General features: G+C 45.0%; 5 protein-coding genes and 1 non-coding gene across 7 annotated transcripts in view; 5 read left to right on the top strand and 1 right to left on the bottom strand.

The window, feature by feature from the left end:
- The window catches only part of LOC124664595 (protein BREAST CANCER SUSCEPTIBILITY 1 homolog), a 5189-nt gene extending 4298 nt beyond the window's left edge, over positions 1–891 (top strand). The window contains exon 11 of the mRNA XM_047202077.1: positions 216–891. Within this exon, the coding sequence (XP_047058033.1) occupies positions 216–539 (324 nt within the window). The 3' untranslated portion in view covers positions 540–891. The remainder of the gene's footprint in view (positions 1–215) is intronic.
- Positions 892–2123: 1232 nt separating this feature from the next.
- On the top strand, positions 2124–2196 carry TRNAE-CUC. The gene has a single exon. It is a non-coding gene; the product is annotated as a tRNA-Glu (tRNA).
- A 198-nt stretch (positions 2197–2394) lies between these two features.
- On the bottom strand, positions 2395–9436 carry LOC124659432 (protein EXECUTER 2, chloroplastic). The gene is made up of 10 exons (XM_047197307.1): positions 9075–9436; positions 8833–8898; positions 8016–8122; positions 7838–7919; positions 7023–7745; positions 5975–6095; positions 5750–5901; positions 5599–5673; positions 5288–5380; positions 2395–2852 (listed from the first exon to the last, which is right to left on the bottom strand). The coding sequence occupies exons 1-10, from the start codon at positions 9420–9422 to the stop codon at positions 2751–2753; spliced, it is 1869 nt and encodes a 622-aa protein (XP_047053263.1). The 5' UTR covers positions 9423–9436; the 3' UTR covers positions 2395–2750.
- A 21845-nt stretch (positions 9437–31281) lies between these two features.
- On the top strand, positions 31282–46619 carry LOC124661144. Its single transcript, XM_047199001.1, has 21 exons — positions 31282–31425; positions 31778–31840; positions 31961–32235; positions 32334–32427; positions 32510–32587; positions 32676–32735; positions 32817–32921; positions 33595–33708; positions 33955–33996; positions 34156–34263; positions 34339–34526; positions 34975–35258; positions 35346–35467; positions 35572–35614; positions 42533–42624; positions 43113–43161; positions 44263–44333; positions 44419–44541; positions 45213–45307; positions 45739–45784; positions 46339–46619. Exons 1-21 carry the CDS (start codon positions 31282–31284, stop codon positions 46384–46386), a joined length of 2244 nt encoding a protein of 747 aa, XP_047054957.1. The 3' UTR covers positions 46387–46619.
- A 2061-nt stretch (positions 46620–48680) lies between these two features.
- On the top strand, positions 48681–125699 carry LOC124661143. Of its 2 annotated transcripts, none has more exons than XM_047199000.1 (20): positions 48681–48811; positions 49599–49743; positions 49853–50114; positions 50280–50499; positions 50598–50727; positions 51185–51397; positions 51770–52369; positions 52728–52835; positions 52910–52972; positions 53127–53284; positions 53874–54160; positions 54246–54367; positions 54472–54514; positions 54617–54708; positions 55188–55236; positions 56274–56344; positions 56441–56563; positions 58088–58182; positions 58601–58646; positions 125326–125699. In XM_047199000.1, exons 2-20 carry the CDS (start codon positions 49603–49605, stop codon positions 125368–125370), a joined length of 2868 nt encoding a protein of 955 aa, XP_047054956.1. In that variant the 5' UTR covers positions 48681–48811; positions 49599–49602; the 3' UTR covers positions 125371–125699. The 2 variants fall into 2 exon arrangements, with proteins under 2 accessions (XP_047054956.1, XP_047054955.1); XM_047198999.1 differs by lacking the exon at positions 125326–125699 and adding an exon at positions 59202–59485 and having other exon boundaries at positions 53874–54157.
- Positions 125700–133799: 8100 nt separating this feature from the next.
- LOC124664594 (transcription factor bHLH162-like) lies at positions 133800–138946 on the top strand. Its single transcript, XM_047202076.1, has 4 exons — positions 133800–133946; positions 135290–135457; positions 136688–137077; positions 138802–138946. Exons 1-4 carry the CDS (start codon positions 133800–133802, stop codon positions 138865–138867), a joined length of 771 nt encoding a protein of 256 aa, XP_047058032.1. The 3' UTR covers positions 138868–138946.
- Positions 138947–144179: the final 5233 nt, after the last annotated feature.

The following is a 144179-nucleotide window of genomic DNA, read 5'->3' as shown; positions in this document are numbered from 1 at the left end:
GTACTAGAGTACGACAAATCATAATGTGTTAGTGTTTATTTTGTGCCCACTTTATTTATCTTAAAAAATCATTATTATGAGTGCACTTCAATTATCTAATAAAAGTAATATCTCGAATGCATTTCTACTGCTATATGTCTTCCCAATTATAGCTGCTACTCATCTCCTGAGAAGTGTATCATTACACCTGCATGATGAGAAAATGGTGCTTGCAGGCACCAAAGCTGTTCTCCGGACTTCATTTCTTACTCAGCGCCTACATGAAGCCAGAAGACACTGGAAACATAAAAGATCTCATAGTAGCCGCCGAAGGGCAGGTACTAGATGAAATGAGCCCATGTTCATTACAGGAGAATTTGGACCAAAATCCAGCCAAGGTATACTTCGTCTATGCTTCCACTTATTGCCTTGATCTTGGCAAGGAGATGGAGGAGGCCGTCAAGTACCAGGACTCAGGAGCGCAGGTGATCAGCGAGTGGAGTCTGTATGGCGCTATCGCGGCTTATGATGTGCGGATCCTGGAACGGATATCTACTTGAAATCTGCACTTTAGGCAGAACTAGTTTTTGGCCCTGTTAGTAGGGATTTTTGGGGTTAGCCTGCATAGGTCCTGGGGAGAGGGGATGGTTACAGTTTAGAGATTGTGAACGTCAGAGGGTACTCACTCCAATAGTCAGCTTTTGCGGGGGTGATGGCTTCGATGTATTCTTGTTGTTTTGGTGATGGATTGGTCGCTGATCAGCCCAGGCTCTTGCCGTCGGACAACCATCGTGTAGCGATCTAGATGTGCAATTTGCGCAGTCTCAGTAAGTAACTCTGTTCGGCAACATCTTATGTTTGACATCGTAACAGGTAGACAAAAGAATGTGGAATGTGAAATGTGTTATGTTTATCTTTGCTCATTTAAATCGTGTTGCTCATTAGTGAATATCGTGCTACATTGAACCGGAAATAAATTTTTAAAAATCATCTATAATAAAAGTTATTTGGTTATATGTTGGAATTTCCCCTAAAGGATTTAGATGCATACATAGTTAGCATAAAAACAAAGAAAATTTAAAAGAGGCTTGACTCGATGAATTTTTTTATTTTGAATTGCATACATAGACCATAGAGATTCAATCTTACAAACCTAAAAAAAACTCTGAAGGAAAAAAAAAAGGAATGGAATCCTCCAATATTTCTATAGAATTCCTAGAAACAAAGAGGTCCTAAGTTTGCCATACCTAAGTTTAGGTTTGCAGCGAGTGCTTCGTTAGTTGTCATAGTGGTGGCTTGCCACAATTTATTACTCACATCACATAGCACACACCTAAATTTACCATGATAAAGTGGTAGTTATTCGGGACGAAAGACAGTACAAGTATGCTTACAGACACGGTGCAGGGCCAGGGAGGACACTGACTTGGTATCTTTAGAACATAGGACTAGAATTCAGGTACCTAAATTGACAAGCAAAAAAGTGGGCACATTGATACAAAGGATGAAGCACGATTACTTCCAAGTTTACACCTACAAGAAAACTACTAGCTAGGCTAGGTTAGGTTTGGTTTAGCAGGGTAAATCAGGACCAAATATAGTACTCCCTCCATTCCACGAAAGTTGACTAAGATTTGTTAAATTTTAGATATATCTAGATGCTATTTAGGAGTAGCTAGACATACACTTTCTGATAAGGTTTTTGTTAGTCTGAAGTAAGGATGCTAGTCTAGTACCTGAGAGAAGGCGCTGAATTCAGATCCTTGTCTTCAAAGAAAAGGAAAGAGAAACCGAGTTGAGATCTGATAAGGCAACAGGACATTTGACATGTGCATAGGTCGAATCCACTTTTTTTTTTTAAGAAAAGGTCGAATCCACTAATTAACACAGAGACAGGGGACCTTAACATGGTTATTGATCAGAAACTAGAACATTGACATTTGCGTAGGTTATGCTCAAGACGAGGAACCAGCTTGATAGCTAATTAGCTAGTACTGGAGTATGATCCATCCATAGTATAAATGTGAGCTGACCAATGATAATCCTGTTTGTATAGCCAAAATTTTCCTATTTTATCACTGCACTGACCAGTTTTTTTCGTATTTATGTGGCTAGTTAAAATTCCTACCAAGATGTATAACAACTCCGTCGTAGTCTAGGTGGTTAGGATACTCGGCTCTCACCCGAGAGACCCGGGTTCAAGTCCCGGCGACGGAAAAAAAAAATTTGCCATTTTTTAACGTTGCAGCACTATCTTGTTTTTGTCAAGAGAAATGCATGATCTTCTTTAGATCAAGTAACTCGATGGTCTTCTGCACAGCACAAGATCAACATTTGGACAACCCTTGAGCCATTGTTGATCACAGATTTATTATTCGATGAATATAAACTTTATTTGTTTTAGCATCAGGACAATACCAAAACTGGTTTCCAACCTATCATTCAAATGAACAAACAAAGAAACCCATGAAAAGGTCATGCCAGGTTGTATCTATACCACATCATTTGGAGCCTAAGGCTGTGTATATCATATGACAGCTCAATACACCACATTCCCAGGAACGAACATGTCAGCTTTCTCTATAACCTCAAGAATGTCTAACCGATTGGTTCCTGTCAGGTAGGACGAGGATCCAACTGTCCCAGGTAGCGCTTATGATGACAGAGAAAGCCGCATGTACCCTATTTGATCAGCCGAAAGCGAACGAGCCTATCTGACTTGTATTCATGCAATCTGCATGTGAGAATCAGTTCATTTCAACACAATCTCATCACTCTGGAAGTGTAAGGCGGTCAAAGAGAACCAAGAAGCTCTGCTCAGGCACGCTGTAAAGGAAACCGAGCTCTGCGCCACCAAGATGTGGGATCGCACTCTGCAAAGGAAGCCAAACAAAATGTCAAGGGCGATGTTGGCCAAGAATTCCATAACAAAATCATTGTTGTGAACTAAGTAGGACAAGAGCTGCACTAGTGGTTCAAGAAAACAAAGTAAAACGTGCTGACAGTGAGCTGTACCCTCCTTCATATGACTATCCGAACAGCACCTCTTATGCAAATTGGACTTGACGGTATCAGACTTTCTAAACACCAGATACAATTCTTGGTACTTGGAGTTAGTCAGTTCTAACCATTCAAGGCTAGCACACGAGTGTCAGTCTAAGCATACATCAGGTTAAATAGAGTAAATGACAAAAAACTACCACAATTGCGCCAGCCGTGACACGGAACTACCAAATAGGACACGTTTGTCACATGACTACCAGGTTTGGGGCACGCCCGCGACGCGGAGCACTGATTTTCCAATTAACGCGTCTTAATCCAGTTTCTGACAGCAGGGACCCACTGTCAGGTCCTACGTGGCAAAAACAAATAACTTTTTTCTGCTAATTTTACATAAAACCCCCTATCTCCTTTTCCCAAAAAGCAATCAAGTATCAATGGACTTCTTCCTCCTCCCATCTACGTTGACCCAAGATAAAGCCAGGAGGCTCGACACCAACATGCTCCCGGCACAGCGGCAGTACAACACGGTGGCGCTCGTTGGAGAGACGCAGCGGCGCTCGTCGGAGAGAAGAAGTACGACGCGGACCTGCCGGCGGCCCTTATCCCCGGATAAGCGTCTTCCTCGTGCTCCCGCAACAGCTCGGCCGCGCGCTTGCCCGCCGCGCTCGCCCGCGGCCGCCGGAGCTCGCCGCGACCATCCCTGCGCTCGCTCGCGCCGCCCCGCATCTGCTCGCGCGCGCCTCGCCTCTCAGGCGTGCGGCGTGCCCCTGCTGTGGCCGCACGGCCCTTGCCCTGTCCGCGCCCGCCTGGTGGAGTGGAGAACGCCGGCGCCCGCCCCACACCCGGTCGGCTCCAAGCTCGCCGCCCCGCGTCCGCCAGCCTGTGGTCCGCGCCCGTGCTCATCGCGCACCCCACGTCCGCTCTCGCCCCGGGGTAGCCTGCCTACCCGCCGTCCGCGACCGAGCTCACCGGCGCCCGCGCCCAAGCTCGCCGCCCTGCGTTCGACCGCCGGTGCTTGCCCCGCGCCCTCCTGCCTGCACCCGGTCCATGGCCTGATGGCCACCGGAGAGGAGTACCGTAAGCAGCGGGATTTGGTGGGGATCCGGGTTGAAACGAGATGGGAGGGAGAGGAGAGCCTCGATGGGAGAGGGATAGGCGGCGACGGCGTCGGTGTCGTGGTCGCGTGGAGCTCTCTGGAGGCGCAGCCGTGGGCACGACGGTGCGCGTGCCCTGGGACCCGTGGCGTGCGCGGTGGAGCGGCACGGCGGAGCCACGAGCAGGCGCGCGGTGGAGCAGCACGGCGAAGCGGCGAGCAGGTGCGCGGCTGCGGACATACGCGCAGCGGGCAGGCGAGCAAGCGTGCGGCGGACAGGTGAGCAGGCGCGCGCGGAGGCATGCGCACGGCGAGCGGCGGCGGGCATGCGGCGGACATGCGAGCAGGCGCGCGGCGGACAGGCGAGCAGGCGCACGGGAGGCATCGCACGGCGAGCGGCGCGCAGCTGCGGACATGCACGCAGCAGGCAGGCGAGCACGCTTGTGGCGAACAGGCGAGCAGCAGCGGGCATGCGCGCGGTGGTTAGGCGCGCAGGCGCGGGGCGGGCATGCGGCCATGCGTGCGGCCGGCATGCCTGCATGCGAGCAGGCGCGCGGCAGCAGTTGAAGATTTCTATTTTCTTCATTTATATTTCTTTATTTTTTTATGATGAATTAGACCTGTGTGTGACACAAAATACATTCTAAGGTTATATTTGCAAAATGGAACTAGCAGTTAGGTTTTCACCTGCCACGTAGACCTGACAGGTGGGTCCGAATAGCCAGAAAACGGTTTACCATGTCTAATTGGTGAAATTAGTGCTCTCCGTCACGAACCGATCCCAATAGTGGTAGTCATGTGACAAAACGAACACTTTTGGTAGTTCCGTGACATGACTGCCTCAATTGTGGTAGTTTTTTGTCATTTACTCGGTTAAATATGCTCATTTGTTCCATCAGCAAGAAAAACAATGTTTTGCAATCATAGATGGACTAATCTTATCTTTTCAAAAGGTATAGTGTTCTCGTGACATGTTAATTTTCCTCCAGTTGAATAGAAAATTCAACGGATCCAGAACTGAGCTCAAAATAATCAAATACTGCTCATGACATGAATCTTACTTTCAAAAAAATGCTCTGCACTCAGCAAACAAGCTTGTTTGCTGGTGATATAACTCATTAAAACCTCAGTATTCTGACAGCTTCTAAATAGTACAATTATTTCAGCATGGTGCTGCACATACAAAACCAAAGTGTCAGGTATTTATTTTACCTTCCCATTGAGCACCAATAGCTCACCGTCCACCCATCGCGGGTTTTTGAATCCAGGTTGTGCTATTCTCCCCTGGCCTTTATAACTGGCAGTCTGAAATTTTACAAATGGATTTAGAATAAAAATATATTGCATGCAACATATATACATCTATGCTCAGGAGCACTATGCTAATGTGCTTGGACAGATCTGAAATTTAAACCTAAAGCAAATGAGTTTCACTTGACAGAATCCAAACTGAATCATCACAGAATACATGTCATATAGACAAACATCCAAAATAGACACATTAATTGCATAATTAGGCTTACCACACCAAACTCTTCTGGATATGCACCACGATTCTCAAGGCGGCTGCCCTTCCCAACCTTAGCACGGAACGTTATCTGTAACACATTTGATGAGTTAAAATACAACGCGAAACTGTTTACAAAAGTATAAACCAAATGAATGGTTGCTAACCTGTCCAGCAGGGACACTAAGATCACCAGTCAACTTAACTGCTTCAACATACTCGAAAAACCCCACTTCATCAGTACTATTCCAGTGACCGAACTTTCGACGAAGCTGCACAACTTCAGGTCCATATGGACTAAATGCTCCTACATAGAGACCTAAATGTAGACAAGGAATCCACCTGTCAGTCTAAAAAGCAGCAGGACAACAACTTAACTGAGCAAACTTTACCATTAAATGGATCTGAGCCATTTGAGTCGGTAGTGATCCGATTAAAAATGGTATTTTCAGTCAGCTTGACTCTGGCCTTGCTCAACGTAAGCTTTAAAAGCTCCTGAACTTCTTTATTTATCTGCAGTGAGTACATCATTTCTCAATTGACATGACTAGTTGAACAGGAATATGGTTTACAGAACTGGTGGGCAATAGACAGCTACTACCACAGCACACATGAACATGGGCCAAACAAGTCAAATTTGGGATAGAATGGATGAAACTGAACAGTTTTCTGAGTAATGACCCATTCTGAGTCTGACAGCAAATAACCTCTGACAGTAACCCCGCTATCCAAGGAGAAAAATATGTTAAGCCCTAAACGATGCAGACAGAATTAACTAGAACTCCATATTTTATTTATTTTGCAAAAACAAATGTCAAAATCCAGAGACCACCAGTTTGGCAGGGCTAGGCTAGTACAAGTCCTTGGGGCCCCCAAGCTAAATATCTTCCCACCTGACCTTTCTCCACCAGGGAAAGGGCACTCTAATTCGCTTTGACTGAAAGCAAGGAGGTATACAACATACTGACATAGCAGTCCATTGTATCAGCGACTTTTTCCTAGTTCCTAAATAAGCACATGTAGTCACTTTTTATCTTGTGCCGGGCTGGCTGGCAGCATATTAGTCGACTAGAGGATGCTTAGTCACTTTGTGCTGTTTTCCTTTTTTCGCTGGTTGATTTTTGTATCAACTTTAAGCGAACCTTGAGATGTAATAAGTACTTCTGAACAAAATATGCTGGGTTTTAATAAAAGGCTGTGTGCATCATCACGATGCAGAAGCCGGGTTTATCCCTTTTCAAAAAAAAAAAAAGCACATGTAGTAAATACAAAGTACAAAACAAATAGCAAATGACAGATGTACCATTAATGCTTAAAAATTATTAATATTATGTGATTTCATGAAACTGAACAAACTTCGACATGTTCAAGCGTATCTCAAGTTCACTCTATAAGTACCTCTGTACCTGCCATGTACAGCTAAACTAGTGCCATTCTTACCTTTGAAGAACTCTTAGTGGTACCCCATAACGCCTTTGCAACATCAGAAGGCATGAGCTCTGATGCTAATTTAGCAGCCATATCCGCAACTTTTTGTTTTGCAGCCTTTGTTTCAGCCAGATCCCGATCAGAACCTTTTCCAGGAATGTACAGTTCAAAGGAGTCCCTTTCCAAGTTATTAATTTCAGCAGGAACTCGAACATAGGATTTTGCTCCAGCATCATCTTTATTGTGAACTACTCCACTAATGAAAAGCTTCACTTCTGGACTCTTATCGTCATCATTCGAGTCTGAATCTCCATCAGAAGCATCTTCCTCCTGAAACTCCTCAGTGCTAGGCTCTTCCAATGAACTCTCTGATGTGCTCTTCACATCATCTTGCACTAATTCTTCTGATGAATCTGCGACTAATTCAGTTTCCTCAGGCACATCTACATTTATTACTTGAACTTTGAACTCGGGGATCCGGGACTTGAAAAAATTCAGAACACTTTTCAACCCTTCAACGCCACTTTCCTTGGTTCTTCCAACATCTTGTACTTTCTCCTCGACGTCTTCAGTTCCTTTTAATGTAGTATCTGTATTTGCTTCCTCTGTAATACCTTCAGGTAAAGCACTACTTTCCAGTGAACTTCCACTCTCCACCTTAACTGGGTCTTCTGTAGCTGTTGATGATATGGACGATGCACTTGAAGTTCCTTTTGTTGGTCGCAAGTGTACCACCTGTCTAATTTTTTGTAAATACAAATATCACATCTGGACATAACAGAGGTTGTTTCTCTTAACTGCCTAAAGATCATAATATATCAGCGCACCTTCATTGTATACGTCTCGTCTTCGTCTCTGACAAGGAATATCTCAAATAATGGAGACCCTGAAGATGCAGTGACCAATTGCCTGCAACATATTAAGTATTAAGTATTGAATAACAGTTGAAGATTATCGGGAGACTTGCTGGATTGTAACATAAGTTGCAAATTGCAATAAGCGGACCTTGGGCTGTAACTCTTAGCAACATATCTCCCAACACCAGGGCTAATCCGTACAATCCTGCCAATGGAGTCATCAGTGTCCTTAGCATATCCCACCCACCAACCTACCTGAAAAAGAAATTATCAGAATCTGTCCCGACCAAGGCAACCACACATGGTGTCCGATGGAATCAAAATGGCCTTGACCAACCCCTTAACAGATTATTGAATATATACTGAAGTTTTTGGCTAATTTTGGAAGCAAGGGAATTATCTTAGCCATGATTTATTATTAGGACCAACGCTTTCCTACTCGGCGATGGTGATTTGCCATGTACAACCTCTGTTCCAAAATAAGTGTCGCAACTTTGTCTGTATGTAGACACGTTTTAATGTGTAGATACATCAATATCTAGAAGAAGCTGCGACACTTATTATTAAGGGGTTATATTAGAAACGGCTGCGACATCAGTATACATAGGGAATATATTTGTTGTTTTTTCCAACATGACAGGTCCTACCATGTATATTAGAATCTATCCCTACCAGACCAGGCGACCACAACACTTTTAGTTGGATGGAATCAGAATCTCCTTTGACCAACAACCCCTTAATGGGTTGTCGAAAATCAATAATTGGCTAATTTTGGAACAGCCATCTCGGTCCCTTTTTGTATGTATAAGAATCGGCAAGCAAGGGTGCTATCATTAGCCATGACTGTTATTAGGACCAATACCTTGCTACTCGGGGATGGTGATTTTTCAGTATGACAGGTCGTACACATGATTCCGCTAATTCATGGACTAAAAAGAGTATGGAGATGCAACAGTCTGACTTACCAAGCTGGTTCCGGCGAGCTTCGTCAGCCTGGACGCGTCCTGGTAGCGTTGCTCCTCTATAGCGCTCTACGAGGATCGAAACGAGTGAGGGAAACAAAATAGGGGAAGAATAACCCTAGGTAGTAGTAGTAGTAGAACTGAACATCGAGGCTGATACATCTGAACCCGAAATCGGTGAGGGGCGAGTGCGATCGACGAATCGAGCTAACGAGGACGAGGTAGAGGGGGATTCGGTGGGTAACCTTGAGCTCTGCCATGACGTGTGCGACGGCGTCGTCGGCGGAGGCCTCGAGGATGGCGCGCTTGAGGGTGGCGGCCTCTGCGAAGTCCTCGGTGTCGACGGCCTCCTCGAGCTGGAAGCTGAGGACGGAGGCGTAGCTCTCGGCCTGGTCGACCTCGGCGAAGTGGCGGCTCCAGCGGGTCCAGTCCCAGGTGGAGGGGGACGCGGAGGCGGTGGTGCAGCGGCAGGCAGTGGTGGAGGAGGAGAGGGCGCGGCGGGAGAGCACGTGCGCGGCGGAGGGTGGCGGGGCGCGGCGGGAGACCGGGAGGGGCGGCCGCGCCGCCGCCGGCGTGGCGCACGCGGCGGGCATGGGGATTGGTGTGGTGGGGGTAGAGAGAGAAGAAGAGGAGAGAGAGGGATAAGGTCGTGCGATTTGATTGGGAAGTGGCGATCGGGAGGGGCCGCTGAGCCTGAGGTGATGGGTGCGCAGTCGGCCGGCCGCTGCGGGACACAGGAAGCTTTGCTTGCTGGTGAGAAAGGTGAGAAAGAAAGAGGTGTAGTTACTGCAAGACAAAAGTGTAGTTAAAGTGCATCTAGAAAATAAAGTGTAGTTAAGTTTAGTTCAAATTTGTATTTAAGTGAATGTCTCAAACTTTTTTTTGTTTGGAGAAACAATATATTCAACTCAAGTTATACTTCTAAAAATTGTCTCAAACTTTAAAAAATACCAATGGATTGAGACTTAGCAAGACCGTTAAGATGCGATCCAGGTAAAACACGGTAGGAGTATATACCAGAGACAATTTTTGTCGAAGAATAGTACAACTAACGCAACCGATGGTTCAAAATTCATTTAAATCCTCGAAAATTGAAAAACAGACTTGCGAACTACAAGCATGGGCTTCTAGATTTTTTTACCGGTTGCTCATTGGCAGCCATCAAAGAGATTTGTATGTGAAAATTTTGTGTACCTTATGTGAAAATTTTGTGTACCTTTTCGCTTCCAGTGAAAGCAAATCAAGCCTCCCCGCCTAGCCTCCAAAAAAAATGAAAAAAAAAACTACATCTAAGTCGTCACTTTTCGCGGCAATACTTTTAGGAACAAATAACGGACCTACGTCAATGGTTTCAAGTCCCGCCGCAGAACATAAATTTTCATATATGGTCTTGGTCTAATAAATCACGGCTAGAACAAAACGTCACAAAGACATCATCTTCACCAAGGTCAGATCGTGAGTTTTCACCCAACACGTGAAGTGGTGTAATTGTCACCATTTTGACCATCGATCTTCTGAGAGTTGTGCTACCACTCTTAGAAGAACATTCGTGATGTCGTCCAGAGATAGTCGCAAAGCACGCACAAGAACGTGCCCAAACCTAGCCTAGATCATAGATTAGGCAAGATTGATAGTCTTCTGATAAGATAAGTTTTGCTTGATCATCGAAGCGTAGAGGGTGACACCACTTCGATATGGATAGACTCGTGGGAATGCCATTGATGAGTGATGAAAGCACATGAGCCGCATCGCCACATCACCTTCGTGAGATCATCCAAAGCCGAAAAAAGCCACCAAGCTGACCGCCTCCAATAGAAGAGCGGCCCACTGATGTTGGCAGTGCCAAAGAGAGAGGGCGGTGCTAGCACTAGGTTGGGCAAAAAAAAAAACAATGGCATAGAAGCACCTTCCTCCGTCGCTCATCGAATTCCCACCAAAACCGCCAAGGAGGGGGGGGCCACCGCCGCAACCACACGGGCTTTGCCCAACGGTTCACTAGCATCATCAGTGCCAAGGAGAGATCTAAGATGGGAATGCGGGTGGCAGCCGTTAGGGTTTGCTTACCGGTTGGGCTGCAAATTTGTGCAAGTTTAAGGGTGTGTTTGGCATATTACGATTCACTCATGTTTTTGCCTATAGTGTTTGTTTGACATGCTTTTGCGTATTTTGCGGATATTGTTAAATAATAAATTATAATCGTAGCCAAACATATAGTTCAACAACCTCAATCTGAGCCTAAATCGCAAGTGAGGTAATATTTTTATTATAAAGTTATAATACTCGCAAAACATAAGCTTTTCCGTAATAGTTGTAAAAAAGAAAAAAGCTTTTGCATAATAAATGTAATAAATGTAGTACTTAACGCCAGGAAGAATATTGTAACAACCGGTTTACATGATTCATTTAAGCTTGAAATCAGACCCGCCGACGAAGCTGTAATCCGGCAACGTTGCGTCCCGCCTCAGCGTTGCTTCCTCTTCCTCCATTCTTGGACTAACGGAAGCCAGTGAATAGTGATGCCTTTTTGTGAGATTTTTGATGATGTTGGCCCAAGCCCACGAAGCCACAAAGCATGAAGGATCATCTCCTTTGCCATGCCTGCATACGCTTGCTACAGATCGAAAGCTGGTGCGTGTAGCTCGTAGGGACGCTGCATGACTAATTGGTATGGCGTATGTTTCACGTTTCCATGAAAGCCATGCAACATTATGCTCTAGAAACCTTTATTTCCAGCTCATAAAAAGACTCATATGGTCATTGGCAATTGAGACGAGAAGATGAGTAACCTTCAATCCGAAGCTCGCTTGAGTTAGTCAGTCATGCCGATCAGATAAAGGAGCGATGCCATTTTGCACAAAGTCCACGTGAGCTATTCTCACTCGTGGTAGTTTGGTCGTGGGCTATCCAAACGTTTCGTTGTTGACGTTTGGAGGAAAACGATCTTACCCCTTTGGGAACATCGGTTGCATGTTATATAGAGATGGAAAAGCTCCATCTGTGGCATATACAAGGAAGCAGATTACATATGGTAAGGCAAGGAAAGGAAAGGAGACAATCATGTATGTGACCGTTGGAATATAGCTGTTGGTGTACTACACCATATGTTGTACCTGGTCCATACATGATGTGTACAATATTTGATCTAACATTCGTTTCTTGTTGGTTTGATAGGCTTGGACAGCACGGTGACTTCATCACAGAAAAAAATTCGAAAATTTTGACTAAAGCGATTTTCACAACTATTTTGACTAGTTAGAACATATCCGTCCTCTTGTTTTTCAAAATAAATGGTCGAATGCCTGAATGCCACCAAGTTAGTAAGATGCCGAGGTCTCTTTGATTCAAAATATTTTAGTATGAGATATGTAGGAGGGAGTGGACAAATGGAGATTGAGCTACATGTAGCTCTTTATTATCAAACATTCAAAATTCATATTTTAAAGTTTTAAAAAAATCTAGGAAAAAATTATAAGTAGCTAATGATGTACACTACAAAACTACGAAATCTCAATATGAACTTTAAGTAGCTAATGATGTACACTACAAAACTACGAAATCTCAATATGAACTTTTCAATATTTTAGTCTACACAAAAATGACAAATTATGACAAATTATAGTGTTGAAATGTTACACCGTTGAAATGTGCATTGTTCACTATAAAATTTGTCAGATTTTATTATTTTTATGTAGTTTAGAATACAAAGTATTTTGTATTGAGATTTTGCATGTTTGTAGTCTACATAAATGGCTACCTCTAGAATTTTGTGTCATATTTTTAAAAAATTTAAAATATTTCCGAGTGATTGAAAATAAATGGCCACATTTAGTTCGACCTCCGTTTTGAGTTTTGAATTTCACATATGTAGGACACTAACCTTTTTGAAACTTTTATTTGTTATCTATTTAATTATAAGTTGGAGTCCATAGGAATTTTTCGAAAGATTACTTTGCACTGTAATTTAAAATAAACTTTTCCATCTACACGAAGCTTTTCGAAAATAACTCCTTGTGTTTGGTGCAATCAGACAGAATTCAATATGAATCCAATCACACAAGAATCGAGTGGGCACGACACCGAAATCTTGTGCTTGTCTTCACCGTTACTAAAACGATTTGAACGACCATGACGAGATAAGGAGCAGAATACGGGAGAGGGTGGTTGATTGGGATGGTCTATCACGCTTGTCATGACCTCCCCCACATTGGACTGGGGCTTACCAGGGTATAGTGCGAGTAACACTAGGATCTCCCCCAAGATTAGAGGAGAGCACATAGCATGGGACACTAGTGGTAGCTAGTAGCGGCAACCGACCATATTGAACCATAATGTGGAAGGAAGATGGGTTATGCTTAGAAGTAGATGATGCAATAAGGCGTAGATGTGGTGGGGAGCTCGGGTATACATGCGCCACAATCAGGTACAAATGAGGGTGTAAGAACATGTGAGTTCACATGGTGCATAGAGGATGGATGCAGGGTCGAGAGAGTGAATGCGAGGAGCTAGTTCATGGGATCGTGATAGAGTGCAGACGTCGTGATCAGGCGTAGTTTGAAGATGCTTCATGCAACAACGTAATGAATCATTGATGTAATGTATAAATGACTACTTGTTGTATTAAAATTAGTTGGACTAATTAGAAAAAATATTATGGGGCTTATGGGACATCCCATAAAAGCTATCTTATTTTGTCCTTCAATTTTCAAGTGAGAGGTGGACACAATTTTGTTCCGATTAATTTATTTCGTTTTATTTCGTAGAAGGTGAGCAACCCAATCCTGATGATCCCACATTAATTTCTTCATAGTGGCAACAACGAGGGCTTTGATGTATCCTATCCCCGGTATTATCGTTTAGCGAGATAAGACGAACCAACACAAATGACTCTCAACTATTTATATTAAATATTATTACTTATTTAATTGTATTGTCCCTAGATCTTAGATGACTAGTATGTGGAGATTTTATATCCTTACACACGATCTCAAGTAGTATTTGTTTGTGTTGTATCAAAAAATATTAATTGCAAAAGTGCCATGGTAGCATCATTCCTAGAGTCCATTGTTGCCCAAATACATTCGTTACAAAAGTAGAACCCTCGGAGATTATGCTAATGTTAATTTTTTTTGGTATGCTAAACTAGTTTCACACTAAATCTAAGAAAATCATAGAAATTTTGGCATCATACATACTAATTTCTACCACTTAATTAGGGGCACTATAGTGTCTTTTTATAAAAACAAATTGTCAATTTAGTATCTTCAAGAATCTTACTCGGTGGTTCTACAATGTATTCATAGGCGGAGCCAGATATATATGGGTCTACATATATATGTACACCTACTACTTCTTTGAACAAGTTTACCTCTATATTACGTATATACTTGACAATATATTTATGATAATCAGAATGTTTAAGTTTTTTTCTTGGATCCATGTAGACTCATTTTTATAAAATCTGGCTTCACCACTCGATGTGAACGTTTTATATTTGGTTGGTGCTCGATGAGCCAATTTTTTGTTTGATTGGGAAGACAATAAGAGGTTGACCACCATATTTGGGTGTGGCTTGAGAGATGAATAGTGTTGTGTGACCTTTTTGTTAACCCGGTGAGATCACACCCATAGCATGTAACATTGACAAAGTAACCAACCACACGTGAAATTTAAGCTAAACTTCAACATCATGTCCGAAAATATTCCCATATATCAGATTTGTTAGGTATATAGAAAAAATGTAAGTCTACAATATTTCCATATGACAGATTTGGTTAGGTATATAGGAAAAAAAAAATGCAAGTGTACAATACCAAATGCGTGCAATATGAAATAATTTTCATAATCGATTTAATAATATCGACTTGATATGCTAAAAAAAAGTCGTAATAATAGCTCTATCTATAAAAAAAGATGTCGCGAGTTTGTCTAAATTTTGATGTAGTGTATACCAAAATCATATGTCTACTTAAGCAAAAACAAGAGGTAAATATTCTTCAAATATGAACTCATCAATAAGTTTACGAAATACCTAACCCACATAGACAACACAAACACACATATATAATAGGTTAGTTCATAAAGCATAAATGACAAAGCTTACCCTACCACAAGATCACATGATCAAAAGTGGTACAACCTTTCTTCTTCATGTGTTGACCAACTTGAATTCAATCTTCACTCTTAGTTTTGGTCAACCTTGTATCTCCCCATGCTCTATCATAATATCTTGAGGCACATAAAGAACTCTTTATTTGATTGCATGCACTAAACCTTAGTCAATCATAGCTCAACTCATGAGACTATCATGACACCGGCTTAGAGCCATAACTTGAATCCATCTCTTGAAATCAAAATATCAAGATCTTGATCATATAATATTGTTCTCTTGAAATCGATGATTTTGAATCTAGTACTAAAAGTATATCTTTATCTTCATGGCATCCACATGCTCTAAGAGGTTGACCACCACTGTATTTGGTTGTTGCTTGAGAGATGGATAGTGTTGTGGTGTGGTGACCTTTTTGTTGACGTGGTGAGATCACACCAATAGCATGTAACATTGACAAAGTAACCAGCTAGATACGAAATTTAAGCTAAACTTCAAAATCATGTCCGAACATATTCCCATATGCTAGACTTGTTTAGGTATGTAGGAAATTTTTTTAAGTCTACAATATTTCCATATAACAGATTTGGTTAGGTATATAGGAAAAAATACGCAAATCTACAATACCAAATGCGTGCAATATGAAAATAATTTTCATAACTGAATTGATAATATCGACTTGATATGAGAAAATGTCGTAATAAAAAAAAGATGTCACAAGTTTATTTAATTTTTTGATGTAGTATATAGATACATCCGATTTTAGATAAACCTCCGACATCTATTTATGGACAGAGCGAGTATGTACTATTCCCATCATCCAAAGATAAGTGTTTTATTTTTTCATAGATATAAATGTTACAACTGAAATTTGTGTAGAGACATCCAAACCTAGACAAAACTAAAACACATTTTTTTGCGGGTTAAGATGCTTATTTTAAACTTTGAATGGAGGTACTTCGTACTAACCTTCCGAAAAAGTGAGCTAATTGAACTAATCTTGCTCTTTTACCCGAAAAAACAACCTGGCGCTAGTAAGTGCGATTCAACTCAAATAGGATGCATTCGATTGGATTCATGCCCCACGCCGTGGCAGTGGCGGCCAGCGCCACGCCACCTACCTGTCGCCTTTATTTCCATCCCCCACCTCGTGACCTCCCACCAATTCCATGATTCGCTTCCAAAATTTCCAATTCCACTTGCCGAAGTATGTGAAGTCCGAAGAGGAAACTGCCGAAGAACCCAAAGGAGAAGAAATATACTACGAGTAACTAGATCTTTTCGAAGAAATCTGAGTAGTGGTAACAACAACTTGACATGGAATCCTGCATTCCATTAAACTAGAGGCATAGCCAAATCTCTAGCCACAATCACACTTACATTGTTTGGTACATCCATAGGAGGCCATTACCAGCATTACCCAAGGCTCCCAGTGCTGCCATAGCTTACGCTGCTTTATTACACACACAACGACATAAAACAAATGAAACTGACGTGAAATTCAGTGTAGTGAGCATCTTAGCATCCCTGATGAGTACACCAATTGGCGAACGGTTGTAGCCATCGCTGTTGAGAGCCTGCACCGGTCCTTGGCAGTCGACTCTAGGACTTTGCGGGACATGCCCCAGTTCATCGCTGTCGTCAGCCTCTGAATGCAGGCTTCCGCCTCTGTATAAATCGCACTCTGCGGGAACTGCAAAAGGCCTGCCCGTGCTCCTACAGCCTTACCGTCATGGTCACGCACGACGAAACCCCAACACTTATTCAGCGGATCAGAAGTGAATGCCTCATCAATATTCATCTTCAGCTCATCCCTACACGGTTTCTTTGATGTAACTTGTCCTCGGCATTATCATTTAGTAAGTCACGACAAAACAACATAAATGATTCTCAAATATTTATATTAAACATCCTTACTTGTTTACATTATATGGTTATTAAATCTTAATTAAGGAGTATTTACAAATTTATATGTTTTACACACAAACTCAAGTAGTATCTGTTTGTGTTGTATACAAAAATATTAGCCGAACAAGTGTAGTGGTAGCATCATTTCTAGAGTCCATTGTTGCGGCATATACAACGTTACAAAAGTAGAACCCTGAGAGATTATGCTAATGTTGAAACTTTCGGCATGCTAAACTAGTTTCACCCTAAATCTAAGAAAATCATAGAAATTTTGACATCATAGATACTAATTTGTACCGCTTAGATGCACTATCACTGGTGGAAAAAGGGGCTTTGGTCGCGGTTGGCAACTGCCATTAGTCGCGGTGGCCCAACCGCGACCAAAGCAGCGCGACTAAAGGCCCCCCCCTTACGAACCGCGACTAAAGGCACATCCACGTGGGCCGCAGGCGAGCGCCAGGGCGGAGGACCTTTAGTCGCGGTTCTTCTGGCCAACCGCGACTAAAGGCCTCCCGCAGGTTTAGGGTTTAGCCCCCTCCCCTAAATCTGGTTTCTTTTTAATTTGTATTATTTTATTTCTTTTGGGTTTTACTTTTGAAGGAGTTTCACATATTCTACTGTACTCGTATACATACATGCATATGAATGTACAACTTCAAACAAATTTGAAATTAGAACCAAAAAGAATTCAAGAGGAATATACAATATATATTCAATATCGGATGACCATATACAATATATATTCAATATCGGATGACCATATACAATTTTGAACAAGTTAGTTACAAATTCCGGTGCACATAAAGATCTACGTCATCATAATAGTGTTCTCCTCTAGGATCGATGACTTCCTCGCCAACCATCCAGCCTAGTTCCTCTTGAAGTGGTCGGAAGCGAGCTTCGGACTAAGCGTCTTCCGGAGGTTATTCCTCGGGATGTTGTTCTCACACGTCCGGTCCCGCTCATTGCGGTATCTCCGGATCCTCTCACAAACATAGTATCCACATAGATTGGTCCCCGGTGGCTGAGTATCCCCAGGTCGTCAGCACTTGCCATTTTAAAATGTAGCTCTTTTTTGAATTCACCGACCTTGGTATCTACGAACCGTCTCCAAACCCTACGAGGCAAAGAAAATTAAATAAACAAGAGAGTTATTAATTAGTTACTTGATATTAGGAAATGATGAACGAAATAGGCCGATCGATATAGAGCGCAAATGAATGAAAATAATTACTTTTGCATCATTTTTCTCATGTCGCCCCAAAGCGCCGGATCCATATTCGGAGAGTCGTGGACGAGAACCGAGGAGGTCTGAACTTTAATTACCATAAGAATCCAAGTGGAACCTGCGGACACGATACATGCACGAGTCATGCATAACTCATCGATTAGCCACATACCATGCATGGAGTAAACAAAAGAGAATGTGCTCAAGACAGAAACACTCACCCAAAATGGTAAGGAAATAGAATATCACTTTTCTCTTGCTGTTTTCTAATAAACCGCCACAGGTCTTCCTCCACGTCGGCGGGGTGGTGTTCTAACACATATGAATTAACGATGTGTGGGTCAATGAACCCAACATCATGGATGTTCCTTATTCGCATTTCCCGCTTCTTCATTCTCGCATAATATATAGCGTACACAACAAGATAGTTAGGACAATATATATATATATATAGTGCAGGCAATGAACGAGATGGGGTAGAAATTAATAAATCACTTACATAACGTAGCAACTGATGATAGATTTGTCGAGGTCGCGCAGATTGAACAGCTGGAACAATTCACTCAGAGGAATTTGTACCCAGTAACGTTTGAAGTGATGCACATATTTAACTTCCGCATAGATATAGTCTTTGGCGTTTTCATGTTTTATGTAACCCTTGTACCAATTTAGCGAGACCTTTCATTTGTCGAGGTAGATCCTCTTCCTGCGCAGGCTCGATGAGAGGGCCATTCTTCACATATGTAAATACTACGTCCTTCATTGGCGCCTCATCAAGGCCTAGCAAGTGCACGAAGAGTGATACCTAACTCGGCCGCTTGTTCTCCGGCACTCGTTACGGTCAATCCATATGCTGCCGCAGCTGCTATGATATCGGGGGCATCCGGACCGGCGGCTTGCACTATGAGCGGGGCGATCGATTGTTTACTTTGTTCCCCGAGCTGGGCAACTTCTTTCCCCTTTCTAATTTTGACTCGGCCTCGTCCTTCAAGGCTTTCTTCTCCGCCAACTCTTTCCTCGTTCTTGAACGCGAGTGCTTGCCTACGAAGTTCACGTAAATAGTCGTCGAGCGCATTCTTCGCGGCTTGGGACGGTGTGTTCAAAAATGACTTAGCCCATCGCTTTTCCTTGTCAGAATATACTGGCTTGGGCTCGCCCTCTATTTTCTTCTTGACGCTCGCCTTCCATTTCTCTAAATCAGCAGCCGCGCCCGCCTCGACTTCCTCGGCACTACTTTCCCAAGACCTCCTGGGGAGAGGCTTCGGTGATACCTCCGGTACCTTTGTTTTCTTAGGTACGTAAGGGTCCGGGTTAATAACCCGGAGACCGCTTCGCTTCTTCGCCGGAGGTGGATTGGGGGGCGGTGTCTGCTGATCACCCGCCGGACGAGGACTAGGGGGCGGCGTCTGCTTACCCGCCGGACGAGGACTGGGGGGCGGCGTCGGCTGACGTGAAGGAGGTGTATTAGGTGAAGCACCACCACCACCGCCGCCACCGCCACCGTCACCGCCACCGCCACCGCCACCACCACCACCGTAGGGGGGTGGACTTGTTGGCGCCTCGCCGGAAACTTGATAAACTTCTTCGCCATAGAATGAACCGGCGCTTGACATCTCCAAGTCTTTTCACCCCTTCGGGTGTAGCAATGTCAATGTCCAGGTCCGCAAACCCTTGGACTATCTCCTCCACCGTCACACGAGCATAGCCATCTTGAATGGGGTTGTTGTGGTGGAGTGCTCCAGTGGCAAAGCACCGCCGATGGCTACCTTCATGGACATGTTCCCGATAGGATAATACAGATGACATGCTTTCATCTCCTTTATATCGTCCACGGGGTAGCGAGGAGGCTCCGTGCAGTAATTTCGACCACCGCAGGCTCCGGTGCAGTAATTTCTATCGTCGGTGCACCGGCCGGTGAGGCCTCCGTGGAAGCCACGCCGCTTCTTCTCCGCCGCTGGCTTCCGAGATCCATTGGATGATCTTCGAGCATGCTCGCGCCCGAGCTGCATCTCTTTCGGCGACTAGTACACTCACGGTTTTCTTCATCACATCCATTTCCGTTACCAACTTCGCCACAACATCCGCATCCCGATCCATCTTTCTCTTACGGCTTCAGTAATCGTACGGGTCATCGTTCGGGGAACCCTATTTTCCACGGAATGGGCCCCATGCCTCGTATACGTCCTCCGTGTTCGGGATTCCCGAGGGCTTTTGTCGTGGCGTCGTTCTCTCCGTTGAACCCGATCCTCCCCTCTTGAGCCTCCCTCATTGCCTCAATAAGCTTTTTGGTGGGTGTAATTATTTTGCCCCGATAAACACACTCCCCGTCTCCGGGTTCGCCGATCCCCCATGCCCGTACCACCAGCTTTTGGCCCTTGGGTCCCATCCCTCCGTACTCGGACGGATTCCTCGCGCCCTCGCCTCGTTCTCCATCTTCTCCCACTTAGGCTGCCAAAAGCGATACCCTCCTGGCCCCATTTTATGATTGTACTCCTTCTTGGCCGCATTTTCCTTATTTTTTTCGATAGTTCAAGGAACTGCTCCGATTTCTTTTGCTTCACAAATTCTGGCCAATCATGTTGCAGTTTCTCATATTGTCCTTTGAAATCCGGAGTCTTGCCCTGGTTGACAAAGTCATGGGCTAGATTTTGCTTGTATTTCCGAATGCGTTGGCCATCCTAGAAAGAGCGAACTGTTTGACTAGCTTGCGCCTCTTCTTGTTTTCCGCAATCTTGTTACCCTCCTCATTGTATTTGCGGTATTCGGAGGTAGAACGAAATGTTCCATAAGCTTGTTGAAGCAATCTTTTTTTCTCTCTTATCGACAAAAGTGAAACCAACACGTGCCTTCTTTGGCTCATTCCACTCTCGGCGGGTGATCGAGACGTTGTCTCTAACAACGGCTCCGCATTGGCCGACAAACTTGGTGGCGTTCTTGTTCGGGCTCCGGCGGCCTGCCGGTTTCTTCGTCGACAACATCGATGGTGCATGTTTCTCCTGCTTTCATCGTCTTGGTTGCGCCACGCTTTGACGACGTACTCGATTTTTCGACGATCCGGCCGAGGGCTAAAATAAGAAAGAGAGTCGCGCGCGTTAGTACACACACATTTATTCAAATCGGTTAGTTGTATCACCGGACGCTCAATATGTATATATATATATATATATACCTCGAGCGCGGAGGTGGTTGCTACTTCCAATTGAAGATCGTCGTTTATCGACGTTTCTTCGGCATCATCTCGCTTGCCGACGGCGCCCTTCATCTTCACACTCAAGGTTCGGATAAGAAGAGATATCATCTTCTTCTTCTCCGGTCGGCACAAAAGGAATATCGCCTTTTATGATGCCGAACATATGGTCTTCAGCGTCCGGATCATAGTTGTCCAGAATCGGGTCAGCTCTATCGTCCGCCATATGTCAGTCCTGAAAACATGTAGTCAAAACAAATTAATTGTGCATATGCATTATCACATCTCTTCTACATATAATTAAACGCGCGGTGGTAGCTGGTCACCGCGGAAGCGCGTTCCCATGCCGAGGTGGGCGCCGTCGGTGGGGAAGGAGGACGTACGGGGAAGAAAAGTCGACGAGCACGGGATTTTTCATAAATTTGACTTAGTTAAAATTTAGTTCTTTTTACACAATTTTTTTAAGTCAAATTGTAGTTCTTCTTTTACACAAACTTTAAACTTAAATTTTACACTATTTTTAAGTTGCAATATACTTAAAACTATTTTTCATTTAAAGTTACAATATTTTTAAGTTGAATAAAAATTTGAAGTTACAAATTACTTAAAACTATTTTTCATTTAAGTTACAATTTGTAAGTTACAAATTTTGAAGTTTTAATTTTAATTTAAGTACTATTTTTTGTTAAGTATTTTGTTGTTAAGTACTTAGTTATCGACCGGCTAACAAAATTTAAGTTAACAAAATTTTAGGTTAACAAATTGTGAGTTAAGTACTTAGTTATCGACCGGCTAACAAAATTTAAGTTAACAAAATTTTAGGTTAACAAAATTTTAGGTTAACAAATTGTGAGTTAACAAAATTTGTTATTTAAGTTGAATAACAAATTTTAAGTTTACAAAAATTTAAGTTAACAAAATTTTAGATTTACAATTTTGATTAACAAATTGTGAGTTAATTAAAAAAAAGGGTCGGCCTCTCCTTCCGGCCTCTCTCTCTCTCTCAACGCGCGCGCGGCCGGCCGGCGGCACCTGCAACGCGACGGCCGGCGGGGGGTCACCTGCGCGCGGCGCGCGTACGTCCTCTCTCTCTCAACGGCGAGCGGCGGCGGCGACGACGTACGGTGCGCGTGCGACACGGTGGCGCGGTCACGGGCGCGGCGGCGGTCAACACGGGCGCGGCGCCGGCGGTCACGGCGGACGACGGAACGATACACGGCGGCGGCGCGGCGGGACGTACGGGCGAGAGAGGCGGCCGGCGCGCGGACGACGACGGAGGCGGCGTCGTTGGCGAAGGCGGCGTCGTCGAGGGCGCGGCGGCGGCAGCTCGGCGGTTTCGAGGAGGAAGAAGGAACTGAACCGCGCTCGCGCGCCGCGCGATATTTATAGGGAGGCACCTTTAGTCGCGGTTGGTGTGGCCAACCGCGACTAAAGGGTACCCTTTAGTCGCGGTTGGCCACACCAACCGCGACTAAAGGTCTTTTTCAAATTTCTTTTCAATTTTCTTTTCAATTCAAAATGTTAAAAATACAAATAATATATCAAAAAATCAGAAAAACAAAACTAATTCAATTCAAAATCTTAAAAATACAAATAATATATCAAAAAATTTAGAAAAAATAAAACTAATTCATTTCAAAATGTTAAAAATACAAATAATATATCAAAATTTTTAGAAAAATAAAACTAATTCATTTCAAAATGTTAAAAATACAAATAATATATCAAAATTCTTAGAAAAATAAAACTAATTCATTTCAAAATGTTAAAAATACAAATAATATATCAAAAAATTCAGAAAAATAGAACTAATTCAATTCAAAATGTTGAAAATACAAATAATATACCAAAAAAATCAGAAAAATAAAACTAATTCAATTCAAAATGTTAATAATACAAATAATATATCAAAAAATTCAGAAAAATAAAACTAATTCATTTCAAAATGTTAAAAATACAAATAATATACCAAAAAATTCATAAAAATAAAACTAATTCAATTCAAAATTTTAAAAATACAAATTATCAAAAATTCATAAAAATAAAACTAATTCAATTCAAAAGTTCGTTGGCCCCCTCTTCCCGCCTCTTTCCGCCGACCCCCTCTTCCCTCCTCGTCTTCCCGCCATTTCTTCCCGCCATTTCTTCCCGCCAATTGTTTCCCGCCAATTTCTTCCGGCCTCTTTCTTCCCGCCAAATTTTTTCCCGCCAATTTCTTCCCGCCACTTTCTCCCCGCCTCTTTCTTCCCGCCTCCTCGTCTTCCCGCTCCCATTTTTCCCGCCATTTGTCACTACATATAGGTAGCCCGGCTTGGCCGGCATCACATCTCTACAATCTCTCATCACTCTCTCATGGCTTCCACCGCACCCACTCTAACCTACCGGCGGGTGGAGGAGCTTTGCGCCTCGAACTACCCTTGCCCTCCGGGCTACCGCGTCCTCGCCGGCCGGAGCCTAAGCGCCGGCGGCGTGCCGGTCCCTCCCGTCCCTCGAGGTACTGCGCGCCGGCGGCCATCACGAATCACTACTACCTCGACCTCACGCCGGAGCAGCGGATGAATCCCGGCCGGCATCCCGATAACCGAGCATACTTGGGACGCCTTCTTCATCAATCGGCGTGAGAGGGCGCTCGCCGGGTATGAGGAGGACGGTCGCCTCCCGGAAACTTCCACGAGGCCGGCCGTCGGCTATGGTGGTACGGCCGGACTGCGCGAGCGTCATGGACTACATCACGGCCGGCGATATCCCCCGCCTGCGCTACCCTCGGTTCGAGCCACGAGCGCCGCCCGACGACGGCCGACGACAGCAGCGGCGACGACGACGCCGCAACTTAGAAGGCGACGACTACCAGTACAACGGCGGCGGCTATGAAGACTACGAGTATGCATATTATACGCCTAGGCGGGAGTATGACTAAATCACTCCAAATTTCATGTATGCGGGAGTATGACTTAGTCACTCCAAATTTCCTATATGCGGGAGTATGACTTAGTCACTCCAAATTTCCTATATGCAGGAGTATGACTTAGTCACTCCAAATTTCATGTATGCAGGAGTATGACTTAGTCACTCCAAATTTCATGTATGCAGGAGTATGACTTAGTCACTCCAAATTTCATGTATCATCAGTGGTATCTCGAGTCAATTGAATCATTCGAAAATGGACACCAAACACATCACGGGTAATATAATTCACATGATTCATTCAACAAAGTTTGGTACAATAAATTATTACACATCATTTCTTCCCTTGTGTCCCCGCTTGCTTACGATTGTGCCGTATCCATGGAGCATCCTCATCATTTAACTTAATGCTTGGGTCGGTGTTCACTTTGAAGGGCGGAATTTCAAGCAAACATATTATAATCTTCCGACATGTCCTGTCTTGTCCTCCACTCCCACGATGTTTCTTTTCCCTGAAAGAACAATGTGGCGCTTTGGATCATCGCATGATGTACCGATCGTTTTCTTATCTTTCCGTTTCCTCGGTTTGCTACTCATGTCCTTCACATAGAAAACCCGAGCGACATCTTTCGCTAGGACGAATGGTTCGTCAAGGTAACCAAGATTGTTGAAATCCACCATTGTCATTCCGTATTGCTCGGTCCACCTTTACCCCACCTCCTGTTAGCTTGAACCACTTGCACCGGAACAAAGGGACCCTAAAGGAGGGTCCATAGTCAAGTTCCCATATCTCCTCTATGTAACCATAATATGTGACCTTTTGCCCATTCTCGGTTGCTCGCATCAAAGCGGACACCACTGTTTTGGTTGGTGCTCTTTTTATCTTGTGCGATCGTGTAAAATGTATTCCCATTTATCTCGTACCCTTGGAAAGTCGTTATAGTCGAAGATGGTGTCTTGGCCAACATGTACAGACTGATCTACAACCTTATTGTCACTCATTAAATGTTTTCTCAACCAACTCGCCGAAAGTCTCCATGTGGGCCTTCCTAATCCGGGATTCGGGCTTCCCGGGGTTGTCCGAGCGTAAAATATTCTTGTGTTTCTCAAAGTACGGAGCCACCAAGCTGGAATTGGTCGGAACCGTGTGGTGTGCTTCGGTCGGAGAATGGCCGTCCATACATATCATTGATTTCCTTCCGATCGTGCCTTTTCCACTTAGTCTCCCCTCGTGCCGCGATCGAGGAAGACCAATCGGCTTAAGGTCGGGAACAAAGTCAACACAAAACTCAATTACCTCCTCATTTCCATAGCCCTTGGCGATGCTTCCTTCCGGCCTAGCACGGTTACGAACATATTTCTTTAATACTCCCATGAACCTCTCGAAGGGGAACATATTGTGTAGAAATACGGGACCGAGAATGGAAATCTCATCGACTAGGTGAACCAGGAGGTGCGTCATAATATTGAAGAAGGATGGCGGGAACACCAACTCGAAGCCGACAAGACATTGGATCACATCGTTACGTAACCGTGGTAGAACTTCGGATTGATTACCTTCCGAGAGATTGCATTGAGGAATGCACATAGCTTCACAATGGCTACTCGAACATTTTCCGACGAGAGCCCCTCAAAGCAATCGGAAGCAATTGCGTCATAATCACGTGGCGGTCGTGAGACTTCGAGGTTTTGGAACTTTTTCTCCGCCATGTTTATTATTCCCTTTATATTGGACGAGAATCTCGACGGGACCTTCATACTCGCTCGGGCATTCAAAAAAGATGACCTTCTCTTCTTTGGTCGGAGCGTAGCCGGCACGACCTTGAAACCGTTCCGGATGCTTGGTCATCGGGGTCTTTCAAACTTTGCTCGGTCCTGCCGTGCTTCCTTTGTATCATTTGACTTCCCATACACGCCCAAGAAGCTTAGGATGTTCACGCAAATATTCTTCGTAACGTGCATCACGTCGATTGCGAGAGCGGACTTCTAGGACTTTCCAATATTCTAGCTCCCGTAATATAGATTTCTTCTTCCACATGGCTACGTGCCCGTCGGCTCCCTTCGGAACCGATTGTCCGCCGAGACCCTTTCCAAAGATGACTTTCAAACCCTTGACCATATCAAATACCTCGAGCACCGAGTGTGTTCCGCAGGCTTCGGCCGGTGATCTGCCTTGCCGTTGTAATGCTTGCCTTTCTTTCTTCTTGGATGACCTTTCGGAAGAAATCGACGATGCCCAAGGTACACGTTCTTCTTACAATTTGGCAAATGTACACTTTCGGTCTCATGTAAGCAGTGCGTGCATGCATTGTATCCCTTATTTGACAGGTCCCGAAAGGTTACTAAGAGCAGGCCAATCGTTGATGGTTACGAAAAGCAACGCTCGTAGGTCAAATTCCTCTTCTTTGTGCTCATCCCACACACGGACACCAGGTCTGTCCCACAACTGTAAAAGTTCATCAACTAATGGCCTTAGGTACACATCGATGTCGTTGCCGGGTTGCTTCGGACCTTGGATGAGCACCGGCATCATAATGAACTTCCGCTTCATGCACAACCAAGGAGGAAGGTTGTAGATGCATAGAGTCACGGGCCGTGTGCTATGGCCGGAGCTCTGCTCGCCAAAAGGATTCATGCCATCCGTACTTAGACCAAATCTTATGTTCCTTGCGTCGACTGCAAAATCTTTGAACTCTCTGTCGATCTTTCTCCATTGCGTTCCATCCGCGGGGTGTCTCAACTCCCCGTCCGACTTACGGTCCTCTTTGTGCCATCGCAACAACTTGGCATGCTCTTTGTTCCCGAACAGTACGTTTCAACCGTGGTATTATAGGAGCATACCACATCACCTTGGCGGGAACCCTCTTCCCGGGTTTCCGGCCCTCAACATCGTCACCGGGGTCATCGCCTCGATCTTATAACGCAATGCAGTGCATACTCGGGCATTCATTCAAATTCTCGTATTCACCGCGGTAGAGGATGCGGTCGTTGATGCATGCATGTATCTTCGTAACCTCTAAACCTAGAGGGCGGACAACCTTCTTTGCTTCGTACGTAGTGGCGGGCAACTCGTTATTCTTTGGAAACATATTCTTCAACATTTTCAGCAAGTTTTCAAATGCCGAGTCAGCCTACACCTGCCCGTGCCTTCCATCTCGGCAAATCCAGGTGTGCAGCCCAGCTTTTTCGGACCATCATCGCATCCGGGTACGGCGCCTTCCCGTGATCCTCTAACATGCGATCCAAATTCTCCCTCTCTTTTTCGGTTTCGCAGCGTCTCCGTGCATCAGCAATGGTCCGACCAAGATCATCAACGGGATCATCACGTGCCTCTTCTTCACCTTCCCCTTCACCGTCCCCTTCACCTTCAGCATCCTCCATGAAAGTATCACCGAAATGAGCAAGATAGCTTTCATCGATGAAATCATCCCCTTCTTCATCTTCTTCCATTATAACCCCTCTTTCTCCATGCTTGGTCCAACAATTATAGCTTGGCATGAAACCGTGCCGAAGCAGGTGCATGTGAACATCTCTTGAGGAAGAGTAACCCTTCCGATTCTTACATTTAACACATGGACGAGATAACAAAACCCCCTCGCTTGTTCGCATTAGCCACTACGAGGAAATCTTTCAAACCCGCACCGAACTCGCCGGAGAGTCGGTTACCGTACATCCATTGTCGATTCATCCGCATTATTATAATATAAAATATATAATTAACCATCATGCATTTGTTAAACTAACTAGCTACAAACAATATAAATTAAACAATGAACTACACACACATGCACATTTTATCAACGACACATCAAAGGTTCAAGTTGCTAACCGCGATCGAGGAGGAAAAAATAAATGAGAAAGCTCAAGTGTGGCTCCAACACTTCATATCATGTTTGTTTCATGCTCTTGGGGCATTTCATCAAACACCTTATGTGCATAAGAGGAACCAAAAGCAAACCTAACACCCACTTGTGAAGCTTGTGAAGAGAATGGCACCAAATGGCTAAGTGTTGGCTGCTGGATGGGTATATATAGGGGAGGGGCTTTAGTCCCGGTTGGCCTCGGCCAACCGCGACTAAAGGCCTTCGGGCACCTTTAGTCGCGGTTGGCCCGGCCAACCGCGACTAAAGACCCCCACGTGCACCGGCTGGCCACCGAGCGCCTGGGCCCAGGCCTTTGGTCGCGGTTCTCCTCCCGAACCGCGACTAAAGGTACCATTAGTCGCGGTTCCTGCAGCATCGCGACTTATGGGGCTCACCCGAAGCCTGTTTTTCCACCAGTGTATAGTTTCTTTATAAATTCCTTGTTGTCAATTTAGTATCTTCAAGAATCTTACTCGAGGGTTCTACAATGTATGCATGGATGGAGCCAGATATGTACATGGGTTTACATGTGTACACCTTATTATTTTTGGGGAAAAGCTTTACCTCTATATTAAGTATGTACTTACAATATATTTATGATAAATCCGAACGTTTGACTATTTTTGTATCTATGTAGACTGGTTATATTCCCCCGTCCCGGTCCATAGGGCTCGCGCGTATCCCTAGATCGTAAATTTGACAATAATAATATGAAACATATATTAAAAAATATATATCATTAGAAAGCTTATATATTCTACTTTCTAATGATATAATTTTTGGTTGTACAATTAATATTATGTTGGCTAAATTGAGAACTTAAAGATACACGGAAGCCCTATAAACTAGGACAGAGGTATTATAAAATCTAGCTCCACCCATGAACGTGTGTATACTAAGAATGTGATTGCTTTGGGTGATATGTTGCGGGCATCCAACGGCCTGACTAGCCACGTTTCATATTCGGTTCAGTTTGGATGAGCCAATTTTGCTTTTGGTTGGAAAGACAACCGGCTTGAGAGATGGATAGTATTGTGATGACCTTTTTTCGTTGAGGTGGTGAGATCACACCCATACCATGAACATGTAACACGGGCAACGTAATCAGCCAAATATAATATCGACAATAATAATTGCAAAATTTAAACTAAACTTCAACAACATGTTCAAGCATCACGGCTCAAGAATATACTCCCGTAGTTCAAATTACTCCATACATCAGATTTGGTTGAGCAAATAGATAAAAGGATATGTTAAGGTCCTACAGTATCAAGTGCGTGCAATACAAAATTATAATTTCATGATTGCTTCGATAATTTGCAAATGTCCTGATGAAACGAAAATCGATAAATATGTGCAGTACTAACTCCATCTGAAAATAAGTGTCTCAATTTTTTAGGAGCATAACCTTACGAAAAAAGTGAGGTAATAAACCAATCTTAGCTCAAAATGAAAAACAACCTGGCGCTAGTAAGTGCGATTCAAATAAAATACTAGGATGGATGCATTCGATTCGATTCATAATTTCGTGCCCCACGCCATGGCAAGCGGATCGATGCATGCCATGGGGGCAACATCCACGCGTTACGGGATGGAGTCGAGCCTCGGCGGTGTTTGGGAGGGAGGTGTTCATACATCATAGGGGGCGGAGGGAGAGGCGCACGGGATGGAGGCATCGACTGTCGAGGCGAACGATGGCGGCGACAGACGGGATGGAGGCCTGTGGCTGTCCTGAGAGAAGGAGACGCCGACACGCTCCATCGAGGCTAGCCATCGCGGGGAAAGGATGCGGCGGCGCGGGATGGAGGCCTGCGGTCATCGCCGGGTAAGGAGGCAACGACCCGCTCCATCGAGGCCGGCCATCGCGGGGAAAGGAGGGCGCGGCAGGGGATGGAGCGCTCCATCGAGGCCAGCCGTCACGGGAGGACAAAGGTGGCAACGCTTTCCGTCGCGACGAGCTTCACTGGCTAGCCATGACGTGCGATTTGGGAACTATTTTGTGGAGGCGAATGTGCATGAGAGACGGAAGTGAACATGCACCTCCACATGATTAGGCCCCCATTTGACGGTGCTCCACCCGAAGGTTGCGAGCGACGTATCCTCTAAGCAAACATAATTATTCTATATCAAATGCGTGCAATATGAAATCATAATTTCATGATTGATTCGATAATGTGAAAAGGTCTCGATGAAACGACAATTGATAAATATATGTAGTATAACCTTACGAAAAAGTGAGCTAATGGTATCTAAACGCATATGACCAGGCTAGCCTAACCAATTTTAGTTGTGCAAACATTTTAGCCATGGTCCAGGAAGTACCTTTAGGCAGGCATATTGTCTGCCTCAAATCAAACATACTCTAGATCTTTTCGAAAGAATCTAAAGAGTGGAAATGACAACAGTTTTGATGTAGCTTGTCCTCTGTATTATTGTTTGCCGAGACAAAACAAAACAACACGAATGAGTCTTTATACTAAACGTTCTTACTTGTTTACATTATATAATTATTAAATCTTAATTAAGTAGTATTTGCAAATTTATATTTTTTATACACAAACTCAAGCAGTATCTGTTTGTGTTGTATACAAAAATATTAGCTTGAACAAGTGTAGTGGTAGCATCATTTTTAGAGTCCATTGTTGCACATATCCAACGTTACAAAAGTAGAACCCTGAGAGATTATGCTAATGTTAAAACTTCGGGCATGCTAAACTAGTTTCACCCTAAATCTAAGAAAATCATAGAAATTTTGACATCATAAATTCTAATTTGTACCGCTTAGATGCACTATGGTTTCTTTATAAATTCATTGTTGCCAATTTAGTATCTTCAAGAATCTTACCCGAGGGTTCTACAATGTATACATGGGCGGAGCCAGATAAAAATATGGGTTTACATATGTACACCTATTATTTATGGGGAAAAGCTTTACCTAAATGTAAAACAACAAGCTGGCGCTAGTGAGTGCGATTCAAATCGAATACTACTAGGATGCATTCGATTGGATTCATAATTCCGTGTGCCACGCCGTGGCGGTGCCACCTACCCGTCGCCTTCATTTCCATCCCCCACACTCGTGACTGACCTCCGACCAATTCCACGATTCGCTTCCCAAAATTCCAATTCCAGTTGCTGCTCTCCGCGGGCGGCCAGGTGGGCAGGCAGGCAGAGACTTGCGCTTACTCCAGTCAGTCTCCTCCCCCGCTCCGGTCAGTCCCCGCCCCGCCCCGAACCCTACGCTCCCGCCACGCGCATGGACCACCTCGCCGGCAGGCTCGCCGCGGCCTCCCTCTCCTCCGACGACCCCTCCGCCGCCGCTGCGGGGAGGGGCGGCGACGGCAACCTCATCGACGTCATACGCGCCGTCGAGCGCGCCGAGGGCACCATCCGCGACCAGGTCAGCCCCCTCCTCCCTCCCCGTAGTCGTCCTGTCGTCTCTTGGAATTCAATCCGCGACCCCTCTCGCTTGCTCTTCCGCGGCTCTGAATCGCTTACCTATATACGGTACAAATGGCCAAATCAGCAAGACCGTCCATGTCCTGTTCCCTCCCGTATGAGCTTCCAAATTTACTATAGCAGATGATATGCCCACATGATTTTGTCTGAATTTAGCTTCTTATTATCGCGAGCCCCTCTTTGTCTAGTTAAGCAAAAAACTTGCACCGCTAGCAGTTCATAGCAAGCTAGGCAGGCGTGCGGTTTGCTCCATGTAAACGCAGCTGATTCCGGTTTCTTGTATCTGATCTTAGCTGGAAGAGAACAACCGCCTCAAGGACGAGCTGATGCGCAAGACGCGGCAACTGCAGATGATTGTGGGTTAACTCACATCCCTCTTCATTGCTGCGGTGTTGCTACTTGCGAGTACAGCTATAGAGGAATGCGTATTGTTTTTGATGTACTCAGTTTATTTTTTCGTTTTTATTTGGTTCCAGAGCGAGGACGCTACCTCCCAAGGTTCCTTCGGTGGAGTGAGTCAAGAACCCCACGCTTCTTCGACAAATGCCCAGGGCACCTCTATCCTCCATCAGAACGGGATCTCGGGAAGTGGAGGAGAGCCCCAGATGCATGAACGAATCAACCAAAACTACCCTGACAGCGGCCAGGCTAACGGAGCGTTTAGAAGATCGTCAGGGGAACCCGCTGCTGCGGACAGTGGCGGACCGTCACAGTTCTCCACTCCGTCATCTCGTTCACTTTCTCCAACCAGGTAAGAAAGCACAACTGGTGTCACCTAAGTAACCTGTCCTGGAAAGGCGTTTTGGATAGCAGAATTGGATATATGAACTAAAAGTCCCTTCCCTGCAGGCATAGAAAAGGCGATTATGATACAAGAATCAACTTAGCTGGACAGGGGTTACTGCCTGTTTCAGAGATGAACTCGAACATATCCTGGAAGCAGGTAAGCTTGATTTCCTTGCAACACCATATGTAATGCTTATTATATGAACTAATTTCCCTGACAAAAGTTCGTCCCTACACAGGACCTTGCTGTTAAGGTCAAAGAGCGCGAAGAAGAGATCGCACGGTTAAGAGAGCATCTTGGTAATTACGCAGTGAAGGTGACTACTTTATACAAAGAAAAGGCATTTCATTCCTGCTGTCTATTCCCTTTCTATCTTGCACCTGACCGCGAACTATTGCTCGCAGGAAGCAAAAATACTCAATGAGAAATGTACGTTGGAAAAACGCATTGCTTATATGCGTGCGGTAAGATATTGCTTATCACATATTCTTTAGTCCCTTGGATTGAGTATACCCAGTTATCTTTAAGAAGAATTTTTTTTCCAGGCATTCGATCAACAGCAACAAGACTTAGTTGACGCAGCATCAAAGGCTTTATCGTATAGACAAGATATTGTTGAGGAAAATGTCCGTCTAACACATGCGTTGCAGGTACTTCTCTATTATTGGAATGGTCATGGCTTATTTGCTTGTTCTGAATGGCTACCACTTAACAGATGTTCTATTTTTTGCATGCTCAAGTTGAACTCATTTAAAATTGTGATGATTTTGATGCCCATACCCATTTCAAATTTAATTTGTTTATTTGCATTTTTGTGCATCTTTTCATCATTATTATTTTGCCATATTTCTGTAAAGATCCAAATGCATATACAATCATTTATAGATGATCAGATCATGCATTAAGTTTATGAGTATGTTTGTTATGCTTACTTCAGCTTGTGCCTTAGGAAAATCTTTAATTTGATGTCGGAATGCAACACAGAACCGTAATTTCTATAACCGATGGAATTTTTTCACCTTAAAATACGTATGCAGCTCAGTTTTATTAGTTGGATATAGTTATGACTTGTGAACATGCCATTTAGAAACGGACATTTTAACATTTTGGAGAGTTGAAGGTTTTATCATAAGATATTTCATGTCTTGGAGTTAGATATGACTTACATTTCTTTTGCTATGTTAGCTTTTCTGTGTATCTTAGTCAATTCTTCTGTACAAACTGTTACTATAAGTTTTCTTTATCGGTTGTTTATTGTTAGATGCAGTACTGTAGTATTAAAGAAATTGAAATGATACTGATGTTTCTTGTGTTACTGTATAGGCAGCACATCAGGAAAGATCAACTTTCGTATCTTCTTTGGTGCCTCTTCTGTCTGAATATGAAAACCTACGACCGCCTGTCCTCGATGCTCAGTCCATTGTTAGTAATTTGAAGGTATGCCCTGTTTCCTGACGTTTTGGTAGGGTACCATCATTAAGTAGCTAGGACCTAAATATTTTTTTGCAGCAGACAGGCCAAAGGATAAAATGCAATGATATTAGTGACTAGGGAACATGAAATAACTTTTGATGGAGAAAAGCAACATGCGATCAAGCTGCTTCTATTTTTGTTCTGAACTGAGTTTGAAGTGGCCGGGATCTGATTGAACCTTTTGCTGAATGTGTGTTCCTCACCCTGTAGGTTTTGTTTAGGCATTTGCAGGAGCAACTTATGATTAGCGAGGTGAGCAACACGATGCTGCAGTAATATGCATTAACTTTCAGAACTGCAATGCACACATTCTATAGTCAGTAGTGAGCTTGTCATGCTTGCAGAGCTTACTGCTGATATTCTTCTTACAGAACTTTGAAGTTGCCTTTCATGCAATCTTCGATGATGCAGGAGAAAGTTCAGGAGTCACAGTACCAGATTACCCCATGGCAAACTGAATTGCCAAATAAGACCAGTCTTCCTGTACAGTCACCTAACGATCCTCTTGGAAAAGCTTTGGTGACTTTGCTATAGCTCTATAATTTTTTTATTACTCTTGCGACAAATACTTTCTCTAACTCTTTACTTTCCCAGAGCAAAAACAGTCTTGATATCGTGCCCCAGACACCATATCCTCATGTACAATCTCCAATGTCTTCCCCTGTTCAAGGTAGAGGTGATTGGAGTGTATTAGCAAACAAAAACCGTCAAGTAATTCCAAGTGAGGTTCCTGCAAGAAATATTGGTCATGATTACAGAGAAAGGACCTCTCTTTCAAGCAGGTAGTGCCTATCCTTTTGGAGCTTAACAGTTTACCTTCCTAAGTTACCTTTTGCTCTTTAACAGTGTTATTTTGCATGCTTAAGTTAACCATGTTTTTTTGTGGCTGTAAATTTGGAGGCAACCAAAGGGGGCAAAGAAGCAAAAAAGGGACATAAAAGTGGTTATTCAATTTGTTGGATGACGTATAAATGTTTATGAATGTTTGCAGATTTTTATTTCTTGTTCATATCACCATTTCATTATTTTGGTATACTTAAATTGTTGTAATCCACCTCCTAGAAGGCATGTAACCCTTTTCTTATTCAGCCTGTGTCTTTTCTCGAAAAATAAATTGTTGTTGTGGAAGGACTAGCAAACTATGTCTGTTAGTCTGTACTTGTTCATATCATATTTAATTATCTAGGCATTACTAGAGTACTAAATATGACTATGAATTTATGTTCGCAGCAACCTTTTTAGGAACGACGTTTCTGCTGAAGCATCTCAATATGATTCTCATGCTGTCCAGTTTGATTTCGATACCCAGAGCCAAAACCCACCATTCAAGGGCCTTAGTAGAAGCGATGCATTGGATGGTTCTGTGGGTGCTGAACCCCAACATGCGCGAGAGACTTCTGCTCAATGGGGTCCTGGAGACTCATCTAATTTAGCATCTGGTCTCGAGGAAGCAAATCCTTCATATCCCTATCTTCCTACTGTTCCTGAGGAGCCTGGTTCCTCTTTCTCTGAAGGTAGTTACTATAGGGTTAAGTTCCTACAAGCAATTTTTTTACTATTTCATTTAATTTCAAAGTAGATGCCATTTTGTGGATATGCAGCTGCAGAGGATGATCCATTGCCAAGCATAAAAGAACTTCGAATTACTGGTGAAGCTTTTCCTGGGGGAGACCTTCAAGCAAGTGGGTTGTCCATTGATGGAACAACAAGTTGTAATTTTGAGGTGCGCCTGATAGATACACATTTTGAATTAAAAAAGTACTTTTCTATCACATTATATTTGTTTAGTTCAGATTTTTAGTTTTGCAACTCTTTATGCATGTTCAGTGGGTGCGGCATTTGGAAGATGGCTCTGTAAGATACATAGAAGGTACTATTTTTTTTTGAGTGATGCATAATAACTGAGTTTAAGGTTTATGCCTGTTAGTGAGCTATTTGTATATTGTATTTTTCCCGGTAGTTAGGGGGTTTCCTGCATATTGCACACCTGTACTTGTACTATATATTGTGGCCTTTGGCCCCGTGGAATACAAGTTGCATATTCCCTAACATGGTATCAGAGCAAATTTAGGATTAGGCTAATTTCTTTCTTGGAGGCTGCAACCCGTCCGCTGTCACGCCGCCGTCGTCCGTGGCATCTGCAGCCGCCGCCTCATCTCCCTCCTCATCGGCTGCCCCGTCGCCTCCTCGCCGGCCGCCGCCTCCTCGCCGGACGTCTCCTTCTGTTATGGTGCTGCTAGAGGGATGGCGCGAGAGGGCCGGCCGGGGGCCTTGCCCACGGCCGGTGGCAAGAGGGAAGGGATTTCCTTCTTAATTCTTGCTTGATTAGATTGATACATCTCCGCTCCTTATATAGAGAGGTTTACTTGAGTCCCTAAGCAAACGACCCTTATCTCTAATTAACCCTAAGACTAACGGGCTATACCGCCAGCCCAAGCCCATTACATACTCTAACACTACACCCGACCTGGACACAAACCTAAACAAACCATGACTCGACGCAACACAAACCTAACACCTAAAAATGAGCCTTTTATATCTCGGCTTGTTTTATTACTCTCAACCTGAAATGGACTGGGACACTTTATTGTTGACCCCTGAACATAAAGTGGACACCATCCGCCTGTCGGACGTGCACCTGTACAGCCCCTGGATCCCATGGAAACCAGCCGGACAAAAGGAGCCCGCGCGCGGCGGCCGGCAGCGGAATGCAGTGGTGCTACGTGGTGCGCTCCTGTCGGTGACACCATGCCTTCTCCCCGCCGGATGACTATTGATGGCGCAGACTTTGAGGTCGCTGCCCGCGGGAAAAACAGCATGTCCGCCGCCCGTGGGGGAAACCGCACGCCCAAGATCCCTGACGTAGCGGATGAGATCGAGGTCCGTTGCGCAATGAAGCGCAACTTGGAGGAGCCGCAGCTGCGCGATCACGCATCTCCCGCACACGCCGACGCACTAGGAGGCCGCGCGCAGCGGCACTGCAGCCTCACTGCCGCCGATACATGGCGGATAGCGATCCAAGCCGAAAGCGGTGACGGCGACGGAGGGAAATGGACCTGGTGGAAGGGCATCCCGGGCGGTGTCGATGTAGAGCCCGGGGCCAAGGTCGCTCCCACACCGCCGAAAGGCACGGACGACGTCGGTGGCGGCAGCAGCTGCTGTTGCAGCTGCCCACCGAACGGCAGGGACAGCGTCGGTGAGGACAGCAGCTGCAGCGGCGGCGTTGATGGCGGCGGCAGCCGCCGCCGTTCGTCGCTGCAGTGTCCCGTGGGTAAGAAGGAGGCCGGCCGGCCGGAGAAGAGGGACCCCCGGCGCCGAGGTAGGCCCGGCTCGGAGATGGTGGACGAGCGGCGGCCGGGGACCGCAATGCCCGTTGTCCGGCGGCGGCGACGACGAGCAGAAGCGCCGGCCGCAGCGGCCCGGTGATCGCGGCGGAGGCCACCTGGTGCGTCGGCCGCCACGGCAGCGCGCGCCGCCGGCGGCGGCGGCCCGTAGGGACCGGCCGAGAAGAGGCGGATCTCCCGGACGAGCGGTGGCGAGATCGCGGATTGCTCCGGCGATCTCCTCCGGGGCGAGGGCGACGGGAAGCGGCGCGGCTGGAGGTGGTCGGCACCGCCTAGGCGGGGCGCCGGTTGTGGTGGCCATCGTGCCGATGGTGGTGGGATGGTCGGACATGATCGAACCCGGAAAGCTGATACCAAATGTTATGGTGCTGCTAGAGGGATGGCGCGAGAGGGCCGGCCGGGGGCCTTGCCCACGTCCGGTGGCAAGAGGGAAGGGATTTCCTTCTTAATTCTTGCTTGATTAGATTGATACATCTCCGCTCCTTATATAGAGAAGTTTACTTGACTCCCTAATCAAACGACCCTTATCTCTAATTAACCCTAAGACTAACGGGCTATACCGCCAGCCCAAGCCTGGCCGGCCCTCTCGCGCCATCCCTCTAGCAGCACCATAACACCTTCCCATCTTCTTCATCACCGGCCGCCTTGCCGCCCTGTCGTCCTAGCCTCGACCCTCCCCGCCGGCCGCTGCCCCCCTCGTCCTGGCCTCGGCCCTCGTCCCGCTTGGAGTCTACAGCAACGCGTCGCACCCGCAAGTTTGCTTGATTCCTTTCCATCGGGAGTTGACCCGATCCAAAAAAAAATCAAAAAAAGAGTGAGAGAGCATGTTTGCCTCGTCGGGTTATGTTGCGATTCCTCGCTGCCCCGTGATTTTTGATGACGCGAATTACCCTGATTTCGCTGCCTTTATGCGCATTCATATGCGTGGTCTCCGTCTTTGGCGTGCGGTCTCCTGTCCGCCGTGCCCCGTTGCTCCTACGGCTCCTACTCCACCGACTCCACCAGCTCTTGCTTTCGATGCTCCTCATGCTGACCAGGATAAAGCTAAGAGTGCGGATGATGCAACCATTGCCACGTATGATCGGAAGGCCCACGAGTATTCTTCTGCTCTTGAGACCTACCGGCTGGACCTGACTGCTTACACCTAGTGGATGAATGATGATGCCCGTGCTGCGGCTGTTCTCACCTCCAGTGTTCTACTGCAGTTTGCTTCTGAGTTTATGGGCCTCGGTAGTGTCGCCGACATGTGGCCTCACCTTCGTTATTAGCCGTCCGAGGATGTTTTGTATCTGTCCGTGGTTCGTTAGGAGCATGATCTTCCGCAGGGTGACTCTACTATTGATCAGTTCTACACGTAGAGTGTTGCTATGTAGAGCCAACTCGACTCTTTTTGCACTGCTATTTGTGGTACCTGCCCGTATTGTCAGACTGTGCGCTATGATGTGGAGTTTTAGCGCGTCTACGAGTTCTTGTTTTGTCTCCACAAGGATTTTGAGCCCCGTTGTGCTCAATTGCTTGCTTGTGGTCGTGTTCCTATTTCAGAGGTGCGGTCTGAGCTTCGTGTTGAGTAGACTCGCCTACGAGGCGCTGGGTTACTGGATGTTCCCTCTATGTTTGCTATGCTTGCTACCCGTGGCCCTCCGTCATCGCCTGCTCCATCGACTCCTTCGCGGCCCGCTACTCCGCTACCCTGCCACTTTTACCCACTCCTCAGGGTCAGGGCTAGAGTCGTGGCCAGGGTGTCTAGGAGCGTGGCTCTCGTCCCCGTCCTCAGTGCACCTACTGTGACCTAGATGGTCATACTGAGTCTCGTTGCTACACGAGGATCATGATCTACGTTAGCATAGGTCGCCCTCTCCTCTTGGGATGCGTGCTCCTTCTAGCTCATTAGGGTCGTCTTCTCCAGCTGGCTACACTAAGCAGGACATTGCGCGCCTCAAGTGGCTGTTCGCCGCTTCAGGTTCTCCCTCGATAGGTATTGCTGGTTCTGTGACTGATTCTTGCTCTGCGTGAGCACCATCTTCTACACACTCTGCATCCCCGTGGTTTTTGGATTCTGGAGTTTCGTTTCATATGACTTCTGATTCTTCTGTTTTGTCAATCTCTTTGACCTCTTGATTCTCCTCTTAGTGTTCTTCACTGCCAATGGTGCTTCTCTTTCTATTCCTAGGCAGGGCACTCTTTCTACTCATTCTTTCTCTATTCCTGATATTTCTCATTTTCCACGTCTTACCGTGAACCTGTTTTCTGCGAGCTAGCTTACTGACTCTGGTTCTCGCGTCATCCTTGACGTCGATTCGTGTTCTGGTCAGGATCGTCGCACACAGGCTCTGGTTGGTGTGGCCCTCGCCGCCATGATTTTTAGGGGCTTTGGGAGTTAGACTGCCTTCGTGTTCCTTCCGCTGCCACTTCGTCTGCGAGTTCCTCTGCCGTCGTCGCCTCTGCCACCGGCTCTTTTCAGTAGTGGCATCATTGTCTTGGCCACCTTTGTGGTTCTTGTTTGTCGTCATTAGTTCATCGTGGTCTTCTAGGGTCTATCTTAGGAGATGTTTCTTTACAATGTTAGGGTTGTAGGTTTGGTAAACAGATTCAGTTACCCTATCCTACTAGTGCGTCTGTATCTCAGCGACTTTTGATTTAGTTCACTCTAATGTTTGGGGATTGACTCCTTTCGCTTTTAAAGGGGGCCATCGATATTATATCATTTTTATAGATGATTTTTCTCGTTAGACTTGGCTATATTTTATGTCTTCTCCTAGTGAGGTGCTCTCCATTTATAAGCGTTTTGCAGCCATGGTTCTTACTCAGTTCTCTACACCTACTCGTGTGTTCCGTGTAGATGTGGTGTCCTTCCTAAGCAGGGCACTCTCGCTCAGTTTTCTTGTCCCGGTGCGCATGCTTAGAATGGCGTTGCTGAGCGCAAGCATCTTCATCGTCTTGAGACTACTTGTGCGACGATGATTGCTTCTTCTCTTCCGCTTCATTTCTAGGCTGGGGTTGTCTCTACCTCGGCCTATCTCATTAATATCCAGCCGTCCGCCGCCCTTCAAGGTGGCATTCCTCTTGAGCGACTCTATGATCGCTCTCCTCACTATTCTATGCTTCGGCTGTTTGGTTGTGTTGCTATGTTCTCCTTGCCCCTCGTGAACGCACCAAACTATCCGCTCAGTCTGTTGTGTGTTTTTCCTGGATATAATGATGAGCATAAGGGCTACCGCTGTTGGGATCCGGTGGCTTGTCGGATGCGCATTTCTCGGGATGTGACTTTTGACGAGTCTCGTCCTTTCTATCCGCGATCGACCGGCTCGACCTCTATTGTGGAGAATCTCTCTTTTCTTGTTTTTCCCGACTCTCCTCCCCCGGTCCCACCCGTCCCTTCTCCTTCTCCTTTTGTGTCGTCTCTTCCGACTTCTCCGACGGCTTCTTCTCCGTCTCCTCCGACGTCGCCGCCGTCTCCTCTGACTTCTTTGACGCCTCCTTCGTCTTCACCCTCTTCATCGCGATCTCCTCTCGTTGCTTCTTCTCATCCTACTTTTCCTTTTCACTATACTTGTCGTCCACGTGTTATACCTGAGTCGACTGGTGCACCCTCTACTTCTGGCGCACCTTCTACTTCCGATGCACCCTCTACTTCTGGTGCACCGTCAGACGTTGTATTCTCTACGTACTCGGCCCTGTCCTTCTCCTGATTTCTATAACCCTGCTAGCTATAGTGTCTTGGCTATTCCGGAGCCGACTACTTACCGTGAGGCTCCTGAATGGCAGCTCGCTATGGCTGAGGAGATTGCTGCGCTTGAGCGCACTGGCACGTGGGAGCTCGTTCCTCTTCCTCCCCGTGTTCGTCCTATTACCTGTAAGTGGGTCTATAAGGTTAAGACCCGCTCTGATGGTACTCTTGAGCGATACAAAGCTCGACTCGTTGCTAGAGGTTTTCAGCAGGAGCATGGTCGTGACTATGATGAGACTTTTGCTCTTGTCACTCACATGACCACTGCTCGGATTCTTCTTGCCGTGGCCTCTACTCGCCATTGGTCCGTGTCTCCGCTTGATGCTAAGAATGCCTTTCTTAATGGTGAGTTGCGTGAGGAGGTTTATATGCAACCACCACCTAGGTATTCCGCCACAGATGGCCTGGTCTGCCGTCTTCGTCGCTCTCTCTATGGCCTTCAGCAAGCCCCTCATGCATGGTTTGAGCGCTTTGCTTCTGTGGTCATCACTGCTGCTGGTTTCTCTCCTAGTACACATGATCCGATGTTGTTTGTTCACTCTTCTCGTGGTCGCACTCTTCTTCCGATCATGTTGATGACATGATCATCACTGGTGACGACCCTCAGTATATTCCCTTCTTCAAGGCACGACTCAGCGAGAGTTCCTTATGTCGGATCTTGGTCCACTTCGCTATTTTCTTGGGATTGAGATTTCGTCCACCTCTGATGGTTTCTTTATATCCCAAGAACATTATATTCAGGACCTTCTTGTTCGTGTTGATATTACTGATGAGCTATTGAGACTCCTATGGAGCTCAATATTTCTCTTTGTGCCGCTAATGGTGATCCTCTCTCTGATCTGACTCGTTCTCGACATCTTGTCGGGAGTCTCGTCTATTTGGCTGTTACTCGCCCATATATTTCTTATCCTGTCCATATTCTGAGTTAGTTTGTTCTGCTTCCACTTTGGTCCACTATAGTCATCTTGTTCGTGTTCTACGCTATTTACGTGGAATGATCTCTCTTTGTCTCTTCTTTCCTCGTTCCAGCTTGTTCCATCTCCAGTCCTACTCCGATGCTACGTGGGCGAGTGATCCTTCGGATCGCCCGTCCCTGTTTGGCCCTATTGTGTTTTTTCTTGGTGGTTCTCTCATTGCTTGGAAGACGAAGAAGCAGCACTTTCCTATTCGAGTGCCAAGGCTGAGTTGCGAGCTATGGCTCTTCTGACTGCTAAGGTGATTTGGTTACGGTGGTTACTTGCAGATTTTGGTGTCTCTCTTACGACACCCACGACTCTCTTGCATGTGCTATCAGTATTGCACGTGATTCTGTTAAGCATGAGCTTACTAAGCATAAGCATAAGCATAAGCATAAGCATAAGCATATTGATGTTGATGCTTTTTTTATCTGCCAGTGTGCTCAGATTATTGCGCTTCAGTATGTGCCTTCAGAGTTGCAGTTGGCGGACTTCTTTACGAAGGCCCAGACTCGCGCACAGCATAGCTCTCCAAACTCAGTGTTGTGGATCCACTATGAGTTTGAGGGGGGAGGGGGGGGGGGGTGTTAGTGAGCTATTTGTATATTGTATTTTCCCCAGTAGTTAGGGGGTTTCCTGTATATTGCACATCTGTATTTGTACTATATATTGTGGCCTTTGGCCCCCGTGGAATACAAGTTGCATATTCCCTAACTATGCCCTTGTTACTCATCATGATGTGGATTTTTTTTTGGTTATAGGAGCAAGGCAACCTAACTATTTAGTTACTGCCGATGATGTGGACACTTTACTAGTCATTGAAGTTCAACCCCTAGATGACAGAAAAAGAAAGGTAATCAGTTTTTCATGTGCTGATCTTTATGCTATATTGCTGTATTTTTGTAACACTCTGGGGAATCCTTCCTGGGGCTATCTATTTTTGTATTCCTTTCGAATTGACACACCAGAGGTTTTTTAATGATTAATTATCATTTCCCTGTTCTTATTTCTTAAATCTCTGATCGGTTACAAGATAACTAGATAGTTTCCATTAAATAATACACATACTCTTCTTTCTTTTCGTATATATGTGTGGAGATTCAGAATGCTCAGACAGTCAAGTCAGTTTGAGACAAAATCCAACCTGTGTTTTTTCTTAAAGTTCTTTCTTCAAATGATAAAATATTGAAATCAGCAAGATGCGATGTTAGTGTAATCTTAGATGGATGAGATCTTCTACATCGTTAAATTTCTCTCGGAAATGGTTTCCTAGTTGCTACTATTACTTACAGTGTTAAAATGTTTGGTTTTGTTTTGAAACCTTCCTGTTTCCTATTATAGGGTGAGGTTGTCAAGGTTTATGCTAATGACCAATCAAAAATTACTTGCGGTGAGTATTGAATTTGTAACATGCTCTTTCATTTTCACTTTAGCCTTTTCTTACATGTATCTTCTTGTTTTAATTTTTTTTTTGGTTCTAAGTGTATCTATCGTCCAAATTATAGCCGGGCTAATAGTAGTCAGTGTGTGCTTGTAAAATACTTCCTCCGATCCTTTTTAATTGACTCGGATTTAGTACATACTAAATCCGAGTCAATTAAAAGAGATCGGAGGGAGTAGCTGATAACTCACCAGTTTACATGTGAATCAGAAGTCAGCATATTCCTAACTTCAGAACAGGAACAATATGCTTACAAATCAAAATAGTTTTGAAAATAGGAACCGTGAAATGCTAAATCAATATAGGTTAATGTCAGGTCCAAAGCCGCATACATGTTGATCTTCAAGCGTTATTACATGTTACAACTTCAAACTTTATACCGGCTTTACTTATGACCCTCATAGTTTGTATAGAATGTGGAGTTACTAGCCTCACAGAAGAGTGATATATCGTGAGGGAACTTTCAAAGATAAAAATCCAGTTAACTGTTGCAGAGCATCAGTGATATTAAAACACAATTGGAATAGACATACACACCTGCTGTGGAGAACTTATGTGTATCGAGCCAGTATGCTCATACAGTTTATCTGCATTAAATTTGTATGCCAAACTAACATTATATTAGCCAGTGTGCAAAACGGAAGGCCTTTACAATAGCAAGTGTGTAGAATGGTTTCTCCAAAATCACTCTGATGATGGGTTATATGATGTATCCCACTATGTTAAATTCCACTGTGGACCATGCATTAGACATGTTGAAACCAAATTAAGTATAGCAACACTGTACCACATTTCACAACGAAGAATCCAGTAGACAGGTTGAACCAGCTTGAAATCTGGTGTGACTTGAAGGAACTTTTAAGTATGGTTCAACATTTCTATATTTGACCTCTCTACGTATCCTTAACTCCCCAAAACCCAAACCTCGGTACTTCTATTGTTTTGGTGCAAGACATGTGATTGTGTGACTGCAATACTGATAAGTTGTAGTGTAGTAGCGCTTTGCATAATTTGAATGCTTCATAACTTGAGCAACCATCTTTGTTGCAGATCCTGAAACAAAGGAACTTATCAAGAAAACTCTAGAAGCTGGGCATGTGTCTTATCAAGTCCAGCTACCTGTATTTTACAACTATCCATCCATAGCATTCTTGCTACTTCTTTGTGATACAAGACAGCTATTTAAAACGTTAAATCTTGTAACAGCAGGTGAGATTCTTAGACATGTGGGAACCAGCTGTTTTGGCAATAAAGAGGGAAGGTTACAGCATTAAATGTAACGGGCAGCGTGGTGTTATTCTCACGGAGAAATTCCAGCAAGAATCTGCTGTATGTCCCTACTCTTTCTTTAGGAGTATTTTTTTCTTTTCAGAAAGGCGATCTAAATATATGATTGGAATGGGTTCTGTTAGTTCCTTCCGTACCTGAGTAGCACGTTCATTTTCCCAAAAATGGGGTGAAAGAAAACCAGTGGTATGTAGGTGTCACCAGTAATTACTTTGAAATAAATCTGGCAAGCAAAATGATTTCGAATCCCAGATGCTTCACTATTTCAGACTAATCAGTCCGAAATCCAAAGATATGACCATCTGTACAGACTTAGTCTCTTACTATATGTAAAAAAAGCAACTCTAAAGAATCCGCTGCTAACTGGCTGTTTCTGGATCTTTTCTGTTAGGTGGTGAGTTCTGTTCTAGCTTATAGGATTGCTCTTCAAGTTACGCTTGACAGTATTATCAGTTCCCTAGTTGTGATGACTGATGAGTTTTAAAACTTTCCCATTTAGCTATTCAACTGTACATAATTATGTTTGTAGACCAACTAACTACTAACAATGCCTTTTTTTGCCATTTAGCTACTCACTCCGATCCATAATAAGTGTCGGGGCTTAAGTTCAATCTGGTCCAAATTTGAACTAAAACTCTGGCACTTATTATGGAAAGGGGGGAGTACTTTATTTGGTCCTCTAATCATGGTTTGGTTTACACTGCGTTTTCCAGATTAATATTCCTTGGGGATACGATCGTGCAAAAGAGTTTGTGATTGTGTCTGCTGATGGTAACGAATATAATCTCCAGCCAGCAGAAAACGCACCGTAAGTACCAAACTGAGTTTTTTTTATTCATTATGGATTTGGTGCAAAGTTAAACTAAAAATCCCTTCATATATTTTAGCGGCAAAATGAAAAGCAAAATCTCATGCGTTTTCTTGGAAAAATATATTTTAGCAGCATGGACTAGTACTGGCTGTCCTTAGTAAACCATCCTAGATACCACTTGTTTAAAGAAAAAAATACTTGTCTAATACAATCAGAAGTATGTAGATTCATGATTGAATTCCTTATCAAGTACAATGTCTGGAAATTTAAACTAAACTTGAATTCAACACTTCATCTTTGGCTTTGCGAATTATCTGCCAGTATGACTGGTGCCGTCGTGTTTATATTTATTACTGATGAGGTTATACACTGTAATGCTGAACATAAAATATATACTGCTTATCTTACTGTCTATTCCAATTTTGCAGACCTCGTGATACGATTGTTCTAGTGTTAAGATTGTTCAGAAGTATGGTATGATCTCTTTTGCTCTTGCGAAGGCATTACATATGACTCCCTTTAATTATCTGATATTTCCATGACAATATCCAATGGGCCATCATGAAGTGATGGTCCTACTTTACTCAATTTTATAAATGAGCACTATATGATTTTTAGCATGTTTGATGGGCCGCATTAGCTGGTTATTTTTTAATCTTAATTTTACTATCATCTTCCCACTGTTAGTGTTAGCACCTTTTTCTTTCAAGTTAACTATAAAGTTCTTGATTCTTCCCACTATACTGCTATGCTGATATTCAAGGTAGCTAGATTGATATTAAGCTTGGTTACCAAATTCATGGTTACCTACCTTTTCTAGTTAAGGTTGTAGAGCCTGCATCATAGCGCATATTGTTGATGACTCTGCCTGTTAGTGGTATCTTATATAGTACTACCAGCTAAGACCCTATTCGAAGAAAGTGTGATTTTAGTGGTTTTGAAGGAATACGTTGCTGTCAATATTCTATTCTTTGTCATCCCTATGCTCAGTTCCTTCAACCCTAATGTGGAGAATGTGCATTTTGCAGGCTGTGGAGAAGAGGAGAGGAAGGAAAAAGGGCATCTTTTTCAAGTAGATCTGTCTAGCCAATGTATATTCATCTGTATCTATTCTTCAGAGTGAGCATAACATGCGTCATGGTGATAGCCTGATAGGTGTGCCGTACTGTCTGCTGTCGTATTTCCTGTAGAGATCCCCACACGATTTTTCTGTATTCAAATATCGAAGAACCTGGTGCGCTCGGAGTTGTAACAAAGAGCGCTTCATCATTGTAAATACAGCTTAGTAGAAATGAAGTTACTTCTCGTAGCTGTTCTATGATGGGCCAAATGATGAACAAGCCCAATACCATGCTCTTCATGTTTCCTTTACACCAGACTACACTTGGGTCGTCTGTGGTTTGGGCCCACAAAAGTCTACCTGAAGAGGATAAAGGTTATTCAAAGGTGGTGTAGCATGCCATTTTCAGACTGGACTCGGCATGTCCGTGGACTTATGGAACTCTATAATTGGCTAATGCCACATGGTTTATACCTGAATCCTGATGAGTTCGTGGATATTAGATCAGCAGATGCGTGGAACTGGTAATACCTTGTACACCAGACTCGTAAGATTTGCAAAAGCCACCACGGTTTATTTAACGAAATTTGCACATATTTATTTCTCCTTTGGATAGGGCTACCTCGCAGAGTTTGCTCCCTAGCCTAAATAACGCTTCACCACGAATTTCACGCTCACACGCATAGTACCACTATTCTCTGTCTCACTCAAGCCAATTGGTCTGGAGAGCATTCCAATACTTTTGAGTAACTTTAACTTTTTGTTTGATTTTTTTGAATTTTGCAAATAACTTTCAACCTGATTGACCGGCCACCAAATTACCCTGAGGGGGTCTCTATGGACCACGGAACGAGCTCAGCACGCCACACACAATTTGGACTTGTCTTTGAGATTGTGAGTAGGCGCGGTTTTTCTTACCGACTGGTGATGTTCTGAGTCTTGTCTCGCTCAATCTGGGCCGATGGGCATGGTTTTTCTTACCGACTTGTGATGTTCTGAGTCTTGTCTTGCTCAATCCGGGAAGACGTCCGCGCACCCCGAGTCACCTCGAAACCATGCATTGACGGCAGCACTGCATTATATTTTTTTATTTTCCTTTTTTCCTTTTATTTTTCAATGTGTTTTCACTTTTTCTGCAATAAATAAATAAATTTTAATCCCCTTTTACATAAATACGTGAACATTTTCTACAAATATGGAGATATTTTATTTCGAATATCAACTTTACATATTACGAGTAAACATTAATTAGTAAGCATGTAACTATTATTTTTCATGCATATGAACATTAATACACAAATATATTAAGTAATACTGTATTTTTTATGTACACTTTTTATTTATGTATTATATTCTAATATATAGGGAAGCATTACTCCCTCTGTTCCAAATTAGATGTTACCGATTTGTCTAGAATCACGTATATCTATTCACTAAAATATGTTTAGATACATGTATATCCTGACAAATTCATGACAATAGATAGAGTATTTTAGTATACGTCGAGATTTTTGCACGCTAAGAGCATCTCCAAGAGAATACTCAAAATTTAGCTTCTCAAATGTGATATGGGTATACTAAAAAAAAATCTGATTTTGTAGCATACTAATAATACCCACACAAGGATGCTCGTAATATAAGCTTCAAGTTTTCATATCTATTTATACTGAAGCAGTACTAAATTTATTATAGATTGGAGGAGTAAATATAGCCATCACCCGTTCAGGCTGACAAGCCCATGTCATCCCGATACGCCCATATTCGCTGGCGTGTTTCTTTGCCCTGCTCTCTGGCCTGTTCACCCGAGGTGCTTCTTCTTCCCCCAATCCAACCGAGGGCGGCGACAACGGAGCTAGCCATGAGCGGGAGCAATGCGGCTTCCATTGCCGAGAATGATACGCCGCCGTGCTGCTGGGCGGGCACCGGGTGCAGGTAGTGCTCGCGTTCTTCACCCTGTTGCCTCTGCAATTGTTTTCTGAACTTTCAGTATTTGAGTTTGTCTGGAGTGATGTGTACGAATCCCACCCCAAATTGAGCTGGCCATGGCACGATTGATTGCAGGAATGGTTTGCTAAATTGCAGTTAAAAACAATGTACTAGTAAGAATTCAAAGTTTCCCCCATATTTTAGTGCTGAACAAACGGTGTAGTTCTTGGCTGCACCTGTCACTGCCAAGCCATCATTTTCGTCCTTATCTCAAGTTGTCAATTATGCGGTCTTCTCTGTTTGGTGTTCTGAAACCGCACTCACTTGTACTTTAGCCTGCTAGGTGGTGGAAATGTGGAGTTCACTTTCATCTTCAGCCTCTCGTGCGTACTTTAGCGTCTCTTTTGCCCCTCTCTTCATTTCTACGCAGCCCTAGCCTGGTAGGTGGTGGAATCGGCTTTCATCTTCTTCTCCGCCTCTCTGCGCAGGCAGCTGCATCTCTGCGGATCTTCCAGGTTAGTGCCCAGCTCCTAATTTGTTGAATAGGTTCTTCTCTATCCTGCTAGACACTGTCAGATCTGAAAAGTAAATGAAACGTTGACTTGTTATCTTGTATAGATCACACATAGTAGTTTGTTTTGATAGATATAAGGGACCCTAAATATAGTGAATTGTTTGTACTAACATAGCGCGTTGTACAGCAAGTAAGGTATGCCAAGGAAGTATGAATTTAAGAAAAAAAAAATAATGCACTACTTACATGTTTCTGCTGGAATCAGTTGCCCACTAAATGTGCCTTTGCTATGCATTTGCTTTGAGAAAAAAAAACTTTCCGTGGACTTTTTAAAACTTGTAATTATATTACTATATACAGCCAAATTTCGATGGCCTTGGGGCCATACAAATCTGCTAAAAATTATGATTCAGAAGTCTAGACTGTGTTCAAATTCATTCTCCTCTGTGTCATACACCCAAAGGACTAAGTCTCAGGTAGGTAGCATTTTCTTGTTGCAATGCTTGCTCGCATCATCTGTGAGAATATTATTGTAAAAACATAGTTTAAATAAATAACTGTTTATTTCAATATCTAGGAGATCAGTAACATACTTAAAATAGTGTTGCCATAAATATTAGTTGGCACAGAAGTTTTAATGTAGACAGTTGTGTTGTAAAATTGTTATGCTGTGGGGAAAAGACTGGTCTGGTCATTGTGTATGTTATCCCTTGCAACTGTGCTCTATTAGGAACAAATTTTTTTTTCTACAATGCTCAATGCTGAAAGTGTATGTGATTGGACAACAGGCAGATGGAGTCTGATATTCTAGTGCATATACTTGATGGAAGAGAGAAACCGACGAATCTGCCATTTGCGCTTTTGAAGAATATCACGAAGAATTTTTCTGAAGATCGAGTAGTTGGTCACGGTGGATTTGCAATAGTTTATAAGGTAACATTTACTTAAAAGGAACATGCATGTTTGGGCACATCTACTTTCTAATCTCTCAGAGAGAAAACGATTTTGTTCTTAATCAATGCTCAAAAGAAAAGTTAAACAGGGTGTCCTTCCAAACGGGGTTGTTGCTGTGAAGAGGATCAGGAACAACCATTCCATTGACGAGAAACTATTTTATCGTGAAGTTGATAGCCTGTTGACGATTAATCATCAAAATGTGGTACGGTTTCTTGGATTCTGTGCTAGCACAGAACATACAGCAATAAAAATTGAAGGGTCAAGACAACATATTTACGCTGAGATGAGAGAAAGATTGCTCTGTTTTGAGTATATCAGCAATGGAAGCCTAAAAAATCATATTACTGGTATATAACTTTTGCATGTGAAGTAGTTCTTGTGGTTATTTATCTTTTATTTCACATCTATCCTTTTTGCCACCATATAAAAATACAAATGTTGCTATACATCCTTCAGTGCTATCATGAACAAAGGAACATTTCGTGCTTCAATACTACTCCTTTTTTATGCAGATGAATTAAGGGGACTAGAATGGAATACACGTTACCAAATAATCAAGGGTATATGCGAAGGGTTGCATCATCTGCACAAGGAAAAGCATATATATCATATGGATTTGAAACCTGCCAATATACTTTTAGATAATCAAATGAGGCCAAAAATTACGGATTTTGGTTTATCAAGGCTCGATGAAAAATCAGAAACCATGAGCGAAGACCGTTGTGGATCACTGTAAGCTATACACCAAAAGAACCCACTGTTTTTCCTGGCATTTAACATCTTACCTTCTCTTATGCCATAATCAATCAATCTATCAAATTCATATGCAGAGGATATTGTGCTCCAGAATACCTATTGAATGGCAAGATGTCATTCAAATCAGACATGTTTAGTTTGGGCATTGTAATCACCGAACTGGTGACTGGAGCGAAGGGTATCCCTGATAATAATAAGAACAATGTAAGAGTGCTTTTATCTCACTCTGGAGATGGCCCCCTTTAGAAATACTCTAAATTTTTGCCTTTGCATATTGTTACAATTTTCTCTGTACTACTTATTGTTCATACTTATATTTTACGACATATTTTGCTAAGATACTGAAAGAAAAATAAACCTTGTGATTGTCTGCACTCGTATCTCCCACTAAACCACAAAATGAGAGATACATTGTGATTAATGTGACTAATGACATGGTAATATTTTGTTACAAATCCAAGTACATTCACATTGTGTTGATCTTATGAATCTAGCTCCTCTTCTAACTTCTTTGTGGTACATGCCACCATCACCTCCCTTGCACATGGTCTGAATTTGGAGGCACCAATGGGCTGTGTAGAAGATAAACTGGATGAACATTCACCTTGATATTTTAGTTAACATTTCGGCTTATTCTATGTCACATAATGTGGAACGACAGGTACTTAGAAAATGGAGGCACAGATGGAAAAAAACAGGGAAGGAAACACCATTGATTTACCAACAAGTAGCAAAATGCATGGATATTGGGTTGCTCTGCCAGGAAATTGACCCGTGCAAACGGCCTTTTATATGGGATATGATACATGATATCAGAGAAATAGAAGGTGTTAATGGTAAATTCAGTGATGATTGTGGATATACATTTGGGCAGGTAAAACTCGTACATGTATCCTCAAGAGTCATATTAATTATCTGTAGACTAGTTTCCTCTGCTGCTTTCTTCTGTTTTTGTTTGTAAAACACATGTTCCTCATTATGTTGTTCTCATGGTCTTCTGCACGTGGTATTATTATTTATCAATTATATTTCCCCTGAAGATATTTTAAAAATGAAATAGTATGATTTTTTTAGAAGGTTGATGATCAAAGCTTTACAAGTTTGAAAGTAAAGCTTCTAAAACACCTGAGAAGGAAGAAATTGGTAGCAAGTATTTTGTCTGAGGCAAAAAGTGGTTAGGCAGGGAATATTTATACTATATTCATGGACTCGTGGTTCGTAATATTTAGATTGTTGTTTCTTGCAGATAAGCCCTTACTCAGAGGATGATATGCTTGGGGTTGAACCACTCGAGCTGCATTTTCCTTTTGAGATTAACAAGCAGATATCATGCTCACTTGAGCTAACCAACCAGACCGATGCTTACATTGCCTTCAACATCCAAAAGATGAGCCCCCTTCCATACGGCATGCAGCCAAACAAAGGCATTGTGCCACCACAATCTAAGTGCAGTGTTGACGTAACATTGCACCCACAGCACAAGGCACCATGGGATATGCAGCGTGCTGACGAGTTCATTGTGTGGAGCACCAAAGTGAATGGTCTTTCAGCTGAGGATATAACTATAAACATGTTCAATAAAGAGAGTTCTTTGGTTGATGCGATGAACTTGGATGTTGTTTTTCATACAGAAGAGAGCACCATAGTAAGCAAGGAACTCATACTGCACACTATCACTGAAGACATGTCCAACATTAAGATAGATGGTACAACAGGGAACGTGAAGAAGTCCCAGGAGTATTTGTTGCTAACGCCCATGTGCATGTCAAGCACATGCAGTCATAATCATCGAGAGTCAGAAAAGGAGTCCAGTGAGCCACACGAAGCAAGTGAAAAAAGCAGTGAGGTGAGTTGATTAAGAATACTAACTTGCAAAACTACATGTATTCAGCCAGTGGTTACCGCAAATGATCTTTGATTGTAGATGAGCGTCGATAATTCAAATACATCCTGATTGAGTTCCACTATCGTAAATATTTGTTGAGATCCAGAATGTCTGACAGTCCAGTCAGTTTGAGATAAAATCCAACCTGTGTTTTTTTCTTAAATTTCTTTCTTCAAATGATGAAATATTAAAATCAACAAGATGCGATGTTTGTGTAATGTTAGATGGATTATATCTGCTACATGGTTGCAGAGCTTACTGCTGATACTTTTTTTACAGAAGTTTGAAGTTGCCTTTTGTGCAATCTTGGATGTTGCAGGAGAAAGTTCAGGAGTCACAGTACCAGATTACCCCATGGCAAACTGAATTGCCAAATAAGACCAGTCTTCCTGTACAGTCACCTAAAGATCCTGTTGGAAAAGTATTGGTGACTTTGCTATAGCTTAATACTTTTTTGATTACTCTTGCAACAAATACTTCTCTAACTCTTTATTTTCCCAGAGCAAAAACAGTACTGACAATGTTGTTAGAATCTTGATTTTGAATCGGATCGGAACCTCTGTGGTAGGATCGCAAACCGTAGGATCTTAACTTTTAGAATTGTAAAATCTTAGATTCTACTTAGCAGAATCGTTGAATCGGTCAAGTCAATTTGGGTCGTAAAGTCATAGAATCGCATAGTAGAATCATGATTCTGACAACTATGATCGTGCCCCAGGCACCATATCCTCAGGTACAATCTCCAATATCTTCCCCTGTTGAAGGTAGAGCTGATTGGAGTGTATTAGCAAACAAAAACGGTCAAGTAATTCCAAGTGAGGTTCCTGCAAGAAATATTGATCATGATTACAGAGAAAGGACATCTCTTTCAAGCAGGTAGTGCCTATCCTTTCGGAGATTAACAGTTTACCTTCCTAAGTTACCTTTTGCTCTTTAACAGTGTTATTTTGCATGCTTAAGTTGGCATTTTTTTTGTGGCTATAAATTTGGAGGCAACCAAAGGGGGGAAAGAAGCAAAAAAGGGACATAAAAGAATGACAGAAAGAAAGAAGGCTAGGGCTAAGAACCAGCATCAGCTTAGTAAATTGGCTGGTTATTCACGACTTTAGGATAAGCAACCATGAAGGAAAAGCAAAATAGCAAAATAAAAAATTTAAAAGGCTAGATAAAAAAAAACAGACATAAACACTTCTATTTTTTTTTATCAATGGTGTTTTGAGATAGACTAGTGTGGAAGGGCCATCTCATAATTGTTTCAATTTCTTGGATAACTTATAAACGTTAACTTCATGAATGTTTGCACATTTTGCTTTCTCAGTTCTATCACCGTTTCATTATTTTGATATACTTACACTGTTGCCACGGAAGGTTTAGCAAACTATGTCTGTTAGTAAGTGTTCATATTATATTTACTTATTTAGGCATAACTAGAGTACTAAACATTACTATGACTTCATGTTTGCAGCAACCAATTTAGGAACGACGTTTCTACACAAGCATCTCAACATGATTCTCATACTGTCCAATTTGATTTTGATCCCCGGAGCCAAAACCCACCATTCAAGGGCATTAGTAGAAGCGATGTCTTGGATGGTTCTGTGGGTGCTGAAGCCCAACATGTGCGAGAAACTTCTGCTCAATGGGGTCCTGGAGACTCACCTAATTTAGCATCTGTCCCCGAGGAAGCAAATCCTTCATATCCCTATGTTCCTACTGTTCCCGAGGAGCCTGGCTTCCCTTTCTCTGACGGTAGTTAATATGGGGTTAAGTTCCTATAATCACATTTTTTTAACGTTTCATTTAATCTCAAAGTAGATGCCATTTTGTGAATATGCAGCTGCAGAGGATGATCCATTGCCAGGCATAGAAGGCCTTCGAATTACGGGTGAAGCTTTTCCTGGGCGAGAACTACAAGCATGTGGATACTCCATTGATGGAACAACAAGTTGTAATTTTGAGGTGCGCTTGATAGATACACATTTTGAATAAAAAAAGTACTTTTCTATCACATTATATCGGTTTAGTTCAGATTTTCAGTTTTGCAACTCTTTATGCATGTTCAGTGGATGCGGCATTTAGAAGATGGCTCTGTAAGATTCATAGAAGGTACTATTTTTTGTGTGTTATGGATAATAAATGAGTTTAAGGTTTGTGCCCTTGTTACTCATATCATGATGTCACTACTATGGAATTTTTTTTTTGTTATAGGAGCAAGGCAACCTAATTATTTAGTTACTGCCGATGATGTGGACACTTTACTAGTCATTGAGGTCCAACCCCTAGATGACAGAAAAAGAAAGGTAACCAGTTTTCCATACGCTGATCTTTATGCTATACTGCTGTATTTTTCTAACACTCTGGGAAATCATGGGGCTATCTATTTTTGTATTCCTTTTGAAATGACAAACCAGAGGTTTTTTAATGATTAATTATCATTTCCCTGTTCTGATTTCTTAGATCTCAGATTGGTTACTAGATAACTAGATAGTTTCCACTAAATAATACAAATACTCTTGTTTCTTTTCGTATATATTTGTGGAGATTCAGAATGCCCAGACAGTCCAGTCAGTTTGAGACAAAATTCAGCCTGTGTTTAATAGTAAGTTATTTCTTCAAATGATGAAATATTGAAATCAACAAGATGTGATGTTACTGTGATCTTAGATGGATGAGATCTGCTATATTGTTAAATTTCTCTCGGAAATGATTTGCAAGTTGGTACTATTACAGTGTTAAAATTTTCGGTTTTGTTTTGAAACCTTCCTGTTTCCTATTATAGGGTGAGGTTATCAAGGTTTATGCTAACGACCAAGCAAAAATTACTTGCGGTGAGTACTGAATTGTTAACATGCTCTTCCATTTTCACTTTAACCTTTTCTTACATGTATCTTATTGTTTTAATTATTTCTTACATGCTCTTCCATTTTCACTTTAACCAGTTTACATGTGAATCAGAGGTCAGCATATTCCTAACTTCAGAACAGGAAAAATATGCTTACAAATCAAAATAGTTTAGAAAATATGAACCGTGAAATGTTAAATCAATATAGGCTAATGTCAGGTCCAAAGCCACATACAGGTTGATCCTCAAGCGTTATTACATGTTACAACTTTAAACTTCATACTGGCTTTCACTTATGAGCCTCATATTTTGTATGGAATGTGGAATTACTAGCCTCGCAGAAGAGTGATATACCGCGATGGAACTTTTAAAGATAAAAATCCAGTTAATTGTTGCAGAGGAACAGTGATATTAAAACACAATTAGTAAACATACACACCTGCTGTGGATAACTTATGTGTATTGAGCCAGTATGCTCATACAGTTTATCTGCATTAAGTTTGTATGCCAAACTAACATTATATTAGCCAGTGTGCAAAACGGAAGGCCTTTACAATAGGAACTGTGTAGAATGGTTTCTCCAAAATCACTCTGATGATGGGTTATATGATGTATCCCACTATGTTAAATTCCACAGCGGACCATACATTAGTAAAATAATGACATGTTGAAACCAAATTATGTATGGCAACACTATACCACATTTCGCAACAAAGAATCCAGTTGACAGGTTGAACCAGCTTGAAATCTGGTGCGACTTGAAGGGACTTTTAAGTATGGTTCAACATTTCTATATTTGACCTCTACATATCCTTAACTCCCCTAAACCTGGGCACTTCTGTTGTTTTGGTGCAAGACATGTGATTGTGTGACTGTGATACTGATAAGTTGTATTGTAGTAGTGCTTTGCACAATTTGAACCCCTCCTAGGAGGCTTGTACTCTTCTTCCTTGCAATGTAAAGAAACGCAATGTCATTGCGTTTTCTCGAGAAAAATAACTTGAGTAACCATCTTTGTGGCAGATCCTGAAACAAAGGAACTTATTAAGAGAACTCTTGAAGTTGGGCATGTGTCTTATGCAGTCCAGATACCTGTATGTTTACTGTACTTCACAACTATCCATCAATAATATTCTTGCTACTTCTTTGTGATACCAGGCAACTGTTTAAAAAGTTAAATCTTGTAACAGCAGGTGAGATTCTTAGACATGTGGAAACCAGCTGTTTTGGAAATAAAGAGGGAAGGTTACAGCATTAAATGTAACAGGCAGCGTGATGTTGTTCTCACGGAGAAATTCCAGCAAGCATCTTCTGTATGTCCCTACTCTTTCTTTAGCAGTATTCCTTTCTTTCCAGAAATGGGATCTAAATATAGGATTGGCAATGGGTTCTGTTAGTTCCTTCCGTACCTGAGTAGCAACGTTCATTTTCCCCAAAATGTGGTGGAGGAAAACCAGTGGTATGTAGGTGTCACCAATAATTACTTTGAAATAAATCTGGCAAGCAAAATGATATTCGAATCCCAGATGCTTCAAATATTTAGATAACAGGCATATAGCCCAGCTTTAAATTGATAAAGCAGCATGTCTTGCAACCCATAGCAGCATTCGACACACCCAAGGCAGCATAGTTCACACAACAACAACAGCAGCCCACAGCCACAGGATACATGGACGAAGGAACACTCTCAGAGGGTAAAGCTAAAGGTAACTAGGAGCTCCTCGTTGGCGAAGTTCGGATGCGAGTGTAAACTTGTTGAAGTGCCGCCACCAGGAACTCCACCATATCGTTCTCCCTAGCCCTGAGCAGACCACAGCTGCAACATGATGATACTTTTATGAACACAGTTAGACGGTTAACGTGGAAAGATAGACTCAGTCGTAAATTTGTTGCAAATCGTTCAAAGATTGAGCCGGAAATAGAAGCCAAATAACCCTCCGCTCCCTACCCTTCAGCCTTTGAAGGATCTGGAAGAACTAGGCAAAAGAGCTCGGGTCCCACTGGACCCCAAGGATCTCTCTAATGCCACTCCACAAGAACTTAGCTAGGAAACAATCAAAGAAAATATGATCTGCAGTTTCGGTTCTACCACATAGCGTGCACTGGTCATTGGAGGGGCCGTGTTTCTTAGCAATTTGCTCGCTAGCGGAGAGTTTGTCTTTAGCTAATTGCCACGTGAAAATCTTAATCTTCAACGGAAGTTTCGCCGACCAAATCAGCTTGGCCCAAGGGAAAGTTTTTCAGACTAATCAGTCCAATATCCAAATATATGACCATATTACATTCCGTGCGTACAGACTACAGACATAGCTATGTCTCTTATACTATGTAAAAGAAAGCAACTGTAAAGAATCCGCTGCAAACTGGCTGTTTCTGGAACTTTTCTGTTAGGTGGTGAGTTCTGTTCTAGCTTATAGGATCGCTCTTCAAGTTACGCTTGACAGTATTATCAGTTCCCTAGTTGTGACGACTGATGAGTTTTAAAACCTTCCCACAACACTTCCTTCCTATCAAACTGGTAGGCTATTCGACTGTACAGAATTATGTTTGTAGACAAATTAACCACTCCCTCCGGTTCAAAACAATGACCCAAAATTGGATGTATCTAGACATGTTTTATTGTGTAGATACATTCATTTTTTGGCAACTATTTTAAACCGGAGGGAGTACTAGCAATTTTTTTACCATTTAGTTACTCCCTCCGATCCATAATAAGTGTCGGGGCTTAAGTTCAATTTAGTCCAAATTTGAACTAAAACTCCGGCAATTATTATGGATCGGAGGGAGTAATTTATTTGGTCCTGTAATCATAATTTGGTTTACACTGTGTTTTCCAGATTAATATTCCTTGGGGATACGAGCGTGCAACAGAGTTTGTGATTCTGTCTGCTGATGGTAACGAATATAATCTCAAGCCAGCAGAATACACGCCGTAAGTACGAAACTGAGTTTTTTTTGCTTCGTAATAGATTTGATGCAAAGTTAAACTAAAAATCCCTTCATATATTTTAGCAGCAAAATGAAACGAAAAATCTCTTGCGTTTTCTCGAAAAAATATATTTTAGCAGCATGGACTAGTACTGGCTGTCCTTAGTAAACCATCCTAGATACCACTTCTTTAAACAAAAAATACTTGTCTAATACAATCAGAAGTATGTAGATTCATGATTTTATCAAGTACAATGTCTGGAAATTAAAACAAAACTTGAATTCAACACTGCATCCTCGGCTTTGAGAATTATCTGCCAGTGGTGCCGTCGTGTTTATATTTATTACTGACGAGGTTATACACTGTCATGCTGAACATATACTATATACTGCTTATCTTACTGTCTATTCCAATTTTGCAGACCTCGGGATACGATTGTTCTAGTGTTAAGATTGTTCAGAAGTATGGTATGATCTCTTTATCTTTTCCGAAGGCATTACATATGACTATCCCTTTAATTATCTGATATTTCCATGACAATATCCAGTTGGCCATCATGAAGTAATGGTCCCACTTTACTCAAGTTTATAACTGAGACTATATGATTTTTAGCATGTTTGATGGGCCGCATTAGCTGGTTATTTTTTAATCTTAATTTTACTGTCATCTTCCCACTGATAGTGTTAGCACCTTTTTCTTTGAAGTTAACTATAAAGCTCTTGATTCTTCCCACTACTGCTATGCTGATATTCAAGGTAGCTAGATTGATATTAAGCTTTGCTACCATATTCATGGTTACCTACCTTTTCTAGTTAAGGTCGTAGAGCCTACATCATAGCGCATATTGCTGATGGCTCTGCCTGCTAGAGTGGTATCTTATCTAGTACTAGACCCTATTAGAAGAAAGTGTGATTTAGTGGCCACAAATGGTTTGAAGGAATACATTGCTGTCAATATTCTATTCTTTGTCATCCTTATGCTCTGTTCCTTCAACCCTAATGTGGAGGATGCGCATTTTGCAGGCTTTGGAGAAGAGGAGAGGAAGGAAAAAGGGCCTCTTCTTCAAATAGACTGGTCTAGCTAATGTATATTCTATTCTTCAGAGTGCGCATAACATGCGTCATGGTGATAGCCTGATAGGTGTGCCGTTCTGTCTGCTGTCGTACGATATTTCCTGTAGAGATCCCCACATGATTATTCTGTAATCGAATATCGAAAAACCTGGTACGCTCGGAGTTGTAACAGAGAGCGCTTCATCATTGTAAATACAGCTTCCTAGAAATGAAGTTACTTCTCTTAGCTGTTCTATGATATAGGTGTGGTTTGGGGCCACAAAAGTCTATCTGAAGAGGATAAAGGTGATTCAAAGGTGGTGTAGCATGCCATTTTCAGACTGGACTCGGCATGTCCGTGGACTTATGGAACTCTATAATTGGCTAATGCCACATGGTTTATACCTGAATCCTGATGAGTTCGTGGTTATTAGATCAGCAGATGCGTGGAACTGGTAATACATTGTACACCAGAGACGTAAGATTTGCAAAAGCCACCACAGTTTATTTAACGAAATTTGCACATATTTATTTCTCCTTTGGATAGGGCTACCTCGCAGAGTTTGCTCCCTAGCCTAAATAACGCTTCACCTCGCAGAGTCTTGTCTCGCTCAATCCGGGCCGATGGGTGCGTTGTTTTTCTTACCGACTTGCGATGTTCTGCGTGGGTGTACAAAAGTATTTCCCGTCTTATCATGCTCAATCCGGGAAGACGTCCGCGCACCCCGACTCGCCTCGAAACCATGCATTGACGATAGCACTGCATTCTATTTTTTCCTTTTTATTATTTTATTTCTCAATTCGTTTTTCACTTTTTATGCAATACATAAATAAATTTTAATCCCCTTTTACATAGATACGCGCGCGAACATTTTCTACAAATATGGAGACATTTTATTTCAAATATCAACTTTACATTTATGAGTAAACATTAATTCTTAAGTATGTAAACTATTATTTTTCATGTATATGGACATTAATATAGGAATATCTTAATATTTTTTATGTACAATTTTTATTTATGTATTATATTCTAATATATAATTAAAAGACATCCTGATTGAGTTCCACCATCGTCGTATTTGTTGAGATCAATGCTGAGGAAATCGCTTATCGGTGTCAACTCATTCGGCTGGCGATTAGCGATTAATAGGCAAATCGGCCGATTAATCCGGCGATAAATGAGTTAATAGGCCGATAAATATGTTTATCGGCTAATCGGTGACCACCGAGTAGCGACTAATCAGCCGATTAATAATTGAATCGGATGATTTTTTGAACAGTGGTTGAGATCCAAGAATGTCTGACAGTCCAGTCAGTTTGAGATAAAATCCAACCTGTGTTTTTTTCTTAAATTTCTTTCTTCAAATGATGAAATATTGAAATCAACAAGATGCGATGTTCGTGTAATGTTAGATGGATTAGATCTGCTACATGGTTGCAGAGCTTACTACTGATACTTTTTTACGGAACTTTGAAGTTGCCTTTTGTGCAAACTTGGGTGTTGCAGGAGAAAGTTCAGGAGTCACAGTACCAGATTTCCCTATGGCAAACTGGATTGCCAAATAAGACCAGTCATCCTGTACAGTCACCTAAAGATCCTCTTGGAAAAGCATTGGTGACTTTGCTATAGCTCTATACTATTTTGATTACTCTTGCGACAAATACGTTCTCTAACTCTTTATTTTCCCAGAGCAAAAACAGTCTTGATATCGTGTCCCATGCACCATATCCCCATGTACAATCTCCAATGTCTCCCCCTGTTCAAGGTAGAGGTGCTTGGAGTGTATTAGCAAACAAAAACGGTCTAGTAATTCCAAGTGAGGTTCCTGCAAGAAATATTGATCATGATTATAGAGAAAGGACATCTCTTTCAAGCAGGTAGTGCATATCCTTTTGGAGCTTAACAGTTTACCTTCCTAAGTTACCTTTTGCTCTTTAACTGTGTTATTTTGCATGCATAAGTTAGCCATTTTTTTGTGGCTATAAATTTGGAGGACCCCAAAGGGGGCAAAGAAGCAAAAAAGGGACATAAAAGAATGACAGAAAGAAACAAGGCGAGGGCTAAGAACCAGCATCAGCTCTGTAAATTGGCTGGCTATTCACGACTTTAGGATAAGCAATCATGAAGGAAAAGCAAAATAGCAAAATGAAAAATTTAAAAGGCTGGAAAAAAAAACAGACATAAACACTGCTGATTTTTTTTATCAATGGCGTTTTGATATAATTTTTAAGATACTCTAGTTTGGAAGGGCCATCTCGTAATTGTTTCAATTTCTTGGATAACTTATAAACGTTAACTTCATGAATGTTGCACATTTTGCTTTCTCATTTCTATCACCGTTTCATTATTTTGGTATACTTAAACTGTTGCCATGGAATCGGATTAGCAAACTATGTCTGTTAGTCTGTAAGTGTTCATATTATATTTACTTATTTAGGCATAACTTTAGTACTAAACATTACTATGACTTCATGTTTGCAGCAACCAATTTAGGAACGACGTTTCTACTCAAGCATCTCAACATGATTCTCATACTGTCCAATTTGATTTCGATACCCGGAGCCAAAACCCACCATTCAAGGGCCTTACTAGAAGCGATGTATTGGATGGTTCTGTGGGAGCTGAAGCCCAACATGTGCGAGAAACTTCTGCTCAATGGGGTCCTGGAGACTCACCTAAATCAGTATCTGCCCTCGAGGAAGCAAATCCTTCATATCCCTATCTTCCTACTGTTCCCGAGGAGCCTGGTTCCCCTTTCTCTGACGGTAGTTAATATGGGGTTAAGTTCCTACAATCATATTTTTTTACATTTAATTTAATCTCAAAGTAGATTCCATTTTGTGAATATGCAGCTGCAGAGGATGATCCATTGCCAGGCATACAAGGTCTTCGAATTACGGGTGAAGCTTTTCCTGGGCGAGAACTACAAGCATGTGGATACTCCATTGATGGAACAACAAGCTGTCATTTTAAGGTGTGCTTGATAGTTCACCTTGATTCTGATTGAACCATCTGATATTGGGTTGGCCAACCTTAAGCTCCTGCTGCTTCGAGAATATGTCAGGGCTTAAGATCAACTTCGCTAAGAGTGAAGTCGTCGTGACAGGGATCTCCGACCTGGAACGTCAGAGAGTGGCTGACGCTCTTAACTGCAAGCTGGGGAGCTTGCCGTTACACTACCTCGGCCTACCTGTCAGCAACCGCCCCCTCTCAGTTACTGACTGGAACTTCCTCACTGAGAAGGTTGGCCACAGGGTGGAGCCTTGGGAGGGTTTGTTCCTTGCATCAGCCGGCAGACTGGAGCTCACCAACTCCTGCCTCTCCAGCCTTCCGCTGTTCGCAATGGGCCTCTATCTGCTGCATGACACGACGCATGCGGTAATGGACAAGCACCGTTCCCGCTTCTTTTGGGAGGGAGTGGGTCCCAAACGGAAGTACCATATGGTGGACTGGGCCACGGTGTGCAAACCACGAGAGTTTGGAGGGTTGGGGATCCTCAACACCAAGTTCATGAACATCGCCTTGATGTTAAAATGGATCTGGAAGATCTATCAGAACGAGGAAGGCCTATGGGCAGACCTTCTTAGGGCCAAGTACCTGGGGGACCACGACCTGTTCTCCCCGGCGGTACCCACCAAAGGATCACAATTCCGGAATGTTATTTTGTGATCCAAATTCATATACTAAAGGGAGGCTAACTTCTGACGAGATCGTTGCCACCGCCTATTTATATTCCCTGTAAGCCGCCGTTAGGGTTATCATCGCATCATTGTACACCCACGGCGTTTGTAAACACCACCGAAATAGTGAAGTTTTGCTGGATGGCGCCCGTGGTTTTTCCCTTGTGTGTTGCAAGGGTTTTCCACGTTAAAATCTCGTGTCCCCTGCAGGTGTTTTACTTTTCGTTCTTCGTTTATTGTGCATCTCAAATATAACAAGTGGTATCGAGCCCGTGTTCTTTGGATCTAGGGTTTACGAGATGTCGTCACCGAAGTTCGATCTACCGCAGTCGGACTACACCACGAGATTTGCTTTGTGGCAAGTGAAGATGAGGGCGATTCTCGCCCAATCTTCGGATCCGGATGAAGCGATCGATGCTTTCGGCGAGAAAGCGAAGGATACCTGGACCGATGCGGAGAAGCGGAAAGACCGTAAGGCTTTATCGTTGATTCAACTCCATCCGTCCAATAATATTCTGCAGGAAGTGCTGCGAGGAGAAAACCACCGCCGAGTTATGGGTCAAACTAGAGGAGATCTGTTTGTCCAAGGATCTCACGGGCAGATTGCACGTGAAGATGAAGCTGTTCTCGCATAAGTTGCAAGAGGGAGGTTCGGTAATGAATCACCTATCTTCCTGGAAAGAGATTGTTTCGATTTGCGGTCTATAGAAGTTAAGTATGAGGATGAGGATTTAGGTCTTCTTCTTTTATGCTCGCTGCCTAATTCTTTCAGTAATTTTCGTGACACCATATTATTGAGCCGCGACAAACTAACTCTCGCGGAAGTTTATGATGCTCTCCAACAAAAGGAGAAAATGAAATCTATGGTGCAGGCTGAAAGTTCGTCCTCCAAGGCGGAGGCGTTAGAGGTCCGTGGCAGGACTAAGCAGCGAGATAACTACTACCACAACAACAGAGATAAGAGCAAGGGCGATAGAGGTCGCTCAAAGTCCAAAGGACGTGACAAGTTCGCGGGTATTGTAAGAAATCTAGCCACAATATTGATGATTGTTGGAAGCTGCGGAACAAGGAGAAAAGGAACGGAACTTACCAACCGAAAAATAATGATGGTAATGGTAAGGCTGCCGTTGTCACCGGTAAGGGTGAGGCTGCTGTTGTTGCTTGGTAGTGATAGTTCCGATGGAGATTGCTTAGCTGTTTTGGCTGCATGTGTTTCACGTGATGATGAATGGATTCTTGATACTGCATGTTCGTTTCATATTTGCTGTAACAAAGATTGGTTCAGTTCTTATGAGTCTGTGCAGAGTGGAGATTTTGTGCGTGTGGGGAATGACAACCAGGTGCAGCATTGTTGGCATTGGTTCTGTTCGGATCAAGACCCATGATGGGATGACACGCACGTTGACGGAGTGAAACACATACCCTCCATGGCGAGGAATTTGATCTCTTTGAGTACCCTTGATTGTGACGGGTACAAGTACAAAGGTGGGAACAAACTTTTGAAGGTATCATCGAGGTTCTCTCATTATTATGATTGGTGATATGAATTCTGCGAAATTATATGTCCTTAGAGGTAGCACTTTGCCCGGTATTGCTGCTTGCTTGTTAGTTCGATGAAACTAGTAAGACTAACCTTTGGCACAAGCGTCTTGGACATATGAGTGAGCTTGGCATGGCAGAATTGGCAAAGAGAGAGCTAATTGATGGCTGCGATTTAGGTAATCTTGAGTTCGTGAGCACCTGCATCTTTGGTAAGCATAAAAGAGTAAAATTTAATGCTTCCGTTCATACCACCAAAGGCATTTTAGATTATGTACACGCTGATGTTTGGGGTCCGTCCCGTAGAACTTCTAATGGTGGTGCTAATTACATGCTTACAATTATTGATGATTACTCAAGAAAAGTGTGGCCATATTTCCTGAAACATAAATCTGATGTTTTTAATGCTTTTAAGAAGTGGAAAGTTATGGTAGAAACCCAAACTGAAAAGAAGGTTAAGATACTCCGTATCGACAATGGTATGGAATTTTGTTCAAATGAATTTGATGAGTTTTGCAGCAATGATGGGATGGTAAGACATCATACCATTCCGTACACCCTCAACAGAATGGCGTGGCTGAACGCATGAACATGACCATTATTTCGAGGGCTCGCTGCATGTTGTCTAATGCAAAGATGCATAGAGGTTTTTGGGCTGAAGCAGCCTCCACCGCATGTTATCTCATCAACAGGTCACCTTCTGTTCCACTTGATAAGAAAACTCCAATTGAGGTATGGTCCGGTTCGCTCGCTGATTATTCAGATTTGAGAGTTTTCGGTTGCACCGCTTACGCTCATGTTGATAATGGAAAGTTGGAGCCAAGGGCTGTTAAGTGCATCTTCCTTGGTTATGGTTCGGGAGTTAAGGCATATAGATTATGGAATCCTGAAACTAAGAAAATTGTGTTGAGCAGGAATGTCGTTTTTAATGAGGCGGTTATGTTTAATGATAGTCCGTCTACTGATATTTCTGATGCTATTGATTCTCCTGATGTTTCTGATGATGAGCAACACAGAATTGGCGTGCAGGTGGAGCACGCAAAGGAGAATGAAAATGTGTTTCCTGAAACCAACAATGATGATAATGATGTTCCACCTTCACCACCTTTTGTTCAGCGACAAGGACGGTCTATTGCTCGCTGACCGCCCTAAGAGAAATATTACACCTCCTACCCGATTAATTCAAGAATGTGATATTGTTGTTTATGCTTTGAGTTGTGCTTGAACAGGTGGAGCATGATATTGAACCAGCTACATATACTGAAGCCATTGCTTCGGTTGATAAAGAGAAGTGGGTAGGTGCGATGCAAGAAGAGATGCAATCGCTTGAGAAGAATGGCACATGGGATGTTGTGCACTTGCCTAAACAAAAGAAGGCTGTCCGCTGCAAGTGGATATTCAAAAGAAAGGAAGGTTTGTCTCCTAATGAGCCTCCACGGTTTAAGGCAAGGTTAGTAGCAAAAGGTTTCAGTCAAATTCCAGGTGTTGATTATAATGATGTATTCTCCCCGGTTGTGAAGCATAGTTCTATTCGTGCTTTCTTTGGTATTGTTGCTATGCATGATCTTGAGCTTGAGCAGCTAGATGTAAAGACTGCTTTTCTGCATGGTGAGTTGGAGGAGGATATATATATGGACCAACCTGAAGGTTATGTTGTGCCCGGTAAGGAGGATCTTGTTTGCAAATTAAAGAGGTCCCTTTATGGTCCGAAACAGTCGCCACGACAGATGGTATAAAAGGTTTGATTCATTTATGCTTACACATGGTTTTGAGAGATCTCAGTATGATAGTTGTGTGTATATCAAGTTTGTTAATGGATCACCTATTTATTTGCTGCTATATGTTGATGATATGTTGATTGCTGCCAAGAGCATGAAAGAGATCACTACTTTAAAGAATCAATTAAGTAGTGAGTTTGAGATGAAGGATCTTGGTCCTGCTAAGAAAATACTAGGCATGGAAATCAAAAGGGACAGAAAGTCTAGTTTGTTGTTTCTTAGTCGGGAAAAGTACATTGAGAAAGTTCTTCATCGTTTTAATATGCATGATGCAAAGTCGAGTTACTACTCCTATTGCTTCTCATTTCAAGTTGTCGGCTTTGCAATGTCCTAGCTCTAAAGATGACATTGAGTACATGTCTCGAGTTCCCTATTCTAGTGCTTGTTGGTTCCTTGATGTATGCCATGGTTTGTTCACGTCCTGATCTATCATATGCTATGAGTTTGGTCGGTCGATACATGGCTAATCCTGGTAAAGAACATTGGAAAGTTGTTCGGTGGATTTTCGAGTACCTTCGCGGCACATCAAAAGCTTGCTTGAGGTTTGGCGAGATTGGTGAGGGGCTCGCCGGATATGTGGATTCAGATTATGCTTGGCGATTTGGATAAGAGAAGGTCCCTCACAGGTTATGTGTTTACTCGTTGGTGGATGTCTGTTAGTCTGGAAGGCTACTTTGCGGGATGCTCGTTGCACAATCTACTACCGAGGCTGAGTACATGGCTATTGGCTGAGGCAGGTAAAGAGGCTGTTTGGTCGAAAGGGTTATATGCTGAGCTTTGTGGAGATAATTCTTGCATTAAGTTGTTCGAGTGATGAGTCAAAGTGCTATTTATCTTACTAAAGATCAGATGTTCCATGATAGGACAAAGCACATTGATATTAAGTACCACGCAATCGGAGATGTGGTTGCAAAAGGTAAAGTGAAGGTATGCAAGATTAGTACTCATGATAATCCTGCCGATATGATGACTAAGCTCTGTCCTCGTGTCCAAGTTTGAGCTTTGCTCAAGCTTGGTTGGTATAACTGTTTAGCCCAAGTGGCTATTGGCGCCAGCAAGTGTTTTCTTTGTTGATTCAGGTGATTGTTGAAGTTCATGCTACAAGGAATTTGTCTCAAGGTGGAGTTTGTTATTTTGTGATCCAAATTCATATACTAAAGGGAGGCTAACTTCTGACGAGCGGAGCGAGGCCCGTCGCCGGAGGCTTGGGCCGAAATAGTGAAGTTTTGCTGGCTGGCGCCCGTGGTTTTTCCCTTGTGTGTTGCAAGGGTTTTCCACGTTAAAATCTCGTGTCCCCTGCAGTGTTTTACTTTTCGTTCTTCGTTTATTGTGCATCTCAAATATAACACGGAACGCCATCCAGAAGATAAAATGGTACTTCAAGTTGGGTGCGAAGCACCAGGTTCGCAGTGGGCAGAGGACCTACTTCTGGTTGGACTGGTGGATGGGCATGGGCCCCTTCGCTTTACCTTTCCTCGGTTGTTCGCCTGCTGCGACAACCACTTCGCAACCGTTCAAGGGGTTAGGTCCAACGGTGGCTGGACGATTCGTTTCCGGCGCACCTTTGGCCTTGGGACAACCTCTGCAGAATCTTCGACCTATCGCCGGCCTCTGAGGGCGTTGACGTGGTTCGATGGGCGCTAGAGCCTTCTGAGGAGTACTCCACCTGCTCGATGTACTCCAAGTTGTCCCGGGGTGGGACGATTACACACTTTAAGGAAATTTGGCGCACAAGGGTTCCGCCAAAAATCCGGGTCTTCCTCTGGCAACTCATCCGGGGGAGACTCCCCTCGGGGGACCAATTAGTCAAGCGGCATGGGCCATCGAATGGGCGATGTGCCCTATGTGGCGAATGGGAAACTCGCGACCATATTTTCTTCACTTTCCACATCGCTAAATTTATGTGGGCAGGAATCAGGGAACTCCTCTCCTGCTCATGGAACCCACCAGGGGTTGCGGACTTTGTCGCCATTGCCAACGGCTTGTCGGGTAGACTCCGTAGGATAGCTTGGTTTACTTTCGCAGCGCAATGCTGGACGCTCTGGAACATCCGCAACAAGCTAGCTACCGAGGGTTCCCTCATCTCTAGCCCGGCTGACGCTATCTTCAAAATGTCTATCTACATGCAGAGCTGGAGGATACTGGTCAGACCGAGGGACCGACCACTGCTGGACGTGGCGCTGGACTTGTCGGAGGCTACATGCGCGGATCCGGGCCGGAGGACACTGACGCCGTCGAGGACTGCACGCTGCCTCTCCTACCCGCTCTGTGTGCTATAGTTTCCCTATTACATCTATGAGTTTATCTTGGGTACCAGACTTGTCGTATTTGTATTCAGGTATCATCACTTTGGAGGTACCAGTATGTGAGGTGTGTGTTGTATCGCTACTCTGTGGTTGCTGTGATGGCTTTATATATAAATCCGGGCCAAGAGCCTTCTGTTTAAAAAATAGTTCTTGTAGATACATATTAAAAAAATACTTTTCTACCACAGTATATCTGTTTAGTTCAGATTTTCAGTTTGCAATTCTTTTTGCATGTTCAGTGGGTGCGGCATTTAGAAGATGGCTCTGTAATATTCAAAGAAGGTACTATTTTGTGTGTGTGATGCATAATAAATGAGTTTAAGGTTTGTGCCCTTGTTACTCATATCATGATGTCACAACTAAGTCCGGGTTAATTTATTATTGGCATAGGAGCATGTCAACCTAACTATTTGGTTACTGCTGATGATGTGGACACTTTACTAGTCGTTGAAGTTCAACCCCTAGACTACAGAAAAAAGGTAATAAGAGCATCTCCAGTTGCGTCCCCAAAGCGTCCCCCAAACCGCGCCAGATTGAGCGTTTGGGGGACGTGTTTTGTTCGTGCCGCCTTTGGGGGACGTTCCTCCCCAGCCGCGTCCCCCAAACGCTTCCCCCAAACATTTAAAATACTTTTTTTTAAAATACTGTTTTTTGGCTTTTTTATTTCAATTTCCACAAACTAATACATAATTTGGAACGTGGTTTACACGAAAACACAGTTTGGAACGTGGTTTTCCACAAACTAATACATAGTTTGAACCGTCGTGGACACAAATATAAAATTTTGCAAAGAAACTAAACCTAACTAGGCCGTGCATCGAAGGTTTCCTGTGTTCGCTGCTAAGAAAGAACACTCGAGGGCACACCCGAGTCACCTAAACTGGAAAATCCAGCGGGAGGATGGTGCCCTTGTTGGTTCTACCAATGAGGCGAACAGGCAGAAACCTCCGTGCACGTGTTCGCTGCGAAGAAAGAACACTCAGTCGTCCTCCTCGTCGGTGCTGTCGCTGTGGTAGTCCCAGCGGCACCGCGTCTCGTCGAAGACCTTGGCGCTCATGTCCCTGTCGCCGAAGTAGGAGAACAGGAGGATGAAGCCGGCTTGGAGGCTGTGGTGCCGCGCGAACTTCTCCCAGCCGATGTTGAGGTACATCTTGCCGCGCGCGTCGTAGATCACGTCGACGATCCACCGGTAGTAGCTGCACCCAGCCTCCCGCAGATGCATCGTGCGCGGGCGATCGTCGCCGGCGACGTAGTCGGCGAAGGAGTCCGGCAGCCTCTGGATGCCGCGCGGGTCGCCCTTGAGGACGAGGACGAACTCGAACCGCACGTCTGGCTCCACGAGAATCTCCGACGATGATGAAGCCGGCGGCGTGGAAGGCGACGACGAGCGTTCAGCTCTGCCGCGGCCACGACCACGACCACGACCACGGCCGCGAGGTCGGCCTCCGCCTCTACCGGACATAGCGTCGAGTCTTGTTGAGATGGTGGCGGCTAGGGTTTGGGAGAGAGGCGCTAGGGTTTGTGTGTGAGAGGGACGATGAGAGGCGGCCCTTTTATAGGCCGGAGGGAGGCGGGGAGCGGTGGCGCGCATTAACGCAGGCACGCAGAGCTAGGCGCGACGGGACGCGTCGATGCGTCGCTGCGGGAACTGCACCATCGCTGCGTCGCTGCGGGAACTGCACCATCGCTGCGTCGCTGCAGGAACTGCACCGCCAATAACTTCCATCGCGAGGTAGGCGACGGTTAGGTTAAAAATTTATTGTGCCGCTGACGAGTCGGCCCCGCCACTCCCCGTCTCGCTTTTCGTTGTGTCCGGCGTCCCCGGTGCGTCCCCTGTGGGACGAGACGGGCTCGGGGCGCCGGACACCGTATGGGGGCGCGCCGGACAAAAATGGGCTTTGGGGGACGCGGCTGGAACGCATTTTCTGTCCGGCGCGCCCCAAATCCCTTTGGGGGACGCTTTGGGGGACGCGACTGGAGATGCTCTAAGTTTTTCATGTGCTGACCTTTATGGTATACTGCTGTATTTTTCTAACACTTTGGGGAATCCTGGGGCTACGTATTTTTGTATTCCTTTTGAAATGGCACACCATAGGTTTTTTAATGATTAATTATCATTTCCCTTTTCTGACATCTTAGATCTTAGATCGGATACTAGATAACTATATATTTTCTATTAAATAATATAAACACTCAGAGGGAATATGACCGTCAGAGGGAATATGACCGTTGGGGGTCTGTCTGGCGACGTCGGGGGCGATCACGCTGCCGGCGGCGATCTCGCCTCCCAAACGCTGCCGAAGACACCAGTTCTCTCGCCGACGCCGACGTGGACACCATTGACGGTTCAGGTATGCTCGCCGGAGAAGTTCACCGGGAGCCGTTTCTGGGCGTTACAGGCGGACGATGCGGAGGACACTGATCTCGAAGATGGGTTAGAGGAGGAAGGGGGAGATGATGGTTCGCCTGCAGGAGGTGGAGACAGGTCGGCGACCTATCTGTGCCGCACTCCAGTGCCGGTACGGGATGCAGATCTCGTCGAGGCTTCGTCTGAGCTGAACCGACGACAGATGAAACGGCTTAGGAGAAGGGATGACCAGCGTATGGCGGCTCGATCGGCGCTCTTCTTCTCCACTAGTGAAGGTATGAACACGTCCCCCTTGATGCCTTTGGGCATTCAGAAGAAATCGGCTGTTGCCATGAATCCGATACTTGAGCCTTCTGTTTTTGTGGATGAAAGTATGGATGGTTGGACAGTAGTTCGTCGGTGACGTTGGTCGCCGGCGTTCGACGACATCCTCCGAGATCCGAAAATGATGGATAATTCAAATTTACGTGCTGCGGGCCAAGCTGGGTTGCGGGCTTTGGTCAACAACACGGTTCGTTCTTCCGGTCCAAATCATTCTCGACAAGGAAGATCTGTCGATCAGTCGAGAGACTTACGGGGTCCAAGGATAGCCAAAGTCGGAAACAATACCGCAGGTTTTGCGTTGGGCTAGCCTGGAAGAAGGTCGAGGCGGTGGCTCCGGTTGCCCGACGGCGCCGCGTCGAGGTCGTGATGAACGGGGATGGCGGCCGGGGTGGTTTCAATCCAGGTCGCGATGCTTTCAACCGTGCGAGAGGAGGTTTCGGTGGTGGCCGCGGTGACTTTGGCACTGGCGGCGGCCGTAGTGACTTCGCCAATGGTGGTGGCCGTGGTGTTTACGGCAATGGCGGTGGCCGGGCTGGTGGACACGGTGGTTATGGCGCTGATAGAGGTGGTTATGGTGCCGATCGCGGCGGCCATGGTCACACTCGTGGCGGCTTTGCACAGCGGGGACGCCACCAAGGCCCTGGACGTGGAAACGCTGGGCATGGTGCTGGCCGGGGATAATCAGAATAGCTTTGGTGGTTTTGGTGGAAACAGAAACTTTGTTGTCGTTGCCTAATCGACGGTACCTCGAAGGAGGGATCCTCACGAGGGGGAGAAGAAGTAGGGGCCATAGGGCGGAGTGCACACGGGACGGTGGTACGCGAGTTACCCAGCTTCGGAACACCTGCACGATGACAGGGCCTACTGCTGCTTGTCTGGAATTATCTGGGCGCTTTCGCGTTGTTACAATGAGTTGTGTTTGTGCCTCTAGGGCTCCCGGGATCCGGCTTATAAAGGCGCACGGATCTAGGGTTTACATGGAGAGTCCTAGCCGGAATACAAGTTGCCTAACTACGGTACAATGTCTTGCCGTGTACGTCAAGGATCCGCCTTCCTCTAAGAACGTGCTCGGATCCGGATACTTCATGGGCCGTCACGGATCCGGCCTCCTTCGTAGGTCGGTAGAGATCCGGCTTCCTGTTCCCGGGCTGGACTTCATCCTTCGGGATCTACAAGCAACCGGGCCGCCCGATGGGCCACATGCCTCACCACCATCTATGGGCCACCCGGGCTTGCCGGATCTAGGCCATGCCATTGATATACCCATAAAGTATACCCACAACAAGTAGCCCCCGAAGTTCTCCGAGATTCATCATTCCTCCGGCTTCATTCAGCTCGGATCCGAAGAGAATCTTGAAGAGCTTCAAAAACTTCTACTTGGTTCCGGGGTCATTCACTCGGAACTCCTTCGTCTTCAGATTAGGTATCGCAACGGAGATTCCGCTTTTCCCGCGCACAACTTCCTTTTTTCTCGCGCTAAATTTTCGCAGATGCAAATCTTTAGCCGGAAATTTCGGGAGTGCATGGTTAAGTTACCTCCACGTTGTTTTACCGCACTTGACCTAAGACACGTGTCATCCATCCAACGGTGCGACCGTTCCGTTTCCATCGTCGGATCCGAATCCCGAATCTCCGCGCGTGGCCTATAAATACCCCGCGGCTCGGTAACTCTTCATTCTTTCACCGCACCTCACCACTTCATCTTCTTCCTCGCGCCGCGCCGCCCGACAGATCTCAACTCCGGCGAGCCCTCCGCGCGGGAACTTCACGCACCACCGCCTCGAGCCTCTCCTCCAACCAAGATCGCTGCGGTTGACCAAGAAATCAACTCCGCCGCCGATTCGTGGTCATCGGAGGCTCAAAACCGCCAGTTTGTTGACCTCCACTTCACCGGAACTTCGCCGGACCGTCACGCCATCGCCGGTACGTGCACCGGACTTGTAGAAGAAGAAGTAGCTGTAGTGTAGATTTTCCGGTTACTCAACTTAGCTCGCATGGGTGCAGCCGGAAGCATGCCTCACGGTTCCCCTCACTGTACTGGTAGTTCTCCGAGTAACCCGGATCCCAGTGCCGTGGAACCGATTTGCCCGGATCCCATTGCGTATCTGCCACCATATGTTTCCGACGTTAGACTTGCTCAACCGTTCTCCGCCTCTTCCAGTACTTTACTAGGCCGGATCCCAACAGCCCAAGAGCTCGAAGAGGAACTGCAAGGCCAAGCTAGAATGGCAGCCAAGGTACAAGAAGTAGAAAACAAAAAAGCTTCCAAGGCCCGGAGCCGTGAAGGGGTGCGAGGTCAATGGTGGCCCTGCGAAACAACAGACGCGGAGCTCCGGGAACTCCAAAATGAGGGCATGATCTCCGGACATTGGAGTTTCACACGCGACTCCGACGTCCCCAAGCCCGACGCGGATGAGCGTGTCATGACAAAGGCGTGGGTTGAGCGCGGATTATCGCTCCCCTGCTCGGAATTCTTCCTTTCCGTCCTCGACACGTACGGGCTTCAGCCCCACAACATCTGCCCCAACTCCTACCTTCTGCTCTCAAACTTCGCAACTCTTTGCGAGGGGCATCTCGGAATTCGTCCCGACATCAAATTATGGCAATTCTTTTTCCGCGTGAAGAAGGAGACGAAAGACAAGGTCATGCTGAACTGCGGAAGTATGACGTTCATGCTTCGCTCTGGTCGGATGTATCCTCCTCACGACTCCCACGAATCCATCCGGTACTGGAACGCCGGATGGTTTTATGTGAAGAACGCGCCAGCTCCAGGCGTCCACGACGGACTCCCGCCCTTCAGCAACACGCCTCCGGAAGAATTGGCGAGTTGGAGCTTCATCCCCACACTTGCCCATACACCTATATTGGAGAAGGCCGCGCGGAGGATTTCCTGGTTAGTTCATGATGGACTAACCGGAGCCCAGCTCACCCTCAGCTGGTTCTCTCGGAGGATCCAACCTCTGCGCTAAACGCACGCCTGATGTGCGCGTACACTGGGGCTGACGATCTCCTCCGAGTCACCCGCCACGATCTTCCGGCTGACTCCCTCAAGAGGAGGTTCAAAACATTGGTGAAGATTGCTAGAGGCCAACAGGTCCCAGAACTGGTCAAGGATATCAGCACACATGATAAATGCCCTCCGGTAAGCGCTCATACCTTCGCATTCCTTTATCATCTCTCAATTTTCTAAGTGTTTAACTTGTTCTGCTCACTCTTTTCGCAGCTTGACTCTTTGGCGGAGGAAAACCTGTGCGCCATACTCCGAGTTCCCGTTAGCGGTGACTCGGCGGAAGAGGATCCGGAGGACCCTGAAGAGGAAGAGGAACAAGCACCTCGAAAGGCTGCTCCTCGACCTACAAAGCGTTCCCGCGCCAAAGTCTCCAGCTCCGACGCCGGAGGGAGCGGCGAGGCTTCCGCCAAGAAACCCAGAGTGGTTAAACCACCTCCGCTTGATTCCAGGAAGGCGGAACGCCAACGCCTGAAGATGCTCTCAACAGCAGGAAAACCTTCACGCCCCTGCATTCCGGGTGCTACGTAAGTTTCCGAGTAATGTGCGTTATCTATATTGGTGAGCTGTGTTATGCTTATTTTCCTTTTACTTGCTCACAGGAATCCGAACCCTACCACCACGCGGACCAACGTTCAGGAGCATATCACTAAGTATATGCAGAAGAAGTCTCCCGCCGTTGGTCCTTTGACGCCAACTCCGCCGAGCGCTCCACAAGCCCCCCTGCAGCCTTCTCCTCCTCCCGCGGACCAGTCTCCAGCTCCTGCCGCTCCCACTCCGCCGGAAGTAATTCCGGTTAGCAGCGACAGAGCGGAAGGAGATGATTCCGGCGGCAAGGGTCCCATCAATGATGAATTTGAAGGACGAAGCCAAGGGGAAGCAGAAGAGATCTCCTCCGGCAAAGCTGAAGCCCCCACGGGCGATATGGTCGTTTTTCCCAAGAACTTTGGAGATCCGGCTGACCTTACCTCCACCCCAAAAGCCTACGCCACAAAGTTTTTTAACAAACTAACGGAGGCAGAGAAATGGGAGCTGGAGCAAGATCTGCTCAATGCCATGCTGAACAACGCCTGGGGCAAACCGGACGTGGAAACGTCGGAGATCCAGGACGTCAAGAAAAACATTGGCCAGTTCTTCGACAAGCTTGTTTGCAAGCAAAAGGTAACTCCCTAGTAGCCCCCAAGTATTTAGGCGGAAACTTTATTAGTTAGCGTCTGAATACTTTTAGAGAACTTAAGCTGAAAGGAGATTTTAAAAGTCGTGGTAGCCCCCAAGCATGATGGCGGAAAAATTTCTAGCCGCCATGCTTTAGAAAGACTTAAACCATGATGGCGGAACTCACTCCGTCTTCTGGCTGTGTTTACAGGAGCAAAAAGCTTTGCACTACGAGTTGCATAAAAATATTGCGCTGCAACGTCGCGTGACCATCAGCCAGGCGGAGAAGATCCAGCGCTTCCAAGCAGAGAATGCGGATTTGAAGAAACAGCTGTCAGAAGCCCAAGGTTGGTTTCCGATTACTGACGACTGTGGATTATTTTTTCCGAACTTGACGCTTTATGTAACTATGAGCAGGTGCCTCCTCTTCTCTCGCTGCGGCTTCCTCCGAGTTGGAAACTCTACGTGCTTCACAGAAAGATCTTGAAACGAAGCTCGCAGAGGCAGAACAGAAAATTTCTGAGAAGAACTCGGAGCTTGCTCGCAAAACTGGTGAGTTTGAGCTGAAAAGACAGATCGACGACGACATCATCCAGAAGCAGCAAAAAGAAATTGGAGGTCTTCGCAAATATATGAAGACAGCAGAGAGCTGCTGGGACTTGCTTAACTCCGACGTCATGGGTACGTCCTCGAAACTCATATGGCAGCAGACGTGTAACTTGCTGTTTTTTAACAAAACTTGTATTTTCCAGTTCCGCTTGGATATGATGAGGAACGTCGGAGCCAGTTCCCGCGCGATGACCTGCTACAGCTGGCCGGAGAAGACTGCAAGGATCTCATCTCCGCCTCCAGGAAAATCTGTCACAACCTCAACATCAAGAAGAGCCGAACCTGCGAAGTGCGTAAGCTCATCAAGAGGATGGATTTGCTTCCGGAGCTGGTTGTGGATCTGCAATCTTCTTCGGCACGGGGCGCAGCCGCCATGTCCTTGGCTATGTGCTTAGCGCATAATCCGAGCTTGGACCTAGACCGGGTGACTTCTGGCGTTCCTCCGGAAGCTGATGTCAATGCACTGCTTGACGTGGTTAGCGGCTATGATACACGCATCGCCCGGAGGATCCGCCATGATGAATTTTATGAGAAGGTGGTTCTTCCTGCTGACGAGCCTCTCGAAGCTGAACTTTTGAAAGATCTCGAAGCGGAAACCAGGCCCGCCCAATCCGGAAGCCAATACACTTGGACGAGCTCGAAGAACCAAGGTGGCGCTGCTTCTCCGGCTGCAACTGGAGCGGAAGAAGATGAAGATGTCTCTTCGCCTGCCAAAGACGCGGAGAAGGAAGCTCCAACTGAGGCCGGAGGAGCTGATGCCAATGTGGAAACTTCTCCGGCTAAGGAGAAGTAAAAACTTAGTCCTGCGGAAAAACGATGCATCATTTTGGCCCCAGAGAGGGTTTGTAATAAGACTTTAAATTCTTAAGTAGCTAGGGACGAAACAACTATGCATGGGCGGAAACAACTTATCCTGCTATCCCTTAATATTATTCTCGCATGTTTCGTTTTATGTTGGAAAGCAAGTGCTGATGTCGTTGTTTTCCGGCTTGCTCGCTTGACCTTCCGCGAGCCGGAAGACCTTAGCCGGAAACGCTCGCCAGCGGCGACGAAACCCAATGGTAATCCGTCAATAACCGCGGAAACAAGCCCCCAAGCATCGGTGCCGGAAATCGCTACTAGGAATCCACGAGTTCGCAACAGACAACAATTTAATCAGAAAACTTAAGCTTACGTCCTGAGGGATGATTTTTGAAAATCACAACTTTCATACACGCCTAGGCGGAAATATCCAGCTCTGCGGTTTTAGTCGGAAAACGTACACGATCTAAAAATGAACAAGTAAAGGAGGTAAATGACTCATAGAGTGAACCAAAAGCTTTATTTTCATTGATCATGTATAATATTGTTACAAGGTATGCAATTCTATGCTAAGTGTGGAAAGGACGTAGCTGTGCAATGTTCCAAGGGCGATCTGTCTCGTCGTAGATATCATCCGGATCCTCACGCTTGCGTTTCCGGCGCCAATTAGCAGTGTCTGTCCCTCAGCTCTCGGAAATCAACAAGGTAGTACGATCCGTTATGAAGCACTTTGCTAACGACGAAGGGTCCTTCCCATGGAGATTGCAACTTGTGATCTTTCACCCGGCGAAGGCGGAGAACCAGGTCTCCGGCCATGAACGAGCGATTCTCGGACTCGACGACCGTGATAACGTCGGAGCTTCGCCGGTAGATGGCGGAGCGCTCGGTCGGCTAAATTCCGAGCTTCTTCGATCAGGTCCACGCATAGCTGTCCGGCCTCGTCGACCGTTTCTTCATCATAGGCGGAAACTCGTGGCGAATCGTGGATGATGTCAGAGGGAATCACGGCTTCGGATCCGTATACCAGGAAGAATGGGGTAAACCCTGTTGACCTGTTAGGGGTAGTTCGCAAACTCCACAAGACAGCGTCCAACTCGTCGGCCCAAGCTCCAGCTGCTCGTCGCAGCGGTTCCTCGAGGCGTGGCTTGATTCCTGATAATATTAGACCGTTTGCCCTTTCAACTTGACCATTGGACTGTGGGTGAGCCACGGATGCGAGGTCCAATCGAATCCCCATTGTCTCACAATAATCCTTCAATTCTCCCTGAGCGAAGTTTGTGCCATTATCTGTGATTATGCTGTGTGGGATGCCGAATCTCATCACGAGGCTGCAGACGAATTTTAGTGCCGTAGCACCGTCGGCTTTTCTCACTCGCTTTGCCTCGATCCACTTGCTGAATTTGTCAACAGCGACCAATAGGTATTCAAAACCGCCAGGAGATGATCTTTTTAACTTACCAACCATATCGAGCCCCCAGACCGCAAATGGCCAGGTGATAGGTATGGTCTTCAGCTCTTGGGCTGGAGCGTTTGGTTGAGTAGCGTAGTACTGACAACCTCGGCAGGTCTTGACTATCTTGTCAGCATCTTCTTTAGCTGTGAGCCAATAAAAACCTAGCCGAAAAGCTTTTGCAACGAGTGACCTGGGAGCGGCATGGTGCCCGCAGTCCCCTGCGTGGATCTCTCTGAGGATTTCAATGCCATCTTGATTAGAGACGCATTTGAGAAACACTCTCGTTGCGCTTCGTTTGTAGAGCTGTCCGTCGACAATTGTGTAGGATCTTGCTCGTCCGATGATCCGGCGCGCGAGGACCTCGTCCTCCGGCAACTTCGATCGATGAGGTAGTCCAGGAAAGGCTCGTGTCCAAGCCGGAATGGTAGCCAATACCTCTTTGGCCGGAGACACCGCCACTTCGGGTTTTCCGGGTTAGCGCCCTTCACCGAGGGTATCCGGAGATGCTCCGGAAAATTCCGAGCGGAATTGGCTTTCTCGCCGGATCCGAGCTTGGATAGCATATCTGCCGCCGTATTGTCGTCTCTCCGGACATACTTGACTTCGTATCCTAGAAAGCACTTGGCGATCTCGTCAACTTCGTCTCTGTAAGCCGCCATGACGGAATTTCTGGCGTTCCAGGTTCCGGCTACTTGCTGTGCCACAAGGTCGGAATCTCCGCAACAGATGATGTGCTTGATCCCTATTTCCTTAGCGATGCGCAGTCCGTGTAGTAGAGCCTCGTACTCCGCCATATTGTTTGTAGCTTCGAAGTGGATCTGCGTAACGTACTTGCAGTTCTTCTCCGGTAGGGGACTTCGTGGGTGACTCCGCTCCCGAGCCTTGATGCTGCTTGGATCCATCGAAGTGCATAACCCATGTTTCCGGTTCCGGCTCTAGATTAGCATCCGGAGCTTCTGTCCAATCTCGCAACAAAATCCGCCAAGACCTGTGATTTAACCGCAATCCCGGCTTTGTAGCCGATATCGAAGGCGGATAATTCAATGCCCCATTTTGCCGTGCGTCCCGTTGCGTCGGCGTTGTTGAGAATCGTTGACGGCGGAGCTTTGCTCACGACTCATTCTTGGATGTTCTTGGAAGTAATGTCTCAGCTTCCTGCTGCCCGGGAATACTCCGTAGGCAAGCTTTTGAAAGTGAGGATAGCGCTGTTTGGATTCCGTAAGGACCTCGCCGATATTGTAAACCGGCCTTTGGACTCCATATTCGTGACCTTCTTCCTGTCGTTCCACCACGATGACGAGGCCGATGACCCCGTTGGTGGCTGCCAGGTAAAGGAGCATGGGCTCGACTCTCCCGGAGCCGCTAAGATAGGTGGGGAGGTAAGTATCTCCTTCAACCCTTGTAGTGCCTGCATCCGTCTGCCTCGTCCCGGTACAAACTTGTCTCGTTTTCTTCAATAGCTTGTACGAGGGAAGTGCCTTTTCGCCAAGACGGCTAACAAACCTGCTGATTGCTGCGACACAACCAGTGAGCCGTTGCACATCTTTGAGACAAGTTGGCCTTTTTATGCACAAAATTGCCTTGATTTTTTCCGGGTTTACTTCAATGCCCCTATTAGAGACAATGAAGCCAAGGAGTTTTCCGGCTGGTACGCCAAAGACGCACTTCAGCGGATTCAACATCATCTTGTACCGACGGAGATTCTCAAAGGTTTCTGTGAGGTCGCTGATCAAGTAGGATCCTTTCCGAGTCATGACCGCTATGTCGTCGACGTAGGCGTGTACATTCCGGCCGATCTGGTCCTTCAAGCACCGCTGCATCGTACGTTGGTAAGTGGCACCTGCGTTTTTCAAGCCAAAGGGCATAGTAACATAGCAGTAAGTGCCAAATGCGGTGATGAATGAGGTCGCCTTTTGGTCAGACTCCTTCATCCGGATCTGATGATACCCTGAATACGCATCAAGAAAACACAGAAGTTCCGCCCCTGCCGTCGAATCAATGTCTTGGTCAATGCGCGGCAGGGGAAACGGATCTTTCGGGCAATGTTTGTTCAAGCCAGAGTAATCGATGCACATTCTTAGTATTTCAGTGTTCTTTTTGGGTACAAGGACGGTATTTGCGACCCAATCGGTATGGATTACTTCTATTACAAAACCTGCCTCTAGTAACTTTGCTAATTCCAATCCTATGGCGCGGCGCTTCTTATCTCCAAAGCGTCGCATAGCTTGCTTCACCGGTTTAGCCCCGGGTTTATGTTGAGGTAGTGCTCGGCGAGTTCCCTTGGTACTCCGGACATGTCAGAAGGTTGCCATGCGAAGATATCCATGTTAGCGCGGAGGAACTCGACGAGCGCGTCTTCCTATTTGGGGTCCGTGTTGGCTCCGACTGAGACCTGCTTGGATTTGTCGCCTTCCTTGAAGTTGACTTTCTTGGTCTCTATCGCGACCCTGAAGGAGTTTTTGTGTTCGGAGATCTGCTTCTTGGTGGTCCGCATTTCGGCCGGATCCACCGCGGCTCGTAGCCTTTCGGCCTCTTCTCCGGATATGACAGACTCTGCGAAGGCGGCTTCGCTCAACTCGCACTCGTGAGCCTTCTTGTAGTCTCCGGTTATGGTGATCATACCATTAGGACCCGGAATCTTGAGCTTGTTGTAGATATAGCACGCTCTTACATGGAACTTGTGGTAGGTGGGCCTGCCGAAGATGACATGGTAGGAGCTCTTGAAGGGCACAACTTCAAACGTGATCTTTTCTTCGCGGAAATTGTGAACATCGCCGAAAGCCACGGGAAGTGTGATGCTGCCGAGGGAATTCGCCTTCTTACCCGGAACCACACCGTGAAACTCAGTGTTGCTGTGTTTGAGCTGTTCCTTGGTGAGGTTCATCCGTTCCAGAGTCTCCAGGTACATGATGTTCAAGCTGGCTCCGCCATCCATGAGGCACTTGGAGAAGTCATACCCGTCTATGCGGGGACTTACAACCAAGGCGTAGTATTCTTTGGGCACAATGGCGGGATGATCCTCCCTGTCAAATGTGCACGGAACTTCCGACCACCTGACATACTGCGGCACAGCCGGAACTGTGGCGTTCAGGATCCGGGTAGCTGACTTTGTAGCGTGGACTGTTGGGGTTCCGAGGAAGGTGTGGTAAGCCCCCACGCTTTTTTCTCGAAGGGGTTGGATTTACCTGCGGATCCGGCTTTGGGATCCGGCGAGTTATCATCCTCGTCCATCGCCTCGGAACTGTCCTCCTCCTTGTCCTTGTTCTTGCCCTTGCCTCCTTTGCCGCGTGGGCGGTGCTTCCGGGCTCGCTTGTATCCTGCCTCCGGGTCGTTCTTTAGGTCGTTGACCCACTTGCAGTTGCGGTTGGTGTGAGTGGACTTCCCTGTAACCGGATCCAAGTGGGCCAGGCAGGGCATGTCTCTATACTCCTCATATGTTTGCGGAGCGCGGGATCTGCCAGCTGTGACTTCAGTGCCATGCTGCTGACCCCTGCCGGCTCCGCCTCCACGGCTGCGTCCTCTTCCGCCTCCTGAACCTCCGCGTTGGAACGCCATGGCGACCATGTCGGATCCGCCACTCTTCTGGTCATCGTGGTTTTTGCGTTTATGGCCGCTGTTGTTGCCGTTATCACGGTTCTTCTTTTGTTGGTGCAGGGGGATTGCTGTGGCTGCGATATAACCGCCTGCGTCGTCATCGGCGGCAGTGTGGTCACTGGCAATGGAGATCATCTCATCCAAAGTCAGTTTATTGGCGTTAGCCAAACACGTGAGCTTATTTCTCAACAATCCTCCTCTCTGCAGTCCACCAATGAAGGCGTACATGGCAGTGGTGTGGTCGACGTTTTCGCACTCGTTCCTGCATGCCAACCATCGTGTGAGGAAGTTTCTTGAGGATTCTCCCTTCTTCTGGATACAAGCTTGTAGGTCGCTTGCCATGGCAGGTCTTTTGTAGGTGCCCCTGAAGTGTTTCTCGAAAGCGGTCTTCAGTGTCAAACCAGCAAAAGATGGAGTTTTTCTCGAGGTCACCGAGCCGGATCCGGGCTGGACCTACAAGGTACAACTGGAGCATGCGGCAGGCGATATTAGGGGTTCCTCCGGCAAAGGTTACTGCATTGTAGTAATCCTCAATCCAGGTATCCGACCTTTCGGTGCCATCATAATGCTTCAAGTTTCCGGGTAGCTTGAGGGAGCTCCTTGGCTTTGGTTCCTCTCGAATCATCCTGGCAAAGCACTTCGGTCCGATGTAGTCGGTTCTGTATTCGTTGAGGCGTTCCCGCGCGTCGCGCGAGCCGTGACGGGGGGACTGTGAGCGAGAGTGAGATCTCCGACCACCGCCTCCGCCTCCACCTCCGCCGCCACCGCTAGGTGGTGGTGAGGGAGACCTGCGAGGGGGCCGATCCGACCTCTTGCTTCCGCCTCCAGATTCTCCCCGGCCCTCCCGGTGCCGGCTCCGGCTCCCGTGGCTGCCTTCGCCGTGACGCCGGCTGCCCCGGTCGTTCCGGCTCCGGCGGGGCTCCGGGTCGCGCTCCTCATTCCGGCTCCTCCTAGGCTCGGGCTCACGATTGTTGTTCTGATTCCGGCGAGGTTCCGGCGTGCGCTCCTCGCTCCTCGTTTCTTGAGGGCAGCACGTTGTCGCGGATAACAATTCCACCATGCCCCCGAGGCCCGGTGTTTCCGGCTGGACTACGGCGGCGAGGGGGACGCGGGTAACCATTAGGCGGAGGAGAGGCGTTGCGGTACTTGTCTCGTCCGTAGTACATTGCATCATTTCCCTTTCTCGGATCTGACGGTGGCGTCTTTGATGGTACGGGGATCGGATTTGGGTGTTCCCTGGCTTTCCTTCTGCGTTCCGAGGATCCGGTTCGCGACTCGTCATCTCGATGGCGATTGTCGTGGGAGTCCTTCTGCGCAGTGGAGACGCAATGCTCCGGGTTAGATTCCAACTTGCGCGAAGTGTCTGCCTTGCTCGCTCGTTTAACCGCCGAAGCGACGAGCGTGCGTAAGTAGTTGATGTCAATCTCCTCGTCACTTTTCTTCAGGATCTCTGCAGCTTTCGTCATATTGTCTTTTGGGGTTGCGAACGGCTGCTGCTCCGTTGGAGTTGCGAAGGTGATCTTGCGGGGAGCTATCAACTCACGCCGGACCTTTTCTACCTCCCTATCAGCTTCAACGATCTTGTCCTCCCAGTGCTTTCGGAGTTCCTTGACCTTCGCTAGTCCTTCGTCCACCTCCTGCTCACGCTGGATGAAGTCTTCCACAAAAACTGCGGCATGCTTCCTCTCCTCCAGCATGGCGGCTGCGGTGTCCTTAAACTTCTTGGTCGTGGCCGTGAGCTCCACTCTCTTAGCTTCCAAAGCTTCTACGTCTTCGGGAGTGATGGGTTTGTTAAGAATTTCCGAGCGATAAACCGCATCCATGCCCGCTTGTGCGACCATCTCTTCGAGGCGACAGGAGGCTCTCCGAGGAAGAATCCCTACGGGGCCGCTCCCGCGACATCGGAGATCCGTGGTGGGATGGCCGAGGGTCGGATTGGGTGCCTCGCCTCTTCCGATCCGTTTTCTCCCGCGGCCGCTACAGTTGCAAGTACCTGCTTTGGTTGGGCGGAATCGACTTCAGGCTGGCCGCCGTATCCATATTCCTTCACCTTGCGATCAAACTCTTCAGTGTCCATGGACTGGGTGTCTCCGGAGATTGGGCTTAGGTTGCCCAGAATCGACTCTTCACCCGGATCTCCGCTTTCTCCGACAGCCTCTTGCTGATCCGGAGCAGCGTTGTTTTCCGGGGCCTCGACCTGCTCGGGACCAGCTCCGGCTTCTTGAGGGGCGGTTCCGGCGGTATGGGCCAAGAAGTGTACGAAGTGACACCTTTGCTTCTTTAACACCTGGGAGACCCAGGCGGATCTGCATTGGTCTTCCACCGTTATTTCTCGCTCGAGGGCGGATTGGGTGGGTTTTGATTTTTTCGGATCTAAGGCGGAATCTTCGCTAGGAAGTTCCTGCGTCTCGGATCAGATCTTCGTGACTCGCGTCCCGCTCGGCGGCGGTCGCGTCAGCCGCTACTTACCAGTGGGTTTCCGTCGGAATCGACGGTTTCCCCGATGAAGATGTGTATGCCGCCAACTGGGACGATGGAGAGCTTGATGGGGTCGGTTTTAGCCGGAATCCAACACTCATCCGGAGGGACGATCGGCAGATTTCCGGCGTAAAGGACACGCCCCACAGCGATGGTGTCGTCGTAGCTTCCCATGGCGGAACCCTCCCGGTTCCGGCCTCCAGACGCCGCAGGCCCCACGGTGGGCGCCAACTGTCGTTGCCTAATCGACGGTACCTCGAAGGAGGGATCCTCACGAGGGGGAGAAGAAGTAGGGGCCATAGGGCGGAGTGCACACGGGACGGTGGTACGCGAGTTACCCAGCTTCGGAACACCTGCACGATGACAGGGCCTACTGCCGCTTGTCCGGAATTATCCGGGCGCTTTCGCGTTGTTACAATGAGTTGTGTTTGTGCCTCTAGGGCTCCCGTGATCCGGCTTATAAAGGCGCACGGATCTAGGGTTTACATGGAGAGTCCTAGCCGGAATACAAGTTGCCTAACTACGGTACAATGTCTTGCCGTGTACGTCAAGGATCCGCCTTCCTCTAAGAACGTGCTGGATCCGGATACTTCATGGGCCGTCACGGATCCGGCCTCCTTCGTAGGTCGGTAGAGATCCGGCTTCCTATTCCTGGGCTGGACTTCATCCTTCAGGATCTACAACAACTGGGCCGCCCGATGGGCCACATGCCTCACCACCATCTATGGGCCACCCGGGCTTGCCGGATCTAGGCCATGCCGTTGATATACCCATAAAGTATACCCACAACATTTGTCCAAGGGGAATCGAGTACTTCGGTAGGGTCAGATTTCAATGGAAATTGGGGAAGTGCTAATGGGGCAAATCAGAGGGGAGGAAATTTTGTAAGCAACAACAATGGCTATGGAGGAAATCAGCGATGGAATTCAGGCCGAGGCGGATCTTATGTCAATCGGAGTAGGGGGCAGGAATCGGAGGGTGTTATGCGGAGCGGCATTGATGCTGACCTCTTACAGCAAACGGTACAGGCGGTGGTGGCGGCTGTTACAGCGGCTACAAAGGTTTCTGAAGCACCAGTGGTTCCTGTCCCCGTGGCTGCTGCAGGGCCTGTTCCTGGATCAACTTCCGTTGATGGTCAGAGTGGGGAGGTACCAGCTGCGGTGCCAAATCCCACGACTGTACAGCAAGAGGGGGTGGCCCAGAGCTTACCAGATGGTTCTGAGATGATAGCAACCGACAAGAAGAATGAGGTTCAGGGAGCTTCGAAGAAGAAGAAGGAAGATAAAGCTGGTTGTTTTAGGTGTAAGAAGCCTGGACACTATATTGATGACTGTCCCACACCCTACTGTGACATCTGTGAGTCCATCCATCATGTCACATCCGCTTGTCATCTGCTTAATGCCCCAAAACCAACAGCTATTCTACATGGTTATGCTAATGAGGCACTGATGTTTTTGAGCTTGCATGTGGTGTGTTTAAGCCCAAGCAGAAAATCCCAAACTGGCGAAGGTGACAGTTGAGGGGGATATCCTGACTATACCTGAGATCATTGAACAGCTCAAGAAGATTGTACCATCAGAGAAATTTATTTCAGAGGTCTTTCATCTCAAGGAGAATATTTACAGAGTCAAACTCCCTAGTAAGTTAGAGGTCCAGAGATTGAAGAACTTTGGCACATATATCTGTATTGACAGGGAGTCTCGTTTGACCTTTGATGCTTGGTCTTCTATGGAGGAGCCTCTCTATAGGCGTCAAGAGGTATGGGTTCGTGTGTCTGGTTTGCCATCGGATGTTAGATCGGATTATCTTGCCTTATGGGGAGTTGGTACTTTATTTGGGAAGACGTTGGAGGTGGATATGGCTTATACGCGGAAAAATAAAGTGCTCCGCACCAAGATTGGTTGTCTAGATCATAGACTTATTCCAGCAGATAGTGATATGTTTATCAGGAGGGGTTTTTATAAACTACGTTTTGAGGTAGAACTTGAGGATAAGTTGCAAGAGGTCAATATGGTGGATGGAGAAGATGACTTTGATGGAGATAATGGGGCAAACCAGGGAGAGGGGAAGAAGGGAAATGATCATGATATAGATATGGCTAACAAAGAAAATGATTTGGCTGAGGGATCCAAAAATAATGATCATGATGTTTCGAGTAAGCATAATGGGGTGGATGGTATGCAAGAGCAATGTGCTCTTCTAGAGGCTATTCAGTTTGGATCGATGGATGTAAAACTAGCCTCTCCAGGTAACCTTTAAACCTTTATGCTGCAAAAAATTCGGACCAAAATGACTTTGTTTTCCCTCCCATATCTCATGTTCAAATTCCTACACTAGATGATAATTTTTTCGCGGAATCGCATGCAGATTTCCCTCACAGAGGAGCAACCTCGGGATCGGGGGGGCGTTCGAATGGACAGCGCTGGGCGGCGGCCTGTCATTGGACAGCAGTTGCCTGATGTGACGCTGGCGCAGCAAGCAGCCAATGAGAAGCGGCATGCTGGCCGACAGGCCCTGCCTGTGCCTGAGCAGACGCTGCATGCTGGCTGACTGGCCCCGCCTGTGCCTGCTGTCTCCGTCTTCGCTGCGGTGCCGCGTGCTGCTGGGCATGCTTCAGCAGCCAGACAGCTGCAGGTGCAAGTGGCTGGGCGAGCTGACGCTGCCAGATCATCTGTGCCGCGGAAGGTCTCTTCGCCGCCTGTGGCGGAGTGGTCCAAGCCGCAGAAAATCGGGCCGACAGCCGCTGGACAGTCAGCTGCGCACGCGCCGCCCGAGAACCTTCTGTGTCCAATGATTAGCAAGATCCCACTGGTGCCGGCTGGATCAGCTGTGGAGGGGAATGGTGAGGCCAGAGGTGTGTTTTCGCTTGATTATGATGCAAATTTTGAACATGTTATTCATATGGGGAATTTTCAGCAAGATGGTTTAATCTCTTCTTCTCAAACTGAGGATGATTATGACAATGCAGGTGTGGGTTTGGAGGCAAATGTGTTTAATTCTTCTGGATGGTCTGATGGTGATATTACAAATAAGGTGGTGCTATCTACAAGAGGGGATCTTTCTAACATGGGTACTCAGGATTCGGTGGGGGTTGCCTCATCGCCTATATCTATTGGTAAGTCCTTAGGTAACTCATGTAGCCCTCTTTCGACTGCAAAAACCAAAGTGTGTATATCCTTAATTGAAGGTTCTTCTGAAAATATGGCAGTTCGGCCTACTACGGAGGAGGTGATTGCTTTTGGCGGTATTCCAAAGTGCTCCTTGAATGCGAGGACTAGTGCTAGACTGGGTGGCCGGCCTGGTGTGGATATGCCTCTTATGGAGAAGGCTATGATGAATGCACAGATGAGAGATGTTTCTTCTAGTGCAGGTAAGTCGTTGCCTACTAAATTTTCTATTGTTAATATTCCTGATACTGAGATTATTCATAAGGCCGAACGGTTGGGTATTTCTTTAGGACAATCTGAAGGTGAGGTAGTGAAATCTATTAGGGGAATTAAACTTCTTGAAGAAGAACGAATTTTAACTATTTTGCAAAAAAATGTGGATGAGTACGTGAATAAGGAGGATGAATGTATTAGGACGTCGCCTAGAGGGGGGGGGTGAATAGGCGGTGTGGCAAGTTTTAGCCTTTTCCAATTTTAGCGCAACGGAAGGTAAATGTGATAGCTTTAGCAAAGGTGAAGTTCCTACAATGATACTAGGACAAGTGCAACAAGTAAAGGAATCAACAAGATAGTAAGAGTAAGGTGCGAGATAACCGGAGGACGCGGAGGCGAGGCGAGGTTTGTTTACCGCAGCTCCTTCCACAACAGAAGTACGTCCGCGTTGAGGAGGTGCTAGTCTCACACAAGAGACTAGACGGCCACACCACGAAGGAAGGCCTCACCTTCTTCCTCGAGAGAGCTCCACGGAGGTGCTCTCCCTCTTCCACTAAGGCACCGGTCGAGGCGGTGATTCCTTCACAAGGTTGGGGCGAGCTCCACACACACAAGGATGCTCCCAACACCCTATGGAGCTAGTACATCACCAAGCTAGCTTCCATAGGTGCACATCTCCAATGTCCCACTATAGGAACTCATCCAATGCTCCACAAAAGGAACCCTTCCAATGCTCCACCAAAGGAACCCTTCCAATGCCCCACCAAGGAACCCTTCTAATGCCCCACTAAGGAACCCTTCCAATGCCCCACCAAGGAACCCTTCCAATGCTCCACAAGAGGAACTCTTCTCCAATGCTCCACAAGAGGAACCCTACCACCAAGATCCACTAAGGAAGAACACACACACCCTACGAGATCGAAACCCCGGAGAGAGCACAAACCGATGCACCTAATGCAATGGCTAAGAACACCACTAGGATGCCCAAGTTCTTCTCTCCCAAATTCCAACAAAGCTAGAAGAAGCTATTGGGGGAATAAGGGAGAAAGAACAAAGTGAGGAGAAACACCAAGAAACTCCAAGATCTAGATCTAGCAAGATCCTCTCACTTAGAGGAGGATTCAATTGGTGAAGCTCTAGATCTAGATCTCCTCTCTCATTTCCCCCAAATATATGCAACAAATAGTGGGGGGATCAAGAGGAGGAAGAAGGAACCCAAGGTCAACAATGGAGGAGAGAGAGTGGAGGTGCAGGGTTAGTTTGGGCGGAGGTGGAAGAGAGGTATATATAGGGGGCCCAGAAATATAGCTGTTGGGGCTGAAAAACGGTCAGATCCGCGCCCCAAAGCGGTACTACCGCTTGTCGAAGCGGTACTACCGCTCGCGCGAGATCTGCGCAGAAAACAGCTGGAAAACGCCCCAAACCGGTAGTACCGCTCCGCGGAGCGGTACTACCGCTTGTGTCCAGATCTGAAGAAAAGCAGAGGAGAGAGAAGCAGAGTTGGGGCCATGCGGTAGTACCGAGCCTGGTACCGTCCTGGTACCGTAACTGGGTTACGGTACTACCGGGCCGGTACCGGCCTGGTACCGCTTCGAGTCCAGTAAGCCCGGAAGGCTGATGCGGTACTTGGGACGGTACCACCAGCGGTAGTACCGCCCGGCCCAAAAGCAATTTCCTTTTTTTCTTTTCTCAAATATGACGATACGGAAAACGCGATATCTTGAGATAGGAAACTCAGAATGACATGAAAATATGGAAAAGAGTGGGTGATGATTTTCTCATGGTCATAGAGGTGTAACCTCTCAATATGGTATGTCGGGAAAATCATCACCCTCACACATGCAACATGTGATGCATCCGGAATCCGATTCCGATGAGCTAGAGCTTGTCATGATAATGAACACAAGCTCTCGAACATCTCATGGATAAGAACCAAGAACAACCAAGAAACACGATGCAATGCATGGAAGGTTTGAGCTCTCTCCGATGATATGACCAACTATCCTATCGAGCACAAACCTAGTCCTTGCGCGTTCTTCTCGAGACGGCAAGCTCCGTCTTCACTCTTCATGATTGTACATGCCACCGTCTTCCTTCAACATACACGCCACCGTCTTCTTCCATCTTCAACGCCGTCTTCTCTCTTCATCTTCTACGCCGCCTTCTCTCTTCATCTTCAACACCGTCTTTGTCTCTCTTCAACACCATCTTCATCATTGTACTCCGTCTTCTCCATCTTACAACCTTGAGTCCAACATGACTATGGACTTGAGCTAAGATTGATTCTCAATGCAACCGTTAGTCCATAGGGATTGTCATCAATTACCAAAACCATACATGGGGTAAAGGACATGTTCTTACAATCTCCCCCATTTTGGTAATTGATGACAATATCTTTGAGAGGGTTTAGATATGGAATTTAGCGAACAACCCAAGTTGAATATTTAGAACAAACTCCCCCATAATATATGCATGTGTGAATGAACTTGAATTTCATTGCATATACCGGCAATTAAAGCCTAGCGGAGTATCCTCTAAATATTCAACCATGCGAAGCAACGAATGCAAGGCATGAAAGGCAAATGCTTAAGAACCAACTTCTCCCCCAACAAAAGCAATTCCCTTAAACCCTCCAAACTTCTCCCCCATTGGCATCGATTGCCAAAATGGACGAAAGGTTTGGAAGGCCAATGTAGTGAGCGTTCCTCCATAAGTTGTGCATTTCTCATAATTGTGAGTGAAATCAAATGCACATATTCAATGAAGAATATTCGGAGGAAATCAAACTATATTGAGGATCAAAGATTGCAAGAGGATGTGAAGTTGAGACACTATGAAGCAAGCAATCAATGAACCAACACAATGCTCTAAGTAATATGTGGAAGCTCTCCAAAGTTTGTGCACAAGATAAAGAATTTGCATTGAAGAATAAGGTGCACAAGCATGGCATCATCACTCCCACAAGACCACTCAAAGCATGTGCCAAAATCAACTATGAGTGCTTGAAGATGCAAATGATATAAAATGAGCACTCATAGCCAAGTTCTTTGTGAAGTCATTAAAGAGTGAAATAAGAATGAAGGAATAGACTCCAACAAAGAGGGATATCCAAAGATATGCACCATCTCTTATGTGTATAAGTTTCTCTAAGTGGACAACATCATGAATACGTTTATTCACAAGGAAACATGCACACACAAGATAGGTACAAGAGAGATAGAGCAAGATATCCAAAACAAGTATGCTCAAGGAGTTATCTCATGTTAAGAATCTAAACCAAATATAAGAAATGAGATAACCCACTCCCAAAGAAAGCAAGGTTCGAATAAACCAAACCCTCAACACTTTTCATGATGGCACAAAAGTACCGAAAAGGAAAGGTTTGTCTTCCAAGGTCAAAATCTTGAAACAAGGAAGTGTTCTAGCAAACATAAGAGAGCTCCCCCAAAATTAGTGCACCATTTAGAACTTTGCATTTGAGTACAAAATTCACAAATACGGGATTTGCTCAATCATGTTCGTCAAAACACCAACAAGGTTCAAGAGAAATAAGGAGATCCAAAAGAAGCAAGGAAGACAAATGGGAGTCTAACCCACAAGGACAAATTTTTGGCAAGAAACGAAGCAATTGAGCACATGAGCCAAGTGTGAGGATGATCCGGAACAATACTACACAATTTATTACCAATTGTCAAAGGGCAAGAGGTGTATAGGAAATATCCATATGTAGTTTGTGAGTATGTCCAAGATTATCTTCACAACAAGAAAGCAAATGGTAAAGTGGGATTTGTTTGAGCACACATGTCACATAGGAACAAGATAATCTATAATATCAACTCTATGTGACACAACCTCAAATGTTCACATTTTCTAGGCTTGTAAAACGCACACGACATAATACCCCCCCATAATGTGATAAAGACATTTTCCATGCAAGAGGCAAATAAGAACCAAGTGACATAATTAATGGACATTATAGGATTTTAATTCATCATGTCACACATTTTAGGATTGTGAAATACACGAAGCATATCACTCCCCCAAAATGGGATAGTCCATTAATTTCTCACATGAGCCAACAACTAAGATATGAACAAGATGCAATAGGCTCAACAAGGAACAATTGTACATGATGTGCCACCCAACATATAAGAAGCAAGATAAGCAAGTAGGAAGCACAACATACACAATCACATGCAAGGTACAAAACCAACACATGTAAAAGGGGAGCGAGTAACTTTCAATGTAAAGGAGTTGAGGACTCGTTACCGCAAGGAGGTGCATGGGTAAAGAATGAAAGGAATACAACTTGACTTGAGGAAGTGAAAATGATGAAGATCCCCCAAGTCTTCATGAACTAGTCAAGCCTCCATGCCCTCCACTTGTACCTATTGATCAAGTTTTGGCTTGTTGGTCCCCAACTAAGTTGGGTCCTAAGAAGTTAGTCACAATAGGCTTGGCAACCCAAATGGTTCGTGTTGCAAAACCACTTTGAGTGCCAACATATTTGGCAAACACATCGCCAACCTTATCCTTATGTAGAGAGTGAGCACCATGGATCAAGATAGGGTTGGATGAGTTACCACTAGTGCAAAAGGAGGAGATGTGGCCCTTCTCACGGCATATGTAGCATCTTCTTCTCCTCTCCTTCTTCTCACTTGATTTCTCCGCAACGGGAGCCTTGGCTTGATCCTTCTCGGGTAGCGGCCCTTCTTCAAGTTGAGGTAGACCTTGAGCTTGGCCTTGAGGTAGACCATGAGCTCCATCTTGAGGCCGCTTCCCTTGTTTCTTCTCGCCAAGTGGCTTCTTCTTCAAGGGGCACAATCTAACATGATGCCCTTCAATCTTGCACTTGAAGCACACAATCTTGGCGGGGTCCTTCACATGCCCTTGGCCCTTCTTCCGCTTGTGCGAGGTGGACTTGTTCTTGTTGTTGGAGTTGAATCCAAGTCCACTCTTGTCATTGGGGAATTGCTTCCCCTCATGACCCTTTACCAAGTCCTTCTTAAAAGAAGAGACTTGGGCCTCGAGCTCTTCGATTTCCCCTACATGGTTAGTAACAACACAAGTACTAGAGGAAGTGGAAGCTTTATTGTTAGAGCAACAAGGCAAGGTATGTAATTCACCACAAGATATAGCAATTGCATGGGTGGGTGATTTACTAGCACTAGCACAAGGAATTGTAGAACAAGGCATAGAAGGTAGTTCACCACAAGATAAGTCAATAGCATGAATGGGTGAACTAAAAGCACTAGCACATGGCAAAATAGAATTTTGAGAGGTAGTGCTAGTACTCACATGAGGCACATAAGATTTTACCTTTGTCATGATAGCCTCATGAGCCAACTTTAGCAAATCATGAGAGACTAGAAGATCATCATGGGAGCTAGAAAGCTTTCCATGACTTTCTTCCAATTTCTCATAATTGCTTGTTAGCAAAGCAAGTTGAGCCCTTAGCTCATTCTCCTTCAAGATGGGAGCTTCACAAGAGGTAGAGTTAGTAGCACAAGCATTATCAATTATAGCACAAGGAGAAGGCAACTTAGCAAGCTCTATTTGGTTGAGAGCCTTAAATTGCTCAAGAGACTCGGTGAGAAGCTCAAAATCCTCAAGGAGTTTACCATGAACAATTACTAGCTCATCATATTTAAATTGAAAATCATGTGCCACCTCTAAAGCTCTATCACGAGATTCCTTTACCCTACGTATCTTTAGAGCAAAGTTCTCTTCAAGAGTTTCATTGGTGGTTTGTTGTTCTTTAAGAGCTTCTTTAAGAGTTGCAATCTCAATTGCATCCTCGCGCTCATACTCTTCCTTTTTCTCAATAAGTTTTGTGCTCTTAATTGGCAAAATTGAAGATTTTCATGAAGCTAGAGCGAGCAAGTTTCTTCTTAGGAAGAGCATGATAAACCGACTCTCCCAACTTGTTTAAGGAAGCAACATTAAGTCCTTCCATATCATCATCCTCATCATCACTAGATAGATAGGGTTCCAAGGAAGGAGATACCTTAGAAGCCTTAGACATAAGGCACGTGTAGGAACCGTGCAATGATGAAGAAGATGAACTCCTTGAAGCTCCATCCAAGATCTTGTCTTGGCCCATAGTATCTTTGGTTTCCTCTACATTGTTAGTCACACAAATACTAGACGAAAGCAAAGTATCTTCATTATGGCAACAAGACAAGAGAAGCATATCATCATGGGATGAAGATATGCAAGGACTATCAACACTAGCATGTAAATCCTTTATAGTGCTACAAGTGTTAAAGTCCAAAGATGAGACATTGCAATGGGATAGAGATGAAGAATCATCAAGAGAGCGCTCACCATCAACAATGCAATGTTCATCACCACTCACCATACCATTACCTTGTGTCTTACCACACGTTGGTGAAGTGGAAGGAGCGTGATCATCCTCAATGGTCTTGGATCCACCATATGTATCTCGAAGCTTTGTCCAAATCTCATGAGCACTCCGGAAAGGCGCAATGGAGGAAATCACTACATGACTCACAACACGGCAAAGGACTTTAGTAGCTTGAGCATCTAGATAAGAGTTTTTCTTCTCCTCAAAAGTTGGATTTTGTGGATCCTTAGGAGGAGAAAAACCCATATCAAGAATTCGCTCCACATGTGGGTGCATGTCCCTAAAATAATCAAGCATGTAGAATTTCCAAGCATCATAATTAGTGCCATCAAATGTATAGGAAGAAATGTGCACTAATCCTCTTGCCGACGTCATACTCTCTAGGCGGTGAAGCCCAACAAGATAAGAGAGCCCTAGCTCTGATACCAATTGAATGTATTAGGACGTCGCCTAGAGGGGGGTGTGAATAGGCGGTGTGGCAAGTTTTAGCCTTTTCCAATTTTAGCGCAACGGAAGGTAAATGTGATAGCTTTAGCAAAGGTGAAGTTCCTACAATGATACTAGGACAAGTGCAACAAGTAAAGGAATCAACAAGATAGTAAGAGTAAGGTGCGAGATAACCGGAGGACGCGGAGGCGAGGCGAGGTTTGTTTACCGCAGTTCCTTCCACAACAGGAAGTACGTCTGCGTTGAGGAGGTGCTAGTCTCACACAAGAGACTAGACGGCCACACCACGAAGGAAGGCCTCACCTTCTTCCTCGAGAGAGCTCCACAGAGGTGCTCTCCCTCTTCCACTAAGGCACCGGTCGAGGCGGTGATTCCTTCACAAGGCTGGGGCGAGCTCCACACACACAAGGATGCTCCCAACACCCTATGGAGCTAGTACATCACCAAGCTAGCTTCCATAGGTGCACATCTCCAATGTCCCACTATAGGAACTCATCCAATGCTCCACAAAAGGAACCCTTCCAATGCTCCACCAAAGGAACCCTTCCAATGCCCCACCAAGGAACCCTTCTAATGCCCCACTAAGGAACCCTTCCAATGCCCCACCAAGGAACCCTTCCAATGCTCCACAAGAGGAACTCTTCTCCAATGCTCCACAAGAGGAACCCTACCACCAAGATCCACTAAGGAAGAACACACACACCCTACGAGATCGAAACCCCGGAGAGAGCACAAACCGATGCACCTAATGCAATGGCTAAGAACACCACTAGGATGCCCAAGTTCTTCTCTCCCAAATTCCAACAAAGCTAGAAGAAGCTATTGGGGGAATAAGGGAGAAAGAACAAAGTGAGGAGAAACACCAAGAAACTCCAAGATCTAGATCTAGCAAGATCCTCTCACTTAGAGGAGGATTCAATTGGTGAAGCTCTAGATCTAGATCTCCTCTCTCAATTCCCCCAAAAATATGCGACAAATAGTGGGGGGATTAAGAGGAGGAAGAAGGAACCCAAGGTCAACAATGGAGGAGAGAGAGTGGAGGTGCAGGGTTAGTTTGGGCGGAGGTGGAAGAGAGGTATATATAGGGGGCCCAGAAATATAGCTGTTGGGGCTGAAAAACGGTCAGATCCGCGCCCCAAAGCGGTACTACCGCTTGTCGAAGCGGTACTACCGCTTGCGCGAGATCTGCGCAGAAAACAGCTAGAAAACGCCCCAAACCGGTAGTACCGCTCTGCGGAGCGGTACTACCGCTTGTGTCCAGATCTGAAGAAAAGCAGAGGAGAGAGAAGCAGAGTTGGGGCCATGCGGTAGTACCGGGCCTGGTACCGGCCTGGTACCGTAACTGGGTTACGGTACTACCGGGCCGGTACTGGCCTGGTACCGCTTCGAGTCCAGTAAGCCCGGAAGGCTGATGCGGTACTTGGGACGGTACCACCAGCGGTAGTACCGCCCGGCCCAAAAGCAATTTCCTTTTTTCTTTTCTCAAATATGACGATACGGAAAACGCGATATCTTGAGATAGGAAACTCAGAATGACATGAAAATATGGAAAAGAGTGGGTGATGATTTTCTCATGGTCATAGAGGTGTAACCTCTCAATATGGTATGTCGGGAAAATCATCACCCTTGCACATGCAACATGTGATGCATCCGGAATCCGATTCCGATGAGCTAGAGCTTGTCATGAGAATGAACACAAGCTCTCGAACATCTCATGGATAATAACCAAGAACAACCAAGAAACACGATGCAATGCATGCAAGGTTTGAGCTCTCTCCGATGATACGACCAACTATCCTATCGAGCACAAACCTAGTCCTTGCGCGTTCTTCTCGAGACGGCAAGCTCCGTCTTCACTCTTCATGATTGTACATGCCACCGTCTTCCTTCAACATACACGCCACCGTCTTCTTCCATCTTCAACGCCGTCTTCTCTCTTCATCTTCTACGCCATCTTCTCTCTTCATCTTCAACACCGTCTTTGTCTCTCTTCAACACCATCTTCATCATTGTACTCCGTCTTCTCCATCTTACAACCTTGAGTCCAACATGACTATGGACTTGACCTAAGATTGATTCTCAATGCAACCGTTAGTCCATAGGGATTGTCATCAATTACCAAAACCACACATGGGGTAAAGGATATGTTCTTACAGAGGAAGATCCATCGACACTTGTCATGTCTAAAGTCTCCACCCTATGTGAGGATTTGGTTGAGGATGATTGCATCCCACTGGATTTTGATGATCATTTGGAACATCTGAACCCAGAAGTTAAGGAAAAGAAGACTAGGGTGAGGAAAACCTATGATACAAATAATATTCATAAAAGTACTAGGAGAAGAATTAAAAAACAATTTTCATGATGCAGAATCTAAAAGGTATGAATTGGAATCCAGGTGGTTTTGGGGATACCGCTAAGCACTTGTTTGTAAAAGAGGCAATTAGGGAACACAAATTAGATTTTGTAGCCTTATTGGAGACTGGAAGATCTAATTTCTCTATTCTATTTTTAAATCAATTGGCAGCGGGATATAGCTTTTCCTGGTTTTGTCTACCACCTCATGGTCGATCAGGAGGCATTTTGGTAGGTATAAATTCTGACACACTCGAAGTGCTCAAAGTGAGTACTGGAGACTTTTGTGTAAAGCTTCATATTAAATGTAAAAGGGATGGATTTGAATGGATTCTTGTGCCAGTCTATGGGGCTGCCCAAGACGCACATAAAGCGGAATTCTTAGCAGAATTAGTCAGAATATGTGAGGCTGAAACATTACCTATGTTGGTAGGTGGTGATTTCAATATTATTCGAAAGCGTGAAGAAAAAAATAATGATAATTTTAAAGCTCGTTGGCATTTTGTTTTTAATGCCATTATTGAACATTTGAATTTGCGTGAAATTGCTCTATCGGGGAGACAATTTACGTGGGCAAGTCGGCGGGAGATACCAACTTATGAGAAGCTAGATCGGGTGTTAGCATCCATTTCTTGGGAATTTTTTTTCCCTTGGTCACTATGCGTGCATTGACAAGGGCGGACTCCGACCATACACCGATTCTTATTGACTTAGGGGTGAAAGCATATTTGGGTAATAAGCCAAAGTTTTCCTTCGAGCTGCATTGGTTGCGACAAGAAGGTTTTTTTGATATGATTCAAAAGGAATGGAATTCAGTGTTAGTGGGTTCGAATCCGATGGATGTGTGGTTGAATAAATTAAGGCATATCAGACAATTTCTTAAAGGCTGGGCAAAAAACCAAAGTGGGCAATACAAGAAAGAAAAAGATATGCTAATGGGTATTATTGAGGTGTTAGATGTGAAAGATGAAACGAATAGCTTGTCGGTATTGGAGATAGAAATGCTTAAAAATGCTAATGAAAAGCTAAATAAATTAAGAAGAGAGGAAGAATCTAAATGGGCGCAACGAGCTAAAGTTAAACATATCCAAGAAGGGGGAATAATACAAGATACTTCCATTTGATTGCAAATGGGAAACATAGAAGAAAGAAAATATTTCAATTAGAACAACAGGAAGGAACTATTGTTGGGGAAGACAATTTGATAGTCTACATTACTGAATTCTATAAAAAATTATTTGGGGAACCGGTTTCAAATAACATCTCTTTGATGGAGGAGGAGGTGCAGGATATTCCCCAGATATCGACTGTTGAGAATGAGATCTTGACAGCTCCTTTTCCTGAGGAGGAAGTCCATGACGCACTTTTTCAGATGAAACGTAATAAAGCGCCGGGTCCGAATGGTTTCCCGGCCGAGTTTTACCAAAATTTTTGGGTAGTAATAAAGGATGACTTCATGGCGCTATTTAATCAGTTCAGTACTGCGGAATTGCCTCTTTATAAATTAAATTTTGGCGTCATAACATTAGTACCAAAGAAAGAGGATGCGGTGCAAATACAATATAGACCAATTTGTTTACTGAATGTGTGCTTTAAAATATTTACCAAGGCCAGTACAAATCGTATAACAGGGATTGCCCCAAGAGTTATAAAACCAACACAATCACCTTTTATGCCCGGAAGGAATATTTTAGAAGGGTGGTCATTCTTCATGAAACTGTTCACACTACTAGGAAAAGGCCTATAGATGGAAATAGACCTACCGGCGCACCAGCAAACCCATGCGCCGGTGGCAAATAGTGCCGGCGCACCAATATGTCGCCGCGCCGGCGATGGAGGCTTACTGCCGGCGCACAAGCAAAAAAGATGCGCCGGCGATAAATTTCAAAGAGGACCAGACCAGCCCGAATAAATCGAACCCCTTACAGCCGGCGCATCACCATGTTGGCGCGCCGGTGGTAAGTTTCTTATTGCCGGCGCTGCAGCATAATGGTGCGCCGGCGGTAAGGGCAGCCATAATTTTCCCTCCACACCCCCCGGTGGACCGCCTTTTCAGTTTTGAAAAAAATAAAAGAAAATGATAAAAAATTCAAAAAATTAAATCCTTTGGAATGACCATGTAATATGTCATCTAGGTTTAGTGAAAATTGAAAAAAAATGAATTTTGATATATTATGCAAAATGGCGTCATCTTTTGGTAAAACGGGTTTTCTGGTTGCATACGACCTCCGATGAAAAACTTTTTTATATCAAAATCGATCTACTCGAAATTTCCTATTCGAATTCAACGGCCTATGGCCGTTTGGACAAAAAATGGATTCGTCAATTGGAAAACAGAAACAGGACTTTTTTCAGGATTTAGATTTTGATGAAAAAAATTAAAAAAATACCCCCGGCGCACCACCCTACTTAGTGCGCCGGCAGTAACAGGGGCTATATATGCCAAACCAGCCCGACGCACAGTCTCTCTCTTCCATTTCCCCCATCTTCTCTTTCACTTCTCCTCCTCCTCTCTTCCTCCCTCCGGCCAGCTTCTCTTCTCCTCCACTATTCCCCCTCTTCTACCTTCTTACCCCTCTAATCCCTCCAGCGAGCACCTCCTCAAGCTACTCACCGGAGCACCTCCTCAAGCTAATCACCGGCGAGCACCTCCTCTATCTCACCGGAGCACCTCCTCAAGCTACTCACCGGCGAGCACCTCCTCAAGCATCTCGCCGGCGAGCACCTCCTCAAGCATCACCTCCTCTCACCCCCACAATCACCGACGATCACACCGGCAACCACCTCCTCTTTCTAAGCAGATGACCACCGTGGCGGCGGTACATCTCCAAGGCACGACCTAGAACTTGACCGACGACCTAGAACACGACCGACCTAGATCTAGATCTGCTTTTTTTTGAATCCTGGAAAACATAGCGCCGGCGCACTAGGCTGGTGCGCCGGTGATAAATCGAGTTACCGCCGGCGAACTAGATGGTGCGCCGACAATAAGCTTTTATCACCGGCCCGTTCGCACCGGCGGGCTCTGGTGCGCCGGCAGTAGCCCAAATAGGTGCGCCGGCAATAGGCCTTTTCCTTGTAGTGTCATGAGTTACATAATAAGAAGATGGATGGGGTTTTATTTAAGATAGATTTTGAAAAGACATATGATAAAGTGAAATGGCCATTTTTACAACAGACTTTGCGAATGAAGGGGTTTGCTCCTGAATGGTGTAGGATGATCCAACAATATGTCCAAGGGGGAAGTGTTGGAGTAAAGGTAAATGATGACATTGGTCATTATTTCCAGACAAAAAAAGGTTTGAGACAAGGTGATCCTCTGTCTCCGATTCTTTTTAATATTGTGCTGGGTATGCTTGCCATCATAATTGAGAGAGCAAAAAATGATGATCAAGTAGGGGGACTTATTCCTCATCTTGTTGAGGGGTGATACGTCTCCGACGTATCGATAATTTCTTATGTTCTATGCCATATTATTGATGATACCTACATGTTTTATGCACACTTTATTTCATATTCGTGCATTTTCTGGAACTAACCTATTAACAAGATGCCGAAGTGCCGCTTCTGTTTTCTGCTGTTTTTGGTTTCGAAATCCTAGTAACGAAATATTCTCGGAATTGGACGAAACGAAGACCCAGGGGCCTATTTTGCCACGAACCTTCCAGAAGACCGAAGAGCATACGAAGTGGGGCCACGAGGTGGCGACACCACATGGCGGCGCGGCCAAAGGGGGGCCCGCGCCGCCCTATGGTGTGGGCCCCTCGTCAGGCCCCCGACTCTGCCCTTCCGCCTACTTAAAGCCTCCGTCGCGAAACCCCTGAGGCGAAAAACCACGATACGGAAAACCTTACCGAGACGCCGCCGCCGCCGATCCCATCTCGGGGGATTCTGGAGATCTCCTCCGGCACCCTGCCGGAGAGGGGATTCATCTCCCGGAGGACTCTACACCGCCATGGTCGCCTCCGGAGTGATGAGCCCCGGACTATGGGTCCATAGCAGTAGCTAGATGGTTGTCTTCTCCTCATTGTGCTTCATTGTTGGATCTTGTGAGCTGCCTAACATGATCAAGATCATCTATCCGTAATACTCTATGTTGTGTTTGTCGGGATTCGATGGATAGAGAATACCATGTTATGTTAATTATCAAGTTATTACATATGTGTTGTTTATGATCTTGCATGCTCTCCGTTACTAGTAGAGGCTCTGGCCAAGTTTTTGCTTTTAACTCCAAGAGGGAGTATTTATGCTCGATAGTGGGTTCATGCCCGCATTGACACCGGCACGATGACGTAAAGTTCTAAGGTTGTGTTGTGCTGTTGCCACTAGGGATAAAACATTGGCGCTATGTCCGAGGATGTAGTTGTTGATTACATTACGCACCATACTTAATGCAATTGTCTCGTTGCTTTGCAACTTAATACTGGAAGGGGTTCGGACGATAACCTGAAGGTGGACTTTTTAGGCATAGATGCAGTTGGATGGCGGTCTATGTACTTTGTCGTAATGCCCAATTAAATCTCACTATACTTATCATGTCATGTATGTGCATTTTTATGCCCTCTCTATTTGTCAATTGCCCGACTGTAATTTGTTCACCCAACATGCTTTTATCTTATGGGAGAGACACCTCTAGTGAACTGTGGACCCCGGTCCATTCTTTTAATACTGAAATACAAATCTGCTGCAATACTTGTTTTACTCGTTTTCTCCGCAAACAATCATCTTCCACACAATTCGGTTAATCCTTTGTTACAGCAAGCCCGTGAGATTGACAACCTCACTCGTTTCGTTGGGGCAAAGTACTTTGGTTGTGTTGTGCATGTTCCACGTTGGCGCCGGAATCTCTGGTGTTGCGCCGCACTACATCCCGCCGCCATCAACCTTCAACGTGCTTCTTGACTCCTACTGGTTCGATTAAACCTTGGTTTCTAACTAAGGGAAACTTGCCGCTGTGCGCATCACACCTTCCTCTTGGGGTTCCCAACGGACGTGTCAATTACACGCATCAAGCAAATTTCTGGCGCCGTTGCCGGGGAGATCAAGACACGCTGCAAGGGGAGTCTTCACTTCTCAATCTCTTTACTTTGTTTTTGTCTTGCTTTATTTTATTTACTACTTTGTTTGCTGCATTATATCAAAACACAAAAAATTAGTTACTTGCATTTACTTTATCTAGTTTGCTTTATTTACTGTCTTGCACTCTATATTAAAAATACAAAAAAAAATTTTTTTAGTTACTTTTGTTACCATGTCTAGCTCTGTACCAGCTACTTCTTCACCTGAGGAATTAGTTTTTACTTTTAAACAAGGGGATGAGGAAAGTTTTAAGGATGCTTGGTCTAGAATTTTTACTTCTTATCGTAAAACTCGAACCTCAAATGACTCTAAGTTTGCTCCTTAGTAATTTTTATTTTGGTCTTATGATTCGCTATAGATATGCCTTGGATGCTCTAGTGGGAGGAGATTTCCTCCATTGTAATGGGGATCAAGCTTTTAATGCCATAAAGAAGTTGGTTGCATCACATGATTCATCTAATAATTTTGATTCAGCCCTTATTAGCATTCATAATAGATTAAATACTCTTGAGACAAGTGCATCTCGCTTAAATGAAAATTATGGATACATTCGTAACCGTCTTGATGAAGTTTTGGTGAACTCTGAACCTTCACTGTGGAAACCTACTATTAAAATTGTCATAGGTAACCAAACTCTTCGTGCTAATTGTGATATTATGACTGAATTTTGCCTAATGCCTAAGGGGATTCATAAATCTTTGAAACTTTGGGAATTCACTGAAGGGGGAGAAGGAATAACTCTTATTGATAACTCGGTTATAATTCCTAAAGGGATAGCTGCGGGTGTGCATACAACCATTCTTGGGATAACAATATCCGTTGATTACCTTGTCATTGAATGCGCAGGAACAGGACAAATCACACTCGGAAGATCCCTGCTGAAATTATTGGGAGCAAGTCATAGACGTGAGAGAAGGCACCATAAAATTCACCTCTACACCCGGGGGTAGTCATATATTCCCTAAGCCAAAGAGTAAGGACAAGAAAGGTAAGGGTAAAGCCCAAGGTAATGTCAATACTCCATCTCGCGATAACACTTGAGTTACACTTTCTGCGCCTAGCTGAAAGGCGTTAAAGAAAAGCGCTTATGGGAGACAACCCATGTTTTTACTACAGTATTTTTGTTTTATATTTGTGTCTTGGAAGTTGTTTACTACTGTAGCAACCTCTCCTTATCTTAGTTTTAAGTTTTGTTGTGCCAAGTAAAGTCTTTGATAGTAAAGTAAGTACTAGATTTGGATTACTGCGCAGTTCCAGATTTCTTTGCTGTCACGAATCTGGGTCTATCTCCCTGTAGGTAGCTCATAAAATTAAGCCAATTTACGTGCATGATCCTCAGATATGTACACAACTTTCATTCTATTTGAGCATTTTCATTTGAGCAAGTCTGGTGGCCTAATAAAATCCATCTTTACGGACTGTTCTGTTTTGACAGATTCTGCCTTTTATTTTGCATTGCCTCTTTTGCTATGTTGGATGAATTTCTTTGATCCATTAATGTCCGAGTAGCTTTATGAAATGTACGAAGTGTTAAGAATGATTGTGTCACCTCTGAACATGTGAATTTTTATTATGCACTAACCCTCTAATGAGTTGTTTCGAGTTTGGTGTGGAGGAAGTTTTCAAGGATCAAGAGAGGAGTATGATGCAATATGATCAAGGAGAGTGAAAGCTCTAAGCTTGGGGATGCCCCGGTGGTTCACCCCTGCATATTTTAAGAAGACTCAAGCGTCTAAGCTTGGGGATGCCCAAGGCATCCCCTTCTTCATCGACAACATTATCGGGTTCCTCCCCGAAACTATATTTTTATTCCGTCACATCTTATGTACTTTGCTTGGAGCGTCGGTTTGTTTTTATTTTTTGTTTTGTTTGAATAAAATGGATCCTAGCATTCACTTTATGGGAGAGAGACACGCTCCGCTGTAGCATATGGACAAATATGTCCTTAGGCTCTACTCATAGTATTCATGGCGAAGTTTCTTCTTCGTTAAATTGTTATATGGTTGGAATTGGAAAATGCTACATGTAGTAACTCTAAAATGTCTTGGATAATTTGATACTTGGCAATTGTTGTGCTCATGTTTAAGCTCTTGCATCATATACTTTGCACCCATTAATGAAGAAATACTTAGAGCTTGCTAATTTGGTTTGCATATTTGGTTTCTCTAGAGTCTAGATAATATCTAGTATTGAGTTTTGAACAACAAGGAAGACGGTATGGAGTCTTATAATGTTTACAATATTTCTTTTATGTGAGTTTTGCTATACCGTTCATCCTTGTGTTTGTTTCAAATAACCTTGCTAGCCTAAACCTTGTATCGAGAGGGAATACTTCTCATGCATCCAAAATACTTGAGCCAACCACTATGCCATTTGTGTCCACCATACCTACCTACTACATGGTATTTATCCGCCATTCCAAAGTAAATTGCTTGAGTGCTACCTTTAAAATTCCATCATTCACCTTTGCAATATATAGCTCATGGGACAAATAGCTTAAAAACTATTGTGGTATTGAATATGTACTTATGCACTTTATCTCTTATTAAGTTGCTTGTTGTGCGATAACCATGCTTCGGGGACGCCATCAACTATTCTTTGTTGAATATCATGTGAGTTGCTATGCATGTCCGTCTTGTCTGAAGTAAGAGAGATCTACCACCTTTATGGTTGGAGCATGCATATTGTTAGAGAAGAACTTTGGGCCGCTAACTAAAGCCATGATTCATGGTGGAAGTTTCAGTTTTGGACATATATCCTCAATCTCATATGAGAATAATAATTGTTGCCACATGCTTATGCATTAAAGAGGAGTCCATTATCTGTTGTCCATGTTGTCCCGGTATGGATGTCTAAGTTGAGAATAATCAAAAGCGAGAAATCCAAAATGCGAGCTTTCTCCTTAGACCTTTGTACGGGCGGCATGGAGGTACCCCATTGTGACACTTGGTTAAAACATGTGCATTGCAAAGATCCGGTAGTCCAAGCTAATTAGGACAAGGTGCGGGCACTATTAGTATGCTATGCATGAGGCTTGCAACTTGTAAGATATAATTTACATAACTCATATGCTTTATTACTACCGTTGACAAAATTGTTTCATGTTTTCAAAATAAAAGCTCTAGCACAAATATAGCAATCGATGCTTTCCTCTTTGAAGGACCATTCTCTTTTACTTTTATGTTGAGTCAGTTCACCTATCTCTCTCCACCTCAAGAAGCAAACACTTGTGTGAACTGTGCATTGATTCCTACATACTTGCATATTGTACTTGTTATATTACTCTATGTCGACTATTATCCATGAGATATACATGTTACAAGTTGAAAGCAACCGCTGAAACTTAATCTTCCTTTGTGTTGCTTCAATACCTTTACTTTGATTTATTGCTTTATGAGTTAACTCTTATGCAAGACTTATTAATACTTGTCTTGAAGTACTATTCATGAAAAGTCTTTGCTTTATGATTCACTTGTTTACTCATGTCATTACCATTGTTTTGATCGCTGCATCCACTACATATGTTTACAAATAGTATGATCAAGGTTATGATGGCATGTCACTTCAGAAATTATCTTTGTTATCGTTTTACTCGCTCGGGACGAGCAGAACTAAGCTTGGGGATGCTTGATACGTCTCCGATGTATCGATAATTTCTTATGTTCTATGCCATATTATTGATGATACCTACATGTTTTATGCACACTTTATGTCATATTCATGCATTTTCTGGAACTAACCTATTAACAAGATGCCGAAGTGCCGCTTCCGTTTTCTGCGTTTTTGGTTTCGAAATCCTAGTAACGAAATATTCTCGGAATTGGACGAAACGAAGACCCCAGGGGCCTATTTTGCCACGAACCTTCCAGAAGACCGAAGAGCATACGAAGTGGGGCCACGAGGTGGCGACACCACATGGCGGCGCGGCCAAAGGGGGGCCCGCGCCGCCCTATGGTGTGGGATTTCTGAAACCAACACAGCAGAAAACAGCAATTGGCTCTTCGGCATCTCGTTAATAGGTTAGTGCTGGAAAATGCATAAATACGGCATAAAGTATGCATAAAACATGTAGATATCATCAATAATGTGGCATGGAACATAAGAAATTATCGTTACGTCGGAGACATATCAGGCACCTTCAACTTTTGGCGAAGTTTCTTCGGCAATAACTTCGGCAGGCTTTGACGTGCCGGAGTCTTACGGCACAAGAATCACTGGACAACATTTATTGTTAATCCTGGATGGATATAAACCATTTCCCACCACATAGTCATATTCGTAGTTATGAATGTAATATTTTTTACTTTTCATGCAAGAGTGATAAGTATAGTACTTTGCAAGTAATTTGCTAAAAATACTCAAAGTGACATAAGCAAGCGATGAACTTGCATTTCTTGACTGCAAGATTATGCAGGAAAGGTCTTCGATACGCAATAACTCCAAATTCTGAAATAGCATCATCGCCCGGTAAGGACGATGTTTAAAAGATTGGCAAATATGCTATAATGCATAAGTATGAGATGCAATCACTCTAAGCGTAACCTAACCCCGATGATTTAGGTTTAGTGATTTGTAAGGATTTTTTTAGGGTGTGTTTCACTTTTAGAGTGGTTTCACAAGCAAGGTTCTCATTAGGGTTTGGTTATCTTGGGCCCCTCGTCAGGCCCCCGACTCTGCCCTTCCGCCTACTTAAAGCCTCCGTCGCGAAACCCCTGAGGCGAAAAACCACGATACGGAAAACCTTACTGAGACGCCGCCGCCGCCGATCCCATCTCGGGGGATTCTGGAGATCTCCTCCGGCACCCTGCCGGAGAGGGGATTCATCTCCCGGAGGACTCTACACCGCCATGGTCGCCTCCGGAGTGATGAGCCCTGGACTATGGGTCCATAGCAGTAGCTAGATGGTTGTCTTCTCCTCATTGTGCTTCATTGTTGGATCTTGTGAGCTGCCTAACATGATCAAGATCATCTATCTGTAATACTCTATGTTGTGTTTGTCGGGATTCGATGGATAGAGAATACCATGTTATGTTAATTATCAAGTTATTACATATGTGTTGTTTATGATCTTGCATGCTCTCCGTTACTAGTAGAGGCTCTGGCCAAGTTTTTGCTTTTAACTCCAAGAGGGAGTATTTATGCTCGATAGTGGGTTCATGCCTGCATTGACACCCGGGACAGTGACAGAAAGTTCTAAGGTTGTGTTGTGCTGTTGCCACTAGGGATAAAACATTGGCGCTATGTCCGAGGATGTAGTTGTTGATTACATTACACACCATACTTAATGCAATTGTCCGTTGCTTTGCAACTTAATACCGGAAGGGGTTCGGACGATAACCCGAAGGTGGACTTTTTAGGCATAGATGCAGCTTGGATGGCGGTCTATGTACTTTGTCGTAATGCCCAATTAAATCTCACTATACTTATCATGTCATGTATGTGCATTGTTATGCCCTCTCTATTTGTCAATTGCCCGACTGTAATTTGTTCACCCAACATGCTTTTATCTTATGGGAGAGACACCTCTAGTGAACTGTGGACCCCGGTCCATTCTTTTAATACTGAAATACAAATCTCGTCGCAATACTTGTTTTACTCGTTTTCTCCGCAAACAATCATCTTCCACACAATTCGGTTAATCCTTTGTTACAGCAAGCCTCGTGAGATTGACAACCTCACCGTTTCGTTGGGGCAAAGTACTTTGGTTGTGTTGTGCAGGTTCCACGTTGGCGCCGGAATCTCCGGTGTTGCGCCGCACTACATCCCGCCGCCATCAACCTTCAACGTGCTTCTTGACTCCTACTGGTTCGATTAAACCTTGGTTTCTAACTGAGGGAAACTTGCCGCTGTGCGCATCACACCTTCCTCTTGGGGTTCCCAACGGACGTGTCAATTACACGCATCAAGGGGGGAATCTCTATTTTACAATATGCTGATGATACTGTCCTTTTCTTGGAACATGACCTACAGAAAGCTGTGAATATGAAACTAACTCTATGTCTTTTTGAAGAACTCTCGGGGCTCCAAATTAATTTCCACAAGAGTGAGATTTTTTGTTTTGGTAAGGCAAATGACGAGGTGGACCTTTATAAACAGATTTTTGGATGTGATGCTGGCTCCTTACCTTTTAAATACTTGGGTATTCCTATTCATTCTAGAAAGCTTCGAAATTCTGATTGGTACCCAGTGGAGACCCGATTTGAAAGCAAATTGGGATGCTGGAAAGGCAAATTACTGTCCTATGGGGATAGACTTGTTCTTATCAATTCAGTTTTAACAAGCTTACCTATGTTTATGTTATATTTTCTAGAGATACCTGTTGGGGTAAGGAAAAGATTGGATTTTTACGGATCTAGATTTTTTTGGCAATCTGAGGAAAATAAAAGAAAATATAGACTTACCAAGTGGAATATCGTTTGCAGACCCAAGGATCAAGGGGTCTTGCTATTGAGGTCCTTGAACTAAAAAATAGATGTTTATTAAGTAAGTGGCTTTATAAACTTCTTAACGAACAAGGGGTGTGGCAGGAGTTGCTGCGGAATAAATACCAAGACAAAAGACCTTATCCGAGGTACAAGCTAAACCAACAGACTCTCCCTTTTGGAAGGGATTGATGAGGGTTAAGGACGATTTTTTTAGTAGAGGATTTTTCCAGGTGGGTAATGGAGTGTTGCGGTCAGAAACCCACCGGCGGGAAGCGACTGGCAACACCGTAGAGCCGGGAACAACTAGGGCTGCGGCTGGCCCCAGTCCCTCAGAGCGACGGCCCGCAAATCCTTCTGGTCACACGTCCGATGCTCGTCGCAAGGGCGTGCCACCCGACCTATACCCGGTCAGGAAGGTGTTGGATGATGCCTCGCTTAGTTTCCTGCATGGCATACACGTAAACATTAAATACGAGCCTCGATCGGCTCTCAGGTTGTCCTGTGAATCGGCTTAAAGAGCCGATCCACCCATGATTCGTACAAGGTGTCCGAATATATGGTGGTCCTGCTTGATCAAGATAAAGCTAATGCGATCTACGACGATTTAGGGTTTTCACCGCATAATCGGATCATCCTACTCACGATTGGGCCTCGCGCTCGCGTACGGTGATCGTAAGCCGATCCTAGACGGGGCCTAAAAACCAACACGAGGTTGATCCCCGAACATCCCGTCTAGGGCCAGCAAACTCCACCCTACACGCCGCTGGATCCTCCAACCCTTTGTAAGGCCTAACTATTGCGGATGTTAAACTAATCCTTGAAGAACAAGGAACAACCGTAACGGATCGGATCTACTAAACAATGGTCAAGCGGGGTGCCGCCCCTACACCTAAGATAGATGTAAGGGCGGCTAGATGTATAAGGGTTGCACTACGACAGCATATGATACGAAGAACAATGCTAACCCTAACACATCTAAGATAACTACGTTGCTCGCCATCAAAAAGGCTTCAAGCACGAGCAACGCATGAACAACGTAGGTAGGCTTAGTGCTGCCTAGATCGCAAGATGCGATCTAGGCAGCATGGTGCTTACCGGAGAAACCCTCGAGACGAAGGAGTTGGCGATGCGCCGAGATTGATTTGTGTTGAACGTTGGTTGTTGTTTATTTCATAAACCCTAGATACATATTTATAGTCCAAGGGACTTTCTAGTTCAGCCGTGCACCTAACCGTGCACGGGTAAAACTCCAACTCCTAACCGACACGTAATCTAATATGTTACAGATACAAGGGCAAACTAGCCCAAACTTTGCATGTAAGGCCGATTCACGTATTTCTTCTATATATATTATTCAAGTCCATCTTGATCGCGGCCCACCTCTGACTCGGTCAAATTCTGGTGATAACACATGCCCCCCTGGTTTTGGAAATGACATTTCCAAAATCATTACGCTTTTCTTTCGTCGGGTCATGTCGTGGCGGAGCAGTAGCTGCCGCGGAATCTTCCATCATTTCGCCTCGCCTCCCGGGCTTCTCTCGCACGAATCGATAGTTTCGGCATAACGTCCTCGAGAACCGTCATGGCATTAAATCTCCACTACACTCCCTTTATTTATCCGTGCCAAACGGTTCACCACTCCATCCCCTTGCTCGTTCTGTCCACCGGCGCCAAAAAAACCCTTTCCCCTATAGCAATGTCTTCCTCTTCCTCTTCCCCCTCAGTGCCTCCCCCTCCAATCGTCGCCGAAGAACAAGAAAGAGGACGACCTCCACTCCGGGCGAACCCCATCTCCTCCGACAAGGAGAAGAAAGAAGGAGAAGTAGAGAAGACCAAGGCCTCCCCTCCGCCAGACTCCCGCCGAAGAAACGCTCCCGCATGTGGGCGGACAGCGAGGACGACGATGACGACGAGGAAGGAGAAGAGGAGGAGGAGGAAGATGATTCCTCCTCTTCCGCTGGGTATCCGCCGACGAAGCGCTTCCGCACTTGGGCGGACAGCGAGGATGATGATGATGACGAGGAGGAGGAAGCTCCGGCCGACGGCTGGGGAAGCAGCGGCGAGGAACTCTCCAGCAGTAGCGCCGATGGCGACGCCGACGACGACGCTAGCGAGGAGTAGTTATGTAGGATTAGTAGTCCCTCGAGAAATCGGCTCTTCTTTTGTTCTTCCTTTCTCCTTTGAGCAGTCGGCTCTTCATTGTAAGAAATCCCAATATTAATGAAGAATTTCCCTTAACTTGATTTTCGCCAATTTCTTTTCGTACTGATTTGGCCGATTGTTAATTTGATCGCCACTCAATAAGCCGATGGCAACGCACCGGTAACCTGCGAACCTTGCTCAAATTCAGATCCCCAAACTTCCAACCGAACAGGCCCAATCCGCAGTCACTGAGCGTAATGCTGGACTTAACGGCAAAACCCCTGAAATAACGCCTGGCCTCATCATTAACCTCAGGTTTTCAGACATTTTCCTGCCAGACCCTTCTCTTCCAAATCCCCTTCGCTTTCAAGGGCTCTCTGAGACCATTGCTAACTCAAGCTGAGATGTAAAACCAACCGATTTCAACAAAATCGGCTCCTTATAGCAAAGGGTCCTTCAGGGCAAGCTGCCCCCCGAGCCTCAGTCAAGGCGGGAAAGGTAGTGAGTCCGTCCAATGTGCCGCCATTGGCCTCAAATCATAACGCAGATCCAGCCAATTTCAACAAAAACCGGCTTCCCAGAGAAGAGAGCCTTCAAGGTGAGCAGCCCCCCGAGCTTCTTCAGTCCACTTCTTCGTCTTTGCAGGTCAGATCGGCTCCTTTCCTTTGGTGGATCTAATGCAACCCATCCTTAACCTGATCTGCACATCCATGCTGCTCTTGGCATTGTTCTTGAAGAGAGGATCCGAGCCATTAAACCACTCCATTGAGGAGTTCTTCCATTAGAGTCTCTCTTCGTGGCCCACTTCCTGCTCCATTGACCCTCTGATTATAACAGTTATACCCCTTGAGTCGATGGCGATGCATCGGCTTTATATCCTTAAGGCGATGTCTGCTGCATCGGCTGTGCTTAAATTTTTTTTGAATTTTTTACGGCCGATTTATGTATCGGCCCCCATACTTCAATACCCATCATCAAAGGATAAGACGCTTCTACTGCATATCCTCGTGTTTTGTCCACCTGGGTGCCCCCCCGAGCCGATTCTTTCAAGGGATTTGATGGTATCGGCTCTGTTGGATCAAATGTTGAACCCAGGCAGAATGGATGGTGAGTATAATTTTGGCCGATTGCTGGAATCGGCCTCCACATTGCTTGTTCGATGAAGGTTTTGTAATGTTCCTCCATAAATTTTTTGGGGCCGATCACAAGGATCAGCCTCGCCACGTTTGCTCATTGATTTGCTCCAGCTACATGGTTAGGCCAGTGGATACGACCAGCCTAACTTCATCCTCTGTCATGTCGATGCGCTCGCCGTCGTCCACCTTGAGTGCATCGTTTAATCCTCGAGCAGTAAACTCCGTTGGGAGGATGAGCACCACGTTTGTGCCAGCCGATGTTTCATCATCGGCTTTCCTTTGCTTGGGGCGCCACTCCATTTTTTGTGGTCGACCCTCTTCGTCCAGGGTTCGCTGAATTTTGGCGGCCAGATCAGGCCGTGCCTTCCTCAACGTGTGCAGGTATAATCTTTCAGCTTCCTCTAACCCACGCAGACGCTGAACCCTTCGCTTCGGGAACGGCTGAGCCCATCGGGGCACCACCTTGGCCGATGATACTTGTCTTCTTCATCATCGTCCTCTAGTTCCTCGAGATCTTCCACCCGAGCGGACTCAGCATGCTTGTTCCGAGGCGGGAGAGGCCCTAGACGCTTGAACACAGACACGTTAGCTGCATCCTTCTTCTTCTGTTTACATTCTGGGCAATTGCCGATTGTAGGCAATCGGCTCATTCCTGAATCCCAGCAGTGTCTGAAGAAGGGGCAGTCCCAGTGCCTATCCACGTCGTCTTGCTCCCTCGACTTTTCCTTGGAGTGGCGCTCGTATCGCTCCTCGTCGTGATCATGCCGACGACGTCTCCTGTCGTCCCTAGCCAGACGATTTTCATCATCATCGTTGTATCGTCGGCGTTGGTCATACTGACTCACATACTTGTTGAGGAGGTGATCAGAGAGAGGTCGCTGATATCTTATGTTCTTCACTTCTCCCTCCGTGACGTAGCGCTTGCCGTCGTGGCGGAGCCGATCGCGTGGAGCGGCTTCCTCTGTGTCTTTGCTATGAGAGCAGCTGCCCTCATCTCCGTCCTTACCAGAGTGGTGCCCAGGTCCTACCATGTTGATATTGCATGAGAAATCTGGCTGGCACCCTCCATGGTAAGTGTACTCCACCATGTTAACGGCGGGGAAGGGGTGTGTGTCGACCTTCATGGCGTACTGGTTGAAAATTAGCCGTCCTTTTTCTATCGCCATTTGGATCTGCTGACGCCACACCCTGCGGTCGTTAGTGGTGTGGGTGAACGTGTTATGCCACTTGCGGTATGGCTTTCCGTTCAGCTCCTGCACCGTAGGAATCTTGTGGCCTTCGGGTACCTTTATATGCTTCTCCGTGAGTAAGAGATCGAAAATCTGCTCAGTTTTGGTCACGTCGAAGTCGAACCCTTTTGGAGGGCCTTGTGGCTTCACCCATTTGCAGGACACGGGGCCTGCCGCTCGAGTCCATTCAGCCACTGCTACCTCTCGATCTCCCGCAGCACCTTCATCCTCGTCTGCGTCAACCAGGGCCACCGCACGCTTGAATTTGTCCTGGTAAACATCTGGGTGGCGCTTGTTCATATGCCGACAGCCTTCGCACCATGTGCGCCAATGAAGGGTAGTACGCTGGGAGGCCACGTCCTTGATCGATGATGAGAGACCCACCACCGCCAACTCGACTTGCTTCTTTTTCACTTACGTGAACCTCGGTTCCTAATGGTCCTGAAGCGCCGGATGTATTCGACACTCGTTTCCCGCGCTTCGTCGTACTTGTGCTAGATCGGCAATGCCGGCCTCGGAAGCCTCCGAGTGATACCGCTCATGGAACCGCTCTTCCAAGCTGCTTCCAAGTCCGGATTGAGTTCGGTGGCAGCGATGTGTACCACCCGAAAGCCGATCCTGTGAGGGACTGTGCGAAGAACCTCACACGCAGCTCGTCCGATCCCGAGATCGTGCCCAGCTGTGCCAAATATCGGCTCACATGCTCGATGGAGCTGGAACCATCCGATCCACTAAACTTTGTGAAGTCCGGGAGCCGATATTTGGGTGGTAGCGGGATCAATTCGTACTCGTTGGGGCACGGCTTGGTATAGCCGAACGTCTTCCTTTTCGGCATCATGCCGAACCGATCTTTCAGAATTGTACAAATCTGATCCGCGGTGATGGCTGAAGGTGTCGAACCACGAAGATTCGCCGGGGTGGCATACTTAGCCAGCCATGCTTGCTTTTCCGGTTCTGAGCCAAGCTGCAGGAGCTGGGCTCTGGAGGTTTGTCGGAGTGGCGTACTTAGCTAACCACGTTTGCTTCTCAAGATCTGCTCCCGACGTTCCTCCTGCTGTTCCAGAGGCCCCTGCTGTTGCAGCCTGGTTCGAGAGTGCCCAGGTACTGCAGTCTGGTACGTATGCGCACGTGTATCCGTGCGGGATCTCCTTGGGCGCCTCAGGTAGGAATTGGTAGTCACTAGGATCACCACCAATCTTGTAGACGACGTATGCCGATGAGTTGGGCACTTCTGGTGCTGCCAACGCGAACAGCAACGGTGGATGGGACTGGAGTGGCATCTCTCCTTTGTAAGTCCCCAGAGCTGGTCCCGACGGAGAATACCGGTGGCTCATGATTTCCTGGATCACGCGCAGAGCGACACGCTCCAAAGTGTTCACCAGGCTCTCAGAGTGGCGGTGCAGCGAATGAGCCACCATGTAGTTGATCTCTGACGCAGCGACCTGGTGCGTTCTTCTGACGGGGCGGACAGATCCACTCCATCGAGTGCGCCTTCAGGTGAGAACCCCTTCCACCTGACGCCGTGGGAGCGGGTTCTGTGGAAAGAGCCGATGAGTTCGGCTTCGAGGACTGCCTTGATCTCGTCATGCTTCTTCTTGAGCTCGTCAGTCAGATCCTCGTACTTGACCGGAGTGCTTTCCGCCATCTCGGATGTAGATGGCGATGCGGTGGATGTCGAAGGTTGTCCCACCGGGCGTGCCGGAATGTGTTGCGGTCGGAAACCCACCGGCGGGCAGCGGCGGCAACACCGTAGAGCCGGGAACAACTAGGGCTGCGGCTGGCCCCGGTCCCTCGGAGCGACGGCCCGCAAAGCCTTCCGGTCACACGTCCGATGCTGTCGCAAGGGCGTGCCACCTGACCTATACCCGGTCGGGAAGGTGTTGGATGATGCCTCGCTTAGTTTCCTGCATGGCATACACGTAAACATTAAATACGAGCCTCGATCGGCTCTCAGGTTGTCCTGTGAATCGGCTTAAAGAGCCGATCCACCCATGATTCGTACAAGGTGTCCGAATATATGGTGGTCCTGCTTGATCAAGATAAAGCTAATGCGATCTACGATGATTTAGGGTTTTCACCGCATAATCGGATCATCCTACTCACGATTGGGCCTCGCGCTCGCGTACGGTGATCGTAAGCCGATCCTAGACAGGGCCTAAAAACCAACACGAGGTTGATCCCCGGAACATCCTATCTAGGGCTAGCAAACTCCACCCTACACGCCGCTGGATCCTCCAACCCTTTGTAAGGCCTAACTATTGCGGATGTTAAACTAATCCTTGAAGAACAAGGAACAACCGTAACGGATCGGATCTACTAAACAATGGTCAAGCGGGGTGCCGCCCCTACACCTAAGATAGATGTAAGGGCGGCTAGATGTATAAGGGTTGCACTACGACAGCATATGATACGAAGAACAATGCTAACCCTAACACATCTAAGATAACTACGTTGCTCGCCATCAAAAAGGCTTCAGCATGAGCAACGCATGAACAACGTAGGTAGGCTTGTGCTGCCTAGATCGCAAGATGCGATCTAGGCAGCATGGTGCTTACCGGAGAAACCCTCGAGACGAAGGAGTTGGCGATGCGCCGAGATTGATTTGTGTTGAACGTTGGTTGTTGTTTATTTCATAAACCCTAGATACATATTTATAGTCCAAGGGACTTTCTAATTCAGCCGTGCACCTAACCGTGCACGGGTAAAACTCCAACTCCTAACCGACACGTAATCTAATATGTTACAGATACAAGAGCAAACTAGCCCAAACTTTGCATGTAAGGCCGATTCACGTATTTCTTCTATATATATTCTTCAAGTCCATCTTGATCGCGGCCCACCTCTGACTCGGTCAAATTCTGGTGATAACATGGAGCAAATACCCGTTTTTGGAAAGATACCTGGTTAGGTAAAATACCATTAGCCCAACAATATCCTTCTTTATACAACATTGTGCATCACAAGAATGTAACGGTAGCTCATGTGTTATCTCAAACGCCTCTGAATATTAGTTTCAGAAGGCTGTTGGTGGGGAACAAATGGACTTTATGGTTACAATTATGCCGAAAACTTATGAGGATTAATTTATCGGATGAGAATGATCGGTTTGTTTGGACATTGTCAACAAATGGTTTGTTTACAGTGAAATCTATGTATGAGGATCTTATGAATGACCATACACCCTTTTTGCGAAAATATCTTTGAAAAGTTAAAGTTCCCCTAAAGATAAAAATATTTATGTGGTTCTTGAGCAATAAGGTTTTGCTTACTAAAGACAATTTAGCTAAAAGAAGATGGCAGGGATGTACAAAGTGTGTTTTTTGTGGTGAACAGGAGACTATTGAGCATTTGTTCATCACTTGTCCGTTAGCTAAAATACTTTGGCGTACGATTAATTTTACTTTCGCTCTCCCACCTCCAACCAATATTACGAATATATTTGGTAATTGGCTAAATGGAGTTGATAGGCAATCTAAGGCATTCATCCGTATTGGGGTTTCTGCCTTATGTTGGTCTATATGGAGGGTGAGGAATGATATTATATTTAACAAAAAACATTCTTTCCACTTTTTGCAGGTTATTCATATGGTGGCACATTGGGTCCAGTTGTGGGCTCTCCTGTCACCGGAGGGACAGCGGGATTCTATGGCTACTGGATGCACACGGCTCCAGATGGTTGCTCAGGATATCTTGTGCCAGGCTGGCTGGCGGCACAATAGACGGATACAATGATGTGTACTCTGTCTTTCTTTGTTTTATTTCGCTGGTTGATTCTTGTGTCAATTCTGGGCGATGCCTGAGATGTAATAACTTTGTACTCATAAACGTTTAATAAAAGACCGTGTGCATCATCATGATGCAGAAGCCGGGGTTTCATTCCCCATTTCGAAAAAATAATAATATAAACACTCTTCTTTATTTTCGTACATATTTGTAGAGATTCAGAATGTCCAGACAGTCCAGTCAGTTTGAGACAAAATCCAACCTGTGTTTTTCTTATATAAGATTTTTCTTCAAATGATGAAATATTGAAATCAACATTCTACGATGTTAGTGTAATGTTATATGGATGAGATCTGCTACATCGTTAAATTTCTCTCTGGGAAATGATTTGCTAGTTGGTACTATTACTTTGACTGTTAAAATGTTTGGTTTTGTTTTGAAACCTTCTTGTTTCCTATTGTAGGGTGATGTTGTCAAGCTTTATGCTAACTATCAAGCAAAAATTACCTGCGGTTAGTACTGAAATTGTTAACATGCTCTTCCATTTTCACTGTAGCCTTTTCTTACCTGTGTCTTTTTGTTCTAATTTTTTGTCGGTTCTACGTGTATCTAAAACAGCTGAAACGCACCAGTTTACATGTTAATCAGAGGTCAGCATATTCCTAAATTCAGAACAGGAACAGTATACCTACAAATCAAATTAGTTCAGAAAATAGGAACCGTGGAATGCTAAATCAACATAGGCTAATGTCAGGTCCAAAGCCACCTGCGTGGTGATCCTAAGTGTTATTACATGTTGCTACTTTAAACTTTATACTGGCTTTCACTTATGACCCTCATAGTTTGTATAGAATGTGTTGTTACTAGCCTTGCAGAAGAGTGATATATCGTGAGGGAACTTTCAAAGATAAAGTTCCAGTTAACTGTTGTTGAGGATCAGTGATATTAAAACACAATTGGAATAAACATACAAACCTGCTGTGGAGAGCTTATGTGTATCGAGCCAGTATGCTCATATAGTTTATCTGCATTAAATTTGTATAAAAAGCTAACATTATATTGGCCAGTACGTAAAGTGGAAGGCCTGTACAATAGCAAGTGTGTAGGATGGCTTATCCAAAATCACTCTGATGATGGGTCCTATGATGTATCCCACTATGATAGATCCACTATGGACCATGCATTTGTAAAATAAGGACATGTTGAAAGCAAATCAAGTATGGCAAAACTGCACCACAATGTGCAATGAATAATCCAGCAGACAGGCTGAACCAGCTTCAAATCTGGTGCGACGTGGAGTAATTTTTACGTATGGTTCAATATTTATATATTTGACCTCTCTACATATCCTTATAACTCCCCAAAGGCCGAAACCTCGGTACTTCTGTTGTTTTGGTGCAAGGCAAGACATGTGAATGTTTGACTGCGATTCTTGTACTGTAGAACAGCGTCGCACAATTTGTACCATTCATGAATTGAGCAGCTATCGTTATTGCAGATCCTGAAACAAATGAACTTATTAGGAGAACTCTTGAAGCTGGGCATGTGTCTTATCAAGTCCAACTACATGTATGTTCTCTGTACTTAACAACTATGCATCAATAGCATTCTTAGGGCATCTCCAACAGGGCGATCCAAACGGACGCGCTGGACCGTCCGTTTTGGGCCGTTTGGGTGGCCGAGCGGACACCCGGACAACGGCCCGCGTCCGCGTGTCCGTTTGGGTCGCACGCTGCGCCCAACGCGCGGACGCAGCGCATATGTAATAAAAAAACAAAAATGAAAATGAAAATGAAAAAGGAAAACAACAAAAAATTAATTTAAACTAGTTGGTAGTTAAACTTAGCCCTATTTTGGGCAATTTTTACACAAAAGAAAGCCCTATATGGGCTTTAAACTAAAAAAAAGTAAACCCTAGCCAGGGTTTGCGAGCACGGTGGCCGACGACAGTACTACTCCCAGTAGTACTCGTCGTCGTCGGCGTCGATGACGACGACGCCCCCCGGCGGCGACGCGCTGTTCCGGCTCGAAATGCCGGAGGGCGCCGGGGACTCCGGCCAGGGCGACCACTGCGCCCTTTCCCAGGCGGAGTGCGGGTTAGGCGGGCTTGCCGGCCTGCGCAGCCGAGCCCTCCGCGCGGACTCCTGCCGGAGCTACTCCTCCGCTGCGGCCTGCAGCTCCGCCTCTAGCCGGAGCGCGGCCCGGCGGTCCTCCTCCGCCAGGCGCGCGGCCGGCGCTCCTCCTCCTCCCGGAGCGCCGCCTGGCGCGTGGCCTCCTCCTGTCGTCGCGCCAACTCGAGGAAGGCCCACGCCTCCACCTGGGCGTCCCCGTGGGCCTTCCTGGCCGCCTCCTCCAGCGCGGAGGCGCGTAGCGTCTCGGCGAGGTGCGGCCATTTGGCCAGCTCGTCGAGGTCGCTCTGCTCGCGGGACGCCGCGAGCGCCGCCTGCAGCTCCGGGTCGTCCTCCTCCTCCTGGGGCTAGGGCTGGTGCGGGGGCTAGGGCTGGGGCTCGCCGATGTAGAGGCCGCCGGGGCGGCGGCCAGCCCGCCTTGCAGGTGTGCGCGGCTGCGCGCGCGGCCGCGCCGTCGCGGAGGTGAAGCACGTGTGCTGGTACGCATCGTGCTCCACCTCGAACCACAAGTTCCAGTTGGGACTTGCGTCGCCGTAAGCGGGGTCCTCCTGGAGGTCCGCCGGCAGTTGCGCGCGGCGCCTCCGGATCACCGCGACGCGGGCGCGGCCGGAGCCCGGGATGGGCGGCACCGGAACCCGATCTGGGCTCAGGTGCCAGCCGTGGGGGAGGTACACGTCCCCCCACGGCATTGGGACGTCGGCGTCCCAGAACATCTGCGCCACCGCTACGGTGACGTAGATCCGGTCGCGTCTGGGCGTCGCCGGTGGCCCCATGGCGAACGCCGGCGGCGCGACTGGCCGGCTGCTGCCGGCCTCGTGGTCGTTGGCGGACGGCTCGAACTCACGCTTCGGGGCCATGGCGGCGCGGAAGCTTCGAGCTCGCGCGTGCGGCCGGAGTGGAGAGTGGGGACTGGATAGGGACAGTCCCCTCCCCGATCCACATTTAATAGGACTCGGGGCACCGACAGTGGGCCAGCCACGCGGACCCGGCGGACACGCAAGGACGCCGCGTGCCATCCGCGGCCACGCAAACCCGACCCAGATTTGGGCCGGGTTTGCGTCGTTCCGGATACCGCGGCCATCCGCTTTTGCGGTGCGTCCCCGCGTTGGGCCGCATTTTTGTCCGGCTGGACCCATCCGGACGCACGGGCGCGGGATGGGTCGCCCCGTTGGAGATGCCCTTAGTACTTCCCTCCTTCTGATACCACCCAATTATTTGAAATGTTAAATCTTGCAACAACATGTGAGACTTTTAGATATGTGGGAACCAGCTGTTCTGGCAATAAAGAGGGATGGTTACAGCATTAAATGTAACGGGCCACATGGTGTTGTTCTTATGGAGAACTTCCAGCAAGCAACTGCTATATGTCCCTAACAGTAGTATATTTGTTTCCAGAAAGTGGATCTAAATACTTCGTCTATCGTCTTACAATTTGAAACGGAGGTAGTATAAATTTCCAATGGATTCTGTTAGTTCCTTCAGCACCTGAGTAGCATGTTCATTTCACTGAAGTGGGCTGAAGGAAAACCGGTGGTATCTAGGCGTCACCAGTAATTAATTATTTTGAAACAAATCTGGTTTGTACATAGGGATGTGTTATCATCTAAGATAGATTTGATGGGAAGTACTATAAGTTCCCTAGTCGTGACAACTGATGTGTTTACTTGGCATACATAGTGGAGTTGGGGAGAAATGACTCATGGCAATCTGTTTACTTGGACCGTAATTACTATTTAGCTAATTATTTCTGTTCTGTAATCTTGCTTTGTTTTACACTGTGTTTCCAGATCAATATTCCTTCCGGGTACGAGCGTGCAACAGAGTTTGTGATTGTTTCTGCCAATGGTGACGAATATAATCTCGAGCCAGTAAAAAACACGCTGTAAGTACCAAATCGGCCTGCTATTTGCTTCATTATAGATTGTTGCATAGTTATAAGGGAACGGGGCGATCCATCCCGCGCCCGCGCGTCCGGATGGGTCCAGCCGGACAAAAACCCGGCCCAACGCGGGGACGCACCGCAAAAGCGGACGGCCGCGGCGTCCGGAACGACGCAAACCCGGCCCAGATCCGCGGATGGCACGCGGCGTCCTCGCGTGTCCGCCCTGTCCGCGTGGCTGGCCCACCTGTCGGTGCCCCAGTCCTATTAAATGTGGACTGGGGAAGGGGACTGTCCCTATCCAGTCCCCACTTTCCACTCCGGCCGCACGCGCGAGCTCGAAGCTTCCGCGCCGCCATGGCCCCGAAGCGCGAGTTCTCGCCATCCGCCAACGACCACGAGGCCGGCGGCAGCCGGCCGGCCGCGCCGGCGCCGTTCGCCATGGGGCCGCCGGCGACGCCCGGACGCGACCGGATCTACGTCACCGTAGCGGTGGCGCAGATGTTCCGGGACGCCGGCGTCCCAATGCCGTGGGGACGTGCACCTCCCCACGGCCGGCACCCGAGCCCGGATCGGGTTCCGGTGCCGCCCATCCCGGCGTCGGGCCGCGCCCGCTACGCCGAGATCCGGAGGCGCCGCGCTCGGCCGCCGGCGGACCTCCGGCAGGACCCCGCGTACGGCGACGCAAGTCCCAACTGGGACTTGTGGTTCGAGGTGGAGCACGATGCGCGGCGGCGCACGTGCTTCACATCCGCGACGGCGCGGCCTCGCGCGCAGCCAGGCACAGCTGCTAGGCGGGCTGGCCGCCGCCCCGGCGGCCTCTACATCAACGGGCCCGCGCCCCAGCCCCGGCCCCGGCCCGCAGCCGCAGCCGCAGCCCCAGGAGGAGGAGAACGACCCGGAGGCCGCGGGCGGCGCTCGCGGCGTCCCGCGAGCAGCGAGGACCTCGACGAGCTGGCCAAATGGCCGCTCCTCGCCGAGACGCTGCGCACCTCCGCGCCGGAGGAGGCGGCCGGGAAGGCCCGTGGAGGACGCCCGGGCGGACGCGTGGGCCTTCCTCGAGCCGGCGCGCCGTCGGGAGGAGGCTACGCGTCGGGCGGCGCTCCGGGAGGAGGAGCGCCGGGCCGCGCGCCTGGCGGAGGAGGAGCGCCCGGCCACGCGAGCGGAGGAGCAGCTCCGACAGGAGTCCGCGCGGAGGGCACGGCTGCGCAGGCCGGCGAGCCCGCCGAACGCGCACTCCGCCTGGGAAAGGGCGCAGTGGGACCCCTGGCCGGAGTCCCCGGTGCCCTCCGGCGTGTCGAGCCGAACAGCGCGTCGCCGCCGGGCGGCGTCGTCGTCATCGACGCCGACGATGACGAGTACTACTGGGGGTAGTACTGCCGGCGGCCACCGCGTGCTCGCAAACCCTGGCTAGGGTTTGCTTTTTTTTAGTTTAAAGCCATATATGGCTTTCTTTTGTGTAAAATTTGCCCAAAATAGGGCTAAGTTTAATGACCAACTAGTTTAAATTTATGTTTTGTTCTTTTCCTTTTTTATTTTCATTTCTGTTTTATTTTATTACCAATGCGCTGCGTCCGCGCGTTGGGCGCAGCGTGCGACCCAAACGGACACGCGGACGCGGGCCGCTGTCCGGGTGTCCGTTCGGCCACGCAAGCGGCCCAAAACGGACGGCCCAGCGCGTCCGTTTGGGTCGCGCGGTTGGAGATGCCCTAACACTCGTATATTTTAGCAGCATGGACTAGTTCTGGTTGTCCTTTGTAAACAATGGTAGATGTCACTTGTTTAAACAAAAATCTACCTGTCTAATATTGTCAAAAGCATGTAGTTTCATGACCAAATTCCTTTATTAAGTACGCTATCTAGAAAATTAAACTAAACTTGAACTGAATACCCCATCTCTGGCTTTGAGAATACACTCCATTGTGTTTGTTTCTTGAAATTACCGATGAGGTTATCGGAAATTCAATTCGGCTCCCGGGTGCGTATGCTCCCTCTACCAACAAAACATATTTCGAAGTTTGGAAAAATTTTGACAAAAAATTCTACATGTACATGTCCATAATATATGTGTATGCGTCAAGTTTCACGAAAATGTAATATTTTTTGTGGCCTATGGAAAAAAGAGAAAACTTATCCTGTGAAAAGCATTGTTTTCAGCACAGAATTTTGTCTTTTTTACACACGTCACATGATAAGTTCATTTTTTATGAAACGACTTTGTGAGCGCGTAGCACATGAAGATGTACGTGCGAATTTTTTGTTTCAATTTTTTTGAAATTTAAAATATGTGTAAGATGTATTTCAAAATATAGGGAGCATATGCTCCCATGTTCCAAAACATCGCTCCCTAATCTTAGATCAAATTACAATCATGGTTAAACTTCCCGATCGGTCACCCATCCTCACACTACTCCAGCCTAAGCAGGCTTAACTCCTTGGTTCCATTTGAATTAGCTTCCATTATATAATTGACACCTCTTGCTGATAATAATAGCATATCAACCCTATTAACCCTTGAACCGTGATGCACACCTCTTTATTTTTGAATCCCAAACAATTACTTAAGTAGACAACAATGAATATATAAGTAATAATAATATTGAATTCAAATAACAATAAATGATTTTATTTTTTGGTCTTTTTTTCTATTTAATATGGAATAATTAATATCTTTAAATCGGAAAATCGAAATTCCACAAATAATATGTCTAAATCGATCAGAAAAATGAGAGGAATCTAAATATAACATCCATATCATCATTTGAACCTAAAAATTAGAGGAATCCAAATATGACGCCTAATTTGCCATGTGGCCAAAACGGCCCCCTCGGGAGATGTGAAATGGTCGTATCGGGCGGGCTGGTGCACCGTTCGCCTAAACGCTAAACGGAAAAATATTATCACTTAAAGTGATGTGTTGTAGACCTAAATTATTTTTTTGCGGAATTTATTGAGCGACGGAAAGTGTACCCCTAGTTCAAATCCGGTCAGTTTCCAGCGGATTCAGCGGGACACCGCAGGAAGCCGCATGCGATATATGGTGTGAAGGCGGTGTCCTACCACTACGCAGAGGTCTCGCGCAATACTAAAATGCACCCCATGTAGCTGCTTCACACAAAAAACCTGTTTTGGCACCCCGAAAATGAAAAAACCATCACCCATGTGTCGGATTGGAAATCCGCTCCCGAGGCCTTGCTTCCCATCCCAGGGACCACGCACGTGCCAAATATGGTCTCGTTCCGACAAACTATGCGGTGTCACAGGCCGTTTTCTACTCATTTGCCCTAAAAGCCATAGAACTCCGGACTTGATAGCCCTGTTCGTGAAGGGTTTTCCAAAATAATTTTCGTATCTCAATTTCATCTTTTGGAGTGGTTACTAGTACACATAAAATGATGCCATGCGGCTCCGCGAGATTTTCTGACTTCGTTTAAATTGCCATCTGGCTAAAACGGGAACCCGAGGACATATAAGAAATTGATTGAATTGTTTCTATGTTAACATGGTACTGTACATGATTTAAATATGCATGATTTTAACATAAACGGATAGAGGATGTTTTTCTGAAGATTTTGATACCTCATACGCATTTTTCTGACATCATATGAATTAGTTATGATTTTTACAAAATTAGACAAATTTGAAAAATTGCCTACGCTGAGGGTGGCCGTCGGCGTAGCCCTGTCTACGCCTAGGGCCAAAGATATGCCGAGGGCTACCCTCGGCGTAGACCTCGCTACGCCGAACGTCGAAAGGGCAGGCTGGCCTGGCCGGGCCATACGCCGACGGCCCCGACTTTTAGCCGTCGGCGTATAGTCTGGCCCTCGGCTTAGCCTCCCATTCATGTAGTGTTTGACAATATCAAATGGGGCATCATGATTCATGAACTGATGGCCCCAATTTTCCCTTAGTTCATAACTGGGCACTATGTGATTTTTATCATGTTTGATGGGTCACATTAGCACATTTTTTAATTTTAGTATTTCTGTAAAGCTCTTGGTACTTCCCAATATAGTAAGCATATCTAGGGAAAACCAAAACTGATCCCGGGTGCATATGCACCCGGTATGTATAAAACATATTTCAAAAATGTAAAAAAGTTTAGGAATTTTTTTTTAGCATGTAGAGGGACATGCTCTATGTGTACACGTAAAGTTTCACATAAAACCGACAATTTTTGTACCCTGTGTAAAAAAGACAAATAATGCCTCGAGAAATAGACTATTTTAGCACAAAAAATTGTCTTCTTTGCACAGGGCACAAAATATATCGGTTCATGAAGTGATGGCCCCACTTTTCCATTAGTAACTGAGCACTATATGATTTTTAGCATGTTTTATGGGCCACATTAGCACATTGTTATTTTTAATTTTACTGTAAAGCTCTTGGTTCTACCCACTGATAGTGTTAGCACCTTTTCGTTTGAAGTTAACTGTAAAGCTCTTGGTTCTTCCCATCGATAGTGTGTGTGTTACTGTGATTGACTGCTACTTCGCTCGTGCCATTACATAAACAGTGCCGATCTTCAACATGCTTAGGTTCAAGTTAAGCTTGGTTACCAAATTCATGGTTAGGTTGAAGCTAAGACCGGATTCGAAGAAAGTGTGATTTTAGTTGCCAGAAATTGGTTGAAGGAACACAATGTTGTCAATACTGTCCCTATGCTCTGTTCCTTGAACCCTAATGTGGAGCATCTGCATTTTGCAGGCTGTGAAGAAGAAGAGAGGATGGAGAAAGGGCCTCGTCTTCTAGTAGATCAAATTAGCTAATGTATATTCATTTGTATCTATTCTTCTTCAGAGTGCGCATATCATCATCATTGCGATAGCCTGATAGGTGTGCCATACTATTTGCTGGTGTGTTTCCTGTAGAGGTCCGCTCACCATTTTGCTGTAATCGAATACGGAAGAAACCCGATGCGGTGGGAGTTGTAACAAAGAGCGTCCTGTCATTGCAAATGCATGCAGTTTAATAGAAATGAACTTAACTATTTAGCTCTACTACTATGATGGACCAACTTAATTATACAAGGAGAAACCCTATACTATGCTCCACATATTGAGAAAGAAAATTTCTTCATACAGATTACGCTTGTGTCATGTGTGGTTAAGGTCATCTGGAAGAAATTACCTGTTCATCCACTGTGCTCCTGCAAAATTACGTTGGTAATACATTTGCCCCCAGCCTGACTCCACACATGGATATGCAGATATATATCGGACATTATGGTCCGCAGAACTGACTGCGTTTGTAGGCAGGGATTTACTTCACGGGCGATCGATCGAGGTCCTTGCCTGGTTGGTTCAAGCCTGAGCAAGTTGCAAGGGATGCATGCAACCCTAGCATAGGTGATGGGCAGTATTTGTCAAATGGCGAGGTGGTCCTGTGTACTACTCCAGCACTTATTTGGATAACGATTGGGAGATGAACTGTTGTATATATGCACAGAGCTGTTACACCGGTCTACTATGTGCGTCGTATCCTCTGCGTGTAGCGTGGCATTCTCTGACGGGGGCGGTCTGGCGTCTTGATCTGTGCCCACACACAGTGGCTACGATAACTGCTTGTGGAGGCATTTGGCACGAGCTAAAACGGAAAGCCTCACAGTACAACCACATACTACAGACTCTACAGTACTTACTACGCCCACGTCCTCAATAAATTCACGGGTATGAACTGATTTAATTGCACATGCGAGTATGAAACACGAAGGCTTTTCAAGTCTGTACCCATTTGCCCCAAAAGTCTACATGAAGAAGTCTACGTGAAGAGGAATAGGGTGGTCAAAAGGTGTTGCATGGCATTTTCAGACCTAGGCTCGCCGTGTGCCTGTGAATTTGTGGAGCTGTACGAACGACGGCTGCCACTTGGTTCACACAGTATGCCAATATCAGAGTACCGTGTATCCTCTTTAGCTCAGAAAAATGAACCAACTTTTCTGATGACATCAATATTTTGCAAAGTTAATTTAATTCTTTGCACTAAAAAGGATAAAACGTACCCTAATATGGACCTACTTGCATCTCTAATATATATACCATGGTTTCTCATCATTCCGAAGAAGACACTAAAACATAATTTAAAAAAGAACAAGAATCCTCCGGCCTGTGAGGGGTTGTGGCCCGCCACGCCTCCAAGGCCCTAAGGCCATCAGAGGCGGAGCAAGCCGGCGGTGTCGCGGCGAGGGGATGGAACCCTAGACGGGTTCCATAGTTGCCTCTCTCCTGGAGTCCCCTTACGCTCTGGTTGGTATGACATGCCCCTTGACTTTGTAGAAACGCTAAAAAGAACTGATGGTACTCGGTATCCACCATGATGACACCTTTTTCTTATCCTTCGGCAATAGTAGAAATAAATTTATTGCAATAATTGTAATTATTATATCCCTGCTTGAGGTGGTCAACATATATCTACTAGGTATGTACATATTCCCTTGTTGTCTATACATCTTACTTTGGTAGCAAAACTATTGATAGACATTACACATATGCATGCAAGAGGAAAAATACGATGGTTATTTCTCGCAATTGTCTTCTCCTAAAAATAACATTCCTGGAATTGTCTACAAATATCTCCCGGTGACTGAAAATTCTGTTTGTACCCACACATGCAACCAAATGCCTACCGGACCACACAAAGATAGGCGGGCAGATAGCTATAAGCCCACGTTCACTTGATTGGATTGAGCATGGTCCTTACCTTGTGCAGTGTATTCGCTGCAGCCTGCAGACCGATGCTGCATTGGTAGTTAGCGTTGTCTTTGTTTGTACGTATAACTGTGCGCTGGCTAGCTGCCCTGCCTGCCTATCAATCTGGAGTCTGGACTGCATGCATGCGCTACCTGGCCCCTGTCTGGATTTGTGAGATCGAAAACCCTAGAGACTATGCGCACCTGTCGGTAGGACATAAGTCTGTCCATCTGAAATTCTGAATCATCCGCTAGCTAGCTTCCACAAAAATCGATAGAGTTTTGGTTGCTTCTTTTGTCCATGCACCAACGAGATAGCATCTCGATACAAACCATGCATTAGGTGAACTTTCTTACCGCCAAATGCGTGCAGGGTTTAACAAGTTTTAAAACGTTTATTTTCTAAGTACACTCTGTATGCAATTTCAAAGCAAAATTTCCACTTAATCCAATCTGAAGATAAATTCTTTTGTTTCGATAACAATATATTATGGCATAGTGCTCTGTGTTGCGGTTACTCAACACACCACTACATTTCGAAAAAATTTAATTCGACTCTCGGGTCTTTATGCTCCCTCCACCCAAAAAAATTATATTTAATTGTCAAAAAGTTTCAACAAATTCTTTTATGGAACACCATTTCACAAATATAACATGATAGTATTGCGGATGCAAATATCAAACACTTATTATTACAAGCAAAAAATGTACATAGACTTTGAGATCCTCGCTGGTCCACAAAAGATATCCCGGTGACTCAACTCCGAGTATAAACAACCTGAGAACAACATGAACTAGCAAACTAAAGTACCATTGAAGATCAACAACTTTTTAGTTAAGGTTCTATGCTATTTGGCTCATCTACGACTACTCTAGCCCCTCTACCGCGCAGGCTCCTCCTCTACGCTGTAGTCTATGCCTACAACTCCTCCAAACATATGTTCCTCATACTATACCTCGTGGTTGCCTTCAGGTTCGTTTGTGGCTTCATCATTATGATCCTCAAAGTCTAAGCAAGGGGTATAAAATAAATGGACGAGTACGAGCGTACTCAACGAGCTCAAGTTAAACAGGAACATGTATTTCATGCACCAACTACAACCATGGACCAAATATTCATAGGCTAAATGTAAGTTTTTGTGAATATTTCTTCAAAATGTTGTTTTTATTATGAAAAACTATGTCTGTTAGCCTCACATGTTCATTAGAATTTTCTGGATTTCCTTTTCTACCGCGTTCACGCACTCTTGCCGGAACAAGGAGTGACAAGCCACAGCTCAATACACTATACATAGGTGAGTTGCTTTTCCCACAAGAGATTCTTATCCTTGTTGCACATCCGGGCGCACTTCCCCGTTGATAATCTCTTTGTTATGAGGCCTAGTATAAGATCAAAGCCAATCGGTTCCCTTCGCTGCGACCCAACATGTCCACCCTTTTGTAATGTCCAGGCCAACAATAGACTTCCCCCGAAATATACGGTTATCCCTTAGCCTCACCCGTACAATCTATCATAGACACTAATGCACCCTTATTTTAATATAGACGGGGAGATTAAGGCCTCCCAACCTGATATGGAACCATCGAACTCATCGCAAGGCTCTAGTCATCTGTTGATATGCGAAAGGAAGAAGTTCCAACTAACTTCCTCAAAGCCATAGTGGGCCATGGTTAACGTATAATATACGACGCAAGAATCGGTAACCATATTGGTTCTTAGTCATATCTGAATATACCCAGTTGCAATGGAACCTTCACAATCAACATATATATACCGTGTTTTCATTGCCCACCACATAATCATAGTCATAATAGCATGAAAATAATACTTAATTTGCTTCTAAGCACATGAATAATATGAATAGTAATTCAAAATTAATTTGATAATACACTTCAAAGCCATGAGCAAGTGTTGAACTTCCCTTGGAACTGTGAGTAGCGCAATTTAAAGTTTCTGTTTGACTTAGGACCTTGGGTTGTAAAAAGATAACATCATTATCCCGTAAGACAATGTCAAAGATTGAATTCATGCTATTATGCATGGTAATGACACACATTTAGGTTGGTTTTACATTCCTGATTATATTTGTTAAGGATTTTTAATGGATTCTTTCAATTTTATTATTATTATTTGTGAATTTATGAATACTTAATTCATTTGAAATGGTGTTTCTTATTTTAAATGAACTGTTGATAATTTAATAATTAACTCAAGTATACCATTTTTTCTTATTTGGTATTTTTTGAATATTTAAATACTAAGAAAAACAAACACGATGTTTTGGCTCCCATGTACATATGCTCCATTTATTTGAAATGCATTTTGAACATATTTCAAAATATCAAAAAACAATTTTTTTATGTATATCTTCACATCCTACGTGCTCATTAAGTTGTTTCAGCGAAAATCGACCATCCATTGATGCAGAGGCTGGGGCTATGCTCCTTATCGAAAAAAAAAATTAAGTTGTTTCAGCGAAAATCGACCATTTTTGCGGTATGTGTAAAAATGACAAAATTCGGTGCTAAAATATTACATTTCTCGACGCCTTTTGTATTTTCACACAAGCCACTAAAATGTGTGTTTTCAGCGACACATTGTGTGCACATATACAATTTCGAGATATATATACATGCAAAAACAATTACCTAATTTTTAATATTTTGAAAATTGCTTCTTAAAACAAAGGGCTCATATGCACATGAGATCTCAAAAGTGCATTTCCGAAGAAAGCACCTTTTACATAATTTTTTAGTATAAGGTTGCTTATTAAAAAATCAGAAACTTATCTTTTAGTATTATTTATTTTATGAAATTATGATTCTTTTAGATATTTTAACTAATTTGTTATATTTATTTGTGGTTGTTTGATTTAATAGATATTTAAGCAAAAAAGAAAGACCAAAATTCTCCTTGGGCACACTAGTCAGACAAACCCACTAGGTTAGGCCGAACCGACCAGCTCTATCATGTCGAATCAATCAAGGGGACTGCACCATCCTCTCTTCACCTTCCACATGCTACCGCGACTCCACGACATCGTCTCTGTCGCCCCTTGATTCTGGCCTACTCCTGCCGTCTTGGCCGCCGCCATGCATCGCAGTTGACGCACCCTGCTTTGTTGGTTCTTCCTATCCAACTAGATCTGCCTCTAGCCCTTTCTCGCGGTCATGCGCAACCCCTACCGAAACTAGGGTTTTGATCAATGTTGCTCTATTGTGCTCCGGTCGTTTGTATTGTCGTGTCATGCCATCCTGGTGGTCATGGAGGTTCTTCTCGAGCCGGTATAGCTCAGCATGGAATGGAGAGTTGTGGTGCTCTCTGTGTTGTGATGCCACTAATGAATGTCGATGTTTTCATCAGGTTTTCATCGCCGTGGCTGCATGGGCACCGCTCCACCATGCCATGGCGATAGTTTCTAGGCGTCGGATATGGTGTTCATCTTCTCCTCTCACTTGCTTCTCTTTCTCTACGTTCCTTTCCCTATCCACGAGTAGTTGCATTGTTCAACGATTTCTAGGGTTCCATTTATTCCGATGAACTGCCACTAGTTCATATGCTTGAGTACTATTCTCTAATACTCGTGGCTATAACTGTTTCATCTCCCGGCCCTCTCGCCACTTAATTGTTCATGTCTATCCGGTATTATTTCCACATATACCTTTATGAGTGATCTAGTGTTACTAATTTTTCTCGCAGATAATCTTGCAGCATGTAGAGGTTATGAAACTATCTGCTAGCCATTGTTTGGGCTTTATATTGCATTATCTTATTACTTGTATAATCTATATTTTTATAATTTTATTGTTTCTAAGTTTGAATTTGAATTTAAATTACGCCCCACCCCAAAAAAACCAAATAATCAACAAAGATCGTATAAAAATTTATAACACTCAGTTGATGACCTAAGCCTAGTCATCATTGTAAGAGAAACTTTGATCCCTTCGTGTTTAGAAAACAAGCGCGGAAAATTTCCCCTCATTTTCGGATGTATGAATGCAGATGCACCATATTCTAAATCCACCCCTCGTTAGGTCCTAAACGCTGGGGGATGTTACATGTGTTTTCGGGCAACAGAACAAAAAATATATATGGTATACATTTCCAACATGTCACATCATTATATATATCCTACCATTTCCCATTGTTATGTTTGGAAGCCATACGGAACAACAAGACTTCAAACGTATAACCTCCGCTCAGACGCTAGTAATATAAGATGTTTTAGATATATATCTTATTGTGGACTAGATAAAGTCTGAAATGACTAAATCTACATAAAATTATAGCACTCAGCTGATGACCTAAGCCCACTCTTCAGTGTAAGAGAAACTTTGTTCCCTTTGTGTTTGGAAAACAAGCGAGGAAAATTTCGCCTCATTTTCAGATATATGAATGCAGATGGGCATATTTTAAATCTACCACTCGTTTGGTCCTAAATGCTGAGATGTTACGTGTGATTTCGGGCAACACAACAAAGAATGTGTGGTATACATTTCCGTGGGATCCAAAACATTGATCAACGGGAGAATGATCCCTCCCTTGGCTGTATGTTGTTAGGTAGGATGCGACTCTCCCGACGGATGGACGCTAGGATAATAACCCGGTTTAAAGTTCACCACTCGATGCGAAATTACCGCGAGATGGAGATTCGAACCCGGGGGCTAACTGCGCACTCGCTTGGCTTGCCACTGAGATAGAACTCAGTTCTCATTTCCGTGGGATCCAACATGTCAAGACATTGTATCCTACTCCCTTTTTTCCCATTGTTATGTTTGGAAGCCATACGAAACAACAAGACTTCAAACTTATAACCTCCGCTCGGTAATAATGTGTTAGATATATCTTATTGTGGACTAGATACGGTCTGAAATGAGCGAATCTACGTACAGTAACTCATCTACGGAAGGAGTGGTGCATTTACAGCAGACGCCACAATTATCTTGCAACGAGAAAACGAGGGAACCGTCCCTGTCAGCGCGCCAGACGCGCGCGAATCCTTGTCGCTCCGGCATTCACGCGCGCGCATGCACCCGTCATTCACGCAAACGTCATCGAGCTAGAGAGAACGATGGCGATCGAGCCCGACGTGCTCCGCAGCACTTCCCTGCAACGCACGGCACCTACGTACGGCTGCGCGCGGTGCACCTCGATCCATCGATCAAAAAAACAACGAGCGTGAACCAGGAGTAGCAGTGCTAGCTCTCTGGTGCATTCGGGGCCATTGCTTGCGTCGACGGCGCTACGCACGCACGGGCTTGTTGTCCGATTTGTACATGGTCATGGACACATATGTGGCTTTTTTTTTCTTCTTTTCCGGCAAAGGATTAATATCAACCTCTTTCTTCGAATCTTGTTCTGATGGTAAACACGGAAAGCTACTGCTGGTGGTACACGTTAAAATTCACTATTCCCTCCTGTCAAACATACTTGTTGTGGTTTTAATTGCTCGGATCAAACTCCCTCCGTTCCAAAAATAAGCATTGCATCTTTTTCTCTATGCGGATGTATCATATTAAAATATTTCTAGATACTTTTCGTATCTTAATAAAGTTAGGAAACTTATGCTTGAACAGGGTAGTACATCACAATAATGGATGTCTTGTCTGGGAGTCTGGTTCCAAGAGCTTAAAGGTTCAGAATGCCAACATTTCACAGTTCATATTCCCAAATAAAAATGAGACGACAATTCAACGTTTTATTCCACATGCTAATTCTATTCTCCGTCTCCCGCTCTTCCTCCACCTCCTCCTAACTCTAGACACCGCACCCCCAGCTCCCATCTCCCCTCTCCCCCCCCCCCCGCCGCCGGATCCCAGCCGGGCAATGCCCGTGCGGGGGGATGATGGCGGCGTCGGGCGTCCCTTCATTGCGGCTCAAAGAAGTGGCTGCGCCGGTGGATCTTGAGCGGGCACCTCGGGACGTCGTGTGCGTGGCCATGGATCGGGTCACACAGTGATGTGGCATTCCCCACCTTTGGCCGTCATAGCGGTGGTGCTGCCTCGCAGCAGCTTCCCATAAGTGGATCGCTTGGCCCGTGTGGTGCGATGGTCCACAGTGAGGAGGAGACGGTGGTCTAGCTGCTAAAGCGGGTAAGGATGTCACCGTCCATGGTGGCGCCTATGGGTATCGTATTCCTCGTTGGAGGCGATGATGGGGGCGTCTCTCGCTTCATTGTTTCCAGGTGAAACCTCTGATCTGGGGGAGGTTACCACTGACGGCGATGGACGTGCGCGTCGTAGCACTTGCTGGAGGCGTTATGGGGGCCTCCTGGATCAGATGATGGCAACATCTACATCGTCATCCCCGTGGGGGTATCATCTTTGGAGATATTCATCAGCTAGACAGACATGTGGACAACTTGGTGGTTGGGTGTCGGTGTCCGCATGTTTATCGCGTGGAGACCAAGATGGAGCGACGTGTCCTCTACCATCTGCAACAACGAGTTTCGGCAGCATGGTGCAATGGGGTCTCGATGGCTAGCGTGTGACAATGGACGCGCACAGGGAGGTGGCACTGTCTGGCATCGTGGTCGACGGCAGGAGCAACGAAGTTATGCAGATATTTACCATGAAGAATATTCAGCGGTTTGATGGAGGTGACGGCTTCTGTAGTGTGCGCATGAGGTACTCGCTAAGAGTCTGCTCTATCGGATGAGCGCTCCTGTTTTGCTTAGAGGGTGTCTCAGGGTATGTGATGTTTTCAGTTCCTAGTTGACAAGGGGTTTTTGCTTTTTCAAGACACAAATTGCTATTGGCATGACTTTCACTCATTGTTGGGTATGTAGGTGTTGTGTGTCGGATTTCGATTTTTTATATATGATCTTTGTCACACTTTTGTTAAATAAAATGGTAAAGAAGGTCACATATTATATATATATATATATCTTTTTTTTAGAAACACACTACAGACCCCAACACTCACGTACACGTGCATGCACCCACCCCTATGAACGCACACACGCACACCCTACCCCTATGAGCACCTTCGAGGACTGAGCCGGCGGATCGGATTTTGAAATTGACGAAGTCCCCACATACGCCTCCCTGTCGACGGGAACGTCGTCTCCCACTGAAAGAATATTCCGCCTTTATAAGACATACATATGTCAAATCTGGAATTTAAACTCTGGTGAGATGGTGACCACCCTCCTAACCACCCAACCTCAGGTTGGTTCTCATATATATAGCATAGCCTCCATTTTGAAAAAGAAGTTTATGTTCTTCGTTGAGTTCATCTCAGGAAACAGATGTTATCTTTTAACATTTATGCTGCCATAGCCAAACTACCCAGCTAACATATATGCCGCCACTTTCAGACAGAGCCATAGTACAATAACATTCAGTTCGAAACTGTTCTTCTCAATCAAGCATGCCCAAATACGCACTTCCGTTGATCTCCCTACTTTAGCTAGTACACAACTGTAGCCGCATGTTGCGTTTGGACATAATTCAATACTCCATCCGTTGACTAATACTATAAGACATTCTAGCTTTTAGTAGATTTATCTATTTAATCTAACTTTAGTGTGTCGATTTACTCATCATAGTGTGTGCATATAGTTTATTTTAAAGTGTCCAGCTAACTTAGCACACTTATATTTACCTTATATTTGTAAACAAAGGAAGTAGTATCTAGTGTGTGGTGTTCTTATATAGCTAGGCATATTTGCCAGGGGGCAAGCACATCATTCCCCCCCGGCACTTATCCGCACACACCACCACACCACGCGCCTCGATCTCCCATTTAAACCACGGCAGACGCCACGCACCCCTGTCCTTCCCCCTTTTCGATCCTCTCTTACCTTGCTGCTCCATGAAAAGCATCTTCGAGCAATCGAGCTAGCTAGTTAGCACCTGTTCTGCATGCATGCACTCTTAAACCGCTTCTTCTTCATTTCGCGGCATTTCTGTAATTCTATTCAGACCAGACCGGCTGCTGAGATCTAGCTATAGCTTGATTGATTTGTGTCTGTGTGAGAGATTGAGATGGAGGCAAAGGCGCAAGGTGGGAAGAGAAGCAGGACGAATGGTGGCAGCGGCACGATGACGGTGGAAAGGAAGGAAGTGGAGAGGGAGAGAAGGCAACACATGAAAGAGCTGTGTGCACAGCTCGTCTCCTTAATCCCAAAAGAACACTGCCCCTCAACTGTAAGCACTCCTGAACCTAATCTGTCCCCTTAATTACATTCTCATATTTTTATAACAAAATTAAGAGTACCCCATTTTATTCCCGTACGTTACACAAAATATCGTAATTAAGGTGTGCAAGTGAGTTCTACTGCCATCTAATTTTCATGCAGTGTACCATATATACGTATGTTACATGCCTTTTTTTTTGTATATCCTTTGTGAGGGGGAAACTACCAAATTAGCGCATAGTATCTATATCATGTTTCTAAACCCTATGTCCAGATTTCCATAATGTAAAAGTACTAAAAGATAGCCAAGTCGAATCTGCTGCCCCAGCAATTGTTGGCCTCACCTATTTCATTTTTCTGTCATATTCTGAATAGCCACATATGTTTTTAGGAAATACCCTAGGTCATGTTTGCAATGCAGATATTTTTGGAAGCTGGCAAGAACTATATGGTTCGTGTTCCAAAATTACTGCTCTAAATTGGGACGTCTACAAATAACATAATGTATATGATATTGTTTCATGAGCCGTGTTCATGAGAGGCGATGACTTGCGTGACTGTAACTTCGAAAAATAGTTAGCTCATAGTGTAATGATGAAAGTAAATTAATGAAAATAGGCTAACATTGACATTGTAAACTCCTCATACTTGATAACAAGTTTGAGAATACCTAAATGATACATGGTGAAAAAATGTTACACTAGGAATATAAAATGGATGAAACACTTCATGCTTGTCGGTGGAGCAACATCACCAATGATGGGCTTTGGTGATCAGGGCGTCAGTGGTGACTTTTCTATAAAATCTGAGTCACTTGTGATAATCACTTCTGACGGGCCATGGCCAATTGCAATACTTCTCACGGCCGGAGTTGTTATGTCCATCAACAAAGGATTCATTTTCTTGTAGCAAAACAAATTAATATCGCGTAGTATACTAGTACAGAGCGCCCAATAGATGGAGTAAATTGCATGTAGTGATAAATAAAGCCAGAAGGTAGAATGATGTGTATGCAACAATGCACAAAACCGAGTACATACATGTAAAGACCCTTGGCCAAAACCATTATCTATTGAGACCCTCTGTGATCGAGTAGGTGAACATTAGAATTTTAAAATTCACAAGGTTAATTATGTGAGATGAAATAATTGCACATTATTCTGCTCTGAAATATAAGTTATAAATCTGTTACCGTGCATATTGCTCTTAATTCTATGGCAACGTGAAATGTTTACCGTAGGATACATTGTCCCTGCTGGGCAGCCTGGACGAAGCAACAACGTACATCAACAAGCTTAAGGAGAGGGTGGACGAGCTACACCAAAGGAGAAGCTTTGCACAGGCCGAGGCTAGGCTAAGAGGAGGAGCTTGCAGTTGCGTCTCGACGCTCATGAATTGTGGCACAGGATCTAAGTTAGAAAGTGTGAAAGCCGAGAAAGCATCCGTGGCGCCAGTAGTGGAGGTGCGATACCACGTCGATTCAAGCATGGAGGTGTTTCTCATATGTAGCACTGAGAGGTCGATCAAGCTCCACGAGGTCATCACCATCCTCGAGGAAGAAGGGGCGGAAGTTGTCAACGCCAACCATTCCGTGGCAGGACATAAAATCTTCTACACCATACACTCTCGGGTATGTAGGAACATGTGCGCACAGATATCCTATCAAACATTCTCTGTTGAATCTATACAATATTGCACACATCTTTATAGTTCTACTCATATTTGTACACGCTAGAAAAGTACAGTAAGAATTAAAATGCACATATTATTTGAGAAAAAACTAATAATTCTTTTTCCAGTATTACTTGTCAAAATCTCGGAATATTGACATTAGGCTCTCTAGAATTTTAAGTATTTACAAAAGTATCTAATATGAAAAGAGCAGCTAGTCAATGCTTTTAGCAAGTAGAATGACACACTTCTTGTACACACACTTGATCTATCTTTTAATGCACTGATGAACCTTAAAAAGAAACGTTTGAATATGCTATAAATTATGCTCCAAAACGACATACATTGATTGACTAATTGGACAAACTTATTTGAGTTTCCTGTTAATTTTAGCAATTGGAATATATTAAACTGAATATCGAACCCTATATCCACTCTCGAGTATGATTTAATGGTAAATAAATAAGTAAAAGATACACGAAGGAATTAAAAGAGTGGTGCATGTGTGTGCATGTACGTGAGAATGTGGAACCGTGGATTCTTCTCAATGTAGCAAGAGACACAAGATTGGGGAAAATCTAAAATTTTGAAATTGACTATAGATACACACATGCCTTAGATTGTGTTACATGATCTTTAATGTAAAAGTATATGGTTAATATGAGGTCTTTAAAGATACTCAAATTGATGAGATCAGAATGAGAATCTGGAGCTCTATATAGGGATTCAAGGAGAATTTCCCTTTTCCATCCATCGAGTATGGTTTCTCTTCATTCTAAAATATAAGGTCTTGAAGTAAATAAAAGAAAATTAACCTTCTTCATGAACATTTTCTCTCTCGTTTATAGTTAATTTTCTCTACATTATATTTCAAGTCATATTCTACATTATTTTCTTCTTGTTTTCGAATAAATTTATGAAACGTGTCAAATGGACCTAGACTGTTATGTACTTTTATGAAATTGTATCAGTTAATTTTAGATCTAACTGTTTAAATAAATTAGTACATGTGGATTAACGTGGTGCCTCTATTAAACATCCGTATTGATAGTTAATTTTCTCTACATTATATGTCAGGTCATATTCTACATTATTTTCTTCTTGTTTTAGAATAAATTTATGAAATGTGTCAAAACGGACCTAGACTGTTACGTACTTTTATTAAATTGTATCCGCTAATTTTAGATCTAACTGTTAAAATAAATTAGTACATGTGGATTAACGTGGTGTCTCTATTAAACATCTGTATTTTGCTTTTAGTATATAATAGATAGGTTTTTAATCAACGATCAGCTTAGAGCCAGCTTACATGGGAGGTCGCTTCTAAGTAGTCTCCAATATATAAACGTGTCAAATGAAACTAGACTGTTACGTACTTTTATTAAATCGTATCCATTAATTTTAGATCTAACTGTTAAAATAAATTAGTACATATGGATTAACGTGGTGCCAGTATTAAATATCTGTATTTTGCTTTTATTATATAATAGATAATAATATTATTGTTTGCCTCAACCGGCAATTTTTTTCTTGTTTTAGATTTGTTTGCATATCAATTTTTACATGATGAAGCACAGTAATATGTAAAATCCTCCTGTTCCATCTTAAATTAAAAAAAGTCGTGTATCTAGTTTTGCATAAAATTAGCATGCATAATTAATTTCCTCAGTGTGAACTGTGCAGGCCTTCAGCTCAAGAATTGGCATAGATGATTCAAGGGTCGCTGAAAGACTGAGAGCATTGGTATGATATGAAATCAATTTATATGCATTATTATACATTACAAAAAGCAATATATGAAACATTTCACGGGCATAGACGATGTTTAGCTAGTTATTGACTGCAAGGGGGTCGAACAGCCTAGCTAACATCTTCTCTCACAACGTGATCATTATAGAAAAATAATACTTATGTAATAATATTTCTTCAAGTTTGGCTGACACAGCTTGTTGTATGTGCTGGAGTTTATTTCTTGGAAAGGAAAATTCTACTTTTACAATTATGTAATGATAACTAATTGAAAAACCAGCCAGAGCTTAGACTACTCATAGTGAGAGTAACTAAGGTAGTAACATAGAGCTACATGCATTGCCAACTAGGCAAATTGATGACATGACATGATATTAAATGAAGAAAGAGATGGTTGTGGTAACTAGCTATGTTACTATAACATCACACTTTTCAAGATAGAATGAGTCTACAAGCTAATTAATACACTCATGCATGATACTACATCTAAGTTACTATGCATTATGAGGGTAGTAACATAGAGTAGTGTCATATGAATGACACTACTATATGTTACTCCCCACTATGACTAGTCTAGATATGATGCTAGTATATAAATTTAGGGTGCGTTTGGATTAATAGTTCGCTAACAAAGCATACCCTAGCAAATTTTTTTGTGATAACCTAAACATTGGTTCATATTTGGATAGCTACCAAACTTTTAAGCTTGCCAATGCCCCACTATCAACCCTACTTCAATTTTCTTAGCCAATATCAGCCAACTTATTGATGAAAAATAGGTCAACCATAATTTTGGTAGGCAATCTCAGGCCCAAACCAGACACACATTTACTCGTCATCTAGTGCCTTACGACCAGGATACAAAGATTCCCAGTGGATGAATATACATGTCGCTTTACCAGAAAGCTATATATATGATAAGAAAAAAATTAATTAATTAGAAAAAGAACTTTATTTCCTTAACATCCAGCTGACTTTGACGTCGGCAGATTGACGATCTAGTGAGTATTCTTTGGAAAAAGTTAAATTTGAGTAAAAGTGAAGAAAACATATATGGTAGGCAGGGAATAACTACAGTATTGTGACTAACACAAAACTCTGCAAATATAAGACATGTTCCAATCTAAAGTTAAGGATGGATGAAAGAGAAATGTTACTACATGTAAACGTGCCGAATATGTGATGGATTTTGAGCCAAGAAGCTGCTTCGCTTTCTTTGTAGTCATTCGTGGGAGGAGAGTAAATTACACATAACACCACTTGTTGGTGCAGTTTTTGCACATAACACAATCCAAGGTTCTTTTTGCACAAAACATCTAATTTTGATGTAAGCTATTGCACAAAACACTAACCTAGTTGATTGGAAGAGGAAATATTGCATATCCAGAGTAGACCTCTCCAACAACAAGATCAAGTTAAAGAGCAGCAACTGGTAACAAGTTATGAACAAACAATGACCAAGTTAAATTTTTTTTATGCGCAAAGAGCTAACAAAGGTTGGAGACAAAAATACATCTTTCTTTTGCAGAGTTGTGTCAAAAAGACATAGAAGGAACTCAATCATGTCCATACAAGATGAACATAATCTTACTCATTTCATGCCTGGTCATATCGCTCATACTTTTGTTACCTACTTCAGATCAATCTTTGCCTCCCAAACAACAAGAACATCCATATCTATTTCTTCAAACAATCCTCCTCAACCTCTAGATTATACCTACTCGATTCCAAACAAGGAGGAAATCTGGGAAGTCCTAAAAGGGATGAAAAGAAATGCCTCTCCAAGAGTGAGTAGGTGACGACGTACATGCCATTGTCCAAAACTTTTTCACTACTGGTATCTTTCTGGCCCATGCAAATTCCACTCATATAGCTCTCATCCCAAAGAAGCTCATCACTAAAGTTCTTGAAGATCATCGACCCATCAGTTTCTGCAATGCTATTTACAAAATTATTACCAAATGCATTGCTAATAGACTCAAACCGCATCTCCCTGACTATATCCATCCGCCGCAACAAGCTTTCATCGAATGTAGGCGTACCAAAGATAATATTATAATAGCCCAGGAATCACACATTCTTTTCAATTATCTTCCTGGAAAAACAAAGCCTTCATGCTTAAAATAGACCTTGCAAAGGCTTTTGAAAGGCTTGAATGGAGTTTCATTGTGTCGGCCCTAACAGGTAAAGGGCTGCATGGTCATTTCATAAAACTCACTCATTCCTGCATTTTCATGGCTTCCTTCTCTATTATTATTAACGGGCAGTCTTATGCAAACTTTGTCAGTACCCGAAGAATTCGACAAGGTTGTCACATATCTCCATATATTTTTGTTATGGCTATAAATGAATTATCCTTACTTCTTCAACAATCTCTTGCGGAAGCGGTTCTTACGTGAATCATTCTGGGACCAAATTGCCCCCCAATCCATTCTCTCCTTTTTGCAGATGATCTTCTTATTTGTGGGGAAGCAAGAACATAAGAAGCACAAACCATTAAAAAATATTACAGAACTTCTGTGATCACTCTGGTTAGCTCCCAAATTGGTCAAAATTAGAAATAGTTTTCAGTAAGGCAGTTGACATCCAAATTGAAAACCAAATAAAAATATCTTTCATGTGCCCCTCATCAACGAAACTTTCATTCATCTTTGACACCCTCTCATTCTTCCAGCCAAAAATAGAACGGAAACCTATAATTTCATACTGGGTAAGTTTAAATCAAAACTCCCTTTACCATGCTGCCCGGCTGGAACTAATTAAATAAGTTTTTTCCTATATCAATGTCTATTAGATGTCTAACATTATTTGTTAAAAATAGTTCATTGCAAAAATTACATCTATCCTCAGGAATTTCTGGTGGATAGGGGTTAACTCGGATCATACAAGCAAACCTCTCTACTTACCGGCCTGGAAAAACATTTGCATGCAAAAAAAAGAAGGAGGCATTGGAATTCAAAATCTCACAGCTATCAACCATGGGCTCATTCTTGCTTCGCCCTGGAGAATCGCTGAAAAGCCCAACAGTCGGTTACACCAAATTCTCAAATCAAAATACTTCACAGATATTGCTATTTGGAGGTCTAAGCCCAACAAACCAACATCAACTTTCTGGACATCTATTCTCAAAATCTTCCACTTGTTGCAGGATAATTCCTTTTAAGAATTTTCGGAAGGAAACATTTCTATATGGAGCTCTCCATGGTGCACAACTTGGAAGACTATCCATGATGATCTGATTATTCAACCTCAGCAATTCAACTACCCATCTCTGGTGAAAGATCTTTGGCTGCCAAATACAAAAAAACTTGGAATAAGAACCTCATTGATTCTCTGTTCACCCAACCAACAACTTCTGCAATAAAATCAGTCTCCATCATTTTATCTGGTGATGCATCATATCCTTTGCTGGAAACCAACCCCAAATGGAAAATTTAATTCTAAATCTACTTACAAACTGTGTTTGCAAGCTCTTGTGGATACAGGAACTCCATGGCTAGCTCCACCAAACAACATGGCCATCATACTTCTTAACAAGGTTTGGGAAAACAAGATCCTACTACCAAGAATCAAAGCTTTTGCTTGGAGGAGAATAAGAAGAGAAATTCCAACTGGAGAAAAAGCCTCAAGGTATTCAAAGCATATATCGAATATTTGTTGCAGGTGTGGAACTCAAGAAAATGATATACATTTATTTTTCACTTGCACTTTTGCAAGGGCTGCTTGGTTCCACTCTCCCTAGCACCTTAGAATGGATGTTATTGCTGAAAATGCTTACAACTTACACACTATCATCTCAAACCGGCTAGCAATGAACCATCCAATTAATACTATGAAACATATTTTCACTTTTCTCTGGTGCCTTTGGAAAATGAGAAATGAAAAGCTTTTCTCCAACAAAGAAGGCTTGTCCAACCCGGTCATCAGAAGAACTCATGCTTTGCTAAATAGCTTACAAATAAATAATCCCACCCCCACCAAATAAAGATACTACTATTCAACAGGAGCTAATCTATACAGGACCAAAAATATTTGTTGATGCAGCTTGGAAAGCACATGTTAATGGAGCACCAGCAAAATCGGGAGTTGGAATCTACATGACTTGGAAGAACAACTTGCAAGTAACTAATGTTTTAATTGCAGCCAAGGTTGCGAATATAACAACGCCTATTCAAGCGGTGGTAGAAGCGCTAATTACTGCAACACAAATTGATTCCTCTCTTCTTTTGCAGGAACCTATTTTCTTTACTGACAATCTCAGTTTAGCAAAGGCACCGGCGGCGTCAAGAGCTAAGGATCCAACAGTACTATGGGGAAATTAGAAGGCAGGGAATCAGGAGACAACTCAACCACTCAGGGAAAAAATCATCCATGTCACTAGAAATCTCAATATTGTAGCCCACAATTGTGCACAACATGCAGTGATCCACTCTAGAACATTGCTCATCTGTTCTTGCAGGAACTCTACTCATAGCAACTTAGCTTGTCTGATTTTTTTCGAGAGATACCAATTACACCCAGCCTCTGCAATAACATCATGTCCCAATGGCATAAAGGATGCACACAACCAAAAATATAGAAGAATTACAAAAATAAAAGTCCTGCTACAGAGATCGAAAACTTGAAACAGCAACACTGACACCACCAAGACAACACCAGAAGATTAGCTTCTACATAAGCAACACCTCCAAGAAGGAAACTGTGCACAAACTCTGTCGTCGCCCGATCACAGATCTTAGGTTTTCACCCTAAAGAAATCCCTCTCTCTCAAAACAATGCCTTTAACAAGAACATTGCCAGGCACAACCAATTATGGTCAGACCTTGGATTTTCACCCTGAAAGCTGTAGCGGTGCACTGTTTGCAACTACTAGGAACATTATTTCTATCTGTACAATGCTTATGAGTTGAATGAAAATTTAGGGTGCTCGACACCCTACACTTATTTATTAAGAGGATAACTACCTAATTAAGAGCATAGAGACCACTAGCAGTACCTACCTGGCCTCCAACATGAATTTACCTGCACCAAACTGATCATACCGAGAGAGGATGGTCGGACCGGAAGAAGACAATGACAGTGACCCTTCTCAATGTTTCAGGCTATTCAGCCAGTGGGCATGACCAACAGAATGAGGCGGAGCTAACTAGCTAGGAGAAGAACTAGAATAGCCTCACATAAATTGAAATTGAGAGTCGATGAACTAGCATGAACCATAGAGCTCGATGGATGGATGTGATCGTCTACTCATCTCGCACATGTTGGTGGTCTTGCCAGACCGGGACAAGTATGAGCCGTTATGCCTTGGCAAT

This window comes from Lolium rigidum, chromosome 6 (assembly GCF_022539505.1).
Source record: "Lolium rigidum isolate FL_2022 chromosome 6, APGP_CSIRO_Lrig_0.1, whole genome shotgun sequence".
Classification (NCBI taxonomy): Eukaryota; Viridiplantae; Streptophyta; class Magnoliopsida; order Poales; family Poaceae; genus Lolium; species Lolium rigidum.
The sequence above is the reverse complement of the archived record's forward strand: the minus strand, read 5'-3'. Positions and strand labels throughout refer to the sequence as shown.

Excerpts from the sequence above, each read along its gene's own strand:
- LOC124659432 (XM_047197307.1), bottom strand. The coding sequence starts at position 9,422 with ATGCCCGCCGCGTGCGCCACGCCGGCGGCGGCGCGGCCGCCCCTCCCG. Across the intron at positions 8,123-8,832 it reads AGCTCGCCGGAACCAGCTTG|GTAGGTTGGTGGGTGGGATA; the intron begins GTAAGTCAGACT and ends TTTCTTTTTCAG. Across the intron at positions 6,096-7,022 it reads CCACTAAGAGTTCTTCAAAG|ATAAATAAAGAAGTTCAGGA; the intron begins GTAAGAATGGCA and ends TACTCACTGCAG.
- LOC124661144 (XM_047199001.1), top strand. The coding sequence starts at position 31,282 with ATGGACCACCTCGCCGGCAGGCTCGCCGCGGCCTCCCTCTCCTCCGAC. Across the intron at positions 32,736-32,816 it reads GCATTGCTTATATGCGTGCG|GCATTCGATCAACAGCAACA; the intron begins GTAAGATATTGC and ends TTTTTTTTCCAG. Across the intron at positions 34,264-34,338 it reads ATCCTCTTGGAAAAGCTTTG|AGCAAAAACAGTCTTGATAT; the intron begins GTGACTTTGCTA and ends TTACTTTCCCAG.
- LOC124661143 (XM_047199000.1), top strand. The coding sequence starts at position 49,603 with ATGGAGTCTGATATTCTAGTGCATATACTTGATGGAAGAGAGAAACCG. Across the intron at positions 52,836-52,909 it reads ATCCTGTTGGAAAAGTATTG|AGCAAAAACAGTACTGACAA; the intron begins GTGACTTTGCTA and ends TTATTTTCCCAG. Across the intron at positions 55,237-56,273 it reads CCAAGCAAAAATTACTTGCG|ATCCTGAAACAAAGGAACTT; the intron begins GTGAGTACTGAA and ends TCTTTGTGGCAG.
- LOC124664594 (XM_047202076.1), top strand. The coding sequence starts at position 133,800 with ATGGACGCGCACAGGGAGGTGGCACTGTCTGGCATCGTGGTCGACGGC. Across the intron at positions 133,947-135,289 it reads GCATGAGGTACTCGCTAAGA|ATTGAGATGGAGGCAAAGGC; the intron begins GTCTGCTCTATC and ends TCTGTGTGAGAG. Across the intron at positions 135,458-136,687 it reads AAGAACACTGCCCCTCAACT|GATACATTGTCCCTGCTGGG; the intron begins GTAAGCACTCCT and ends TGTTTACCGTAG.